The sequence below is a fragment of the Papaver somniferum genome, chromosome 9 (assembly GCF_003573695.1).
Source record: "Papaver somniferum cultivar HN1 chromosome 9, ASM357369v1, whole genome shotgun sequence".
Classification (NCBI taxonomy): Eukaryota; Viridiplantae; Streptophyta; class Magnoliopsida; order Ranunculales; family Papaveraceae; genus Papaver; species Papaver somniferum.
The window spans coordinates 33,844,537-33,988,715 of NC_039366.1; the positions used below are offsets into that span (position 1 = coordinate 33,844,537).

The 144,179-nt window shown below is 36.8% G+C and overlaps 3 protein-coding genes, 1 long non-coding RNA gene and 3 other non-coding genes across 7 annotated transcripts; 5 read left to right on the forward strand and 2 right to left on the reverse strand.

Moving 5' to 3' along the window:
* The first annotated feature begins 57,679 nt into the window (after positions 1-57,679).
* On the forward strand, positions 57,680-59,582 carry LOC113313517. The gene is made up of 2 exons (XR_003341920.1): positions 57,680-58,064; positions 58,891-59,582. It is a non-coding gene; the product is annotated as an uncharacterized LOC113313517 (long non-coding RNA).
* Positions 59,583-76,440: 16,858 nt separating this feature from the next.
* Positions 76,441-76,513, forward strand: TRNAK-CUU. Its single transcript has one exon. It is a non-coding gene; the product is annotated as a tRNA-Lys (tRNA).
* Positions 76,514-76,934: 421 nt separating this feature from the next.
* Positions 76,935-77,007, forward strand: TRNAT-CGU. The gene has a single exon. It is a non-coding gene; the product is annotated as a tRNA-Thr (tRNA).
* A 16,668-nt stretch (positions 77,008-93,675) lies between these two features.
* LOC113311744 lies at positions 93,676-94,662 on the forward strand. Its single transcript, XM_026560543.1, has one exon. It carries the CDS (start codon positions 93,676-93,678, stop codon positions 94,660-94,662), a length of 987 nt encoding a protein of 328 aa, XP_026416328.1.
* An 8,560-nt stretch (positions 94,663-103,222) lies between these two features.
* Positions 103,223-103,295, forward strand: TRNAE-CUC. The gene has a single exon. It is a non-coding gene; the product is annotated as a tRNA-Glu (tRNA).
* A 1,345-nt stretch (positions 103,296-104,640) lies between these two features.
* On the reverse strand, positions 104,641-106,180 carry LOC113308841. Its single transcript, XM_026557288.1, has 2 exons — positions 105,965-106,180; positions 104,641-105,871 (listed from the first exon to the last, which is right to left on the reverse strand). Exons 1-2 carry the CDS (start codon positions 106,164-106,166, stop codon positions 104,862-104,864), a joined length of 1,212 nt encoding a protein of 403 aa, XP_026413073.1. The 5' UTR covers positions 106,167-106,180; the 3' UTR covers positions 104,641-104,861.
* A 12,038-nt stretch (positions 106,181-118,218) lies between these two features.
* LOC113311745 lies at positions 118,219-119,229 on the reverse strand. The gene has a single exon (XM_026560544.1). It carries the CDS (start codon positions 119,227-119,229, stop codon positions 118,219-118,221), a length of 1,011 nt encoding a protein of 336 aa, XP_026416329.1.
* Between the last annotated feature and the right edge of the window lie 24,950 nt (positions 119,230-144,179).

Genomic DNA, 144,179 nt, shown 5'->3' on the forward strand with positions numbered 1-144,179 from the left:
TTCTCCATTTTCATCATTTGTAAACACCCTTTGAGCAATAATAATGATTTTTGAGCGTGTTTCCAACATGATGAGCGGATAATTCTCCCACAACCAAGGCAATGAGGAAGCTAGTTACGCATGAATAATTGGTAACTATTTTATTTTCTCTAATATTTAATTATAATTCACTCAATCACTGCTTTTGCAGAGTTTTAAATTATTTGTGTAATTTTCCTAATCAGTTGTGATTCAATTACATAAGTTATGCTTTGTTTAGATAATCTATGCTTAAGGGATACAATTGATGTTTGAGAATTTGCTTGATTATTAGTGAGTTAAGATATAAAGGACTTAAAAGATAATTAGAGTTTTGGATTATTTACCATCATTAATTCATGTGTAATAGTGGAATCACTGTCTTGGTTATTTTCTCATATTTTGAAGTCAATTTTGTAATAAGTTTTCTTTATTTTTAAGTTTTATAAGTCTAAAAATCCATTACTTTCACAAGCCTCAACGAACTTTTTTACTACAACTCAATTGAAAAACACATCAATTTTTTACTACAACGAACAATTTTTTTTTTGTATCTCAATCACCCTAGCAAAGGTAACAACTTGAATCGTGTGCCCCACCAAATCACTTAAAAAATAAAAACAGAAGGATTAGGATTCAACAAGATATGGCGAAACTACCATGTTTTTTTTTTTTTTTTTTTTAAATCTAACACCTGAGCTCTGTGCTTTTATGAATAGACTCTTTAGATGTTTCCATCTAATCAGATTGGTTCCTCAACTCCTACAACCAATATGTTCCCATCCACTTAGATTGGTTAGTGCCAACCTTAATAAGCATAAATTTCTAGGCTCTGGAGTTTATTTATTGCAACTAAAAGCTAAAAAGTTTCTTCCCCACCACCAAAATTAAATCTAACATTGTCCTCAATGTTTCTAATGAAAGAGCAATACCAAAAAGTAAAGTAACACGAGGAATCAGTAAAGAGAGAAGTCGGAAAGATAGTACCTGGCTGAAGAGAGAAATCAAAATCTAATATACAACATACAATCGCCTCGATGAATCAAGGGTAAACAGGGTCCTCCAGAGGGACCTCCTCAACATCACCTGTATGAAAGTCTCTAAAAAGGGTTTCAATCTCTGACCGTTAACCTTCGAAGAACTACTACCATCCGGTGTCTCAATTTCAACAGCTCCATGAGGAAAGACAACGCGAACAATAAAAGGACCCGTCCACCGAGAACGTAATTTCCCAGGGAAAAGATGCAAGCGGGTATTATACAAAAGAAATTTTTGACCTGGAGAAAATGACTTCCGTAAAATATTTCTATCATGCACAAGTTTCATTTTGTTCTTATACTCCTTCACACTATCGTAAGCATCTATACAAATCTCGTCCAACTCATTGAGCTGGAGTTTCCTATGGTCTCCTGCCTTGTCAAGTGAAAAGTTTAGCTGCTTAACATCCCAATAATCTCTATGTTCTAACTCAACAGGTAAATGACATGCCTTGCCATACACAAGCCGATAAGGCGACATTCCAAATGGGGGTCTTAAACGCAGTACGGTAAGACCATAAGGCATCAGTAAGCCTAGAGGACCAGTCTTTCCAATTAGGATTAATTGTTTTCTCTAATATACGTTTTATCTCCCTATTGGAAACCTCAACCTGACCACTAGTCTGAGGATTATATGGGGTAGCTACCTTATGTGTAATACCATATTTCTTCATCAGAAGTCTAAAAGGCCTACTACAAAAGTGCGACCCTCCATCACTAATTATAGCTCGCGGTGTACCAAAACATGTAAGTATATTATTTTTCAAGAACTCAATCACAACCATATGGTCATCGGTTTTACACGCAACCGCCTCAATCCACTTAGAGACATAGTCTACGGCGACAAGGATGTATAAGTTACCAAAAGAATTAGGAAACGGACCCATAAAGTCAATACCCTACACATCAAAGACCTCAACAACTAAAATAGGGTTCAAGGGCATCATGTTCCTACGGAAAATGGTTCCTAATTTCTGGCAACGCTCACAAGTAACACAGTAACTATGGGAGTCTTTAAACAACGAAGGCCAATAGAATCCATACTGCAATATCTTAGCAGCAGTCTTCTTAGCACTAAAGTGACCCCCACAAGCATGATCATGACAAAAGGAAATAATACTGGACTGGTCACTCTCAGGTATACATCTCCTAATAATCTGGTATGGACAATACTTAAACAAATAAGGATCATCCCAAGAGAAGTGCTTAACCTCGGCTAAAAACCTAGAACGATCTTGTTTACCCCAATGTTGGGGAATTCGACCAGTAACAAGATAGTTCACTATATTCGCATACCAAGGTAGTTGGGTAACAAAGAACAATTGTTCATCAGAAAGGATATCCCTTATAGGAAGGGAATCATCAGGGGAATCAACAACTAGCCTAGACAAGTGGTCTGCTACTACATTTTCGGCACCCTTTTTGTCTCTGATGTATGGAGAGAACTCTTGCAACAAAAGGATCCACCTAATCAATCTAGGTTTTGTATCCTTCTTAGACAAAAGATATTTCAAAGCAGCATGATCAGTATATATTACGATCTTAGAACCTAAGAGATAGGGTCTAAACTTGTCTAAGGCGAACACAATGGCTAACAGTTCCTTCTCGGTAGTGGTATAGTTCAACTGGGCGTCATTCAGAGTTTTGCTAGAATAGTAAATCACATGAAGTAATTTGTTTTCTCGCTGACCTAGCACAACACCAATAGCATAATCTGAAGCATCACACATGATCTCAAAGGGTAAGTTCCAGTTGGGTGCCTGGACTATGGGGGCGGTAGTGAGTAAAGTCTTAAGCTTCTCAAAAGCCTCTAAACAAGCATCATCAAAGACAAAATTAACATCTTTTGCAAGCAAATTGCAAAGAGGTCTAGAAATCAAGCTAAAATCCTTAATGAATCGACGATAAAAACCTGCATGCCCTAAGAATGACCTAATATCTCTTACGGTTTTTAGGACCGGTAAAGTTTTAATAAGGTCAACTTTGGCCCTATCTACCTCTATACCCTTCGAAGATACGATATGCCCTAGAACAATTTCTGAACGAACCATGAAGTGGCATTTCTCCCAATTAAGCACTAGATTCTTTTCCTTACACCTAGTCAACACTAATGACAAATGATGCAAGCACTCATCGAAAGACGAACCAAACACTGAAAAATCATCCATAAAGACCTCTAAAAACTTTTCTACCATATCGGAAAATATGTTCATCATGCAACGCTGAAAAGTCGCAGGGGCGTTACATAGCCCGAAAGGCATGCGTCTATACGCAAAGGTACCAAAGGGACAGGTAAAAGTAGTTTTTTCTTGGTCTTCTGGGGCAATAACGATCTGATTGTAGCCTGAGTATCCATCTAGAAAACAGTAATGACTATGTCCAGATAATCTCTCTAGAATTTGGTCGATAAAGGGAAGGGGAAAGTGGTCCTTCCTAGTGACCTTGTTCAATTTCCTATAGTCAATACAAACACGCCAACCCGTGGTCATTCGGGTCGGGATTAACTCATTGTTATCATTGTGGACTACCGTAATACCGGATTTCTTGGGAACAACCTGAACGGGGTTGACCCACTTACTGTCTGAAAGGGGGTAGATAATTCCTGCATCTAACAGCTTAAGAACCTCAGTTCGAACTACTTCTTTCATATTAGGGTTTAGTCTTCGTTGCATCTCCCTAGATGGTTTGGTATCTTCCTCTAAATAGATCTGATGCATACAAATAGTAGGACTTATACCCTTAATGTCATATATGGTCCACCCTAAAGCTTCCTTGTTGTTTTGAATGACGGTCACTAGCCTACTTTCCTGATCACTATCCAAGTCGGAAGCAACAATCACAGGTAAAGTTTCAGACGGGCCTAAAAACACATACTTCAGGGTATTTGGCAATGGTTTTAGGTCCAACTTAGGAGGCTCTTCTCACGAAGGAACTAGGGTAAACTTAGAAACTGGTAGTGGTTCCAACTTAGGTTTCCATCCGTTACTAGTGTCTAACAAAGGGGTTGAATCTAACAAAGCATTCACCTCATTAATCACGTTATCATCATCGAAATCAATCCCAAAGTGAGCTTGGCATTTCTCTAACGGATCTTCTAACAAAGTGTTTGGTAATGACTCCTCGACTAATGTTCCTATCATGTTTACATCTTCTATGCTCGAGTCATCTAGTTCAGAGGGTAGCTTACTAATATGAAAGACGTTCAGCTCAATAGTCATATTACCAAAAGACAAATTCATAATACCAGTTCGACAATTAATGATCGCATTGGATGTTGCTAAAAATGGGCGACCTAAATTCATTGGTATCTGGTTCTCTGGGTCAGGGACAGGTTGGGTATCTAGGATAACAAAATCCACTGGATAAATAAACTTGTCGACCTCAATAAGAACATCCTCGATCACACCACCAGGAATTTTAACGGACCTATCAGCTAACAGAAGTGTCATCTGGATCGGTTTCATATCACCAAGTCCTAGCTTAAGGTACACATGGTATGGAAGTAAATTCACACTGGCTCCTAAGTCAAGCAAAGCTTTCTCAACACGGTATTTACCTATTGTGCAAGAACTAGTAGGGGACCCTAGGTCTTTATACTTAGGAGTAGTGGTGTTCTGAATAATGGAACTCACGTGACTAGCTAGGAAGGTTTTCTTCTGTACACTAAGTTTTCGCTTTCGCGTACATAAATCCTTCAGAAACTTAGCATAAGCGGGACTCTTCTTAATCGCATCCAACAATGGTAGGTTGATAGTAACCTGCTTAAAAACCTCCAATATATCATTAAAGTTCGACTCGCTCTTAGTGGGAACTAGCAGCTGGGGAAACGGGGCTCTGGGAACAAAGTCGGGCTCAGCAGGACCCTCATTGGTCTCTTTAGAGACTCTATCAGTCTCCTCATTTTCTGGCTCAGAAGGGTGAACTACAGCATGATCACTTTCAGGCATGGTGACCTTATTGTCAACTTTCTTTCCACTCCTAAGGTTTGTAATAGAGTTCACATGATTGTACGATTTCTGTGCTTTAGGATTGGGTTGAGTTTGACTAGGAAACTTACATTTTTCCCTCAAAGATTCATTTATCTGACTAACCTGGTTTTTTAACTCATAAATAGCTTGGGAGTTAGCATAACCTATATTTTTACTTTATTCTATCCATTGAGCAACCATTAGGTTGATTTTATCAGTATTTTTAATAAACGAGGCTAGAGTGTCTTCCAAACTTGTGATATTTTTATCCGAGGGGTTCTGAAACTGGGGTTGACCTGAAGAGTTCTTAGTATAACCAAAACCCGAGGGAGGCTGGGAATTACTAGACTGACCTTGATTCTGGCCCTTATACCAAGAAAAATTAGGATGGTTTCTCCAACCAGGGTTGTAGGTTTCTGAGTATGGGTCAAACTTCTGACGGTTCTCAAACCTAGCGTTGTTATAGACAACATGGGCTTGTTCTTCACTAACATGACCTTCCCAAAACGAGTTATTGGGCTATACTCCACAACTAGAGACTTAAGCGGCTCTAATCCTATCATCAGGTTCAACAAGAGACCTATATTTAGGCTGATTCAATTCCAAAGCTTCTAACCTTCTAGACAAAGCAGCAAACTTAGCATCTGACTCGAAGCTTGTATCTACCACATTGGTGCTACTTTTATTGACCAAGAGTCCTTTAGGGGGTTCAACACAAGACTCCCACTGTTGGTATTTTTCAGCAATAGCTCATAAGAAGGTAAAAGCATCATCATCATTTTTACTGGTTAATTCACCAGCGCACATAGACTCGACCAATAGTCTAAACCATTATAAATAATCTCTACAAGTTTCATATTATCAAATCCATGGTGAGGACACTGGGATAGGAGATCATTGAATCTCTCTAAAAACCTATAAAGAGACTCTCTCTCTTGTTGGACACTAGCACTAATTTTCTGCCTAACAGCTGCAGTTTTATGCTTAGGGTAGAACTTCATATAGAAAGCAGCAACAAGTTCCTGCCATGTTTTCATCTCTTGGATTATCTAGCCAATTTTAATCGAAACAGACAATCATACCACGCCTGTTACGTCAAATCAAGACATCTTAATGAATCTCAGCCATTGAATCTCTCTATAACACCCCTAAATATCGATTTCAACATCTGACTGTGTCTGTCATATTTTCCCGCCAAAATTCATTTTCAAACGATGAAGATGGGTGCTAAAGACAAATTTGGGCTACACATAGCCATGGGTGCTGAGAATGAATTTGGGTTATACATAACCATGGTGCCCCTTATCCAAACTTGGAGTCCGCTTAACAAATGTCCTCTGGGGGCGTTCCGCGTGATTTTTCGAGCCGAATTTTCCAAAAATGATTATTTCCCAAAAATACCTACAAACACATAAAACACCATAATAAGTACGAAATCGAGTACTAACAAGACGACACATTGAGGACAAATTAGACACATAAATGCGTCTATCAAATACCCCTAAACTTATTATTTGCTAGTCCTCGAGCTAATAAAAATAAAACCGAGTTAATCTCGGGAGGGTTTACCAGAGGTGTACCCACAAAACCATTACTCCAGACCCTAACTATCTACGCAGAACCTTGGAAGGCACTAAAGAATCTCCTTGGTTGGCATACAATCACTGACTACAGGAGGAAGTACCCTGATGCGAAATTCCAATTGCTGTACACGAGTTTGCACTCAAGCATACTAAAATTCATATAAAGTGACAAAGCTCTACTCAGATAGTTTCTGGACATCATAACCGGAGTCAACCAATCACATGGAAAGATTAAGAAGATGGATAAAGAAAAAGATGGTTTAAAGTGAACGGTGCTTCCCATATCTGTCTGAAGGCCTCTGCCAAGATGAATCTATCCTAATGGATTGAGATACCGGTCTGACTAATATCAACACAACTGGCATATACAAGGGGACCAGTGGTCGATAAACCTAACTCTAGGTCAACACAACTGGCATATACAAGGGCACCTGTGGTCGACTTTATTGAATTTCTTCCGGTTGGTCTCATGGTTTGGTCTTGATTCTCTCTCTCTTTTTTTTTTTTTTTTTTTTTGAAAATTGTTCCCCGGCAGCGGCGCAAAAATTGATGTGTTTTTCAATTGAGTTGTAGTAAAAAAGTTCGTTGAGGCTTGTGAAAGCAATGGATTTTTAGACTTATAAACGTTAAAAATAAAGAAAACTTATTACAAAATTGACTTCAAAATATGAGAAAATAACCAAGACAGTGATTCCACTATTACACATGAATTAATGATGGTAAATAATCCAAAACTCTAATTATCTTTTAAGTCCTTTATATCTTAACTCACTAATAATCAAGCAAATTCTCAAACATCAATTCTAATAATCAAGCAAATTCTCAAACATCAATTGTATCCCTTAAGCATAGATTATCTAAACAAAGCATAACCTATCTAATTGAATCACAACTGATTAGGAAAATTACGCAAACAATTTAAAACTCTGCAAAAGCAGTGATTGAGTGAATTATAATTAAACATTAGAGAAAATAAAATAGTTACCAATTATTCATGCGTAAATAGTTTCCTCATTTCCTTGGTTGTGGGAGAATTATCCGCTCATCATGTTGGAAACACGCTCAAAAATCATTATTATTGATCAAAGGGTGTTTACAAATGATGAAAATGGAGAAATAATTCAAAACCAGGTTTGTAACAATTATATTTGTTACAAACCAAAAAAAAAAACGATACAGAGGATGTGACTGTTACTGTTGCTCTAAGACCCACGACTCTGTGTCACAAACGCTGTAGCAAATAAGTCTACCTCTGATGTACGACCCTCGGCTGTGAGTCGTTGTTACTGTTGGAAAACGACGGTCTTGAATGGTTCGTTCTTCGTGTTCTTCAATGCCAGCAGCAGGTCTCTCTGCAACTTTGTGTTTCGACTCTGTGGTGCTCTATTTCTCTCCCAAAACTCTCTATCCTTTCTCTGAGTCCCCAGAAACATATCTATACCCGCAGGAACTCCAAATCTCTCGAGTAATTGCAAAATATTTATGATTATTCTCCATGCAAGATACAGGATATTTTTTTCTTTTTTTTCACCTCTTCACGCGCCTTACAGCTGCACACTCTCCTTATTTATCTCTGACACGCTCCAAACTGTTGCTCGAGTCAACAAACATGCTCAGAAATCGTTCAGACTCATGCAATCCCGTGAGATAACTCTCCCATGCACGTACTGCACTGTTTCCATTTCTTGGATTATCTAGCCAATTTTAATCGAAACAGACAATCATATCACGCCTGTTACGTCAAATCAAGACATCTCAATGAATCTCAGCCATTGAATCTCTCTATAACACCCCTAAATATCGATTTCAACATCTGCCTGTGTCTGTCATATTTTCCAGCCAAAATTCATTTTCAAACGATGAAGATGGGTGCAAAAGACAAATTTGGGATACACATAGACATGGGTGCTGAGAATGAATTTGGGTTATACATAACCATGGTGCCCCTTATCCAAACTTGGAGGCCGCTTAACAAATGTCCTCCGGGGGCGCTCCGAGTGATTTTTCGAACCGAATTTTCCAAAAATGATTATTTCCGAGTGTCTGTATTATTTCTTTTCTGCATTATATTTGTTTTTAAAATTGAAATATCACAGGTTGTGCGTAGTTCAATCATAGTTGATAAATCCGACCTTGTTTGTTAGATAAAACTTGATTGACACTTCGACATTGGTCTTTGGTACCGTACAAGTTTTTCTCGTATCAATCAGTCTCATAGATTTCTATCCAGTTGATTTACTGATTGTATTGAGAAAGACATAAAGCTCTTTGAGATTGAGTCTCACTTTTAAGTTGGTGCTCTCGGAACTATATTGGAGTTTAGTCCATATTAGACCCCCGCTTTTTCATAAGGGACAGATTATTGGTGAAAATATTGATTCTACAACCATTGTAAAGACTTGTTGATTCAAATTGAAAACGTGGGGGGTAAAACAACCACACCCAAACTATTTCGTCGGCAATCTGTATGCACTAAATTCCAATATAATTCCGAGAGTATCAACTTAATGAAACTTAATCAAGAAAGATATGAAATAGCTTTATATCGTTCTTAACATAATCAGTAAATCAAACAGATAGAGTTTCGTGAACCTGATTGTTATGAGAATAACTCGGATGGTACCAAAGACCAATGTCCGAGTTTCAATCAAGTTTTATCCAATAAATAAGGTCTGATTTATCAACTGTGATTGAACAACGCACAACCTGTGATATTTCAATTATATAATGCGAAAAAAGATAGCACAAACACCATAAATTTTGTTAATGAGGAAACCGCAAACGCAGAAAAACCCAGGGACCTAGTCCAGACTTGAACACCATATTGTATTAAGCCGCTACAGACTCTATCCTACTAGAAGTTAACTGATGAGTGCCAAATATTGTATATATTTATCCCTTTTTGTTGGCATTTTAACTCATCTTTTATGAAGAGAAAAAAATATCTCGTTACACAAAATAATATACTATTGATACAGAGATATGATCATTTTCATTTATTTTTTTCTTTTGATTAAAGATCAATGTTATTTGCAAATGAGAGTTTATTGTTTCTTAAAAGAGAATGAATTAGGAGTGAACTCTCTCAAACTCCCCCGAACTCCCTCTAATAAACTCTCTCAAAATCCCTACACTCCCCCAAACTCCCTGAACTCAAAAACACCAAACTCTCTCAAACTCCCTACACTCTCTCAAACTCTCTGAGATTTAAAATACACTCAACTCCCCCGAAATCACTCGAGGACTAACCCCCTAGAATTCATTACATAGTACTAAGGATTTATATACAGAAAAAAGGGTGTCTGTCTATGGACAGCCGATCCTTATATTTGTCCATCCTCCGGGCTTGGATCGATTTTGTCTTTATGATCGATTCTGATCATATATGCTCTGGATGTTCCTTTTCTATCACGGGATGGCTTTGCTTTCCATCCATCCGTGAAGGAGATAATCATGAGACTCTTGACAATCAAATGGTGACAGAAAATGGAGTGGCGGGGGAGTGGGAGACGGAATATATGAACCTCTGTGTGGTGAGCAAGCCATTTCAAGTAATCGTTCACATTCTCACTTCAATGCTAGAATCACAAAAAATTGTAACAACACATTTATCTAAGCGGGGGAAGGGAGAGGATGTTACTCATTCCCTAAGCTACTAAGCCAGTATATACCTTATTGTGGTGAAGGATGGTAGAGTACTTAGTAGTGATCAATTTTGGGATTCTGATTTGCCGGTTTGGCTACACGATCTCATAAATGAGAAACTATGTATTTCAATTTAATTATCAGTAATGAAATTTTTCTTTCCTATTAAAAAAAATGGTTAAAATTGTTTATTATGGACATGTGATGAGTGCCAAATATTGTATATATTTATCCCTTTTTGTTGGCATTTTAACTCATCTTTTGTGCATTAATTCTACATTTTATCCCACATTCTGTATTTTCATTGTTTTCAAGAATAAATATTTTTATTAATTAATTTTGCATTTTTAGGTAGTAAATAAAGTTCGGATGAGTCGCGGAGCGAAAAGAGCAGAAAAGTAGTGAAAAGCCGGGAGAAATTACGCAAGGAAGCCGCGAAGAATGGTGCGCACAACCTCATTTTCTACACACAAAAGCGCCTCCGTTCTCAGCCATCAGATCATTTCTCAGAAGCATCCGACGGTCGCTCCTTCATAGAGCATCAAAATCTGAAGTCTCTGCCGAGCACCACAGCGCTGAAATTCCAAGCCTTCAGATTAGATGGTAGTTGAATCCAACGGTCGCTCCCTTGCTGTTCATCAACGTTTGATATCTCCGCCTTACACTACAACACCTAACCCCATCTAGAGCCGTTAACTTCGTTGTATCAAAAAATCTGACGGTCGCTACCAACCTCATCAGGAGGAACCATCCGATCCACCTACCAGCTTCGCATCCAGTGACTCAGCGTTGCAGAACATCAAACTCGATACGCCCGCCTAACACCCAAATACATAATACCCTTCTTCCCAAAACAGTCGACCTCTCCTCCCTCACTTCTCCACAGCAGAGAACCACCTCCTTCACCTGCCGCACCACCATCATCACCACCACTCCCTGACGCCACCAAACACCACCAACTCTCCACAACAACCACAACCCATCACTACTATCATCACCCCCCCTTTTTCTAGCCCCCTATTTGATTGATTTTTCTTCTCACCTTTCTCTGAAACCCTAGAAGAAAAATCAATCGATTAGGCGAGTCTAGAGTAGCAATTGGCGCGTGGGAATGGAGCAGGAGAGTCAGAGGAAGAATGGGTCGACGCATGGGGGAGAAATTGTGCCATAAAATTAGGTAATTTGAAAAACCTAATTTCACTGATTTTGGGGGAAAATTGGGTAGAACCCTAATTGTGTTGTGGACTATAAATAGGAACTATGGGTGTGTTGTAAAAGTATGTTTGGATTAGCCTACATCCAGGACTCTCATGTCCTGTTAACTGTTAATTTCTGTTAATTTTCAGTTTACAAGCTCAATTTCAGTTCACTTGTTATGCTTAATGTTTTTAGTTCAATTTGCTGCTTAGTTTCATGTTCATGTTTCAGTTTCATTTCATTTATGTTCCTGTTATGCTTATTTCATGTTATGTTTATGTTCAAAATTGTTTGTTAATGCACTGTTAATGCTTGATGTTCACTGTTAATTCTACTCACTGTTAAGTGTTCACTGTTATGCTCACTGCCATGTAATGTTTGTGTAATGTCATGTTTAATTCACCGTCATTTGAAGGAATGCTAGGCTAGGTATCTTAGAAGCTTTGTGCTGATTGTGTAATGGAAGAAATCAGTGCTTAAAGCAAGCTGATTTTCTTGCCATTCCCTGTGTATGCTTAGGTTGCACTTTGATTGAGCATTGGGAGAAACTAGTGCTCATAGCAAGCTAGTTTTCTTCCCATTCTATTTGTTTGCCTGTTTTCTGCCTAGCCTTGCTTCATTTCAGTTCCTTCACCACAACCCTGCCCTTGGCCTTAGGCCTTGGTTATCTTGTTTTGTTCTTTGCTTTTGCTGTTGCCCTGTTGTATCTTTCATTTTGTTTTCTGTTGCTCTTGTTCATCTTTGCTTGCACTGTTTTCTGTGGCTTAGGCCTTTGATGCTATTTGCTTTCCCCTGCTGTGTGCTCTCTTGTGCTGCTGTGCACTGCTTGTGTAGCTGCTGTTGCTTTTGCTCTGCAATTGCTGTTGCTGTTGCACTTGCCCTGCACTTCTTTCTCCTGCACTGCTTCTGCTGAGCAGCACTTGTGCTGCTGCTGCATTGCTACTTCTTTTCTTGTTCTGCTGCCTTCACTTGCTGTGCAGCCCTTGCTCCTGCTGCTGCTACTACCTGCTGTGTAGCTGCAGTACTGCTGCTACTGGTGCCTGCTGCTGAGTTGCCTCTGCCAAGGTTGCTGCCAAGGTTGCTGCCAAGGCTGCTGCTGCTGCCACTTCTTCTCCTGCCAAGCCAAGTCCAGTTCCTACAGCCAAGCTCAGATCCCATCCAACTGAGCCAAAGTCCAATTCAGTGAAGGCCAAAGGTCTAGTTCAATAGCTAAGCCCAATACATTTCATCCCAAAAGCCTCTGAAGCCCAGTTAAGGCCAAAGCCTAGTTCACTACCAAGCCCAAGTCACAAGTGAACCATTAAGCCCAATTCACTCAAAGGGTATTCAAAGCCCAACAACAATTTAGGAACCCAAATAGCTAGAAAACTCCAAAACACACCCGATCTCTGTGGATCGACCCGTACTTGCACATTTGCCACTTTCGACACCGTGCACTTGCGGTTATAATTTGTAGGACCTTTTAGAAGCCTACCAAGTTTTTGGCGCCGCTGCCGGGGATCGAACCCGGGTCACCCGCGTGACAGGCGGGAATACTTACCACTATACCCGCGTGACAGGCGGGAATACTTACCACTATACCACTATACTTACCACTTTCGGACTGGAATGTAGTTAAGCCTAACTAAGTGTCACACCGATTAAGGTACAGTCGCGTTCCTTACGCTTCTTGAATCTTACAAGACTCTGCGCACTTGATTCCCCTAGATGACGTCCTTTACAGCCTAGAAGTTGCTACGACCCAAAGTCGAAGACTTATAAACAAATCTGTCTCCCACATATTAGTCTATTCTATTTTTTGTTTCCGTCTTAAGATAAAGATCAAGGTGAACAAGAAACTCAACTAATAATCCAGTCTCATGTCTCCGAAAGAGAAACCTAAAAAATTAGTCACCTCACAATAGCCTAACTGATTAACGTAGAAGTTATTACGGAATCACAAGAGTCTGAGACGAAGAAACTGTTGTGATTACTTTTTATATCTTACTTATCGGAGATAAATCTCGAGAAAACCTTAGACAATATTAAACTGAATATGATAGAAAAAGTAACTACAGAGAAAATAGTTAGATCTGGCTTCACGAATCCCAAATGAAGTCTTCAAGTCGTTAACCTATAATGGTTTGGAAAAACCTAGGTTAATGGAGAATCGACTCTAGTTTGCAACTAGGACACATGGAAATGTCGGGATCAGGTTTCCCAAATGCTAGAGTTCTCCCTTATATAGTCTTTCAGATCAGGGTTGTTTATAATCAAAGCTAAGATAACTTAGTAACAAAGCAAATAATATTTGTCGTTAGATGAACTCCTTATTTAAGATTCAAGCTAAGTCTGCTTAGAAATTAAGCAATCAATCTCCATTGTTTGATGGTATTAGCTTGATACACACAAATGAAACATACATATATTTAGATATGGATGAACCGTACCCAAACATGTATACCTTGTTGACTCAATAATATTTAACCGAAGTTAGCCACATGAACACTTATAGTTTAGCCATATTCATCTAATACTTCTAGATCAAATATGATGATCAATCAATCATGATAGATAATCAAATGAATCTAAATGTGTTTCAAAAGAGTTGTTCAAATGTTCATCTTTTCACAGAAATATATATGAACCATTTGAAACAAAATCGGGTTTGTTCGTAATTCTACAAAGCACTTATACAAGAACCAATTCATGAATCATAATGCCACGCATTAAGAATCAGGGACTTAAGTTCTCAAACAAGCCTGAGTTCATGAGTATAGTGAATAGTTTGCATACAAAGTATGTTAACAAGTTTTCATATTTACTTAGAAACCTAGATATCTCTGGACATCTCAAGCGACTTTATGAGAGCATTTTAATTACTTGTACATACAAATTCAGAGAAATTTTAGGGAGTCTTTGTATTTTGTAAAGACAAAAATATGTAATCCCATATAAGATTCAGAACATCTACCGACTTTATAAATCATACAAAGAATTCTTCTCTTCAATATATAATAGTACCTTATGCGCGTTGAAATCTTTTTAATTTTACAATTTTTTTATGAAAAATGTAAGAAAGTTAAACATGGCTAGTAGAAATTATTAGTTTGTAACAATTTTCTGGGAGGTAGTTAAAAATAATTTGAATGACTTTCAAAGAGTTTCTAAATCTATTTTTCGTCAGTTGAGAGTTTGAGAGAATCTCATTGTTAGTGGATAGAAACTTTTTTCAAGTCTTTCCAATTCTCTAAAACTCCATGTTATTGGATTGAGAACTTTTAAGAGTCTCTCAAACACCCTTGTTATTATATTTACATTTCAAAGACATTGATTTTTTTGCTTTTGGAGACTTTGAATGACTTTTTTTTAAAGAAAATAAGCATGACAGAAACCTCTCAGGATAGGCAATATTTTGAGAGACTTGAAATTTAGGGTTAGGTAAACCTGTTTTTGGAATATATTTGTTTATGAGAATAAAACCAAATATGAGTGTACTTCGAGTTCTAGAATCACGGTGATAAAAGGTCATTTCCAATCTAAGGAACCTATAATATGTGGAACAATGGTCTAGCAATTAGACTCTTTATGTTTAGCCCTACTAGCAAAATGCTAAGTTAACCAAGTGCAAACTATAATATTACATTCACTATGGAGTATTCGTTGTCTTTTATTTGGAATATACCGCATGATTAGTATATAATACTTTGTCGTTGACATTGTCATGATCAAAAGAAGAAAATTTTGATATAAAAAAGTGAAGAAAGATAAAGGAAATGTTATTGGATGTACTTTTTCGTTGACATTGTCTTTGAGTAGAACCTTCTCGGTAAATTGATGTATCTAGATTCAAATTTTATTGGTCGTAAGACCTTCGACATTTAAATTTGAAACTCGTAAAGCAGCAACATCATCAAATAAGTAGCAGATCAAATATAAATAGCAAAAAGATATAAAAAGTTAAAGAATGTGTTAGTTATTTGGGCGGGCCATGTGGTGAAAAAGAAAACAACATATGCATAAAACAACGGTAAATATGAAACTTTCCTTGTAAATGAGGAGAAAAGTCTTATTTATATGTAGAATTGAAAGGAAGTCGGTTTAGGATAATAGACCTTTGTTAGCTAGTGTCACATTGGAAGATTATTAATACTTGTAATCAAATTATGATTGTAGCTTTTGGAGTTAACATCTCCTCTTTTCTCATTAGAAATATCTCAACTTTTCGCACTAGAGGAAAAAAAAGAAAAAAAAGATGAAAAACCAAGCGTAAAATTTTCATCGATTTTTTTAGTTCTTGGTTTGTACCTAGAGGAAAACATGATGATTTTATTAATACAAAAGTATGAGTGCAGCATATTCAAATACATCAAAGATGAGTTTAATGAAATGATATATATATTATTTCAAATATGAGACCAATATTAGAAAGTTAGTGCATTTGGAATATTTTGTCATTAGAAATTATCTTTTTTTACTAAGGTTAATTTTTCGAAAATGGATTTTTGTGTGCCATCCATCATAATCAAGATCTATTCTAGTAACCATTGATTTTCACATCCAATATAACGACATCGATGATGCATTTTAGAAGATTATAACAATCATGCGAAACACCTTTATGACTATGAGAAACATCTAATTGGCATACATAATCCATTATAGATGAAATCAACTAAAGATGAAATAATAAGCCATTTACAAACCTTAATATATATGATTTCTGAATGATTATAAGAAAACTAAACAAATGATTTTTGGAACAAATGAAATCAACTGAAGATGAAATAAATAAGCCATTTACAAACCTTAATATACTCTCTTCCATGATTTCTGAATGATTATAAGAAAACTATACAAAATGATTTCTAGAACATGTGCCTGTTTATATATATATATTGTATTTAACTTAGAAAATACTGAGCTAAATACTAATTAAAACGAGATAGAAAATCAAAATTATATAAGTATCCTAGTCTTGAAAAGCCGGACCAATGACTTTATGATTAATTGATATGGAGAACACGTCTAGATTTATTAACAACCAATATTCTTGGAAACATCATTTGTGTATGTTTGAACTTCATAATGTCTACCAACCGCTTGTAGAGTAAAACTAGATTGTCCCTAACATTAGTTTGGGGTCAACTTTACTATTTATAAACCCTTAAGGTGTACTCTCTTTTTTTCACAACTATAAAAGGGTTTTAAGTTTCGAAGTCGGATAATTTTTTTCTGAAGAAAACTTAAGATTTTTTCTGAACCAAATTTTAGGAGATGAAGAAGAAGAATTGAGGAAAAGATTCAAGGAAAAAAACATAAAATATCAAGAAGAATAAATGAAGACTAAAAGAGCTTGTTTACAAGCTTTTTATGAATTAATGGCTCCTATCGGCAGATCCTTCCTATACCACGAATGTCAATAAATTCTTTTTGCTTTAAGGGTATCCAAGGATTTATTGTTACCTAAAAATCTGAAGTATGACTCTGCATTTAATGGTGTTCACGTAAGCTCTGATTCAAAGAATGTTGTTACTCTTGTAATGACAGAATATGATTGGTCGCCTTTACTGGATAAACAAATAAATTTTTTGTTAGGGCTGGTGGAATCATATGTGGAGAGAAACTACGTTATGGGTATTGTATTAGACATTGTGAAAGAGTTAACGAGTCGGGGTTCTTCTGGGTATTCAAATAAGATTTCACACGAGTACCGTGAAGGTTTATCTCTAGTTGATTATTGCATGAGGCAATCCTCGTACAAAGATGGGTTATATTTAGTGGATTTTGATTCATATTTTCGGTATATTCATGGAAGAGATGTAAGCCAAATCGAGCCTTATACGAGGCTTCCAAAAAGATGCTATCTGATATCTTGCGTAAAGGAAATTTATGGGGACATAAAGGTATTTGAATGAGAAACTCTTTGGACGAAGCTGTAATCCCCATCTAACTAGGCTTTTCACTCTGTTGTGCTTCATGTCCTGTTAGATTAATGATAAATCCTTTTCACACTTCCTGGATAGATGATGATAACACGCTAATTTTGTGGATTCAATCCATAACATTTGATACATTAATATCATATGTGGTTGGTGTTGATTCCTCAAGAGAACTCTGGCAAAACATAGATTCTAGGTTTGCTTTGATTAGTGAAGTATCAAAGCTTAGACATGTTTTTTTTTCCTGAGGAGCTACTGGGTTTATATATATTTTTTTTTCATTTCTAATACGTAAGATGAATTCCCTGAGTAGGGATTAACGTTCTACATTGCAATTTTCGTAGTTCAAATGTTGTTTGTTGGATGATCTTATCCATGGCACTTGTTTTAGAAATGTAATTGGTGAAGCTATAAAAATTGATTATGTTGTTTTAGGTAATATTCTGCAAATTTCTGTAATGTTACAGAGTTTTATAAAGGAAAAGACCACCAATTTTCCATCTCTGTCTAGTGCTCGACTCATTCAAAAAACGCTCTCAAATCGGGAGACTAAATGAGTCAACTCAGTTTTAATTTTTTCTCCATGTTCCAATCTTTTCATCTGATTTCTCTAAAATTTGAAGTTCTAACAATCAAATCCTTAGCTTACATCTTTACCCTGCACGTGTCTCTTTAACTTTTTGTTTTATTTCATATTTTAATCTCATTTCAAAAAAAAAAATAGTTTATTTTAAGATTATGAGTTACTAACTTCGTTTTCTCCAATATGTGTATGTATCTTGAGTTATCTCTTATGGCTTCTGCCTTTTTGTTCGCTATGATCCAAGCGTTTGCAGAGTATGTCATAAAGAGTTTGCTACTGTTAGGTCACTGCTCGGTCGAACTCGCAAGTGTTGCTATCTCAAGCTTGTTTGTCAAGTTTAGTTGCCAAAACTATAAGTCTTGATTTCTAATCTACTTATAGCTAAGTCTCGGATTAGGATAAAAAGTGTAGTTGAGCATTAAATTTCACGGTGTTTATCGGTTGAAGACGAAGAACTACTAAGGGGAGCTTGTGGAACTTCATCAACAAAAGGTATGTGGAGACTTGAACTCATCTATCACTTAAAAGACTATCTAACCTATCTCCTATTTGAGACAAAAGTCGCATAGCTATATAGATTTCAATTATACACATTTGATATTTCGAGCTGAGTTTAACTCGCTTACATATTTCTCGAAATATGTATTGGTAAGATTTTGTTTTAACCAAGTTCATCTTATATTCTTGGCGAAAGTCAAAAGATGATCATGTGAAAATCACCTGGTAACATCTTACATGATTTGTGTGAGACAGTCATTTGATGTAGTCTTGGAATGTTTCGTATTGATAATTCGATCACTTGAAAATTTCTTTGAAGCTAATAGTTTGTGTGAGACAGCTATTGTCGTCTTCCGAGAATGTTTCAATGATTGAAATGGGAGTTTAGAACAAATAACCATGATTGGATATAACACAGTATGCGTACTTGTATGCTAACTGTTGCAAGTTATTCCAAGTACGGGAACCATGGTATGCATGTAGTTGCAGGAAATTCTACACTACACCCCTCATATGATTTCACTAACATTCAGCTCATTCTAGATTAACAATCTTAATTTTATTGATGAATCGTTGAACAATCTTACAAGAAAAGATAAAGGAATCAAGAATAACCCTTAATCTATATTTTCTCTCTCCTATTTACTTGTTTCTCACCCAGAAAAAGATCTCCCCCTTTCCTCACAGTTGAACGACTATTTATAAGGAAATACATAGTGGATGGATAATCTGTCCTTTATTTTCGGATATGGATTGCGACATTCTCGCAACCTTACAAATGTTAATCTCGCAGGATCATCACATCTTTCTCATGATTTTAGCTGACGTCGTTTATTATATCGTTTCTGAAATTGTTCTGCGACGCTGTTGTGTTGTGTTGTTGATAATTTCGCTGAAATATTATTGCTGCGAGATTCTGATCCTACATCTTTCCTCTTCTCATATCTTCTCTGCAAAGTAGAGAATGATGTGAGAAATGCCGCAGCTGTTCATTTCTTCATATTCTACATTTATCACACGTATTCTTTTTTCCATCTGTTTCTTGACACGTCTTTTGTAACCGTTGTTTTTTAACCGCTTATATCTTTCCGTATTAATCGTGTTTATCTTCTCGAGGAAAAATTCCCTCTATATATACTCTTTCTCACTCTCTTTTTATTTCTTTTTATTTTCTCTGCAACTTCATCGTTCTTCTGCAAATTCCGTTATTGCAACTTTTCTTCTTTCTTCTTCAATCTTTTTAAGTTCTTCTCCATCTTCATACTATTTCCTCTGCAGATCTTCATCATTCGTAATTTTCTTCGAAATAATCTTCCTGCTTGTGTTTTCCATGGATTCATCAAGGTTTGTTTTCTTTTTTCTTCTTTATGAGTTTTGCTGAAATTGATCTTGTTTACGGCCTTATTGGATGTTGTTTATGTGATTCCCATACTGTTGTTTTTTCAGCAAAAGCGCCTCCAACACTAAATTTACAGTTCAGAACCCTAATATTCCCAAACCGCAGCATAAGATTGTTGCGCATAAAAGAAAGTCTGCGAATCAAAAGGTAGTAAGAAACATTATTCTTTTCTAATAACAATATTGTTGCCTCTGTTTCTTATCTGGATTGTAATTCGCAGGGTGATAAGGATGTCAATAAACATCTCAAGAAATCTCTCCACCTTAAAACTGTTGAAACTTCTGTTCCATTCCATTTACTTATCTCTTCTAAGTCTCATGCGACATCTTTGCAAGATAAACCATCATCTCCAATTCGCGAAAAAGCTGCCTCAGACTTCATTTCTTCAGCTGACCTTTCAATGATTGAAACCCCCATTATTGATCCCTTGTAATGAAACTTCTTCTCTTCCTATTGATAATTTTCTCAACCTTCTATCATTGCCAGTTCTCTACCTGAGTCTCTTCCCTTTTCGAAAGAAACCGTGGAAGGAATAGATATTGCTTTCAAAGTTTTGTCTAAGTCCTGGATGATGGCAAGAAGTCTTCTTGATCCTGTCAATATAGTATTTGCGAAATTCTGAGTAGGTATTTGGTTCTGACAGAGCTGCTTCGCAAACATTTGGAAAAGAGAATGTATCTTCGTCTCGAAAATCAAAAGCTTCAGAATGTTTTGTTGGATCGTGACAACCTTCGCAAGAAGAATGATGAATTGAGAGGTATGATTTTCTTATCTGTGTTTCAATTTGCCTTTTTAATGGTTTTATCCTTCCCATATTTAATTATCCTTGAAATCCCTCTTTCGCATGTTAAGCCTTAAACCAGAAACGAATAATGGAGATATCAATTTGAATCTGTTTTGAAGAAGCCCGTGTTGATAAAGAAATTTTGATGGATCAATATAACCAATTAGATAACCTCTATTCATATTCCTTGATCATATAAATAATCTTACCAATGAAAATACCCAATTAGTTCAGGGCAAGATTTATTAAGTAATGAAGTATCTCGCCTTTCTTATTCTTTAACTAAAGCTAATTTAGGAAACTTTATCAGATGAGAATAAAACCTTATCTCAAGAGAAGCGAACTTGTTTAAACAAGATGGATATCTTCGCAACAACTTAGCATTCTTCAGAAAGTATGTGATGACCAAGAGCAATCTCTTCGCTCTTTGAGAAATGAACTTAAAGAAGTAACAGAATCATCTATCGCTGAAAGAGATACACTCATTCAAGGTAGAATAGCTTTAAGTGTAAAGGCGAATCAACTTAAAGAACAATATTCCAAATTAGAAGAATCTTATTCTTCTCTTGCGAAGAAAAATGCCTTTCTTATTTCTAAAGAGAAAAATCTTCAGTCTCGACTTAAAGGTTTAGTTGGAGATAAATTTGATGACGCAATGGACCGTTGGGAGAATAGTTGTCTGACCTTGATTCAACACCTTATTTCGCAAAAGGAAGGTAGTCATAATAGTTTGACTGCCTTAACTATCTTTTCTTTGTCATATCTTTTTGAGTTCTTCATCTTATTGAAATTTTGTATTCTACCTTTTGCAGAGTCTGAGAAGAATCTTCATTCATCCATTTCTGTTTTGGAGGCTAAATAGCCAAAATTCGCAAAGCGTTGCTCGTCTCTGCCCTTACTAGTTCTCGCGACCGAGCAAAAAGAAGACTTGTTTATCTTGCTTATTTTAAGGATATTAAGATAGGAATCATCAGAGAGCACTTCTTCGTCAAGTTCATCTCCGGGCTGAAGTCCTTGTAAATGATATTTTATTGTCTAAATCTCTTCCTCCTAAAATCGAACCTTTGGAAGTAGATGATGATGAAGTTCCTCGTCCTGCTGATAGTGATTATGATTATGAAAGTGGTGAAGAGGACAATCTCTTGGAAGATGAAGAAGAAATTCCTTCTAAGGAAGCATCTGCTGGTGTTAATCAAAATGAGAATGAAAAAGAAATTTCCTCTGAAGAAGTAATTGCTGGCGATAATCAAGGTGCTAATCAAGGCGAAGATCAGAATCAAAATGAAGGAGAGGCTTGCGATAATGAGAACATTGGCGAAGAACGTCTATTATCTCCTTCTACTGGAATTAATATTGAAGCATGAGCTTCTTATCTAGTTCTATCTTCTTGAATTGTCTTATCTTTATTACTTTTTGCGAATAATATTCTTCAACCAACTTTGGAATCAATTTTCCCTTTTAGTATTTTGCTGGTGAGAAAGATAATGCTTCTTGTTTATTGATTCCCATACTTGCCTCTCATTATCTTTCTTGCGAAAAATAATCTGTTATGAATACTTATAAATATTTTGTTTTGTCATGTGGTCTTATTTTTCCTTCCTAATTAAAGGTCTTATTATGCCACCTCTTGTCATTGCGACAAAATCGCAGGACGTCCTTGCACTTTCATGCAAAAACCCATTGATCTTGCCTTAACTTTTTCTTTTGTATTATGGCCTCTTCAGGAATGTTGCGACAATATGACAGGCCTAAATATTCTTGCGAAAATAAAGCCCCATGACATTGCCGTCTTGCGACGAAATCGCAGGACGTCTTCGCACTTTCATGCGAAAACCCATTGATCTCGTCTTATCTTTTTCTTTTGTATTATTGCCTCTTCAGGATTGTTGCACAAATATGACAAGCCTTAATACCTTGCGAATAAAAAGCCTCATGACATTTGCGTCTTAAGACACTTATCAGCTCCCTAATGGAGGGTGCCGCCCTGGTTCCCAAGGAGGCGTACTTCTACCATACAAGGTTAGCTCCTCCCATCCAGTCTTAACAACAACCAGTTGTTTTCGCAGCCTCTTATCCCTTTTACCTATAGGGCTTATGGTTACGAGACTGCACCCTAAGTGGGGTTTTCTTCAGGCCGAGTGCAGTATAAGCCAAGACTTGTCAAGAATGGCAAGGTACGCTTCAAACGCCCCTGGCACTCTTGACTCAACCGTGTACCTCGGCGCCTTGATCAGATCTGCACTCCTTGGGAGAGTCCTTATTACCTTAGTCGCCCAACCTAAGTCATATGCTTAAGCTGAGAATCCAAGGTGCCTCTCCCGGATGGGCTTTATTGACCCCAAATCTCCATGACTCAGGTTCCGGTGGCGGTGTAGCCTTTCCCTGAGCCATGCAACAGGTACCCCCTAATATGACGTACTTTAGGTCTTACATTTGCCTCTTGCGAAATTTTATTCGCGAACTAGGGTGTACGCCATAAAGGTTCGCCCCTTTCTTTTATGTCATTGTTCTGTGATTATCTCTGCGAAAATTTCGCACATCATGATCTTGTTTTGATATGAATAATCTTGCAATTATTCTTTCAGAATCCATAACTTCTCAAAGCTTCTTACGATAATATCTTTTTAAGTACAACCTGTTCCATGGTCTGTCAAGTCTATGACCAACATCTCTACCTTCTGGATCCATTAATCTATAAGCTCCTGTTCCAACTATCTCCTTAATGATGTAAGGTCCATCCCATTTTTTCGCTAATTTTCCACCATTTTCTCGCTGATATATTGGTGTCTCTCGCAGAACTAAATCTCCTGGTTGGAATTCGCGTACTTTGACACGTTTATTATATTCTCGGGCTAATCTTCGCTGATAATTCTCCATATGTTGTAAAGCTTTTTCTCTTCTTTCTTCTAATTCATCAAGTTTGTTTAAGATCAAACCCGCACTAAGATTTTTCTCCCAAGCTTCTCTTTTGTTGTCGGAATAACAACTTCTGTTGGTAACACCGCTTCAACTCCGTATGTTAAACAAAAAGGTGACATTCCAGTAGCTTCTCTTCTAGTTGTATTATAAGCCCATACTGCATTATGTACTTGTTCGCACCATGCTCTGTGATGTCCTTCCAATTTCTTCTTTAATATATCTGCGATTGTTTTGTTTGTTGCTTCTACCTGCCATTAGCTTGTGGATACAAAGGAGTAGACTTTCCACATTTTATCTTAAATGCATTAGTAACATTTCTATGTTCTGTCCTTCAAACTGTTTCCCATTATCAGATACCAACTGCGCAGGAATTCCGAATCTGCAATGATTTTTCGAATATGAATGTAAAGATATCTTTGTCGCGAATATGTTGTACTGCCTTCACTTCTGTCCATTTTGTGAAATAATCTGTTGCGACTATTAAGTATCTTCTTTGTCCAGAACCTGGTAAAAATGGCCCCACAATATCTAAACCCCATTCCCAAAAGCACACACTGGTTGAAGATGACAATGGTGCTCCAGGTGCATGTATTTTCCTTTCCATGTCGCTGACAATCTTCGCAACGTCTTGATATTTGTTTTGCATCTTCGTGCATGTATGGCCAGTAATAGCCTTGCATTTTTGCTCTATGTGCCAAAGATCTTCCCCCGCTATGATTGCCAGCATCCCCACTATGTAACATTTTTAGCACTTTTTCTCCTTCCTCTCGTGTCAAACATCTGAGTGATGGTCCATTAAAGGATTTTCGGTATAGCACCCATCTCTTAATTCATAATTCGTTGCCGGCTTTTTAACTTGTGTGTTTCCAATCTATTTCTTGGTGTTTCTCCTTTCGCCAAATATGCATGCATGAAGTTCTATTGTTCGTTTGTTCTTCTTCTTCATTGTCTATTATCACGTCCACTTCTTCTTCTTCTTTATTGATTGATGGTGACAGAAGTGTTTGTATTTTTATGCATCTCGCAGTTGGATCTGTCATCATGCTTGAGATGAAAGCAAAAGCGTCTGCGAGTCTGTTATCCTTCCTTGAAATGTGCCTCCATTTTATTTTTGGGATTTTCGCTGACAATTCTTCAACGAGCTTCTTGTATTTCTTCAAGGATGGTTCATTTGTAGTATACTCTCCCTTTATTTGGCGAATAACTAGCTGCGAATCACTAGTGATCCTGGCATTTTCTAGTTTCATTTCTATTGCGAATTTTAAGGCATGTATCACAGCTTCATATTCCGTTTCGTTATTAGTGGATGCGAATTCCAATCTGAATGAAAAAGCCATCTTTATTCCTTCTGGCGAAATTAAAACAATTCCAACTCCATTCCTTCTCCATTTGATGATCCATCTACCAATATCTCCCATCTATTTGGTTCTGTTAATAAATCTTTTGGATCTCCGTGTTCTTCTTCTATATCCATCATTTCTTCTACCGCTTCATCTTCTTCTAAAGGAAATTCTGCCAAGAAATCTGCAACAACTTGTGATTTTGGTGAAGACAAAATTTCATATTTAATATCAAAGTGGCCTACTTGTGCATTCCATCTCTCCACTCTTCCTGATCTTTTAGAATTCTTCATCACTGATTCAATTGGTACTTTTGTTAATACCTTTATCTTGTGCGCTTGAAAATATATGCGGAGCTTAAATGATGCATAAACTAATGCTAAGTAACTTCTCAATCTTTGAGTAATTCTTCTCGGCAGTATTAAAAGTTTTGCTAATGTAATAAATGGGTTTCTCCACTCCTGCGTCTACTCGCAATAACACACACTTAATGCATGCGACGTCGTCGCAAGATAGATCAATAATTCTTCTCCTGATTCTGCTTTTTGTAAAATAGTTGTATTCATAAGATGTTCTTTGATCCCTTGAAAAGCTTTTTCGCATTCATCAGTCCATTTGAATTTCGCACCCTTCTTGAGTATATCGAAAAAATATTTGCATTTGTCTGATGATCGCGAAATGAATCTCCCCAGCGAAGCTAGAAGCCCATTCAACTTTTGTACATCTTTTATTGTTGCTGGTGTTGGCATGTCACGAACTGCTTTCACTTTTTCTGGATCAAACTGTATTCCTTCCTTTGATACAATGTAGCCTAAATTTTTTCCTGATGCAACTCCAATAGTACACTTCTCAGGATTCAGTTTAATGTTATACTACCGCATTTGTTCAAAAATCTCCCTCAGGTCATGTACATGGTCTTTAGCTTCTTTACTCTTTACTAACATTTCATCCACGTATACTTCTAATGTTTGTATATCCATTTTGCGAACACCTTCTCTACCATTCTTTGGTATGTCGCTCCCGCATTTCGCAAACCAAATGGCATTTTCGTGTAATAATATAAACCTCTAGGGGCGAAGAAAGCAGTATGTTCTTGATCTTTTTCAGTTAGAGGGATTTCTTTATACCCTTTGTACCCATCTAAAGACGATACCCTATCATTTCCCGCTGCGGATTCCAACATTTGAGGAATATCTGGTAACGGAAAACTATCTTTGGGGCAAGCTTTGTTTAAATCAGTGAAATCTATGCAAATCCTGATTCCTTTGTTTTTCTTTGGGACAATGACCATATTCGCTATCCATTCTGGGTATTTAGCTTCTCTTATGATTCCCGCATCAAGCATTTTCTGTAGTTCTTCTTCTATTTGGGAATGGAAAGTTGTTGCAATTTTTCTTATTCTATGTTTAAATGGTCTCACATTTTTGTTAATCTCCAACTTGTGGCATGCAATTGATGGATCTATTCCCTGTATCTCATCCATGCTTCCTGCGAAAACATCTTTATATTCTCGCAAAAGGTTAACAGTTCTTTCTTCTTCTTCCACATCCATTTTGGTTCCAATTCTCAATATTAGAGGTTCCTCTATAGTCCCAATGTTTATTTCTTTTGTTGGTTCTGAGGCAGTGTAACTGGGCTTGGGTTCTCCCATTGGTGTTGGTTCTTTTATTGTTTTCACATGTCCTTCTCCTTCTTCCGAAATTTCGCTGGGTATTCCCTTGCCTTCTTTTGGCCTTATCATATATACTCTAAATTCTTCTTCTTTCTTTGCTTCCTTTGCCAATTTTCTGCGAAATTGTTTCCTTTTTGCTTGTCCTTCATAATGCTTTACTTCAATTTGATGACATAATTTCGCATTATCAACATCTCCTCCGACTTCTCCCATTCCATTTGGTGTGGGGAATTTAATACATTGATGCAACGTTGATACTACAGCTTTTATCGCATGTATCCATGGTATTCCTAGCAACATATTATATGGCGATTCCATATCCACCACGCATAGCGTTACATGTGTTTCGATCTCTCATAGTGGAATTCGTACCACTATTTCTCCTTTAGGTTTTGTTGTGGATTTTCCAAAGCCATGAACAAAATATGTAGAATTGGACATTTCTTCATCTTTAAATCCCATTCCCCTGAATGCATGATAGAATATTATATCCACTGAACTTCCTGTATCGATTAAAGTTCTGTTCAATATCCATTCTCCCGTGGATTTTGTTGTTGTCTCCTTCTCTTTTCGCGTAATAGGCACTATAATAACCAATGGAGATGTGTGGTTCAAATTTTCTTTTGGTATTTCTGCCGCCATGAATGTGATTTTTTGTTTTCCCAATCTTTCAAGGGTGATGTCTTTTCTACCGCCATAACCTTCCTTCCTTCAAAATTTCGTTTATGTATTCTTCCTTTGATGTTTTCATGGAATTCATTAATCATTGTTTTTGTTATCATATTACACTCCAATCTTTTTTTATCTTCATTGACTCTAATCATTTTTCTTTTAACTGGTCCACTGATTTATTTAATCACTTTCTTGATTTGAACAATCTCAACAACAATCTTTAACTTTCGATCTTCAGCCTGTCCTCTCCCTGTTTCTAGCGCCATTATATAGTTGCAGGAAATCCTACACTACACGCCTCATATGATTTCACTAACATTCAGCTCATTCTAGATTAACAATCTTAATTTTATTGATGAATCTTTGAACAATATTACAAGAAAAGATAAAGGAATCAAGAATAACCCTTGCTATAGATTTTCTCTTTCCTATTTACTTGTTTCTCACCCAGAAAAAGATCTCCCCCTTTCCTCACAGTTGAACGACTATTTATAAGGAAATACATAGTGGATGACAGCTAATCTGTCCTTTATTTTCGGATATGGCTTGCGATATTCTCGCAACCTTACAAATGTTAATCTCGCGGGATCATCACATCTTTCTCATGATTTTAGCTGATGTCGTTTATTATATCGTTTCTGAAATTGTTCTGCGACGCTGTTGTGTTGTGTTGTTGATAATTTCGCTGAAATATTATTGTTGCGAGATTCTGATCCTATAATGCATACCCGTATGCATACTGATTGGTTTAGTAAAGGTTCGGGAACTGGGTACGCATACCGGTACGCGTACTAGCGTGAGGTTCAAGTTCCGGGACTTTGTTGAGTTTGGTGGTATGCGTACCCGTTCGCGTACTGGCGAATACAAGCTTAGTCCGACCACTTAGGTATGCGTACCCGTTTACATACTTGAGTAGTTTATGTTCTAAAATCGGTTTGTTCATGAACTAATACATTTATATAATAAGGAATAATTAGTTTTAGTTCTAAAGTCGTCTATTTGAATCAATTAACTGATGAGTATCTAGTTAGAATTTTAAGTGATAAGGCACAATACTAAGTCAATAGGTCATTTTTTTTTTTAAAAACTTTACTCATTCGTCACAACCCATCTGAGCCTAAGTTTTTACATCTAAACTTGACTTAATGCATCTGACTCGAAATTATAAAATAATAACAGGATCCTGTGAAAGCGTAACGAGTTAGGTATAAAATTGTATATAACTCAAATAATTCAAAACGAGATATGTGAACTGAGTCAGACATCGAGTTAGAGTTAAAACTAAAAGGTAAACAAAAAAAAATCTAATACAATGACTCGGTCTGAATCAAATATCGATTCAGATTTAAACATCGGGTCACACCCAAACAAACAAGATGTAAATTTAAGAAACCCTAGAAATAATCAATTCTCAAACACCCACCTTGCTTGAATTAGCCTTTACGATATCAGGAGCAAAGTCCATGCACTAAATCCAGATCAAAATGAGGTGTTGATCTGGGATTTTGCTATCCTGGCCCATATATATATATATATATATATATATATATACATTTTTTTTTGAAGGAAATAGAAATCCTCATTCAAAGTGAGGTGTTGCATAATACCATTTGGTGGTTCATCATGAATCCACCATCTATATAGATTATTTGAAATTTCCCATTAAACTAGGTCACGTGTAATAAAATCGGCGTCTCTAGGTACAACCATGAAACTAATTTCGCTGAAGTATTTGACGCGATTTCAACTGTTGAACGGATACTCCAATGGTATCTCATTCGTGTTCCATACAATAGCTGTAGGAATATCTGTTGCATCTCCCTCCATAATGATTTCGGATACTTGCAGCCTGCTTGCCAAGAGTGTTGAAACAAATAGAACCACTTCCCAAGTGATTTCCATAAGAGTGTATAACTACAGATGCTGCTTTACCACTATTGAAAGTTGCATCCACTTTTATCTTGATGGTGAAATGAGGATGAAATTACCGGAACACTGAACTTTTTTGGTTGACAACGACATTGGAGCAGTAATTCAAGGCATTATGAAGATCAAATATTTTGAAGTCTTGAAGTGATTTCTGAACACATTATGAAACTCGCAACTGTGTATTGTTAAAAATAAAATAATTTCTTGACTTCCAAATATTCCACATTATGCATGAAACCAAATTCAATATTATACCATGATCTAGATAGGATAACCAATCTGAATAGTTTCCCTCGGCTGCATTCTGTTAGGAATTTCAATTAATATCGGACTTACCTGATACTCCGTTAGATTCTTATATAGCTGCATAACGTAAAAGTAGAATGACAAAATACCTTTGGCTAGTTGCTAAAATGACAATAAGACCTAACTTATGGAGATTCCAAAATAAAGCTTCATTTTTAAAATGTTATTCCTCGTAGGGTGCAATTTTAAACGTATACATATCATAGAGAAACTAACTTCTGGGCCGATACTTAGGCCAAAAGAGGCTCTCTTATTGAAGGTGTAATCTTATTTAGGTAGACCGGAATTCATTCATGATGTTGAATAGCCATATTTATTATTATCGCGCTAAATAGTTGAGCTTCAAATTAATCACAAAAAATCGAAAATTGGAGGGTTGGGAGAAAAATTGACATGTCGAAAGCTTTCGACATAGTCAGATGGAATTTTTTGATTAAGGCCATGGAGAATATGGGTTTTTGTAAATAGAGGTGTGCACTAATTGAACAATGCATATTAATTACTTCTATTGTTGTTTTATTAAATGGAACTGCGGAAAAACTTCTTAAACCTACAAGAGATCTAAGACAGGGGGACCCTCTATCCCCCTATCTATTCCTTCTTTGCATGGAAGTTTTTTCTAGATTCTTAATAGCTAAAGGAAAATCCAAAGAAATACAGGGAATCAAAATAAGTAGGAATAACTCTCCAATCTTTCATCCGTTTTCCGCAGATGATTGCCTTATTTTCACTACGACTAATTTGCAGAGTTGCAAAAACCTCTTAAATGCATTGCATGAATTTAGCTTGGTGTCAGGACAATTGGTAAACTTTGAAAAATTAGGCTTTTTTTTTTTGGTAAAAAAACACACCCAAAACGTAAAAGAATGATGTCAACATTGTTAAAAATAAAGAAAATTGATATCAAAGACTCTTATTTAGGTGATCCGCTTTTTATTGATAAACCAAAACTAAAAACTTTTGACTTCATTGTTAGTAAAATGAAAGAAAGGATTAAAAGATGGAAGAGTAAGATTCTCATCCAACCTAGCAAACTGATCCTAAACAAATCAATACTTTTTAGCTTACCTATTTATCAAATGGGATGTTTCAAACTCCCTAAAAAGATTACAGTTAAAATCAACTTTATCCAGAGGGAATTTTGGTGGGGAAAAAAAATTAACTATAAGGGAACATTACAATAAATATTAAAAAATCATACATAATATACCAGATTTTATATCTGCTAGTGTGTATACACGAATTCCTTAAAAGTAGTTGGAAAATATTAAGTTGTCGGGAAACTTGATAAAGTATGCATTTTCAGAATTCGATATAATAAGATGTCCCCATTTTTTTGCACTTTTCAAAAGTACCCCCGCGGTTAAATTTTCCATTTAAGTTAGTGACCACTAGTTTATTTGTTAAAATCTTACTTATTTACCCTTTATTTGTTGTCATGTTTACCTTCTATTTCATTTTTTAGGTTCGTCGAGCCCGTTTCACAATTTTCAGGTATGTTACATCATTTCCCAAAAAAAAGGTTCATCACCAAGTGTCTTGGGTTTTTCTGTTGGTGGAGAATCGACCTTCTACAACACTTTTTAGGTTCGTCGAGCCTGGTTCGGGATCGTTACACCCCTTTTAGGTTTTTCGAGCCTGGTTCAGGATCGTTAGATTGCTTTCAGAATCGTCGAATCATTTACCCTCCCAAACCAAGGTGACGTGGTTCATGGGTAAATATGACTTTTTAATAGGTGAGACAACTTCCACCTAGCGCTTAACTGGATGGAAACCATTATTTAAAGAAGAAAAAAACGGTCATAAAAGAGGCACTTTTGAAAAGTGCAAAAAAAAAAGAAACAAAACGGGAGCATTTTATTTTACTTTAATTCAAAAAAGGGGTACTTAATCAAAATTCTCTAAGTTGTTCTCATTTTGACACCGCAAAACGTCATATTTAAGTAAGAAAAAAGTTATTTACTGATTTTGCATGGTGTTAACAAAATAATACTACAACCTAATGCCTTCAAAGGTATTAAGGAAGAAGAAGTAGATGAGGTCGGAAGGACATGGAAGATGGAAACTTTGTTATGAAAATGTGTTTATGGCATGGGCCATATTTTCCGATCCATGCCTGTGTTTATTGGTACTTGATATGGATACAAAATCCTCAGTTTATATGTATATCCGGGTATTTGTTTTGTATCTGCCCGTATCAGCTGATACGTAAGTTAATTACCATGTAATATTAGAGTTGGGTCAGATATTTACACCAATATAAACAATATTTTCCACATATTCTTAATATCAGTTGAGACAATAAAATAAGCTCAATCCTATCTAACGTAATAATTTATTTGAATTGATTTTTTTTTTGATACGACTGTTCGTTCAGCATCATTTCACTAATTTATTGCAATATGGATGCGTTATAACACATTTAACATAGGCCCGGAGGACAAAAACACCTAAACTAAACATAAATAACTGATTTCGGCCAAATATCAATAGGTATAACTCAATTTTATTGTTACATGCATATTGTATATATGAGAGCCGATACCAATATCGAGAACAATGGTTGGTGGTGCTATGCTACCCCTGGAGTGAGTGGACATATCATATTATCATTCCATCAATCAACATGTTGTGCCCCTCTTTATCAACGTGTTCTAATCATAACAAGTTTTACATTGGCTTGACTTTGTTTTAACTCACAACGTGGCCCGAAGAAAGAAAATACAAAACATTGCACTTTCCTTTAGAATATTAGAACGTTCTGCTTCCTTGTGCCATTCTTGGCTTTCCTCCATGAGAGGAAAAAAGATGAAAAAGCAGAGAAGAAATGTTTCTTTCTTTATCTGCTCAAACCCTAAATGTCAAAACTCATCAACTCTTTAGCACGACTGAAACCCTATTTAGCTTCTCTAAAACCTTAACTCTTTTCTTTTCTCATTTTTCTTCTTACTTATCAACATGTTTGGGTACTTATTTAACCGAGTGAAACCTTTACGACTTATCAAGAATAAACCTCTTCCTGTTGTGGCTGCAGCGGGTATGTAATCTCAACTATTTTTTTCGAATCTTCTTGTGATCTTTTGGTTGGGTTATTAAGGGATGAAATTGTTATTATTCGTTTTTTGTTTTATTTTTGAGATTAAAATCACATCAATATTCACATGAAAGGGGTAAATGTTGCACAGTTAGTATACTATTAGTGTGATATAAAAACCTTTAAGCTCCATTTATATTTATTTCCAGACTTAAATTGCGAGAGGCTTAATTATTACTTCGATTTGTGTCTCATTACTACTAAACTTATTTTTGTCGAACTCCAAGACCATACAACTGAATCAGCATAATGTTTGTTAGCAAATACCAACAAGTCATCTTATACACATTTGTTACCTTTTTTCAGTAAATATAAACCTTGGTGACATTGAATGTCTTGATTCGTGCATTTGTCTGATCCATTTACGACCTGCTTTGCTGAAGTTGATTTCTTATTATCCCCTTATTTTTCTGATTTTTCTTACTTATAGCCTTCCCACCCTATGTAACTGAATTTGGTCATTTCATGTTTATTTTATTTGTTAGCGTCATAGTTGACTTCTATATCTATCCTGGAATATGCGCAACACTATTTTGCAAGTGAATAAAGTAAATTAGCCTTTTAATCTTCTTTGGACTGAATTTTTTAGCTCAACGAACTTCTTGTTGCGAGACTACAAGATAATCTCTTTGTTGATGAAGTTACAAGATAATCTTATGAAAGAGTTTTCATTATTTTTCTTTTAACCAACCAAAATTTTATTAATAGGAATTCAGAGATTTTGCTAGATGAAAATTTTTATTATCAAGATAATATCATTGTATACACTTCAGGCATTACTAGTGTTACCACATTGTTTGTTAAGCGGGTTAGGACCTTTTATGGTGACTGGGTATTCATATGGTGTGACAAGAATTAATATAAACTTTATGGTATACGATAATTTGTGGGAAATAAATGAGTGCTTGTTGGGTTGTTTGCTAATCATTATTGTAATGTATTATCAGTCCATAATCTATTGTGATAGCTCGTAATATATTCTAAATGGTGTTTGGTAATCATTATAAAGCTAGTTAATTTAAAAAGAATTGAAAATAATCATAAATATAAAAAATAGAAAAAAGTTCCTTTTTAAAATGATTATATTTTGTTAATCATAAATACAAAAAATAGAAAAAAGTTCCATATGATTATATTTTGTTTAACAAAATTAAATCCCGTTTTTTCTCTCTTATTTTCTCTAAACTACCGAGAAAAAGACAAAAAATAATGTCGTACTAAAGAAAAACCTTGGATCACAGTTTTTCCCCCCTCCTCTTAGAGCTCGTATTTTCAAGATAATCAATCATTTTCAAAAGTGTTTGTGAGAATTTATTATAAAAAATATTATATCAAAATCATTTATCAATTTATGATTATCCATGATCATAAGTACATAATCCCAATCTTTAACGAACAAAACCATCAAGAGATTTTCATAAAAATTCAATGTGTTTTCTATTTTGGTGTTTTACACTGGTAAATTAAACTCATCAAGTGAACCCTTATTAGGTTTTGTTAAATACAAAGTGAGGCTTATTAGAGACAGTTATAAAGATTATGGAATGCGACTAATATATATTTGCTTTTGTAGGGAAATAATAGAAGAGACAAAGAAGAAATGGAAACGGCATGACATCTCATTAGTTGATCAAACCTATTACATAATATAGTTGTCCTTTATATACACTCAAAGGTAAAACCCTAATTATCTTGTTGGGCCGCACACCTATGGGCCCTAGGCCCTACAACACTCCCCCTTGTGCGGTCCAATAGAACTTCATATGTAGTGCTTCACATTTAGTGCTTCAAATGTAGTTCTTCAAATGTCGTCCCCTCCTAGATGACTTGTGCGGAAATCAATTGCCGCATTAAAACCTTGACAAGGGAAAAACCCAGTGGGATAAAACATTGGTACAACTCTTCACACTTTACATGTAGTTCATCACATGAAATACGATCTTCAAAGATCGACGAGTCTAAGTTAATTGCCTCATTAAAACTTTGTCAAGGAAAAACCTAGTGGGACAAAACCTTAACTAAAGAAAAAGAGTACAACATTAAGTGAACTTAGAACATAGTTGGATGCGTATACGTTGCCTCATTAATTAAAACCTTGAAAAGGAAAACCCAGTGGGATAAAACCTTGACGAAGGGAAAAGAGTACAACGTGACAGATGCAAGTAAGGGTGACCCGTTGCAGATGATCACTTTGCTCCGTTGAAGTTTACTAGTCGCTTCACAACTCCTGAGGAAGAAAATCCTTGTAGGAAAGACAATAGTCTTAGACGGGGAATTACATTCTCGGTGTTTGTTGTTGTCTCATTAAAAAACCTTTCCATGTAACAAAACCCTGTGGGAAAAAGCAACCTCGGTGAAGGAAAATAGTTCAACACACCATTAGATGCTCCCCCTAATGTTAAACATTTTTCATTAGTCTAATACAGTCAAAAGGAGTTTATCACACTTTACTTTAGTGACGTGAATGTTTATATGACCTTGTTGTTGATTCTGGAAGTTACGTTGCTTAACATACTATCGTGTTTCATTTCTTTGATTTAGATATTTTCAGTAACATCAACGCGATATTTATGCCTTCAATGTTCAACATACTTGATGTTTTTAGTGTTGTCTCGCTAAAAACCTTGTCGAGTAACAAAACCCTTTGGGAAAAACTATTCTCGATCGAAGGGAAAAAGAGTACAACATATCTTCAATTTCAAAGTAAAATATGTCGACATCATATCCTTGGATCCTCCCCCTGATGTCGGCATCTCCCCCTGATTACTTTCAGAGTTGTTCCAGACTGTTCCTTTAGTCATGTACTTTTCGAAACTGAATATCGGTAATGACCTAGAAAATAGTGTACCGTATCTCCCCCTGATTACTTTCGTTAATCAACAACCTTTGGATTGCAGTTCCTTTAACATTCCTTTTATATCTTTGCAGGGATAAAAAAAACTCATGTCAATGGTTAATTTTAAGTACATGATTACGTTCACTGTACCTTTCCAATGACGTTGCATTGGCGCTGAGCTATATCTAGCTAACAAGTTCCCTGAGGATGTAAAATTCTATCGAGTACATTATTATACTAAGTACAACAATGCGTCTATTGTACTTAGATATGAGAATTTAATCTCCCAACACATCTTCGCCATATTCCTTTGGACGAAATGGTTACTTACTTACATTTGAACCTCGACTAATCGTGGGAGTGCTATCGGGATGCACGTCTTTGTTAAATTTCCTGACAACTTTAGACATATGCAAACTGGTGGAATAATATACCACAAGCTCAGTATTCGGTCGAGCTTTTCCCAGATTTTTCATCTCAAATTTGGATTTCAAATAGCTTCTAAGGTCTCTTATTACATCAAGAGTACCCATCATGTCTGTACCATCGATATAGATAGCTACAATTCCAAATCAGGAACTTTCTTGTGAATACGCAAGTAAAAATACCTAGCTTGTTTATCCCCTCCAAATCAAATAGTCACTTAGACGAGTATACCACATCCGCCTGATTTCTTCAATCTATAAGTGAGCGTTCTATCTAACTGTAAACGCACTATGTGGTTTAAAGTCACTTGATTTGGTCAACAAAAGGCTTATCACGTACTTTTGTAAATATCTGCTATCTCTTGATTCTTTCAGAGATTAGTAACAACCACATACATATGCTGCATTTCAAGTCCTTTTGAAATTACCAAGCTAACTAAGTAGTAGAACGCTATAACGTTCACTACAAGAGAACAATTCCAGGGCTTTGTGAGAAACCTCGCGCCACAAGGTTAGTTTTTATACTTTAAGACTCTTTTCTTCTCATTATGCTTTGTGACAAATTAATCATGTATGTCCAATTGGTTTTACACTTGGTTGGTTAGCACTACCATACCAACTACCTATATATTTTTCAAAGAACCAAGTTCTACCTGGATTGTATATGCCAAATATGCTCTTCATTGACATTAAGCAACAAGGAGCTTGGTTCGATCTGATCTTTCTATATTTCCTTAAGCAAGTATATATAAAATTAATCATCAATATGCTCGCATGATCTTTCCATTGACTCGTGCGCATTCTCATAATCCACTTGGGATGTCATTGTTATCTGGAATCATTAAACTTCGGAGCGTCCTCCAGTTTGATTCATGTACATATTCAGAGACAATATTATAAATGATTTCTGATGATATAAATAAGTTGTGCCTTACTCACCTACTTCCTTTCTAGGTGAGCATTGATCGAACCAAGTGGTCTCTCCAACTTCCTTTATGGAGCCACGGCCTCAACCACACTTCCAATAAGTGTAGTTGCAACACATAAGTCTATGGTGTATATCCCGTATTGAGGATTTGTAACTTTGCAGGTAGGTTTGCAGCTGGTATATGTGATCTCATCACTTTTGCAACATCAGTGTACATTCTGAAAATCGAATATTCTTTATCACTTCACATTTACATTTGTGGAGTACAAGAATCAATATGAGACACAGTGGGAACACACCACGACAATTCTTGTCATTCCTTTAGAAAATACTTTTTCTTATCTCCCCCTAAGGATGGTAAGACTGTCTCATTAAAGTGATAACCCGCAAATCTAGCGGTAAGAGATCTCCTGCCAAAGATTTTAAAATGCGGATAATTGTTGGAAATTCTTGTCCAACATAATCACTTAATCATTTTGGTGACCCATCATAGTACGATGTGGAGTCGTAAGGGCACATATATAGTGCAACCAAAAATGCGTAAGAACACAAAATGTCAGGCTTATATCCAGTTACCAACTGGTACGCAAAGAATGGTTGACCAATTGTGGGTCTAAAACGAATAAGTGAAGTTGCGTGTAATATTGCATATTCCCCATGCAGTTAAAGGTAGGTTTGTATGCATAATCATGCGTTAGGCACTATATGTAACCTTTGATGATAGCCTTTGCGAGACCATAGGGTATAGGATGCTCTACATTGATCCTATTGAACATGCAATAACCATCAAGTCCTTTTAATGTATATTATCTAGCATTTACAAGGGGTGGTGAGTCCTTACATGTATAATGTGTGCTAGTAGTTTTCCAAACGCAACATTACTTGGGAACTATAACTAGTCCAAAATGTCAAAAAAACCACGAGAGCCATAAGTCACTTTAATGGTCCGCATTTTGCATGGATATTTTTCTAAATATCACCTCGTTTTCTTTGTAATATGGATTGTTTACCATTTGCATCTTAGGATGGTCTCAATCCTGTTTTACTGAAGACTTTGTAAAAATGAGTGATTTTGTTTCTTACATAAAAACATAATGGAAAGGGGGTTGTGCATCTAGTACTTTAGTGAACACTTATTGAGAGATATATCTTCACTTCGCATTCTCTCAATATTTTTCCCATTGTCTCGTCCACTCAAAAACAATGATGTACGTATGATTCCTTTCAAAACGAAACATCATGTCACAACCAAAGTGTCGTTATGGATATGTCAAAGCCTATATGAGTCAATTCCCAAAATTTCATCATTGGAGTCAATATGGATTCAATAATCCAAATACTATAGCGATTTACATTTCACTAGATTGACTCATTAGTTTCTCTAAAATATATTTCCTTCCAAATATATTAGAGAGTATAAAAGATGCAATTACATCCTCACCACTGTGAGGTTTCACATGATATCCATTTACATGGGTTTCTTTGGAATTTAACAAGGTGATTAGCTCTCGGTACATATAGAGCTTTCGTGACTTTTAATCTTTGTTCCATCTTGGAAACAAAATTTTAGCACTGCTTCGCTCGATGATCCAATCATCGTAGTCACATTGTAAGGAACTAGTTGAACAACTAGTGTATATTCCTTAAATTAGTGGGATAAAGACCACTATCAGTTAGACATTTAGTCTTGAGAGATTTAATGAGTGATATGGCCTTATTACGTAACAAAAGTAGGATTCAACTCAAGTACTTTAGAGTGAATATATGTTACGTTTCAGGGGTGTGATATATTTTTCATCCAGACATGTCTCAAGTGCTTTAGAGAATTTATGTCTCGTGGGAATGATGTACTTTCCATTCCGTAAGCGCAGACATTGGATTTAGTCTAATCAATTGGCCGGGCAAAGTTCTTTTTTTCATTAAAGTTGATATCTAAAGTATGATATTCCTATCGAAATTGGTTGTTATTATGGTACCCGCATTACATTGCTTGTACCAATACCGGTAAGAGGATTCATTCCCAACTATTTGGTGAGAGCTAGAATTACATCTTAGCTTCATCCCATATTCAGTTGCTACCTGTACTTTGGTGTCATTACTACCGGAGGAAAAAAAAATTACATCTTAGTCTCATGATATATATGTCCCTTTTCACATGATTTTTATTATATGAGTCGATAGGTCTAACCCTCATTACTTCGGGGTTCTTTGCATTTTCAATTTTGCTACATTTAGCTTAATTTGAGAAATTTCTTTATCTCAACAAGCCAAGAAAATCTCACTATACATGTCAACCACTTACATTAGGTTGAATATATTACTAAAGAGCGTACATATCTTGTTTGCATACTTTAACATATACTAGTGCATTAGTATTACAGATGAAATAATAATAAAAAAAATAAAAAAAATCTGACTCATATCACTTTTTGTGAGTTCTTCCACAAAAATAGGGATGCATGTGTTTAGAAACACAAGGGAATATATAGTTCCACCTTTTAGACGGTGCATTGTCAAAATTGGTTTTATATAAGATACATTCATTTTTCACTCCAACTAAACAAAAACGACACAAGTACTTCTAAGCCAAAAACAAATAAAACAATCATATTCGAATAGAGTTGGTTCAACCAATTGGACGAAAGATATCATTTCCACTAGATCCAGTATCATACTAAAAGAGAAAAAAAAAAGATTTTAGCAACCAATTTTCTTTATCACTGATACTATTATGACTCATTATCATCTTACCAAAGTTATCAACATTTTATAAATAAATAATCCGGCATTGATCGGGCATTTTACGAACAACAATGTGGAAACATTCTCAACCGCACAAAGCATACATTGTACAGAAAAAAAACAAACAAATTCCATTAAAGAAAATGAAAAAAAAATAGAAAAGAAACAAAAAAGACCCTAAAAACAATCACTACGTTACAAACATAAACAGATTTATACGTTACGGACACAGTACTAGTAAATGTAAATAAAATTCTTACTACGTTACGAATTCCAAACATGAACTGACACCACTTCATCAATTTTTGCATGGTACTAAAGACAACTTAGTATTCTATTTTTATTTTTCAAAAAATCAGACAAAATAACCAGAGAAGTTATATATAAAAAGAAAAATAATATAATAATTTTCTTTCACACGGTGAATACAATCATGGTGCAGTATTTCTATGACACAATCAATCACGGATTAAAATATAATAATATATTTACAATCAAAGCATTTGATAGAAAGTTAGTTTTTAAATAGCTATGATGAAACCATAGTCAAACAGTGCTTACACGCATGAAATAGATGGCACCAAATGATAAAAATCAAAGCATGGCAGGTAGACACAGAAGCAATCAATCATACTGTATACATGAAGGCACCTTATACCTTTTTTTTTTGTTACAGACAAAAGAATGAATTAAAAAAATATATATGAAAGGCTTAGGTATACCTTGATCTTTGTGCGGGTGATCGATTAATGAACCAATAGAAATTGAGCTTCTTTATTTTAACGATTTGACAAGAACTGTAGCTTTTCCTTAACATGTGTCAATCAACAATAGATTTTTATATTCACATAATGTATCGATTCTCCAGATTCAAAAACAGAGTGAACAAATACGGAGATCCGCCGTTGTGATTGTTGATTTGGCGACAATGAACAGAACCAAGAATCAAAATTCAGAAGATCACCCTCGAGCTGATTGGCAAAAGGAAAATTTAGCAGGAAGAGCTCGTGCATGATAACGTTTTGTAGGGAAATAATAGAAGAGACAAAGAAGAAATGGAAACGGCATGACATCTCCTTAGTTGATCAAACCTATTACATAATAGAGTTGTCCTTTATATACAATCAAAGGTAAAACCTTAATTATCTTGTTGGACCGCACACCTATGGGCCGTAGGCCCTACAACATTTGCAATAATGTAGGAACCTGTCAAGGAGGAAGGTGTAATCACATCAACAAATTCGTAAGCGTAGAGATTTCAGAATGTTACCTTTGCACTATTTGAGGCGATTAGATGCGTGATCAACATCAACCATCTTTGGATTTGATTTTATTATTATCCTCAAGTGGTTGTTCATCGAGATAATACAATAGCTTAATGAAGGAGTTTGTTGATAATTATGGATATTAAACCCTCTCTTTCGTATTGTATTGTCGAGATTTTTATTTTAATTGTTAACTGGATCCATACCAAAGTTGTTAACACCCTGACCTTTCCAAGAGTGTTTAATATATGTTTGTTGGTAACCCCAGATTTCTTGAAAAACTATTCGGACTATGATAATACACATCTAACTGCTCTATATTCTATTAGTTTATTGAATATGAAAGTTTAGACATGATTCTTATTTTTTCTATGAGAGTATATATCATGGTTTTTGGATATTATTTTTTTCTAATACAAAAGATGAATTCACCGAGTAGAGATTAATGTTATACATCTACGGTGTCTTGTTGAAGGAATTAATCAACCCAATATGGAACTATGTCATTCTATTCCTCCATAGTAACTAGGTTTACTGCATGCTTGACTAACTTATGAGCCACATTATTAACATCTCTAATATCAAACGTACATATCCAAAAATTAAAACTACTGACAAGTCAAGAAATATCGTCTAATATTACATACCAATTTCGGAGAGAGAAAAGTCAAAGGTTATAGAGGCGATTTTCATGCGACGTTGACATTGGCCAAACTTCGTTTATTTATTTATTTATTTAGGAGATTATGGTGATTTCTTCATCGATGTTTACTTCTTCTGATTTGACCAAGTTAAATGATTAGTGTTCGTTAGTATTTGGTTGTCCTTTTCTCTGTTTCTTTTTGTGCTTTGAGCATGGTTTATTCGCTGTAATAGGGATTTATCTCTCAAATAGGTGTTGGAATACACCACCAACATTTTAGTTCGTGAACTTGTATGAATAATTCCCTTACAATCAATAAGTATAAGTTAACAAAAACGATCCTTGTATCTGATTGCCAAACAAGTTCAACCTAGTATCTGAAAGATATTATCCAAAAGCCTGGGATTTTGTATGCAAACCAAAATAACTAGGAGGTTTGGGATTCATGAACACAGAAGCAGGTGGAGAATAACCCAATACGGAGAGTCCCTTTTGTCTCTATGCCCTCCAAATACATAAGAAATAAGAATATTCTCAATATGGATACCAAAGCTCATACTAGGGACTTCTGGATTTGGAAAGGTATGAGACTGAAAACATTTAGAAGTACTATTTTTGGCATGTTGGAGATGGGTATAAAATTATCATATGATAGGACATGTGGATTGGTGATCCTAATATCCAACTCACCCGACCAATCAACTGTCCGGAAATATATTTAAGAAACATCTCATCACTAACAATGGAAGTTAAGACGATATTAAACTACATGCATACTTCAACCAGAGGGAAATCCAAGCTAGTAAAGAAACTAAGATTAACTCTAGAAAGAGGGATCATATTAACAGGGAGTTGACTGAGAACGTAAATTTCGTGTTCAAATATCTCTACACTGCTAAGATGGGGGGAAATACAATCATGATGCAGTCTTGATGACTGGATCAAGACTTGGAATATGAACACATCACCATCTATAAAACTCTTTCTTAGGAAATGTGCTCATAGGATCTTCCATGCTAACGCTTGCCATAATTTATATTACCTTGACCCATCTGTAAATCTTGTAAAAGTAGGTAGGAGAGTATGTTGCATCTTTTCCTCCAATGATCCTTTGATGTTCAAGTATGGTGGAGACTGTTGGATTATAATCTTGATACTGGAAGATATCATGTTCCTTTCATTGATTAGTTGAATTCCTCGATAAAAGAAAACAAATATCAAATTGCTAACTACATTATTACTTTTTGGTTGATTTAAAAAGCTAGATGTGCTTTCACATTTGAATTAATTACTCTGAATGATAAGCAAACAAGCATCACCAGTCATCTGAGTGATTACAACAAATTAAATAATCACCTTAATCACATTTTAAATAATCATTATTCCATGAGATCTGACACTATTCAACCAACTAGCTGTACCTTAGCTAGCGTGGAACAACATACGGTCAACATAGAGATATGTAACTTTTACCTCAATGACACTCAAACCCTAGTTAACAATTCGGGATTCGGAAAACGTACGGAACGGTAAACGTACGTGTATTATACGGTTTTGTAAAATCCAGATTCGGTCCAAAATTCGGTCAACGGGACGTGATTCGTCAGTAATTCGGAACGGCATACGTACGTGTATAATTCGATTTATAAGTGTGAGTTCGGATCTGAAAATTCGGTATCTATATATAACAAATAATTTTTATTTATAAGGTCATAGACCAATTTTTATGCATATGTGTGAGTTATTTAAAGAAAAAATAAACTTAATATGATGATATTAATAATATATACAACATTAGTTATCCAAGAGGACGTCGTATGGTGGTTTAGATGCTTGGTTAGTGAGTTTGAGATCTCTCTCACCTTCACCTTCAAATCTCTTCAGTCGTTTTTGTTTCATAAAAATTACAACACGTCTAATATTCGGTCGTGTATGCTCGGGAGGCAGTAAAGCCCAAAAAATGGAGTCTTTGAAAAGTAAACGCTAAAGAATTTATGGCGAATTAAGCGGACGTATCATTCGGGATACGTAAAATTCGTGAACGATTCGCGAATAATCTGGGAATGCCACATAATACGCGACTTGGGTTCTGAGTTGCAAACGTATGCGAATAAAACAGTAAAATTCGTGATACGGAAAAATTCACGCGAATCATTCGCGAACTTACTAACTAGGACTCAAACTAAGTACGTTTCTCTCACTTTGCAGGAAAACTCATTGAGCCTAGAGGATAACGAGCACACCACGGAACAGACGAATCAACCATAAGAGCTCAATTAGGTTTTTATTGGGCCAGGGTAATGCAGCGAATAAATGTGATCATAGAAGTTGAAAAAGAGGTCATTTTGGAAAATTTCAATCACCTATAACATGGTGCAAGCCAAATACGTAATTCAGTTTGTTACTACACGAGTTACCAGGGAGACAAAGGTGACAGAGTGTAAGATACATCTTTTGTTCTTACAAAATTTCCGCTTATGCATAAAACTGAAAATGGGGGCGCACTGCATTTATCTTTATTTTGCAAAAGTTCTAACTCTGGGGAAATTATTACTTGTGCGAATAAGATAAACCCTTTTCTTTCGGATGTTACTCACAAACCTAGCAATGGCAGGGATTGTATACCTGACCAAAACTTAGTGGTGGGGGTGGGGGTAGGGGGAAAGATCTAGAAACAGGGACATGATGTAGTTTCGGCTTTGTTGCTTTTTCCTATATAAGAAAAGATCTAGAAACAGGGACATGTTCAATTACTTTTAAAGCTATTGGCATATTTTTTATGTTCGTTGTTTCACGACTTTAATAGAAAAAAAGTGTTCAGTTAGTCGACCTTGCTATTTACTAATGGCCAATTTGCCGGGTGCTCATGAGAAAATCTTAAATGTAATAATTAAGAGGCAGTTTGTTAGGCTGACTCTTATTGCCTATGTTGTAAAAGGCCCACTAAGTGGAGGACCAACGCCTAGGGAAAAAAAGCCCCCAGGCGCCAAATTATGCTTACATTTGTCGTTCTCTAAATCTTGGGCGCTCGCCTAAGGCGCCAAAGGCGCTGGGCTTGGCGCCTCGTCTCGCCTAGCGCCTATTACAACATAGCTTATGGCAAAGGAAAGTAGGATGGTTTGGACAGAAAACCGTGGTTAAAGGTTTCGTTCTCTTTTTCTCTGCTCGAAAGCAGGGAACGCTGAGGAAATTTTGACACGGGCGAGGATTTCATCCTCACTGGAAAAAGTAAGAAAGCCAAGATTCAATCCTCGTTATTTAACTTTTTACGAAAAAGAATCTAACATAATATATGATTAGCCGATTTTGGACACACATTTAAATAAAATATATCTTTAGAAAAACTCCTAAAATAGAGGATTACATCCTCGCCCAAGTTTTCTTTTCCTCCCACCACCGCACTCAAGACCTTTCTCCTGCCCGATGTGCGGACATCATTGAACTCGCCACTTTCCTCCGTCATAAGAGTGAGCCTTTTGGTAAATGTCATAATCCAAGGTGAGTAGGATCTCATGTTTACTTGTCAATTAGAGTTGCTAGTTGGCACCTCTGCATTTGTAAACCGTATCAACTATCTTTTTTTTTTGAAGGAAGAAAGAGGTAACCTTCTTAAATTTCATTAATATAATAGATTTGCATACATCAGATTCAAGTACATCAACAATGAAATTCATGAGAAAATACAAATATTTTGTATCATAAGAACAATAGTTGACTCATAATACATCTTAAGCATCAAAAACTTGAATTTCGAAGATGTTACTGATAGTATTCGAAGAATGGCTTGTGAATTGAAATTCTGCCATTTTGATTTGGGTTCTCCATTGAGATTGAAATGTCCCGAGAGGGAGTAATATGCGCAAATCGTCTTTATCACGATCATTTCCAATAGCCACTGATATTCAACGGATCACAAAACCACATCATGTTGGAGTAGATCGCCCTTGATGATATATTTAATGCGATTATCTCAATCGATGCCATTAAGGCTATAAGAACCATCTTTGAAAGTGTACCTTGAATAATTTGGTTACCATGAATAAGCTATTGAATCTTCCAAATATTCACAGACTTCTCATAGAACACAAAAAAACTCAAATAAAACACTAAAGATGTGATTTTATTCAAACAAAATACTAGATTTATATACAATAACTAAGTTTCTGCCCGGATCTTAAGATATAATTAAGATCCAGGCAGTAAATAGAGAAACTCTGTTGAAAATCAAGTAATCTAGATTTGGAAGGAAAAAATTAAGGAGAAGAAAGAAAAAACCGTCTGTGGCTTTAACCGTATCAACTACCAAGAACGGATGATACAAATTTTATACTGAAAAACATTTAATTTGAAACCAACTGGCGGTTGAAAAGAAAAGCAAGTACACCCTCTCAAACAAACAGTAATGACCATAGGCTAATATCACGATGCAATATATTTGTGCGTTGCATCGATTCTTTTGATGCAAATATGTACATGGTAGCATAATCCATAGATTGTGTCAAAAAAAAAGAAAAATCTTGCACAAACAATGCAGTACAAAAAAAAAAGATAAAATGTGGCAGACCAAAACCTGCTAACAACAACCCAAGTAGGAGTTCTTGGGCCTTGGATATGTGTTTGTAGGGTAGAATAGATGGAGACTTGTGGTTGTGGTCTTTGTATATCTAACCTTCTTTGTTCTTCCTTGGGAGACTTTGGTGTTTGTTTCACCACTATACAGGACAGTACTATATTATTGGGTTTCCCTCTTAGACCGGTTTCTATGGGCGTGGCAAATCTAATGATTTACCAGTTTTGCACCCATCCACTATGGAGTTGGCAAACAAGTAAACTGGACTGGCTAAGTGGCAAATTTGTCACTTAGCCACTCGACCGCTCGGTCTAAAAAAACCCAGTAGGTTTAGTTTCCATCGCCAACGGTCTAGACTCGACCGCTCGTATCATCTCATCTAACAGTCATCATTTCATCATCGTATAAATACAATATCAAATTTCATTTCAACTCACACCATTTCTTCAATCTCCATTCTTTCACTCCACAAATCCAATATGTCAGCTTGAGTTCGAGCTCGCAAATTTAACATATCTGAAGATGAATCCTTTTGCAGGCATTATGTTTTTGTTATGCAAGATATGGTCAATGATGGAAAACATCAACATCAAGAGATTGTATGGAGTCGCATATTTCAGAGATTTCAAGAAGAAACATTGAACCTCAATAATCGAAATGCAAATGGATTGTGTCATCGCTTCGGAATAATCAACAAGGATGTGAAGTTGTTTGTTGCTGCACTTACTGAAGGCTATTGAAACCGACAAAATGGCCAAAACGCATTTGATGTGGAGCAAATGTGTCGGCTCGAATGGCGCAACAGAGTGGGAAAAGAATTTCAATTTGATGGTTGTTATCTTATCTTGAGGGTGTTTCCCAAATATGATCAGTTTAGATTAGCTGCCCAAATATGATGCATCTTTCATTTGTATGATGCATCTATCATTTGTATCAAATTTTAATTTTAAGATATTATTAATATAAAAGTAGTGGATCTTTCATTAAAAGTTTAGAATTTTAATTTACATTAGTGCCTCTATCATTCATCTAGATATTGACATAACTTACAATAAATACTTTAAAAATAAAAATTTGGGACGATGTTCTTCATCTTGTTTATCTTCTTCATTTCACCAAACTTCCAATCAATGCGCTCATAAACGGAGTTTTCTTTGTTTATCTTCTTCTTTGCCTTCAAATTTTCCTTCCCTTAAACTTTTCTTTGTCTTTTCTTAGTTGGAGGTTTGATTTGGTTAATATCCGAAACTTGTAGACTTCTTTGGTTTTTACCTATTTTTTTTATAACCTTCACGTATCATATTAAAGGCGGCTTCAAACACCACTCTAGAAAAATCAAGTTGGGTAGCCAAGTCAAGTTGAGATTCAAACTTTGCCATTTTGAAAGATAAGATAGATAAATATATAAATTTTTTGTGTAAAAAATTTGGTGTCATTTTTGTGTGATTTTTTTTGCCACTTTTATAACGGTGGAGAAAGAATCGTTGGAGGTTTGAAATCAACCTAGCGGTGTAGTCTCGATTGCTAGAGGTGTAGACTTGATCGCTAGCGGTGTAGTCTCAACCGTTCGGTGGAGACTCGATCGCTAATCTTTTCTACCATAGTAGCGCGGCCAGTTTGCCAAGCCAGCTGACATGGCAAATGGGTGGGTTAGCCACCCCCATAGGAACCAGCCTTAGTATGTCCATATTTCGAAAGAATGAACAAGAATTAAGTCCACTAATTAATATAAGTTGGTGATGTTGATAACTCCTCATTAGTTGATTTTTCAACTGCATTACTCAATTAGAAATTGTGTTTTAAAACAATTTTTATAACAGCAAGTTTCATGGTGTTCTAAAAACGGAACAGGTCTTATGGCTCCATCGAGCCTTCGAAATACTTCGTATCAAAAGGGGGTTTTACCTTAGTGTGTTCCCCCTTTGATCTTTAATATTTTATGTTGAAGTCTTTGGAACAAGATTCTTTGGAACCATAAAACTTAGACCTTGTTTGGTTGGAGCTCGATCGGTCTGAATCAGATGTTAAATCATTCAGTTTTTATTCTTACAGAGATTGATGTGCTTCTTAATTATGCATTTGTATGAACCAAAAACCACACTGATTTGAGATTTCCTGCATGGTAATGTGCAACTATATATGAGCTTCAACGTGTAAATTTTAATGAAAATGTCATGAAGAAGTCATTCCAGTCGTCTCTTGATTTATGTATAAAATCTAACAATCGTGTTTTGTTTAATTGATTGATTGATATACAATTCTTTTAATATGTTATATACATATGGATTTTAACTACTTGCTACCTATAGAAACAAATGAGGCGTTGGAGGAAACTATATATTTATATGCACAAGCACAAATACAAAGAAGGGCGGATTAAAAGTGATGAACACAGTGGTCATAGAATTATTAGCCTAGAATCTAGATTGTGATGCAACACTTGTATTAACCCCTTTTTTTTTGTTATACTTTGATTTGTATTTATAGGGATAAACTAAATTAGGACGAACCCTCCCATCAGTTCGAGTAGATAGATAATAGATTATACAAGTTTTTCAAAATGATCCAGATATCATGTTATATTAAAAGAAAAAAAATTATGACCTTACTAATGGATAATTTTTGAGTCACATATCCAGATTGAGTTAGAAAAGGCAAACATTTTAGCGATTTGATGGTTATGTACTCCTACAAGTTTCTAAAAATTGCAAATAGTCGGACGAATATATCAATATATGAATTGATCAAAAACATCGAAAATTATTTACAAAATGAAATCACTATTATTTATTTTATTTTTATTTTTTTGATTGGTTGAAATCACTCTTATTTCGGAAAATGGGTCATTTGTCCAAATATTTTTAAAACATAGTTCAAATGGACGAGTAAAAATTATTATGGGTGAAATGGACACCAAAAAAATAGCAATGATGAAACTGGATTCATCCAGACTTAAACTTTAAAAAATAGCAAGGATGAAACTGGATGCATCCTGATGTAAATTAAAAATAAGAAAAAATATTTGAAAACACAAAATTGGTTAAAAAGACCAAAATCAACAATTCCTGGGTGAAATGGACAGTTAGATTTTGATACTGTTTAAATGGTCAAAAATGTAAAAATAGGCAGGATGTAACCAGTTTCATCGTGCCTATTTTCAAATATTTTTTCTTATTTTTAATTTAAACAGGATGTGTCCAGTTTCATCCTTACTATTCTTTTTTGGCCATTTCACCCAAACTATTTTTTACCCGTCCATTTGAACCGTGCTTTAAAAATATTTGGACAAATGACCCATTTTCCGATTTGAAAATTGGTAGGATGAAACTGTTTACATCCTGGCTATTTTTACATTTTTGTCCATTTAAACAGTATCTAAATCTAAATGTCCTTTTCACTCAGGAATTGTTGATTTTGGTCTTTTTAACCAATTTTGTGCTCTTATTTTGAATGATATTTGTGTCTTTCTGCCATTTAAAGAAATGCCCATATTTTTCCTTCCTTCTTTGTGGATGAGGAAAATTCATAGTACAAGTCATACTTACAAAATGGAAAAATTAATTTTGTACACATTCAATTCACTATTGAGTGCACCCATAAAGATTAGGACAATAAGAAAAAAGAGATGTAAACATCAATTATCATATTTCTTTCAAAACAAAAAAACAGAGACACTTGATAAGGCTCATTGGATGCACCCCAATCCAGATCGAGATTTGGCATCATCGCACGTAGATAAGCTCCACAGAGTTGGCAAGATTTGGTTACAACTCATTTCGCACCTCTAATTATTACAAGATCACATTAAAAATCCACAACGAGTATATACAGTCTGAAATCAGAAGAACAAATCTGTATTTTCCGATATGATGTCGCATGTATCATAGATTCCAAGCATATACGACGATTACGCTTTTTTGTCGATTACTTAAACTAATATGAACTCATTAACTTAATTGATATTTAATTAAAATTGATTAATGAAAGGAGGAGTGTTTCAAGAAACACTTTATGGAGTTGTTGTTATGCACACACCATATAACGACATGAGACATTATAGAAAAATGCAAAAACGAAACTGCTAGGAATTGTGTTGTGGTACTTAATGGGAGAGAATCAGTATTCTTGGAAATAAGGATACTAGAAATCATCTTTATATGCTCATCAAATCCCAAAATCCTTGTATAATTTTTTTAATTGAAACCAAACACCAAAAAAAAAGAATGCAATATCATATAGCTAGATATAAATTTCCTAATGTCTGTTTCCTAAACCATATAGGTTTGTCAGGTGGCCTTTGTTTTTTTATTGAAAGATAAGATTGATCTACAAGTTGTTGATATGCAAATGAATATGATAAACTGCAGTGTCAAACTAGATAGTCAAAATGGCAGTTCTTTGCTCACTTGCATTTATGGTGCTCTAAATAATACTGATAAAGATGCTCAATGGAATCATATTAACAATCTAAGAAACACTTACAGGAACCCGTAGATAGTCATAGGAGACCTTAATTTTATCTTAGATAAGAATGAAAAAGAAGGTGGTAACACTCCCAGTCAGAATGATTTAGATCAAAACAACAATCTTCTAAACTCTAATGGCTTATCTAGCATGTCCTTTATAGGAAACCCTTATACCTGGACAAATAGGAGGAATGGTAGTGAACTTATTTCAGAAAGACTAGATAGAGTTATTTCTTCTTTTGATTGGAATGCCATTTATACTAATGCTGCTCTCTATCACTTGACTGTCATTGGCAGTGATCATTGTCCTATCATGTTATTAACTAGCAAAATAGGAAGTAACACTAAAAAAACCGTTTAGAGTGAACAAAGCTTGGTTTAGAGACTCTACTTGTTCTGATCTTATTAAGTCTGAATGGAAAAGTCACACGCATAGCTCTGCTGCTTACCAATTCAGTCATTGTCTGAAAAATACCAAAGTTGGCCTGAGACACTGGAATTATCACCATTTTGGGAATATCCAAACTCAGATCATTAATATTGAGACCCAGTTATCTGATATTACTTCTAGGGGTATCAATCATAATCCCAATAGGGTAGAAGAATTAACTAGAGAGCTAAAACATTGGTATGACATTGAAGAGGACTTCTGGAAACAAAGAGGTAAGGATGATGCTTTACTAGGGGATGATAGGAAGACTGCTTACTTCCACCAAAAGTCCAACTATAGAAGACAAAGAACTCAGATAGATTCTTTGCAATCTAATCTTGGAATCTGGCTAGAGGACAAGAAAGACAATGAAAATGAACTTCTTAGACATTTTAGCAACATGAGTATAACTTCTAATCCACCTACATCTGTTGATTATCTCAATATTATGCATGCTAAAATTGATGATTCTGATAATGCTATGTTGATTGCAATTCCTACTGTTGTTGAAGTTAAACAAATTGTCTTTGACATGAAACCTTGGACTACCCCAGGGCCTGATGGATTCCCACCTGGTTTCTATCAGTTAATGTAGGAAACTGTTGGTAATGACGTAATAAAAATGGTTCAGGCTTTCTTCCATTCTCATCATCTTTTTAAGCAATTAAACCATAACTTTACTACTCTAATACCTAAACATAATTGTCCTAAGCATGCTGTGGATTTCATACCAATAGGCCTTTGTAATGTGTCTTATAAAATCATCTCTAAGCTTATTTCTTCTAGACTTAAAGGTGTTCTTCATAAAATCATATCTCCTGCTCAAACTGCTTTCTTAGCTGGTAGATCTATACATGATAATACAATAATTTCTCATGAACTAATCCATTCCATGAAGAAAACTAAGGCAAAAGATGGTTGTGCTGCTATTAAATTGGACATGTCAAAGGTTTTTGACAGAGTTGAGTGGTGTTTTCTCATTGATAATCTTAAGAAACTAGGTTTCTCAAATGAATGGTGTACAATGATAGAGCAATGCATTACTACTGTCACTTGATAAGCACGAAAGTGCGACACATTTTCACCCATAAATACATTAGCTGGGACTCATTTTATCACTAATAAACTTGTTTTAAGTCTTTTCAAAGAAATAAGCTCTTTTGGAAAAATAGATCGAAAAAAGTGTTAAAAGCAGCCAGAGAAACTGATAAAGGCACCCATCATTTCAGATACGGTCACCCAACTTGTTAAAGACACCCAACAAATGAACAAATGGATAGAGGAACCCTCTTCTTCTTCATTTGAAACAGATTCACATAATTTATGGGAGATCTCAAAGATTTAAGGCAAAGATATCTTGTTGCCTATTATACAAGAAGTTTTCATATCTTAAAGTTAAAAGAGATAATATATTGATGAGTTTGTTTTTATTGAAAAGGAGAAAGAAAATCTGTGATTTTCTTTATAAATAAAAATAATAATAATATCCCCATGATTTTATTCTAGCAAATAGAGGAAGATGTGTGATAATGGAGAAAGAAATTATTCCTGAGATATCTTTCATCAAAGAGAAGATCTGGTGGAGTTATGGAAGAATATTTTGAAAAGATGTTTGAGTAATGGGTTGTTGTGTATAAATAGGGTGCTAATAGGACCAAACAAGAGAAAAAGAGGGGGGAGTTTTGGTAGAGCAAAATTGTTGCATTTAATTTTTCTTCATTTTCACCATTGTAAACACCATTTGAGCTATTAATTATATTTTTTGAGTGTGTTTTCATCATGAGAAGCTAAACCCCAACATTGGGTTGACGGAGGAAGCCGAACTTCGCACATGGGTGAATTTGTATTATTTTCTGTATGACTTTTGCACTTATTTTAAATTGATTTATGATTCGAATTAATTTTAGTTATCATTTTATTAGATGGGTCATGCTTGCTTAGATGTTTGATGTCCCATGCTTACGATTTATAGCTAATATTTTGAGGATCTACTTGGCAAAACAAGAGTCGATTTTTATTAATTTATTAAACTTTAATTATTGAGAATAAATAAATTGAACCATGTGTTATGAATTCGGTGGAATCCTAGTCCCAATGAATCTCTCTTTTATTTATTATTTTATTTAAACCTTTAAATTTAGTCTTCACAAGTCTTAGAGTTTGAATCCTTATTACAACAACAACAATCAAAAAAATTATCATTTTGGCGCCGCTGCCGAGGAGCGGTTGTGGAATATTGTAATTAGTATTTTTGATTTTGTAAATAGTTAGGTGTTTATTTATATTTTTTTTGTACAATATTTTTTATTTTTTAGGATTTCTTTTTCCTTTTGACTTGTTTTGTGCTTCAAAATTTTATTTCAGGAGCCTTTTTGAGAATGATGAGTGCTTTGCGCGAGACGTCGTCTATGACGCTTGGGGAATACATGTACGGGTCACGGTATAAGGAAGTTCTTGCTTATAATCGTCTCAGGTATGGAACTTGGAATCCACATAATTTTTCTATGGGTGATTATTCAGATGAGTATCAATCCCAATACCATCAGGGTGAAAATGAACTTGACACTAGAAGTGATTTTAGGAATTATGATATCGATATAATATCTGAATCTATTGTATCTTACCCTACTCATGATCATTTAACTGATTATTTTTCTATTCAAAAGGACGAGAGTTGTGTTAGAGACGCCATTTATTCAGATAATGATGATTTAGAAGAACATATTTATACAGAAGATACTATTGTTGAGTCTAACGACTTTAAGACAGTAGACGTTCATCATGAGATACCTTCTAGTCATTCGACTAGTGAGATTCTAGTTGCAGATAATGATGAGTCGATTCATGATGTTGTTGTCCCGTTGAGATCCTCTTTCGCTGATCCATCTTGTGATTTTATGAATGCAGATGTGAATGTTGAACATATTAACATTGGTCAGATAACTTGTACCGATGATTTTGAGCCTTTATCTGTTTGTTTAGCACACTTTGCTGATTCGTATGACCCGATGCTTATTGATATTGTCAATGCATTGCGACTTCCAATAGTTAATCAAGGTAACTCACCAACGGAAGTTATTTCCGCGGACTTAGAACCAGACTTAAGAGTTACTGATGAATCACTAGATGCATGTTTAAACCATTGTGCCGAGTTGGATGATTTTATGCCTTTTTACGCTGTCAATGCATTGATTCCTATGATTTCTAGGGAAGATAATGTGTCGACCGAACGTATTTCAGCTGATTTAGAACCTGATTTAGAGTGTGCTTTTCGAATAGAAACTAATATGGATTCTATGTCGTTTGTCCACGTGAGTGATTTACTTATCTCGACTAAAGATTGTTTTCTATTAGGAATGGACTTACACATATTTTTGGAGATTTATAGTGTTTGCAGGTTCATATTCGTAGCTGAACTGATTTGTTGGATTGATCCCCAACTTTTCAGAATTTATATATATGCTTTGCTGCTTACTTTGGTGCAACCTCTCCTTGTTTGAGGTTCTTTATGTGCACAAACATGGATACAAAGATTATGCTTTATGGGAGTTAACCCATGCGATCTCGCTTCATGGGAGTCAACCCATAATAAGATATGTTTTCTTTCCTCTATCTTTTATTTGTTTGCTTGAATTTCCCATCTTAATTTCTACGTTGGATGACTCAATTACATTGAGGACAATGTAATGTTTAAGTGTGGGGGAGTGGCACTTTCGTTAAGTATTTTCAAAATTAAAAAAAAAATGATGACCAGTTGCGTAGCGGGTCTAAGAAAAAAAAGAAAAAAAAATGATGACCAGCTGTGTAGCGGGTCTTAAAAAAAATTATCATTATGATTTTTAGGATTATGACCAGCTATGTAGCGGGTCTTTTGTAGGGTACTTTCTATGACCGGCTGTGTAGCGGGTCTTGTGTTTGGTATTTCAAATTTTCATTTTATGACCAGCTGTGTAGCGGGTCAATTCTTTGTTTTGCTCGAGGACTAGCAAAATATAAGTGTCGGGTGTTGATAAGCACGTAAGTACTACATTTTGCACCCATATTTATATTAGCTAGGACTCCATATCTTGACTAACAACACTATTTTAGTGTTTTGGTTGAAAGTACTCGCAAACCCGATCGCCATTACAATTTATGGCTGAAGAGAAGCAAAATGGCAATTATGCCGTTGCCGCATATATCTGCACCAAAGTCAGAGTTCAGCTGATGGGCTTGTGGGCTGTCTAGTTATAATGTTGCCGCACAACTCAACCATTTTACTGACAGAGATACATGTTGGCTGAGACGATATGGTGTTCGAGTGATGATAGCAACAGATGTAGTTCAAGCTATTTCTCGAAGTCAGAAGCATCAGGTGCAAAGAGGAAGAAGCCGAGAAGATGGATTTCATCTGCTGTTACCAAAAGAAGAGCTAGGTGGTCTCGAGTTGGGGGTTTCGGCTTCGATTGAGATTGGCTTTAATGGGAGTTCTAGAGAGGGTGAATGCATGGCCAGCAGATCAACCAACTTGGGTATGCAACGAGGTTCAAGAATATTCATCAAAGATGAGATTCGTGTTAGTTGGCTGAACTGTTTGCAATCGGTTGGAGAAGGATTATAGAAGTTCAGGTGATTGAAAGTTAGTGTTGTAGCCGGTAAAGGGAAGTTGGTGTTGTTCACGAAAGATTAAGGCAATGACGTTGGATGAGAAGAAGTTTCGGTGCTGGTTCAAAGACATCTGAGAACCTCGCACTGAGTTTTGTGTTGTGAAGTTGGTGGTTGATCAGATCAACAATGAGACAGAAGCTACAAAGTCTGGAATAAGCTGAAGTAAGACTGACAGAAGATAGCATGAGAAATATGTGGCTGTTGATGTTACTCGGAGAAGATATGGAGGAGCTGAGTTGTGGGTAATGGAGTTGTTCGCAGAGGAGATGAAATTATCGACTGCCGATCGCTGTTGTATCTCGGTCATTTAAAGGAAAATGTTGGTGGCTGCTGGTGATGATCGTGGTGGTTGTATGAAGATATGCAGACGTGACTGAGATAGTTAGAACGGGGGTGTTGTTCGAGTGGCAACGAGACAAGGAGCTGTCCGTTGACAGGGTTGATCGGTTGCAGCCAATGAGTATGAAGTATGTTGGCTGGATAATCGTGAATGATGGAAAGATGTCATCTGCTGGTGGTTCACGAGTTTTGGAAGAAGCTGACAATTAGCAGTGGCGAAGTTGTAGCCCAACTGGATTCCGGTGAATAAAGTGAAGGTCCACTGGGAAGTTGTGTTGTCAAGGAACGGGAGACATGAACGAAGACGAGTTGGAGCTGTTTGTCCGGTGTAGGATGGACAGTTTGGCAGTGGTCGGACTTTGGAAAGAAGTGTTGTTGTTGGATTTGGGTAAAAGATGGAGTTAGAAGTTGGGCTTCTGGGCAGTTCTTTCTTTGGATCCAGTTGAGCTTTTCGCAAGACCTATATAGAACTGAACATAGACAGAGAGAAGGGGAGGCCGGTTTGGGAGGCGACGGACGCCGTTACAGAGAGCCGAAGAACAGAATCTTAAGGAGAAAGGAGGAGGCCGACGGCAACAGAGCTAGCGGGGTTTGAAGTTTTATTCCTCCCATTTTCGTTTGTGATTAGCGAGTTTTCTTTTGATTTAGTTATGGCTTTTGAGAAAGCCATGTCTTGCTAGTTTTATCGTAACTAGGGCTTATTGGATAAAACCATTTTGGATATTAGGCCATTTTTGATTGATTGGATTATATAGCAATAGACCATTTTGATTTTAATAAATAATTCCATAATTTTATATATTGATTTAATGACAATGAGTTGTTGCTTCACCAATTTCGTATAACCTTTGTGCATAATTGTTAGGATCGAAAATATATTTGTCTACTTATTTGATATTTCATGCTTGGGTTAAATTCTTTGATGAGGTATGCTTAGAATAGCCAGGTATTATTTGAGAACCTGTATTTAGTTTCGTATAAATTCCTCGCTAATGCAATTTGATGGTGCATGCTTTGGTTTAGTCTTTTGATGTGCCATGCTTAGGGCGTCCCAGTGATATTTGCGACTCTAATATATATAATAGGTGATGTCAATAGAAGGAACAATAAATAATTCATGAATTATGTTTCATTTCAGTATTTGAATAGAATAGTGGTGGATACATTAAACCCTGGTTACCGGCTCTCTCACTGCGTTCATTTTATTAATTTAATTTTATTATTTCGTTTTCAATTATAAATATCCAAAAATATCATTGCTGGTTAATTTATTAGAGATATTGATTACGGTATTTCCACCGCTCCTCGTGGGAACGACCCGTACTTGTCTCTGTCTACATTGTAGACACCGTGCGATTGCGGTTATTACATACATGGTTCTTCCTGAATCCCATCATCACTAGATCTATCTTGCTCAATGGAGCTTCAGGTGAGGTCTATGTGCCCCAAAGGGGATTAAGACAGGGTGATCCTTTATCACCCTATCTGTTTATTTTGTGCATGGAGTGTTTTTATAGAAGTTTAATCATTGCTTAAAGGAACAATCTTATCTATGGTTACAAAGCTAATAAGAATTGCCTTCTATCTCTCATTTATTCTTTGCTGATAATTACCTTATTCTCATAAAATCTAGGAACAAGGATGCTAGAAATTTATCCTCTTTAATTGACCAATTTAACAAGTTCTTAGGTCAAGGCAGTAAATTTTGATAAATCAGCATTAGCTTTTAGCAGCAAAGTCCCTAGCTCAGTTACGAATGACATTGCTAATATCTCCCCCCTTTAATGGCAGCAAGCCAAATCAAAAAACGCTAACCAAATCTGTGGTGTATGCACGTTTTTTTTGTTGGTGAACGTATTTTTTGTTACTCCCGTACTTTTGACCCGCGTCGTTGGGTTGTTTCCTTCTCCGTCTAAAGCAGCAGCATCGAATTGTCCTCCATTGTTTTTCTTCCTCTCTTCTCTTCTCAGTTACGCATAACCAAATTCTCTCATTACTGAAATCTAAATCTAAAGACTACAATCCAACGAAAAAAACAGAAGCAAGCAGTGAATTGAAATGGAGAGGTGAGGAATTGCGAACCCTAAATCCCCAATTTTTACTTACCAAGACAATATGAACATTCAAAATTAATAAACTGAAGTAAAACATGATGATGATGCTTCACTCTCAAACTTTCTTGCTTCTCTTATGAATTACGCCCCTACTGTAAGTGTAATCCTTTCTTTTGGTGTTATGTAATTTCTCCTCTCTTCGTAATATCTTGCACTGTCGATTCTTATATTTTTAACAAAGGGTTTTATTTCCTTCGATTTTATATTTTGATGTATATAAGGAATTACAATTACAAGCTGAATTGGAACTAAATTGGTGTCGCAAATATCAAATTTTTGTTTTCTAATGTTGGATGCATAGATTATGCCATGGGACTGTTCGACGAAATGTCGTTTATATTTCTTAATCAAGAACATATAGTGAAAATGCACGAGTTGAATCATCTTGAAACAAGTTTAAAATTTTTTGTCTGAAAATACTTACCTTCATTGTGTTTAAATTCTAAACAGAACAGGCCAAAGAAGCATAGAGAAAGCAAGTTAAAAACAAAGAATTACAATTTAGTGTGTAGATTATGTTCTTTTTGATATGTATCAATGATTTTAAGTCAGTCTTCCAAGTCAGTTACTGAATTTAGGTGATTTCTAAATTTGGGTTTACCTGTCTTCATTCTTTTATAGTTGATCTGTAGATCTTGAGGAATGGGTTTGATCTTAGATTGATTTCTGGCTAGGCTTTTGGTCATTTCTAACAAATCTAAGATGGAACGGATCATCTTTACCCACTTCCTTTATCGCGAATGTGTTCATCTCTTGAAAGACATAAACCCCAGCTTATGTAAATATGTGATCCCTAAATTAGCTGTGTTGCTGCATAACATTTTGAAAAAAAAACAAATAATCTGAAAATATATCTCAATTGGTTTGAAATTAGATTTTTTATGTGAGAAGCCTCTAAGCTTATGAATTTTTGGTTGTAGATTGCAGGGACGCATAGTACTGGGTATTTAGTCATTTGGTTTTTGTTGTTGCCGTCGGAGATTCTAAGGTTGCATTATTTTTAATATACATGAATCTTTTGGCGTTGATGAGTCCCCACATGGAGCTGAAAGAGCAGTAATTGAACTTGCAAGTGTGGTTGATGGTCCAGTAGAAGGTGTAGGCGCTCCAGCCACATGGGGATGGTGGGCTGCAACTAGCATTGGTGACAACTCCTTTTGGGATAACTATGCTGGTAAATAGAGTGTGCACGTACTTACGTGGCTTGAAGAAATATAGAGATGCAAAGAGGAGTCCAGAATTTATGATAGGTGGAAGTTGCAAAGATAAATTTGAATTTGTGTGGGATTAATGAGCAAGTGAATCAAGAGTAGGGTTCTGCAGCTTTTACTTGGACAACAACTTCAACAAAATGAAGGGACTGTTTGTAAACGGTGAATAGAGCCAGGAAGATTTGAGTTCTCAATGCAAGGGACTATTAGGCTTAGATGCTAAACCTGCAAAGAATAGGTCTGTAAGAAATAGGTTGTGCACATGGTGTGGGGTGTTCAGGTTAGTGGATGTAGAAAACACAACTCATTCAACCAGTAGTTATGACCGTGCTTTATCTTACTGTTTTATTTCACTGTACGACAATAACACATTTTGTTTCAGCGAATCATGATTTTCCAACATGGAAAATGCATATATGTATAGTATTGTAGGCCGACGTGCAACACAGGTGCACTCTACTTGATTAAAAGAATTTTTATGAATGAGAAATACTTAGGAGTTCCTTTGCTCCTATAGAAAAGGAAATATGACTATTTTGTGCATCTAAAAGAGAGTTTTAGAGGTAGACTTGATAATTGACAAACTATATTTTTAACTGCTCCAGGTAAGACTGTCATGAACCAAGCTGTATTAGGTAGCCTTGCTAGCCATCATATGGCTGTCTTCCCAATGCCCAAAGAGCTTACTGACCAAATGGATAATATTCAAATGAAATTTTGGTGGGATAAGAAGGAGAATGAAAAGGGTTTCTTCCCAAAAGCTTGGAATGATATTGCTTTTCCCAAAGAGCTGGGAGGCCTCAACATTAGAAAAACTGATTTGCTAAACATATTTTACTTGCTAAACTTGCTTGGAGGATGATTAATATACTGAGGAACCTTGGACTGTTATCTTAAGATAAAAATATTTTTCTGGTGTTAACCCTTTGACTGATAGTGTTTGTAAGCAGGCCAGCTGGATTTGGCAAGCCATAAGTACAAGTTTGAATTTCATTAAAAGACATTATGTCTGGGAAATTGGTGATGGTACTTCTGTGAATATTTGGAAGGACACTTGGATTCCAAATATGCACAAACCATCAAATAATCACTATTTTTCCTCTAGTATGACCAATGTTAGTCAGCTCATTGATCATGATAACAAAACTTGGAAAATAGACCATTTAAATGCCTTGTTTGATGAAAATACTATTATTGAGATTACTAATATCAGAATCCCTCTTGCAGGTAGTGGCAAGCTAAGATGGGAGCCTTCTAGTAATGGAACTTTCACCATTAAGACTGCCTACAACGCCCTATTGAATGAACAACTAGTTTCTAAACCTACCGGGAATAACATAGTTATTTCTTGGAAATCCTTCTGGAAACACAAACTTCCCCCTAGAGTTCAACACTTCATGTGGAAGTTTCTACATAACTGTATATCCACTAAATCTAGGCTAGCTAGGTTTACAAGACATCATGATAACTCATGTAGTCTCTGCAATACTAGTGCTGAATCACCTCAACACTTATTCTTTGACTGCCATGTAGTTAAACCGGTTCGGAATGCAATTAATCCTAGATTAGAAACTATTCTTCAGAATCAGGATTTACACCAATGGGTGTGCAGTTTCTTTCTTAGTGTGAACATTGCTATGCAAAAGACTTTAAGATGTACGAAGAAGTTAGTTTTATTATCTGGCTCATCTGGAAAGCTAGATGTGGGAAAGTTTTTGACAATAAGGCTTTCAACAGTACTCAGGTCTCTAACAATATTCTCTTGCAGATGAGTGATTGGAATAGGATAAGAGTACTACATCCAAATAGTTTGACAACAAACAATATGATTAGCAAAATTTGGAAGCCTCCAGTAAATGATGTTTACAAAATAAATTTTGATGCTTCCCATTTAAATAAAAATGTTTTATCAGGTTGGGGTCTAATTTGTAGAAATTTTGCAGGTATCAACAATGGATTGCGAGGAGGTGCATCTCTAGCAATCGATTCGGAGCAGGCTGAAGCTAAGTCGTTACTAGAAGCAGTTGTATGGGAACAAAAAAAGGGATGGAAAAGGATTCACCTAGAAGGTGATTGCTTAAACGTGATATTGGTTGTCAATGGGAAGACAACAAAAATAAAATGGACAACTCAAAACATAGTCCATGATACTCTCAACATTTTAAATTCTTTTGAATTCTGGGTTTGCGCTTATGCTCATAGAGATGCCAATCACTTGGCAAACTCTATTGCAAAGTTTATGAGAACTCATTTACTTTGCTTTGATTGGTTTAATAGTGCGCCTGACTAGACTAAGTTTCTAATCCAGCAGGACAAGAACAATTTGTCAGTTTAAAAGTTTATATCTAGTAAAACTTCCTTTCCTATTAAAAAAAAAAAAGATTTGTATCATGCTAGGAATTATGTGCTTCTATTTTTATATTACAGGTGCTCATTTTATAAGCATCTAAGTATTCCTTTCATGTATGTTTTTTTTAGAACATGGGCATCCAACTCAAAATAAATTGTCAATGAGTGGAGCGGTCCTTCCATATTATATTTTAAGTTAATTATGCAGATTATAGCGATGTGGGACTATTTGTCATTTCACACGCCCCCTCGCGTGTAAGGCCAGCCATTGGCCTCACACGTGGACCTACGTACGAGTTACCAGTCCATCGGTAACAGGTGTACACAGGTGAGTGACTAAATCAGGGGGTAACACCTCGGCCAGTATCGACACTGACCTACACCCCGGGTGTACAAGTGACAAAATCGGTTAAACACTTCGGCCAGTAACTCGGCCTACACCCGGCGTACGCAGGCCTGAGTCTGGGGCTTAGCTCCGATACCATGTTAGAACATGGGCATCCAACTCAAAACCAATTAGAAATAAGTGGAGCGGCCCTTCCATATTATATTTTAAGTTAATTAAGAAGATTATAGCGATGTGGGACTATTTATCCTTTCACAAATTTACATAGTCTGGACTCTGGACGTTGTCGTTCTCAAGTTAGGTGTAAATTCGTTGCATCTTAAAATTCTAATTGGGAGTAAGAGTTATCAGGCTTCACGGGGGCACTGGAACACTGGGGCGGAGCCAGAAATCTTGCAATGTGGAGGCCAAAATCTTCAAAATGAAAAGTTACGTATAAATAAACTGCAGAGCTTAATTTTCAAAAATTAAAATTTTACTTGGGAGCAAGAGTTATAAAAACCATCTATGTTTTCTCAAGATGGATTTGTCAATTCCTTGAGGCTCTCATCCACTCATACCACATTCATTACAAAGGAACGATTTTTTGGGGACCAGCCTTTTTTTTGGGGGGGGGGGTGGCATTGTTTTATAAGGCCATCTACCCTACAATGATAAGGGATGTCCTAACCCTAATCCTGCGTAGGGAGTTTACTAATTTGTCCTTAACCTAATTAACATTAACCCTAACCCTAAATCGAGAAACCTAATCTAAAAGAAAAAAAAAAGATCGACCAAAAACTATTTTATCCTCTTCTTCATTTCAAACTCGTCTTCTTCGATTCATCGTGGATTCATAAAATTTTCATCGTCGATTAATATATCAAGTATATAATGGTTCGTCGAAAGCAAACCAAAAGACTCCCAGGAACAGGTCCACCCTTAGGACATCTATCTAATCAAGTAAATGAAATTGAGGAAGAACTTGAAACGGAAGGTGAACAATTGATACGGCGTAACAGTCTCAAGAATAACCCTGAGTCTTCCATGGGACCAATCCACAGGTATTTCCCGACAAACCCATTACTTTTAATTTGATTTTCATAGGTTCAATTGAACATAAATCATCAAAATAGGGTTCATGTGGAAGTTACAGCGCTGAGTTCGGTTAGAACGCTTTTTTTTTGCCCTATTTTTTTAACCGAACTCCTTGATATGAAGAACACGAAGAACAATTTGGTTCTATAGGATTTAAAACTAGGTTACCGAAGAGTTCGGTTGTTTCGCAAAAAATGTTGAAACCGCCATGTAACCGAACTCTACCCTTATTACCAAATATTTTTTTCCCCATGTAACCGAATTGTTATATTTTCCCAGTATGTTGAGTACCCATATAACCGAACTTCTTTTACTATGTTCGGTTGTTTCGCATAAATTTGAAAAACTTGAATGTAACCGAACTCTACCCTTAATACAAAAAAAACCCCCCAAATTTTCCATGTAACCGAACTTTACTACTTTTCCCACTATGTTGAGTTCTCTTATAACCGAACTTCTTTTACTATGTTTGGTTGTTTCGCATAAATTTGAAAAACTGGAATGTAACCGAACTCTACCCTTAATACACAAAAAAACCCTAACTTTTCCATGTAACCGAACTTTACTACTTTTCCCACTATGTTGAGTTCTCTTATAACCGAACTTCTTTTACTATGTTCGGTTGTTTGGCATAAATTTGAAAAACTGGAATGTAACCGAACTCTACCCTTAATACAAAAAAAAAACCAAATTTTCCATGTAACCGAACTTTACTACTTTTCCCACTATGTTGAGTTCTCTTATAACCGAACTCTGCCCAATATGTTCGGTGTGTTCGCAAAAAACCTTAACAAACCGAACTCTTTCCTAATTACACATATATGTGGAGTTCGGTATGTCCGCAAAAACACTGGACAAACCGAACTCTACCCTGGAATACAATTTTTTTTTTTATAGTTGGCCTATTCTTCGTGAATTTTTCCTACTAACCAAACCTTACGCTGAGCCAATTGAACACTCTTTAAGTCAATCATTTATCGGTTAAGCTAATATCTTTTGTTTTCTTGATTAGTCGGAAAGGAAAAAAATCAAACCAACCTTCACTGGAAGATCTGAGAACTCCCACGCCTAGATGAAAAGTACACCTTGGTGTCAATAAGCGTGGAACCAAAAACGCTAAGTATGGAGATGGTTCATTACCGGGTGTTGTCATCCAAGATGATGTCAATAGAGATAATGTTGACAATGTAATCAATCAAGTTAATTAAGATATTGTGGAAGAGATGGGCAATCAAGAAAATAATCAAGGTGGAGGAGAGGAACCAACTGAAAAAGAAGGATGAAATGAGGATGACAATGATGACGGTGAAAAAGATAGGGAAGCTAGAGATAAGGATGGAGATAATGATGAATCAGAGGAAGACTTGGATGAAGACGAAGAAGAAGACGAAGAGGAAGAGGAACAAGTAGAAATAGTGAGAATAATCCTAGAAAGACGCCTAAAAAGCCTTGTGCTAGATATGCATACATTACGGATGACAATTTGTGTTTGCCGCCAAAGAATCCAACTTATGGTATTCCAAGAGATGGATGGGAGGTATTAATGGGCTACAAAAACTCATGGGATGCCAAGATATTTGCGATAAAGGTATGGTTCAATCTTAACCATCAAGATTTCTCAGTCATTTTATTATATTTTGACATATATTGTTCTTTTCTATATATATATATTAGTAAATAAGATATGATGTTGTTTTTGTAGGATCATAATAATGTTGTTCGTGTTTTGAAACGTCAAAAGAACAAGATATGGAGTATAGACAATGAGGGTGATGAGGTCCGATTGGCGGCATTTGATTACGCGCTATGGAACGGGATACAACATGCGCACAAAAAATTTGATGCTGTCACTGTTATTGCATTTGCCGAGACGGCTTATCCAGAGACGGATACCTTTCATCTACCTTTTGGTGAGATGGAAATAACTCCGGATGATTGTTTTAGAATCACATCCCTACCAATTACGGGAACAAGTGTTCGAGATGGCTATGATCCCTCGATGAGTTATGAACTTCTTGAAAAGCTAGTCGAAAAGTGTCTAGGATGGAGCGATAAAAAGGCACACTGTGAGTTTAGACGAGCTAACAAAGAGCCTAAGGAAGGTGATGAGTATAATGAGTTTGAGGAAGACCGCACGTACAAGAAGAAGTTGAAAAAGATCAATCTCAAAACCTTGTTTGATGAGTTTTCAGGGACGAAAGATTTGGTTGCTCAAGGAAAGTTAGTAATGAAAAAGGAGAAGATTAAGCACCATGTGACTGCTTATTTGTTATATCAACTAGGAACCATTTTCTTCCCGGACAGTTCAGGTCATGTAGTAAATGCTCATTACCTCCAGCTATTGGACCCCCTGAATGAGGTGAACAACTACTGTTGGGGCGTTGCGGTTCTTTCATTCGTTCAAGCGGAACTCAGAAAAGCTTCGAGGCTCAAGAGTCTATATTTTGGAGGCTTATACACCCTTGTTCAGGTACCCCATTAAATTATTGTTTGTGTGTTTCAATATATAAGTGAATGAATGTGTATTGGTACTAATCATATTGCGAATGTATTATTTGTTGCTTCTTCTCATAGGTTTGGGTGTACGACCACTTCCCTAAACTGAAATTGTCTCATGCTCACACTCCTTGGCCTTATGGGAAACCTACAACAAGTAAATATGAATTTTTGAACTCACAGGAAAAGGGTAAGGAGAAAAAGGTGTTGGAGTTGAGGGAGACATTGAACAGTGGAAGATGTGGTTTTCCATCCTTACACCATTGCATCAGATGAAGATGGGGAGGATGTTGAGATTATTGATGTCTTACATGTTGCGACTTATAATGGACCGTTGTTTCATCCTGGAGGTTGTACAATGTATAATCCTCGAAGAGTATTGAGACAACTTTCTTGTGTCCAAAGTGTCCCACAAGTGGAAGACTTCAACTTCAAGGTGAAGAAGTAGGGAACTAAGAACACCGAGAAGAATTTCTTCCCCAAATACGATCCTGCTCCATCAGTGGACTACTGGAGGAACTTTGGGAATTATCTTGTTCCAGTCGAAGAGTTACAAGATTTGTTTGATGAGCCAAATGCCGCTGACGAGGGATATATGGAATGGTATGAACATTTTTCTCATCCTCGTGTAATAAACAGTTTCCAACAAGCCCGTGCTGATACAGGAAAAGAGAAAGCAATGGAGAAGGAGGCTCAGAAACTTATGAAGCATACCCTTATGTGTGATGATGAGGCCTTGGGCTTGTGGAATTCGGCGGTAAGATATTTACTCTTATTTTTGTTTTTCAAAATGTTATAAAGTATGGAAAAATAATAGTTAATTATGTTTTTGATTGACAAAGGGTGAAGGCAAGTGCTAAATTGTTGAAGAAAATGATGGAAAAAATCCGGAGTGGAGAGCCGATGGACACTCGACAACAAACAGACCTCTACAACCAATGGATTAATGTTTTTAATCCCAACCTTGTCGATACAAGCCAGGTTGATCCAATCCAGACCATGCCGTTCAAGAGGAGTCACCGACAAGGGGAAGGTTCAAGTCGGATGGTTGAACAACAAAGCAGTGAAGATGACACTCCTAGTGACGATGGACGACCTCAAGCTCCTAAACGCAAGAATAAAAAAGTTTCTCGTAGTGGTCGTGGAAAATGAGTGATTACAACAATTAGTACTTTGGTTTCTTATGTTTGGAAGACTTTTTTGTTGCGGATTTGGTAGTTTGTTTCCTTATGTTTGGAAGAATTTTGTTTTGCGGATTTGGTAGTTTGTTTTCTTATGTTTGTTTCCAACATTTAGTAATGTGGATTAGTAAATGAATTTCATAATTTGGTTTTTAATTTGTGTTTTCAGGGATTAGTTCGGCTATTTGACTATTTGACTCATATGTGTTTCATTAAATTCAAAATTTTAAGAAATAATTTGGTAGTTCGGTTAGTAGACTAAATATTGTAAACAACCGCACCTGATGGTCCACAAGTTTGGTTTGTTCGCAGATTTTGCAATATAACCAAACTCTGCAACAACAAAATTTCAAAAGATACAGTGGAATGTTCGGTTACCTGCAAAATAATACCAGGTAACCGAACTGTGGAGCTCAAAAACCAGTGAAATTTTTTCTAAGTTCGGTTACCTGCCATTTTATACCAGGTAACCGAATAATACATTGTAACTTTTGATTTTTTTTTTGGCTGAGTTCGGTTACCTTGATTTGACAGAACCAACCGAACTTGAGGACAACCAAGTTCGGTTATATGTATAAAGTTCTGTGGAAACCGAACCCCGGTGTTCGGTTTTGTTGATGCATTTCTTATGAAACTGAACTATGTATTTTGAAATTTGAATGACACAAATTTCAAAATAACGACTATTTTTATAGTCGTTATACACGTCAGTAGTATAAATATGTGTCTCATAGTTAACAATTGTCTCAAAATATTCTAGAAATGGAAGCTACTACTCCTAAATTTATTGTAGATGAAGATCTTTCTCTTTGCAGAAACTACATACTATACTATCCAAAGAGGGGTGAAGAACGAAGAATGGATGGGATTATGAGTCAAAGTTATTGGGGGGAAATTCATGAGAAATTCTGCTTCGACACAACAAACCCTCATAACCGTGATCATATAGCTTTGTTCAATCGATTTCCAAAGATTAAAGATAGAGTTGTGAAATTTATGGCTTTATTTCATATTGTAAGGAGGTATCGACTTAGGGGTGAAACATACGAGGAAATCGTTTTAACATCAAAAAATGAATGGTGACGATGGAAAAGAAAGGATTTCAAATATGAATATCACTTCCACATCCTTAAAAACTTTTTAATAACGCGTTTTGGATATTAAGTGTTATGTTCGGTTATGTAATTTTATTTCGGCATTTCCTTGTGGTGGGCCCGGAGAAGCGTATAAAATTGAGCGTAATAAAAACGCGGGCCTACAGTAATACCGCAAGTGCACGGTTGTCAGATGTAGCTCGTGCAAGTACGGGTCGATCCACAGAGATTGGGAGTGTTTGGAGTTCTCTAGCTATTTTGGGCTCTAATTTGTTGTTGGTTAACTATGAAGCCTTTTGGGCTTTGGGCTTAGGGTACCTTTGGATTATAGGCTTGTTTGATAATGAAGTGAACTGAGCTTGGGCTCAGTTGGTCTTGAAGTGCACTAGGCTTGGCCCTTGAAGTGCACTGGGCTTTTAATTGAGTTTGGGTTTTGACCTTATTCCCTAAGAATGAACTGGGCTTTGAGTACCCTTGACAGAGAACTAGGCCTTTGGTGGACTGAACTTGAGTTTTGATTTAGCTAGGCCTTTGGGCTTAGCTGTGAACTGAACTGGGCTTGTGCTGTGTTTGGAGCAGTAGCAGCAAACAAGGCTGGGCCTGGCAGAAGAAGCAGCAGCAGCAGTGGTGCAGGGCAGTGGCCAAGGCAGCTGAGTAGCAAGGCAAGGAGAAAAGAAGAGAAGAAAGAGCAAATAGTGGCAGTGAAACTGAGAAAAAGTGACAGTGCAATGAAACTAAACAAGAACAATGGAAGTAAACCAAGGCCTAAGCCAAGGGCAGGGGTGTGAAGAAGACAGTGAAGTAAAAAAAAAGGAAGGAAAAAAAAAAAGCAAAGCCAAGGCAATGGCTTTAGGCATTCATCTAAAGTGGGAAGAGAACCAGCTTGCTCACAGTCACTAGTGAGCACTAGTTTCTCCCCACTGCTCAATCAACTCAATGCTCCAAAGGCTTTAGCCTAACATTCACACAAAACAGTAAACTAATCCTAACATTTGAGAAGCTAACAGTTGACAAAACAAGAGATCCTAGGCATACAACTAGAGTGGGAAGAGAACCAGTTTGCTCACAGTCACTAGTGAGCACTAGTTTCTCCCCACTGCTCAATCAATCCAATGCCTCAAAGCTAAACTTCTACCACTAACAGTGAACAAAACATGAATTTAAACACAATAACATAACATGGGAAGCACATAACAATGGATAAACTTAGAACAATTGAGGAACTAAACATTAACATCACATAGTATTAAACATAAAACATCACAGTGAACATAAATGGAATAGCACAAAAAAATTGGAGAGACTGGCTAATCCAGCTCTCCCAAAATCAGACCAAATGACACTGGTTATTCCAGCATAACTTCACATCACACCCACAGTCCCCTTTTTATAGTTACAATCAATTCCCCCAAAACAGGACCAAAACAGTCCCCATTAGGGTTTGGTGAAAATCAAAATTAAATCACAATAATCCTACCTAATGTTGATAACAACCCTAATAGACTAACCCATACCTCAATTTAACATTCAATTGATTTCCCCCAAAAAATTCCCAAATCAGAAAAATTAGGGTTTTAGAAATTAAAATTAGAAATTTACCTAATCTCTGATTCCAATCAAACTTCAACCCATGCTTAGAATTACTCTTCTCTTGCTTCCCATACCTCCAATTGCTCTCCTAACTCACCTAATTTACCAATTTTTCACACGTTAGGGTTTTGAGAAAAACGTGTATAAAAATGGGAAATTAGGTGGCTAGATAGGTTGTAATGATGGTAGTGGAGATGGGTTATGGTGTTTGGTTGATTTGAGAGGAGATGGTGGTGGTTGAGATGGTGGTGGTTGAGGTGGTGGTTGAGCGGGGCAGGGTAAGGTGGCGGACATGGCAGGAGCATAGCTCGACTGCTCGAAGGAGGAAGATGAGAATTTGGGTAAGGTGCGTTTGGCTGAAGGGTATAGGTGTTCGATACTTGGGTGTTAGGCGGGATATCAAAGTTCGATGTTGGCGAATCTGAGTCACTGGATGCGAAGCTGGTAGGTGAATCGGATGGCTACCCCTGAAGAGTCTGGTAGCGACCGTCGGATGTCTTGATACAACGAAGTTAACGGCGAAGATCGAGGTTAGGTGCTGTAGTGTTTAGCGGAAGTATCTAATTTTGATGCACATGCATAGGAGCGACCGTTGGATTCAAATACAATCTAATCTGAAGGCTTGGAATTTAAGCGCTGTGGTGTTTGGCAGAGACTTCAGATTTTGATGCTCTATGAATGAGCGACCGTAGGATGATGAGTTGGATCCAATCTAACGGTTGAGAATGGAGGCGGGTATGGATATAGAAAATGGGTTTGGGTAAGGGTTTTGGGCCTTGGGTATGCCAATCCCATATCTTCTTTAAGAACAATTCTTCCTTCTTGAGCTCATTCCTAGCTTTTTGGACGTGCGCTCCATTCTTTGCGGCTTCCTTGCGTAATTTCTTCCGGCTTTTCACTACTCTTCAGCTCTTTTCTGCTCCGCAAGTCATCCATACTTTATTTATTACCTAAAAATGCAAAAGTAATCAAGAAAAATATTTATTCTTGAAAACAATGAAAATACAGAATATGGGATAAAATGTAGAATTGATGCACAAAAGATGAGTTAAATGCCAACAAAAAGGGATAAATATATACAATATTTGGCACTCATCACCTTGTAATTTTAATTTCCTAACCGAACATCTGTCATGTAATAGTTCGCTATTGTATTGCAATTTCATTTCTTAACCGAATTTCTATAAAATGCATTGCAAAAACAACAAAATATGAGCAAATAACACAAAAACAAGACCAAATACCAAAAAACACAATCTTTCATTCTTATGTTGATGTTCAAAGTATACATAAGACCAAATACAAAAAAACACAATCATTAATTCTTATGATGATGTTCAAAGCATACATATTCTAGCTAAGGGTACATTTAATCATCCCCAAGGGAAATTGAACCTTCGTGTATAATTTTGTTCGATTCCTCCAAATCTTTCCACATCTCCATGTTATGTTCATACATAATGCACCAACCCAACATTGTGTCGGGTTTAAATCCATCCCAATAAGAGCATCCGCATATCGAAGGCAATGAACAATTGTCTTCTAACCAGAGGCCTATAAAATGATTGTTGTTAACGAGCGCAATCACCACTTTCCTACTTCTAAGTTGCTCGACACATATGGTTTTTTTGGGAGTGTATGTGAAACTAGCACCTTTTAAGAAATAGTGAACCACGCAATTGAATGCGTCGGCGATGAAGTGCCCACATATCGGCATGGCCATACAATGATCTCTTGTGATTGGATTGGCCCCGTGGAGACGGATTTGATACCTAACAAATTGCATATTGAGACTAGTCGCCATCGGACAACATTGTCTTGTAAAATTCCGTTTTCTCCTTTAGCTTCATCAACAACCTTTGATGGACATAAGTGATTTGATTATCATCTTATAGCTTGGCACCTTGAGTGAAAGGCCCTAGTTGTTGTACGACTACATGGAAACCACAATTACCATCCGGAGGGACGTCATGGGTGGATATGACATAATCTCTAATGTAAGGAGGTATCTCTTCCAAGTACCTTTTATCATCAAGAGGTGGTGTATCAATTGGAGCCTTTAGCTTCACGTCTCGTTGACTTGGTTGGCTCGGTTCCGACGGAGTAGGTTGAGAGTGTAACATTGGTATTTTTTTCTTCATATCTCGTTCACTTTACTCGGCCTTTTCAATAATATTCTTTCCCCTTTCTTAGAATCTTCTTGGTACTTCGCCGCGGTATACTCATGCCCCGAAGGATCTCTAGTAAAAGGGGTAATTTCACTTTTCCTTTTAGCTAACACCTTTGCATATTCTCTAACTTGTTTTTTTGTTTCTTTGGTTCTTGGCCTACCTTTGCCCTTGCCTTTATTCGGTTCTTGCACATTCTCCAAAGTGTGCGGAAAACGATTGACCGCATGTCATCCCAAAAGATTTTCCTTTCGAGTTTGTTCATGTTCCGGTATATTTCGATAACGATCCTTCCCATTTCATTGTCATCAAACTCTTCTCCGACATCGCCCTTTGGAGTAGGGACAAAACTTAATTTTTGCCAATGTGGATCAATATCGCTTAAAGGGATTATGCCATATTCATACTTAGCTATCATGTGGCGAAAAGGGTGTCCCATAGACTTCATCATGTTGCAAACACACACCTCATCCGTCTTGGTTCCCCATATGTCGATCAAATTCACCCCAACTATTAACCTCTTGATGCAAGCATGTGAAACATTATAGTGGAGTCCCTTGAATAACCGAAGGTCCGCCATTTTCTTGATGTTACCACGTTTTTCTACAATCTTTTTGTACTTCATGATGCGGCTTTTTTGGAACTTCTCTTTAGTTCTCTCAATATCGCGGTTGAAGTAACTCTCCATTGTGTTAAACACAACCACAAAATTATAGACACATCCAAAGAGATTTTTCTTCAACCGGTGGTGAGACGATTCTATCAAACTTGTCGCTTGATTCTCAAAGTGTTTATAGTTGTTGGTAAAAGCATAAACGAAGCGCTCTTTGTGCGGTTCCAACCATTGCTCCACCACGTACGTTATTATATCCTCCGGATATTCGGGGCTAGACCAATGTTCTCTAAATTCGGCAAGATTTAGATAATACTCTTCTTCGGTGAGAGACCAAGTCAATGCCTCCCATTCCCCGGAGAAGGCAACCCATTTAGCGTGATTTATGGTGTATTGTTTATCGAATGCCTCTTTTCCATCCGCCTGTTCATCTTCCGGTAGCTTATTAATCTCTTCCAATCCTTTCCTCTTAGGTGGACAAAGTTGAGTCTTGCACCTATTCATCACATTACACCATATATGAAATGTACAAAGCATATTATGTGCCAATGGGAAGGCATTCTCTATTGTGTTCATCAATGCTACTTCATTGTCCGTCACGATAACCCCAGGGATATCATCATCTCGGTAGATCACCTTCACTTGTTGTAGCGCCCAAGTGTAACTTGGTTCTTGCTCTTCCTTTAGAAAATAAAAAGCAACGATAAACGGTGACTTCGTCGACGTACGACCAACAATATTCAACAATGGCATCTCGTATTTGTTTGTCTTTTAAGTGCAATCCATTATAAGGACTTCATGGAATGATTGAAACAATTGAAACTCGTCGGATGAGCAATGAAGAGATGAGTAATTTCTTCTTCCGGACCTACCTTCTTTTGAACCGCGTAGCCTTTCTCTTGAGCCAAAAAAAAACAATTGTTGCATTACTTGTCTATCCTTCCATTCATTCCTTTTAATTGTCTCAATTGCATTGCAAATGGTGGACAAAGATGATACATTATCCGGGTTATCTTCCTTTAATAAGCGAAGCATAACAGTAGGTGGAATACTCATTTTCCTATACTTAGCAATTTTTTTCATTTCTTGAGGAGTGAGCCTTGCGGCCATTACATGTCCTTCAAGATCTTTCGGGCGAGGGTGGTTATGACAACCTACCACCTTATCCATAGCTAGAAACCATTTCTTCGTTAATTTGCTCTTGCTAAATACTAACTTGAACGGGAATTTAATTTTCTTTGAGCATGTTGTGTTCTTCCTCTTCGTCTTTCCTTTATACTCATAACCCTTCCTCTTGTGACTAACATCGGGATCTCCACTTCTCTCACAAACCATTTCAAAACGAGTTTGGCTTTCTTTTCCATTCAAAACTAAGACGCACTTGACTCTCTTAGCATGTTCTCTAGCCCAATTCTTCGCATCAATAGGTAAGTCAAATACCAACTCATTAGCATAGTGATGAGATGTATCTTCGAACAACATACCAACCGGAGAAGGTTGATCAGGCATTGGTATAGGTTGGCATTCTATCTACAAGAAATGTAACAACACAATTGGAATTACATTGGAGTTCGGTTACTTATAAATTTTATCGCGAAAACCGAACTCCGTGTTCGGTTCCTAAAGAAAATTTGAGATGTAACCGAACAAATAAAAAATAAAACGTTCAGTTACTTCCTATTTTATCTAGGTAACCGAATAGAACACTGTAACTTTTGATTTTTATTTTTTGCTTAGTTCGGTTGTTTATGTTGTTGTTTCGAGCTTGCGAAACAACCGAACTTAATACATTTAGTGTACTCTTATATTATGTCAAGTTCGGTTAGCTAGTTCGTAAACATGAAGTTTGCGAAACAAACGAACTTCGTACACTAATTTAACTCTTATTTCTACGTAAGTTCGGTTAGTTATTGGTTAATTGGTTGCGAACCAACCGAGCTTTGTACACTAAGTTAGATCTAATTTTTACGTAAAGTTCGGTTTGTTAATTTGTTACGAACCAACCGAACATAACGCTAGAAATCCCAGAAACTTCCATTAACGGTGATTTCGGTAACCTGCGTGTTTGGACCAAGTAACCGAACTGCACTTTCAGCCGAATTCGGTTACCTGTTCTTCACACGATGGAACCGAACTACACATTAAGGAGAGTTCGGTTACATGTTCTTCACAGAAGGTAACCGAACCGTCCCAAATCCAGTTGAAAATTTAGATTTTTAGGAAAGTTTTGACAAATTCAACATACATTATCCAAGTTTGGATCATACCTGGACACCCAAATACTCTTCCTCCGGTTGTGGTTGATAAAATCCATCATATTCATCTTGAGATTGAGTTTGGGGAAGAATAGAATCACCATCTAAGAAATAACTCATATCCGGATCATTGTGAAGATTAACAAATACTCTAGGAGAGGATGGAGATGAAGAATCAGATGAGTTTTCATCACTTGAATACCCAAAGTTAGTGAATTTGATTTTTTTTCCATGTTTTTATCCTTCATCTTCTCTAACTTTACTCTCTCAATAATTCTACTCATCTCATCTAATAAAAAACCCATCTTTTAATTTAATCTCACTAATTAATTTTAACTAAATCATTTCACTAATCAGAACCTAAAATTAATTATGAGGGTAATTTAGATATTAATATAAATATCTAGATATGGGGTGACCAAATTTACTTCTAATGTCTTTATCCAAAATAAAACCATGGTCCCCCAAAGAAACCATCGTGCCCAAAAAATCGTTCTTACAAAGAGTTTAAAATTGGCCCATAAAAAGGAAACGTTGGCCCATAAAAGCCAAGAGAAAGTCCAAAAGTGTCCCTAGTTTGTTCCAAAAGAACCTTTGCTAGAGTGGTAGTGGGGGCACACATGTGGATCCTAGTTAGCAATTCGTAGTTCGGCATATGTACGGAACGACAAACGTACGTGTATTATTCGGATTCATAAAGATCATGTTCGGTCAAAAATCCGGTCAACGGTTCGTGAGTCGGTAGTAAATCGTAACGGCATACGTATGTGTATAATTCGTTTTACACAATATTCGGCTTGATGCGAACATTAATATTAGGAAATTATGGTGGGGAATGTGATTTGTGTGTTAATTGTAAGTATATATATCAAGTATATGTAACTTTAGGCAATCAAATAATCGTTGGCTCAGTGGAGTGGACCATAAGTTAAGGATTTATACGTCTATGGGTTGACTCTCCCTGTGAACATATTTTTGCAAAACACGGAAGAAGAGAAGTATGAGCATTTGGGCTTTAAAACTTGACCGGAAAATAAGCCCAGAGAGTTGTTGCTCAGAGTTAATGGGCCGAATCCATATGGCCGATTCCAGTTCGATTCGTTAAAGCCGCATATAGTTTGGAAAGCTCAAAAAGTTCACGTACTTAGGTCGGTATTTCAATTATACGGTCGTTTGATTCGGTGACGACCGATTCGTAAAAATTCGTGAATCATTCGCGAATGATTCGGCTGCTAACTAGGATGTGGAGTCGAATTTTCATTAGTAGTACTAAATTACTATTTATATCCTAAACTTCCACTCACTTGTGGACTTGCCCATGTGAAGCAGCGGTTCAAAATGGTTATTTAGTTTACCTGTACCAGATCATAGACAGAAGGGTTAGAGCAGTTCCTATGGAATGAATTGCTCCCACTATGAATGAATAAACATGAAAAATGAATGTTCAAATCAACAAATGTGTTGCTTTGAATATTGGGTCGGAACATCCAGCGCGCGTTTGTGATAGGGACACGGGAACCTAAGTAATTCGCGCGAGCCAAGAAAAAATGCGGGCGTTCCTACCACGAACGCGGGCGTTCCTATCACAAACTCTGGCGTTTCTACCACGAACGTCCACTGCAAATTTTGTTATTTTATTAATATTTATCTCACTTTATCCTATTTTATCTCACTTTTATCCTATTTTATCCCACTTCATCCTAATTTATCTCACCAAAATATTATATTTTAACTTTATCCTACAAAGCATTTTATATTAAAAAAAAATACTATTGGGCCCTAGAAAACCAAATCTGTTCATTTTGCCCTACTTTACCATAGTGGAGAAACCCGTTCGACCATCACATGGCTCAACAAAATTTTGAATTTGAACATTACCATAGGAACTGCTCATACACTTCTAACTATTGTACACGCGGCGGAGCACTCCGGTTATACTAGGGTTCACAGAGTCGTAATGGTGTCACGTTTCAGCTTTAGGTACACTGGTCAGTGGTTACTACTCACTAGTGTGCATCCCCGATATTTATGCCCTTGTTAGGTTCCCAGTATTTAAGATATTAAAAAAATTACTGTGGTTTCCAGCATATGCCCGTCTAGCTCAGTTGGTAGAGCGCAAGGCTCTTAACCTTGTGGTCGTGGGTTCGAGCCCCACGGTGGGCGTTGTTTTTTTAGCTCAACTTTGTTTCTTATGAAAATGAATCTAACTGCAAGAGTTCAATCACTCTTCTTAACAAGTACCCTCCCTACACAAACCAGTTGCCTCTGACCCATATTAATTCTCTTCATTTCAGTAATCACAAGTCAGATGTAGATTATGTAATTTTCTATAAATTTCTCATTTGTCACTCAATGTTGAAGCTTTGTTTTAAGGGATTTTCCTTTTCTATTGCTTGTTGGATAACTTTTTTTTTTATTGAATGAGGTATTCAACTCCAAGGATAAATCCAAAAAGAAATCTTTATTGGTTCTACCCAACAGGTTATTGAGATGAGTTGAAAGTAATTAAATGCTTAAATATTTCTAAATCAGTTTGATACCAGAAAATTAACTTGTTTGAATTTCAAATGTGACAAGTTAAAATACCCGTTTAGCTCGGTGGGTAGAGCGCAAGGCTCGTACCCTTGTGGTCGTGGGTTGGAGCCCCACGGTGGGCGTATTTTTAAATTAATTTCAGCGCACTGATACTTGTGCTTGTTGTTTCATCTTTTAGAACTTCTTTCCTATCAATTTTTTCTCTTTTAAGCATTTCCTGCTGAGACTAGTGAAATTCGATAGACTGCTTAAAACTACTGGTACAAGAACGCATAAGAAATCAACAACAGAGGAAATTGTGGGATTCAGGCAGTGGCATTTATGCAGGAAACGTGGAAAAGCTTACTTTGCCTAGTGTAATTGACAAAAAAAAAAAAAGGTCAAAATTTTGGTTATCCCATTATTTGAAACACTCATATAACATAACTTAACCGCGTGCCACTTTTTATTCTCTCCCTATGCAGAAAAGAAAACAAGTTATTATCTTTCGCCTTCTCCCTAGTTTCTAGGTCAGAATTGTGGGATCAAATACCAAAGCTCCGTTGTCGTACAAACAATTGAAGCTTCTCTGGCAACCATAAGCCAATACTAGTCAGAAGTCAACTGTGTAGAAATCTTACTTTCATTAATATTTGGTACATACGTGGAAACTGAACGAATGTAAGAATAATAATCAACCGAAGAAGAAGCCTAAGAATGTGTTCTTTTAGTCCTCAAATAATACATGTATTTGTTTTTGTTTTAGAACCTTCTTTCTAGTATTGCACGTATTTGGCATGAAATTATTTTCTTCTTCTTCATTGTCCCTTTTCCATTATATGTATCAAACTTCACTGTGGCCTGGTTGATATCTTTATAGATATATTAAGAAGGATAATTACCAGGTTTTTTGATTTCATAATCCTTAGAGGGCATTGACGTGACTTTATCATTGAGGACATCTAAGAACCACATCCCATAGAGCCTTCACTCTGTAAATAATCATTGCAATTGCATATAACCATAACTTTCTTTTTAAATCTTTTTTAAAGCAAGAGGATGTCGCACAATAAACATATAGGATGATTTTTAGGAGGAAACAACGACTTTATTTTATGGTCCAATGAATCGCTAAAATCCAAAAATAAATAAAAATTAGACCATCTTTGGAAAATATAGAATGCAGCTTCTCTTTGCCATCTTTGGCTTCCCTTTATTAACAAAAAAAAAAAAAAAGAAGAAAAGACGGAGAAAAAACTTTATTCAATATATTTCATATCCCTAATTTCTAAAAAAATTTATTCAAATGCTTGCTAGTCTCTAAGACCTCCAACTCTTTTCTTTCCTCTTTTTCTTTCTAATTAATCAACATGTTTATTATTCAACCGAATCAAACGGTGGTTGCAAGTATGTACTTCCACTATTTTTTTTCTTTCCGAATCTTCAAATGCTCGTGATATTTTGGTTGGTTTATAAATTGTTGTGAAGAGAGGGGATGAAACTATGATTATTTTATTTTATTTTTGAGATACGAAGTCATACAAACATTATAATGAAGATGTTGCACAATTAGTATACAATTGTTGTTTCCATTGCCTCCAACCATCGAGGCCATGTATTTTATTTGGTAGACCTTTCGCAGAAAACATATTAGATTTTCCCTTATTTTGTTAACTGACACAGATTTAATAATCTATAACAACTAGTAGTCTCCAATTCCAAGAATTTAAAATATTCATTTTCTGTAACTGATACAAATATTTGTTTAATGTATATGGGGAAAATACAAGTTCTTTTAAACCATTGTGCGGACGACATATCTGATTTTCGTTGTATAACAACTAGTAGTCTCTAATTCCAAAAATTAAAACATCCATTCTTTGTATATTGACCCAAATACCTGCTTAATGTATATGAGGTAAATGCAAGTTCTTGTAAGCAATTAACTATTAATTACGTGAAATACCTTCACACAATTTATCTCCATATGTGATATTCAGAAGGACAATTACCACATCTTTTGATTTCAAAATCTTTAAGGGCATCGATATGACTTCATTGTTGAGAACATCTAAGAAAAACAACCCATATAGCCTTAACTCTATAAATAAATGTTATAATTGAGTGTGACCATTATTTTTTTTTTGAAACATGCACGTTATTGAATAAAGGGGATGTCATAATAATGAACATATTGGACAATGTGTAGGATGAGTAGACAGTTTCATCAATGGATCTTTAAATTTTAAATATAAAAGCAAAACTTTAGATTGTTCTGCTTCTCTTTGACATTTTTGGCTTCGCTCAATGAGGAAAAAAGATAAAAAGCAGAGAAAGTGTACTATATTTTAGATTTGTTTTATAAGGTAAACAATTTGATGATTGTTAAGGTTAGAGTTTTCTACGGATATGATCATTTGGAAAAAAAATTTGTATGTCAACCACCAAAGAGGAGATTGATCGGTTTGGTTTAGCGGTTGACGAACTTGAATTCTATGAAATGGTGATGAAGCCAGACGAAACTCCTGAAGAAGTTATTGGTTTTAATAAAGTTTCACGGGAGATAGGGTACATTCTAGTCTAATTATGGTGGAGGAGATATCCAAAGTCAATGAATATACACATCCACAATCACTTTATAGTAAGTTATGAAAGTTTGGGACCCACAATCCTTGTGATATTATTATTAAGAATACAAATTACAGTATTATTAGTTAATTATAGTTTTAATTAAGCAATTGTGTCTTGTTTTTTTTTTTGGTTGTCTAAAAGTGATAGTCATTAAGTTATTGGTTCTCATTTACCATATATTAGACTCAACCCAGAAGTGTTCACTTAAGAATATTACATTGAGAGATGCCATGTGTTAAGTTTTTTAATTGAATCTGGTCATTTCTTGTTATAATTTTTTATTTAAAGACATTATAAGTATGTAGTAGAGAATTATCATCGGATGGATGATCCCTCCTGAAAATCAGTTGAAGCAATATTGTTCATGCCATAAAAAAGAAGCTCATTAAAAGGGTTAATTCATCTTTTGGCCTTAATCACAAAGAAGACTGAAGTTGAAATGATGAGAAAGTCTAGTGGAAATGGTTTAGATGGTATTTTGACTAGCAATGTCGCAATTATATAGTGTGCACCATCTCCTTGTGGTGCAAGTATGTATGGTTTAGATGGTCTTTTGGCTATCAATTGCAATTCAGTTATTGTCCTTAATCGTTGTCTCGAGCTTACGTGTTGTACACCAGTATATATGGGTAAAGTCGGAGGCTGGAATAGTCATAAGCTTAGCACAGCTTGTGCGGGCGTTCCATTGTATGGACACAGAATCATGAAGGATGATTTCTATCTACTCTTTCCAGTCATCTCGGAATTTTGGATTCATTTTATATGGTAAACAACTTTGCAACTGTTAATGTTAGGTTTTGTTGTGGATCTGATCATTTGGCAAAACATTTTAGCATGTCAACCACCGAAGAGGAGATTAACCGTTTTGGTTTGCTAGTTGATGAATTCGAATTATATGAAATGGTGATGAAGCCAAATGAAATTCCCGAAGAAGTTGTTGATACTGTTTATAATGAAGTCTTCACGGGACATAAGATACATCCCAGTATGATTATGGTGTAAAAGATGTCCAAAGTCAATGAGTATACACATTAACGGTCACTTTATGGTAAGTTAAGGAAGTTTGGGACCCAAGAGATCTTGACTAAATTGTTGTTTCTCATTTACCATGTATTAGACTCAACCCAGAAGTATTCTCTTAGGAAGATTGTCATTCAGAGATGCCATATGTTATGTTGTGACACGATATTCAAAATATTTCAATCTCTAATTTCTAGAACTCTTTATTCAAACCCATGCTAGTCTCTAAAACCTCCAAAAACAAATTTTCATCTTTTTCTTTTTAACTAATCAACATGTTTATAACCTTATTCAACATAATCGATGAAAGATAGATTTCTTCAAGTGGTGACTGCAATTATGTAATTCCACTATTATTTTTAATATTCAAATGCTCGTGATTTTTTGGTTGGTTTGTTCAATGGTATGAAGAGAAGAGATGAAACTATGATTATTATTTTATTTTATTTTTGAGATATAAAATCATACAAACAATATAACGAGGATGTTGCACAATTAGTATATAATTGTTGTTTTCATCACCTCTAACCGTCGAAACCATGTACTTTATTTGGTAGATCTTTCGTAGAAAACATATTGGATTTTCTCTCATTTTATTAACTGACACATATTTACTCATCTACAACAACTAGTAGTCTCCAATTTCAAAAAATTTAAACATCCATTTTCTTTTCTGTAACTGACACAAATTTTTGTTTAATGTATATGGGAAAAATAAAAGTTCATGTAAACAATTATGCATAAAGCACATTTGATTTTCCTTGATTTTATCAACTGACACAGATTTAAAACATATATAAGGACTAGTAGTCTCCAATTCCAAAAAACTAAAACATTTATTTTCTAGAACTAACATAGATTTATGCTTTATATATATGGAGAAAATACAAATTCATGTACACAATTATCTATTAATTATGCGGAAGATCTTCACATGATTTATCGCCACTAGTGATATTAGGAACGTCAACTACCGTGTCTTTTGATTTCAGACCTTTAGATGTGCTTCGTTATTGAGCACATGTAAGAACAACAAGCCATAAAGCTTTAACTTAGTATACAAACATTTCAAGTACGTCAAAGCATAACTTTTCAAAATACTTTTTGAAGCAAGGAGATGTCACACAACAACAAATACATGGGGATATTTGTAGAGGAGAAGACAATTTCATCTACAATCTCATGGATAGTTAAAATCAAAAATAAAACAAAGATGTAAACCGCTTTGCTTCTCTTTGACATTTTTGGGCTTCCCTCTATGAGGTAAAAAAGAAGAAAAAGAAGAGAAGAAACCTAACTTGCTCTTATCTTCCCAAACGATATTCAAAATATTTCAAATCCCTAATTTCTAAAACTTTTCAACTCTTTACCTTTGTTTAAACCCTTGCTAGTTTATAAAACCTCAAACTCTTTTTTTTTGGGAAAATGGGTCATTTGTCCAAATATTTTTAAATCACGGTTCAAATGGACGGGTAAAAAATAGTTTGGGTGAAATGGCCAAAAAAAAAATAGTAAGAATGAAACTGGTTTCATCCTAGCTTAAATTTAAAAAATAGCAAGGATAAAAATGGATACATCCTGTTTAAATTAAAAATAAGAAAAAATATTTGAAAATAGGTACGATGAAATTGGTTACATCCTGCCTATTTTTATATTTTTGGCCATTTAAACAGTATCAAAATCTAACTGTCCATTTCACCCAGAAATTGTTGATTTTGGTCTTTTTAACCAATTTTTTGTCTCATTTTCTTTCTAACTAATCAACATGTTTGGGTCCTTGTTGAACAAAGTCAATCCTTTATAACTGATGAAGGATGGATTTATTCCCACAATAGCTGTAGGTAATCCCAATTCTTTTTTGAATCTTCAAATGCTCGTGACTCGTTGGTTGGTTTATTCAATGTTATGAAGAGAAAGGATTCAATTATGGTTATTGTTATATTTTATTTTTTGGAGATATGGAGTCACATAAACAACAGAATGGTGATGTTACACAATTAGCATAAAATTGTTGCTTCTCATTGGTGCCTCTAACTATCGAAACCGTATATTTTGTTTAGTAAACCTTTCGTGGAAAACAAATCGAATTTTTTCTAATTTTATCAACTGGCATAGATTAAAATCATATGTAACAACTAGTAGTCTCCAATCTCAAAATTTTAAAACATCTGTTTTATGTAACTGATACAGATTTTTGGTAAATGTATGTGAGGGAAAATATACAAATTCTTATAAATAATTAGCTATTGATTGTGCGGTGTCGGATTTTCCCTGATTTTATCAACTGGCACAGATTTAAAACATCTATAAAAACTAGTAGTCTCTAATTCTAATTATTAAAACATCGATTTTCTGTAATTGAAACAATATAAACTTAATGTATATGAGGCAAATGCAAGTTCTTGTTAACAACTAAATATTAATTACGTGAAAGACCTTCACAAAATTTATCTCCAATTGTGATATTAGACAGTCCGTGTCAATTACCACGTCTTTTGGTTTCAGAACCATTAAGGGCATTGATATGACTTCATTTGAGGACATCCAGGAAAACAAACCATATAATCGTAACTCTATAAATAACCGTTGCATTTACGTGTAACCACCACTTTTTTCAGAGCAGGTTTTTGAAGAAAGGAAATGTCACACAACAAACATATGGGAAAATATGTAGGACGTTCACACAGATTCATTTCCAATCCATTGGATCTTTAAATTTCAAAAATAAAACAAAAGCTTATATTGTTTTGCTTCTCTTTGCCATTTTCGCCTTCACTCCGTGAGGAAAAAAGAAATAAAAGAGAACAAGCAGAGAACAATGTTTACTATCTTTTATCTGCCCAAACTTTATTCAGAATTCAAATCCATGATTTCTAAAACTCTTCAACTCTTTACCCCTGCTCTTTCACTTCTTCATATGCCAGCTTCTTTGGAGAAAAACTGAACACCCTTATGTGGAAATTCTTATGGGGTCACTGACAATGAGAATAAGATGAGCTGGGTATCTTGGAAAAAGGTACGAAAACTAAAAGAATATGGTGATTTTGGGGTGATAAATTTGAAGTTGGTAAACAAATCCTTAATGGATAAATGGTTATGGAGATATTCAAATGAAAAACAAGCTTTGTGGAGAAAGATTGTATCTGAGAAGACCAACACAAAATCAAAAAATTTGGTTCCAGATGAGACTAAGTGTACCATTGGAAGAAGTATGGGGCAGATGATATTATGAAAACTAGAGTTGATAGTCAAGAGCGTGTGAAGATTAAAGTTATGGGTGGCAATGAGACTCGTTTATGGTATGACTGGTGGTTTCAAAAATCTACCATAATGAGCAAATAACCGAGATTATATAAGATCAGTCTTCAAAAACATTGTACGATGGCTGAGGTTATGGGTGATGCTTGGACCTTATCGTTTAGCATAGTTTTAGACCCTGCAGATAGAATTAATTTTTTGGAGTTCAGAGATGATCTGAGTATGGTAGTTTTACAAGAAGGAGAATATTTTCTAGAAGGGGACTTATTGAGACCCATGAATATGGTCTGGGATAATGTGGGTCTTTAGATTAAGTCCAATAATGTAGGTTTAAACTATATTAGGGTTTTGGGGTCTTGTATAAATATTCAATGTGAATGAATGAGAAAGGCATAACTTAATATTCATAAAATCTAACATGGCATCAAGAGCCAAAGTTGATTAACAAGAACCCGAGAACCCTAATCCAGTAAACATGGCGGATGATACAGAATCATCAAAAAGAGGAAAAGTTGTAGAGAACAACATAGGAGGTAGAGGACATGGCAATGTACGTGCGCATAATTTGAACATCTCAGCAGCAACGACAACTCATTCTGGCGCTGGTTCTTCAGTAGATGTATCAGGATTGACGGGCGTGACTGCAAGTCAGGTCCAGCAGGTGCTTGAATATTTAAATTCAAGAAAATTCAGTTCCCAGCTACAAGGTAAGACAAATCAAACATCCTGGATTATAGATACAGGAGCTACAAATCATGTCACGTGTAAAAGAGATGATATGATAAATGTGAAAGATATTAGAGCATGCTCTGTGGGACTGCCAGACGGAAAACATGCCCAGTCTGAGAAAATAGGATTGTTGTTCTTCCTGGTGGTTTGAGATTGGACAATGTGCTTTATGTGCCACAGATAACTTGTAACTTAATTTCAGTTACACAGCTCATTGATGAGGTAGTATGCAATGTCCAATGTACTAACAGTTTATGTCTTATACAGGACCGGTTGACGAGGAAGGTGATCGGAGTGGGTGAGCGACGAGGTGGAATATATATTTTCTGTGGTGTGCCTCCAGTTAAAGTGCTTGCAGTTAGTAATGATACGTATGAGCTGTGGCATCGACGATTGGGACATCCATCAGAGAAAGTGTTACAACAGTTACCATGTGTGGGTAGATTATTGAAGAAGAATAATGATGCGTGTGATATTTGTCCGCGTGCAAAACATCGTAGAAGTAGGTTTGCTAGTAGTTTGAGTAAATCCAGTTGTAGTTTTAATTTGGTTCATATAGATTTATGGGGCCCTTATAAGACGCATTCATTTTCTGGAGCTTAATATTTTCTGACAATAGTAGATGATTTTTCAAGAGGTGTGTGGATTTATTTAATTCAAAGCAAAACTGAGGTTGAAACAATATTTCTTAACTTTATTGCTCTTGTGAAACGTCAATTTGGTAAAGAAATCAAAATTGTTAGAAGTGATAATGGAATTGAATTTCATGCGTTGCGTGGATATTTTAAGACTAATGGGATAGTTTTTGAGACGTCATGTGTAGGAACACCTTAACAGAATGGAAGAGTTGAGAGAAAACATCAACACATAATGAATGTGGCAAGAGCTTTAAGATTTCAAGCAAATTTACCGATCCGTTTTTGGGGAGAATGTGCATTAACGGCTGCATATTTGATTAATCGTACGCCTACACCTATTCTAAACAACAAAACTCCATATGAAGTTTTATTTGGGAAACCGGCCCCATACAATCAGTTGAGAGTGTTTGGTTGCTTGTGTTATGTGCATGATCAAAGTAGTAAAGGGGATAAGTTCGCAAGTCGAGGTAGGAGATGTGTGTTTCTTGGTTATCCTTTTGGGAAAAAGGCGTGGAAAGTATATGATTTAGATAAAAGACAATTTATGGTTTCAAGAGATGTAGAGTTTTATGAACATCAGTTTCCTTACATATCCAGGGTACCTGATAAGCCAACTGAGATAGTTCGGGCTAAGAATGATGTGTGTTGGAGTGATGATGAAGAAAGAGGAGTAGAAGAAATGGTGCAGAGAGAGGCTGAAATAGTTACTCAGAACCCGGAAGACATTACTGAGAACCCAGAATACATTATTGAGAACCCAGAAGACATTACTGAGAACCCAGAATACATTACTGAGAACCCAGAATATATTACTGAGAACCAATGAGACATTACTGAGAACCCAGAATATATTACTGAGAACCCAGAAGACATTACTGAGAACCCTGAAGATATTACTGAGAACCGTGTGGTCTCAAATGAAGAGGTGCAGGAAGCTAATTTGGGTGAGATGGGTAAAGGAAAGCGACATAAGATTCCGTCTAGCTCAAAGGTTTTGTGACGCACACCGTACGAGAAAATAGTCCATCCTGTACTCACTCTCCACAATCATCATCCTCAGGTACGCCGTATCCTTTGACATATTATGTTAGTTGTGATAGATTTTCCGCAGTTCATAGAAAATTTCTTGCAGCAATTACTGCTGGGTCTGCACTTGCAAGCTTCAAAGAAGCTATGAAGCATCCAGGATGGCGCAAAGCAATGGCAGAAGAAATACAAGCCTTGGAAGAACAAGGAACATGGGAATTAGAAGAATTACCGCCGGGAAAGAAGGCACCCGGCAGTAAATGGATTTATACAGAAAAGTATGATGAGAATGGACAGTTGGTGCGACTCAAAGCTAGACTGGTTATTTTTGGGAATCATAAAGTTGAAGGGTTGGATTACAATGAGACATTTGCACCAAGGGCGAAAATGACGACAGTGCGGACTTTTCTAGCTGTTGCAGCGATTAAGAACTGGGAAGTGCATCAGATGGATGTGCATAATGCATTTCTTCATGGAGATTTGGAGGAAGAAGTGTATATGAAGATACCACCCGGATTTTCTAAAGATAAGTCTAATATGGTGTGTAGGATGAAGAAATCTTTATATGGTTTAAAACAGGCTCCTCGGTGTTGGTTAGCAAAATTGTCTGCGGCTTTGAAGAGTTATAGTTTTCGATAGTTGTATTCGGATTATTCTCTTTTTACTATGAACAAGGGAAAGATGCAGCTTAATATTTTGGTCTATGTTGATGATTTGATTGTTGCGGGCAATGATTTGGTTGCGCTTCATCAGTTCAAAATATACTTGGGACAATGTTTCAAGATGAAAGATTTGGGAAAACTGAAGTATTTTCTGGGTTTGGAGGTGGCTCGGAGTAAACAAGGTTTTTATATATGTCAGAGAAAATATGCATTAGATATCATCATGGAAACAGGTTTATTAGGTGCAAAACCTGCAGAATTTCCAATGGAAACAAATCATCGTCTTTCTTTGGACAAAGGAGATTGGTTTACAAATGTGGAGAAGTATAGAAGACTAGTTGGTCGTTTGATTTACTTGTCCGTGACTAGACCGGACCTGGCATATTCCGTGCATATTTTGTCTCAATTTATGCAACGGCCAAGACTAGCACATTGGGAAGCAGCTCTTCGTGTGGTTCGATATTTGAAGAAGAATCCTGGACAGGGAATTCTGTTGCGCTCTGATAGTGGTCTTAATTTAAAAGGATGGTGTGACTCAGATTGGGCGAGTTGTCCCTTAACTAGACGCTCATTGACTGGATGGTTTGTTATTCTTGGAGATTCAACGGTGTCATGGAAAACTAAAAAGCAACATATTGTTTCTCGTTCATCGGCTGAAGCGGAATATCGTTCTATGGCGGCAGCTACGTGTGAATTAAAATGGTTGAAACAATTACTGCGTGATTTGGGAGTTCATCATACACATGGAATACGCCTTCTATGTGATAGTCAATCGGCTTTATATATTGCTCAGAATCCAGTTTTTCATGAGCGAACGAAGCATATTGAAGTTGACTGTCATCTGGTTAGAGATGCTATAATACAGAAGATTATCACGCCTTCGTATACTCCTATAATAGTGCAATTGGCGGATAGTTTTACTAAATCTTTAGGGAAAGCTCAATTTCAGTTTCTTATGTCCAAGATGGGCATGTGTGACCTCCATGCTCCGTCTTGAGGGAGGGTATTAAGACCCATGAATATGGTGTGGGATAATGTGGGTCTTTAGATTAAGTCCAATAATGTGGGTCTTAAGATTAAGTCCAACAATGTAGGTTTAAACTCTATTAGGGTTTTGGGGTCTTGTATAAATATTCAACGTGAATGAATGAGAAAGGCAGAACTTAATATTCATAAAATCTAACAGGACTTCTTTTCTAAGAAGCTTTATAAGCTCCTATGCAGAGAAGAAGTTAACTGGGAATTTGCAGGTTTTTGGAAGTGAAGCATATCCCGCCAAAGGTGATTTTTCTGTGTTGGGTTGGTTTACACGATTCAATACCTATCAGAATGATGCTTGAACATAGAGGGGTGCAGGTACACAGTACTCCTTGTGTCTTCTACAACAGCGATATGAAATCACAACATCATCTGTTTATTCACTGTCCATGGATAGCAAATATTTGGAGTTACTTCATTAACTCCTGCAAAATAAGTTGGGTGATGCCTGGTTCATTTCATGGACTCTTACAGACTTGCAATTGCTGCAGGTTTTATGATATTAGAAAAGACTTATGGAAACTAATTCTTTTTGTTGTCATTTAGGAGATTTAGATAGAGAGAAATGCTAGAATTCATGAGAGAAGAGCAAAATCCATGGATTAAATCAAGTCAGTTTGGCTGCAAGTATGTAATCCCAATTTATTTTTGAAAATGTAGCTAGATTCCTGATCCAAAGGCTCTTGAACAAGAGAATCATAAGCAGACTTGACTGAGAATAATCCTTTCTTACCAATGATCCATTTTATTCATCAGCTGCATCACTGTTGACTGAAACTTGAGTGAGATCTCTCTGCAAATCAGCAAGCTCATTTGTAACGATAATATTCATTCTTCTTTGGGGTAATAAATTCCATCTCCTCTCATCCTCCATGAAAATTGCAGCCACGGTTTTGTTTTTAGCTCTAGAAACTGCATACACATTAGGATACTTTAAGTTTAAAGGAACCAAAGAGCCATTTATCCATCCAAAAACATAAACTACTACCAGATTTAACTTTGAATAAATATTGAAGAAGAATTATTATCAGATGGATGATCTCTCCTGAAAACTAGTTGAAGCAATATTGTTCATGCCATAAAACACAAGTTCATTGAAGGAGTTCGTTTAATTTTAGCCTTAATCACAAAGAAGACTGAAGTTGAAATGATAACTAAAAAAAAAAAAAAAAAGTCTAGTTAAGATGGTTTAGATAGTCTGGTAATGTCGCAATTATGGGGTGCGCATCATCTCCTAGTGGTGCGTGCATGTAGGCTTACAAAAATTTCGCCAACTTGCAATTTGGTTATCTCGCTTGCCCTGGCCATGCAATTTGCTAATTTTATGCATGCTATATATCTGCTAATACCTGCCTTTGTTTTTTCAAGGTTGGAACTTGCTCAACTCTGTTTCGTGAGGAATTCTTAATTGCTGCTTTTTTGAAGAGATGTCATCAAAGCTTCAAGTTAATGTGGTTGTTATTTGGTGAGACTAGTGAAATTTGATAGATAAAACGATTGGGACGAGTGGAGAAAAAATCAGCCAAAACAAACGGTTTCAGGGAGTCGCATCTATTCTGCGCTACACGTCGTTGATGCTGGTCCATTTGCTAGGAAGATTGTCTTGTCAAAGAACTTCTTAATGGAGAGAGAGTGGTAGTTGTTCGTTGAGAAAAAAGAATCTTCATTTGATACGGATAATGAAAAGTTGGAAAGGAAACAGCAATCCGTTGTAGTCTAGGTGGTCAGGATACTCGGCTCGGGTTCAAGTCCCGGCAACGGAATTTTTTATTTTTTATTTTCAATGCAGCTATTTTAGATTATCCCAATCGTGGGAAGAGCCTTGCAGACTAGAATTTGACTGACAAGGATAATAGGCAAAACTAAAAAAATGAAAGACCCAGACTGAGAATACATAAGAACGATTTTTTGGGACCATGGTTTTTTGGGATCATGATTTTATTTTGGGTAAAGACATTAGAAGTAAATCTAGGTCATCCCTTATCTAGATATTTATATTAATACCTAAATTACCCTCCTGATTAATTTTGGGTGATGATTAGTTAGTGTTAATAATAGTTAGTGTAATGATTAGTGAGATGATTAAGTTAAAGATAATTAGTGAGATTAAAAAATCAGATGGTTTTTTTTTTAAAGAAGTAGAATTATTGAGAGAGTAAAGTTAGAGAAGATGAAGAAGGAAAACATGAAAAACGATGGATTTTACCAACCAAAATCAGATGGCTTCAAACTTAGATAATGTTGGTTGAATTGCTCCAAACTTTCAAAAAAAATGAAATTTTTTATGTAGATTTGGGCCAGTTCGGTTACCATATGTCAAGAACATGTAACCGAACACACCTGAAAGTGTAGTTCGGTTACGTTTTCCAAACACGCAGGTTACCGAACTCGCTCGTTAATGGAAGTTTTGGTCGTACAGTGTAATGTTCGGTTACCTAGGATAAAATGGTAGGTAACCGAACTTTGAATTTAACAATTTATTTGGGTACATCTTGTGTGTTCGGTTAGTTCGCAAACTTCAACGCAACCAAGTTCCCAACCGAACTGCAGGTTAAAAGTAACCTAGTGTTAGAAGTTCGGTTGGTTCACAAACTTCAACATATTTTGCGAATCAACCAAACTGGGCTTATATATGCATATATGCAATTAGGCAAATGTTCGGTTACTACGAAATTTATTTCTTGGCGAATTAGGTAGAGTTCGGTTACGAAGTATCAAAGGTAGAGTTCGGTTAGAAAGAAAACTTAATATTTTTGCGAACGAACCGAACTTGTGGGCTTCTCATTATTTTCGTAAACTAAAGTTCGGTGATATCCTTATTTTGCGAAGGAACCGAACTTATGGACTTGTGTTGTTCTAATACAAGGAGTTCGGTTAAAAGTATTTTTTTGCGAATCAACCGAACTCTGAGTTCGGTTAAGAAAAAATTAATTCTTGATAATCGAACTTTTCTCTGAAAAAAAACCCTCCATTAAACCTCTATCCAACTTCCATTTTCAACTATTTTAATGATTACTTCTCATTTATTCAACCAAAAACGAATGACAAGTAATAGGTTTGTGAAAATATCTTTGTTAATGTTTTAAATTAAGCTATATATATATATATATATATATATATATATATAGCTTAATATATATATATATAATTCATATATATATAGCTTAATATATATATAGCTTAATATAATTCCTTCCAAGCTTAATATATATATAGCTTAATATATATATATATATATATATATATATATATAGCTTAATATATATATATATATATATATATTAAGCTAAATTAATTCTCGCAAAATATGTTGAATTAATTTATATATATAATTCAACATATATATATATATATATTTTGGTGGTGGTTGGTGGTGATTGTAATCGGAGGTGGTGGTGGTAATCGGTGGTGGTGATAATTGGAGGTGGTGGTGGTGGTGGTAATCGGCGGTGGTGGGCAGTGGTGGTGGTGGTAATCGGTGGTTGTTGGTGGTGGTGGTAATCGACGATGGTGGGAGGAGGTGGTGGTTATATATATATAGGTGGTTATTGGGTTGGTTTTAAATTAAATTAGGTTAAAGGTAGGTTAGTCATTTCAATGCTTTCGGACACCCCTAATAACTATAGGGTAGGTGGCCTAATAGGACCATGGTCCCCAAAAAAAACCATGGTCCCAAAAAAAACGTTCATACATAAACGAAATGTCACCGAGTTATCCAGGTATTAATTACATGAACGCAAAAATTCAATATTCACTCTATTTCCACTTAACCTTATTGGCGGCCAGAAGGCCCAGATCCTATACAATCCCAACTGCTACTCCATAAACAATACAAAGGGGGGTGAAGACTATGTTTCCAGAACCCATAATGGTGTGAAACTGTGAAGTGATAGCAATAAGTATGAATCCGTGGACATTTAGCAATAAGTGATTGATCAAAACCCATTTCATTCACAAGGTAATCCATTGTGGATACTGTTTTCTTCTCTGATCGGATCATACACTGAGCATGCTTCTCGAATGCACTTTGAATTTCATCTTCTGACCAACCCTATTTCTTGTAAACATTCACGTTTGTTTCCCAGGTGGCTTTGCTCGTGGATGTCAATCCCTCCAGATAACTAAGAAACATAGGTTTTGAAGGATGCAAACCCATGCTCTTAATCTCTTGTACAACCTCCTTAAATTTACTGCTACTGCTACTGATTGTAAGTGCACTTGGTTGTTCTGTGAGATAGGCTATTCCTAGTGACAAATACATAAGCTCGATTCATCTACTAGTGTCATTCAATACATATGATTACTTAACAAAATTCCATCATCAATAACCACATATTAATTTGCAACTTAAACGATTCAAGAATAATTCATAAGCACTTTTGGCACGGTAGAGTATGAGCAATAACGAATAAATTCTAAGACAGCAAAGCAGTTTAAATATCAATTGGAGTTCATGTTTCAGACATCAAAATCGTCCCTAAACAAGATGCTTAGCTACTGGAGTTCATAGTAAAGAAACAAAAGACAAGAGCAACTTTTAAACAAGCAAACCAATACAGCAACCCAGGCAGCAGCAGGTGGAATGGTGAACGTGATGGCTGTGGACTGCAGCTTCAAAGTGTGTGAACCGGTGATATGGATGATGGCGCTGCGGGCTAGATGGAAGAGTGGTGCTGTTGCGGCACAGATAGAGGCTGATTGACTGGCCTGTTTCTTGTTGTCTTGGTGGATGCGCACAGATAACTCCTCGAACTGGTGGTGATATGGATTGTGAAGATGGCAGTAGTGCTGGTAGCGAGGTGACTGATGATGTAGCTCGAGTATGCTGATGTTGTGGCCTGGACAGTGGTGGTAATGTATGCAGTGAGTTGGGATAGATGCAGGTGATGGCTATGCAAACTGATGGAGATGCAGGTATGTATGAAGATGGAGATGGATGCGGGTGGTAATGGGTTGGAGAGGAGCAAAGCTCCTCTCTGTTGGTGATGAAACAGTTCTGAGCGGCGGGTATGAGATGGGTTTGCATCCTTAAAAAAAATTCTAGCTCTTGGCGGCCTAATTGACACATTCATTGCTCACCTGGATAAAGAACAAACCTCAGATTCCTCTAGTTCAACTCCAACATATCCCCCTGGATATGAGCCAATTGCTACAGATACCGCAGATGATGCTTGCTCTATCATCAGTACGGAGGAGCAAAGTGTAATACCTAAAAGAATGGAAATAGAATGCAGAAGACTTGATATATCCCCATTGGCACTTGGGCAATCATATGTCAAGACAAGACGTGCCATCAAAAAACGGGCAATTCCTTTTAATAAATGAATTTACAAATCCTTTCATGGAATGTTAGAGGTTTATGCTCAGCCAATAGAAGAACTATTGTGAAGAAGATGATTCAGCTCATTAATGCTCCTATTATTATCTTACAAGAAACCAAGATGATGCATTGCTCAGCTTTTGACATTACTCAGATTTGTGGAAAGCCTAATTTTGGTTGGACTTACCAGCAGTCTAGGGGCAGTTCTGGGGGTATGATAATTCTTTGGAATAAGGATTTTGTCGAAGTCAGTGACTCTTTGGTGGGAGAATATACGCTGTCAGTTCAATGCATTAATAAATATGATGGTTTTAAGTGGGTTCTCACAAACGTTTATGGGCCAAATAATCCTCAAGAAAGAGCTGATTTTTGGGTTGAAATGGGAGCTTCCATGGTGCTTGGGAGGTGATTTTAATGTAATCACCAAATGTAATCACCAAATGGTGCTTGGGAGGTGAGAAAAAGGGATGCCGTAAAATCACCAGGAGCATGGAAAACTTCGGTGACTTCATCTCTCAACATGATCTTATTGATCTTCCCCTAAAAGGAGCTAGATATATCTGGTCAAATGGTCAATCTAATCATGTTATGTGTAGACTTGATCGATTCCTTATCTCTCCAGCATTTGAGTCTCATTTTCCCTTTGTCTCTCAACTAGCCAAATCTAGACCTACCTCTGATCACATCCCAATTCTCTTAGACATTTCAGACCCTTCTTGGGGACCTAGTCCATTTAGGTTTGAGATCATGTGGTTTTTGGAGAATGGCTTCATTGAATTATTAGAAAATTGGTGGACTTCTTTTTGTTTTACAGGTACCTCAAGTACAATCCTTTGGTGCAAACTTAAAGCACTGAAGGAAAAACTTAAGGAATGGAACAAGCTCACTTTTGGCAATACAAATATAAAGTTGAATCTGTTGTTGTCAGAAATCCAAGATCTTGATAGTTTGGCTGAAGATACTTTGTTATCTGATTCACAGATGCAAGAGTTGGTGGGCTGGAAAAAGGACTTTGAAAGGGTAACAAGAATGAAGGAGGTCTCCTGGAGGATTAAATCCAATACTAGGTGGTTGCAAGAAGGAGACAAGAATACTGCTTTTTTTATCAGGAAGACAAGTGCAAAAAGAAGGTACGATAGAATCAAGAAATTGTACATTGATGGGGCCTTGGTTGACGACAGACAAAAGCTGCAAGAACATATTGTAAGTTTTTATGAGAATCTTTTTAGGGAAGAGGAGATTATCAAACCTGTTTTGGAAGGTATTAATTTTGATAACATCAATTCTATTGAATCGGGTATTCTGGATGCTGACTTCTCTGAAGCTGAAATTTTACAGGCAATTCAAGATCTAGACCATGATAAGGCACCAGGCCCAGGCGGCTTCCCCATTATGTTCTTTCATAAATGCTGGAGTTTCATTAAAACTGACATTATGGGAACAATGAAGGAATTCTGTGATACAAAGATCATATAGAAACTATTAAAGATTGCAAGCCAATATGTCTTCTTACTAGTGTTTATAAGATCTTATCCAAAGTACTCGCTTCTAGGATGAAATTAGTAATGCCAAAACTTATTTCTCCTGTACAATGTGCTTATATTGAGGGAAGACAAATCATTGATGGAACTCTGATTGCTAATGAGTTGGTAGACTCAAGATTAAAAGCTGAGAAGCCAAGGGTAATATGTAAAATAGATCTTGAGAAGGCTTTTGATAGAATCATATGGAGTTATTTGGAGTTCATGTTGAGAAAAATGGGTTTTAGTAGGAAATGGATCAATTGGACCAGGTTTTGTTGTTCTACTGCCACATTCTCTGTGCTCATTAATGGGCCTCCTTTTGGTTTTTTCAGCAGTTCAAGAGGTGTTAGACAAGGATGTCCCATGTCTCCACTGTTATTCATCATTGCATTGGAAGGTTTCTCTAGATATATTGATAGAGCTGCTAACTCTGGTTTATTCAATGGTTTATTCAATGGTTTTTCTATGGTGGAGAATGGTTCTGTGGTTAATCATTTGCACTATGCAGATGATACTATCTTCTTTGTTGACAACAAAAAAAGAGGAACTTACCAACTTATTCTCAATTCTACATTTTTTTGAGTATATTGCAGGTTTGAAGGTCAATAAATCTAAAACACGACTGATTGCAATTGGAGATGTCCCTCTAATTAATGTGTGGGCTACAGAGTTGGGGTGTGCAATTGATACATTGCCTTTCATGTACTTAGGTATGCCTCTGGGAGCAAATCCTAACTCTAAGGAAATTTGGGTACCTATTATAGAGAAGTTTGATACAAGACTATCTATATGGAATCAGATTTCTCTTACCAAAGGAGGCAAGTTAGCTCTCTTGCAATGCATTTTAACTTCCCTTCCTATGTACTACTTTTCCCTTTTCAAGGCATCAATTTCAGTGATCAAGATTTTGGAAAAGAAAATGAGAACTTTTCTGTGGGGAAATAGCAGTTATTCTCATTTGATAAAATGGGAAGTGGTATATGCGGATAAAGAAAGAGGAGGATTAGGAGTGCTCAATTTGAGATTCATGAACTTGGCTCTTCTAGCAAAGTGGAGTTGGAGATTTGGGATAGAGAAAACTAGCTTATGGTATAAGCTCATAGTTGAGAAATATGGATGCAACTTCTCTCAATGGGTTCCAGGTCCGGTTTATTTCCCACACGGAGTATCCTGCTGGAAAACTATTTCGGAAACTAGTGATCTGATTAATAATAACTCCTCTATGTGCGTCCATTCTGGTGCTAGGATTTCATTCTGGTATGATAAGTGGGTGGGTACTTCATCTCTGGCAAATAATTTTAATCTTCTTTGCAAGCTAGATAGGCTTCAGTTTGGCACTCTAGCTGATCACATTACATCTGACGGCGCCTGGAGATTCGATTTCAAGAGGGTTTTAAATAACTTAGAAGTGGTTCAGTTAGCAGGGTTACTCAACATTATTGGCAGCAATCCCCCTGCAACAGATACCCTACATGATACTAGGCGTTGGAAACATCACAGCTCATGGTGTTTTTCAGTTAAAACCTTATACCATACTTTCATATCTGTCGATGGTGTTGACAACTTCCCACATCAGTTTATTTGGAAGGCTGGATTTCCACCAAAAGTCTCCTTCTTATTATGGTGTGTTGTTCATGGTAAGTTAAACTCTTTAGACATGTTACATCGCAAAGGGATGGACGTTTACACCTCTTACATTCTATGTGGTGATAGCAATGAGTCGCAGGACCATCTTTTGCTGCAGTGTAAAGTTGCTTACAACACTTGGATGGTTGTTACTCCTAATAAGCATTGGGCTTGGGTGTTTCCGGAGACTATGTTTTCTCTGGCTCATACATGGTCTCGTAATTCTCTTTCAAACAACGGAAAAATGGTCTGGGATCTTATCCCGTCTGCAATCATATGGATTCTGTAGCGAGAACGAAACTGTCGCATCTTTGAGGACAATTATAGCTTCAAGACGGATTCAGAAATTGCAGTAGATGTCAAGTCTCTTGTGCTGTCCTGGGCAAGTGCTTCTGGCAATAGGGTACATTTGAATTTTACAAATTCTGTAAACAATTGGGAGACCGTGTTCTACTGAGTCTCTCTTTTTTGTTTCCTGCTTTGCTGTGTCTACCTTTGGTAGACCTTTGTAAATTATCCTCTTTTTAATATATCATTCTCTTCTCATCAAAAAAAGAAAAAAAAAAGAGAAAATCAAAAACAGTGTTTTTGCTAACAAAAATTAGTAATTGGTCTTGCACCTTTGTTAAAATGGAAGCAAAGCTAATGATATATCTGCCGACACTTTTAGATTTAGAGGCAAAACACATCTTATAGTCTCCCTGATAATAAAATGGATGGACTTATATAGTAACAAACTGGCAGGTGACCTGAGTTCTGCAGCTCAGAACAATTTCAGTCAGCCAGTCCCAACCTTCAAGTTGTTAGGGCGTTTCCCTCAAACCTAATTAAACAAACCGCCAGGTTTTGACGACAACTTATAAACCCAAAATGCTATAATAGTTATATCTGAAAGAGTCACAACAAAGCATCTTTCACTAGAGAGACAGTCTGAAATGATTAAAAACATCAAGTTCTACATAATACCCAAACTTGAATCCATGGATCAAGGGTTATCTGAAAAGTTATACTTGTCCACTCTGACAAACACAAACCATAACATAGTCTCAGGCTCTAAGTTTCTGTAACACTTGGTTTCTGCAACTACCCTGCTTTGTTATTGGTGCGTCTGTAAAAACAGAAATGTATTAATCATCGAAAATAGATAACGGCAGTAATTTATGACAGTGTAACAAATACAAGTAATCTTCAAATGGCGATTTTTTTTTGCCTCCTCAAAAAAGCTTATAGGTATCCAATACCGAACTCCTTCTCAAGCTTTTGCATCCTACGCATTATATAAAAGAAGATTCTTAACACCATGAACAAAACATTCCAGGTCTGTAAATACAAGCTATTTTATTTAGTTTTCAATTTGATGCTTACTATTGAGACAGTGGTGAAACAAAATCAAAGGACAATCATCATTACCACAGTCAGGTGTACTGAAATTCTTGGAATTTTCTAAATTATTTTCTATTTAGTTTCCGGTGCTCTCATGTAACCTAAAAAGCAATCTTAATCGTAATCAGTATTCAATAAAATCCTGATCCAGTGTGCTCTCATGTAACCAGTACCTATTCTCTTTCAAGGGTCTCGGATTTAAATATATAAGTAATCCATTAAGGTAGCCTATAAAGCATATGCATAAATCTGGAGGTTGTGAACTGGGCATTTAGGCCTTAAATCAAAGGACAATCATCATTACCACAGTCAGGTGTACTGAACTCCTTGGAATTTTCTAATATTATTTTCTATTTAGTTTCCAGTGCTCTCATGTAACCTAAAAAGCAATCTTCATCGTAATCAGTATTCAATAAAATCCTGGTCCAGTGTGCTATTATGTAACCAATACCTATACTCTTTCAAGGATCTCGGGATTTAAATATATAAGTAATCCATTAAGGTAGCCTATAAAGCATATGCATAACTCTGGAGGTTGTGAACTGGGCATTTAGGCCTTAATTACTCCGACCAAATTCAAAGTAAAAATATTCAACAAATTCTTAGCAGTCCTCAACAGTTCCAATCAACTTAACAAACTCTTAGAAATTCTATTTCTATTTCATCTATTCTGGCTTAACTCAAACAAATACATCAAAAAAGTTAGCGCATCAAATATGTAAAAGTGGGAACTTTTTACTGAATGCAAAAATTCAACTATGATGCATAGTTATAAATATTATAACTAACATCCAAAACAACAACATAACAGTAAATGCATTCCAACTAATATACACACCATAAATCACTTAGCTTGAATTGCAACAATGAAATACGCCAACTTAAAAAATTAGGAAGAAAGTCAAAGATTACCATTGTTGCAATCTCCATTGCACCCTTAAAACTTCAAATTTTTTCTAAGCACACTAAGGCGATTATGAAGAACCCTGGAACCTAACCTGCAAAGTCAAAAAAAAAAGAAAAGAAAAATGATCAGAAAATTAAGAAACAGGCGCCACTGATCCAAGAAAGTATTCTCTGTACAAAATCAAAAATAGGTAGAGTTTAATACAAATATGAAACCATACAAATATGAAACCAAAGTAATACAACAAACAACATAAAAGACCATAATTGTATATCATGTCAAAAATCAAATAAACCCATGTTTAATGAACCAAGAACTACTACACTACAACAAATTGATTACTCAAATCCACCTCAATTACCTTCACTCCCGAGTCCTAACTAATAAAAAGAAAAGAACACGCCCACCAATTTACACAATATCAAGAAAGAAACATCACCAGTACAAGTTGGCTGCAATCCGACCAAGCTATGCAAGGTTATAAATTGGCTGCATTGATTGGTTACCTGAAACCAACATAAATATGGTTTATCACAGTTGATTTGGGTTATTGATACATTGAACAAAATAAACAATCATCAAAATATCCATTATTAACCTCCATTATTAAGGTTCACACCTGCATGATAAACCTCGAGTGCAATAGTTTCGAGAGAGACGAGCATCAACCGAAAAATTAAGAATACAAAGCAATCAACGCAAAATCATGAAGAAAATTTTCTAGGGGTTAAATTCTCAGAGAACCAATAGCAGAAGAAAGAAACCGAAATATATTTATAAACGAAAAACCCACATAATTAATATTTTCTCTGCCTAAACCTAGGACGTCTCTTTGATCAGGAAAGGAGAGAAAGAAGTTTTGGTGCCGCAACAGTTCATTAAACTCAAATAAACCCTAACCAAACACAGTAAACCCTTGATTCCTTCAAATCCAAACTTGAATTTTGTAAAAACTGTACCTGAAAAAATAAACCCCTAACCAAACCCGTATGATCATAAATCAAGAGATTAGAGTTTCAAAAATCAAAACAAAGCAGTGAAACCCTAACCTATGTTTTGTTCGGCTTAATTCCTTCATACCCTAACTTCCATTTCAGTTACTCTTCTCGTTCCGGGAAAAATCGGGAGGAGAATAAAGAGAGCGCATTTTCTATATCATCGTTAATGATGATTTTTTTTTCGTAGGGAAAAAACCTAAGTTTGTTCCTAGGGTTTCTTCTAAGAATTCTTTTTTTGTTTTCGTTTTTCTTTTTTGTGTGTGATAAATATAAAAATTTCTTTATTTTGTAAAGAAAAAGCCTTGTTTTTCTCTCCTTTGAGGAAAAATGAAACCGAACAATTCTGTGAGAGGGTGACGGTCACCGTTCAACGTGGAGCCTAAGGAGCTTAGGATTTTAAAAGAGTTAGATGACCCAGTTTTGCCACTAAGGCATTAACTTGGTCCGACGCAATCTTGACAGCACCACGAGCACGTTTCAGCCGCTTCCTCCGGGTACGGCCATAACAAAAAACAGTTTTTATCTTCGTTTCCTACTGCTATCCAGTCCCGAGCTTCGTCTATTTTGTTATCAATTTCAGCAATTTATTTTAGCAGATCATCATCAAAGTTGCATTCTGCTGTTGCTTCTCCACTATCTTTCGGGAGGAGGAGGAAATGGTATCCAGGGGTTGGAAGGATTTGATTAGGAGGAGGAGGATTAATAAAGGCTGTGTGATGAAATTTTGAGCATAGTGTTATTAGCAGGTTTGAAGATCTTGGATTATTCGAGATTAATGAAGAAGACATGGGTTTTGATGAAGATTTTGTAAAGGGGTTTTTCGTAAGAGTGATTTGACAAGTGACATATTATCTTACCGGTTTTGATGAGTTCAATTCCGCATTAAATAAGCAGAGAGTGTTGTAAGAATTCTTCTCAGCTATCAGGTGCAGGGAGAAGCAAAACAACGTTTTACCACCGGTTCCTGAGACGGATGATCAGAGGCCACAACGCGTGAGTACTTTTATTACATTAATTTTATGAATTGTTGTTAATTGAAAAAAATCCATAAATGGGGTTCCTTTGTGAAAACTGAAAATGAAAAAACAAATAAAACCCTAAATCACAATTTTTGAGGTTGCAGCTAGCCTTACATTATATATATTTTTTTATTTTTTTTTCATGTAAATACTGCATCAATTTTGCAGGCTTAGTCATCCAGCCTTTGACTTGAGTGCTGAGTTTACTCATCCAGACAAGGCGATCATGGATGTATTAAGGTACCTTTTCTTTTGGTGTTCATTCCTGCTTCCTTAGAGTTAGCTTAGCTTTCCAACAGATTTAAGGACATTTGTGGTTTATTCTGAAATAAAAGGCATGAGCTGTTTTAGGCTGTTAACTTTTAAAATCTGTATAGTGCAATGGTGCAAGAAGCCGAAATGATTAGGTGCCATCTTGTATCATAATAGTGCTACCACCAAAGTTATATTTGAACGAACCATATCTATGACGACTATCTTCTCTATTTCTGATTTGCTATGCCGTTAGATTACTCTTGACCCCTGCCCTCTCATAATCATTTCTAACTAATGGATCAGAAAGTTACCAGCAGCTGCTTTAATAATAGAATAGTCAATATTTGCATCTCTTGTCTCTGATTAATGTGACGTAATCCTAGAAAGCTTCAAATATCATGGTAATTATAAGTTCAACTTGCATCAAGAATGGTTCGAGAGTGTTTGATATGTCTTGCTATCTTTTACTAGCTAGTAGTTTGTTTAGAACATTCTGCATGTTCAGTCTGAATTGTAACTTCCACAACCCGAGGAATACGGAGTCTGTATGATAGTGCTATGTTATGTAACTTATATTTAGCTGATAAAACCAGTTGAACTAATATGGTAGTAATTGGTTTGATATAATGGTTGTAATTGTCTTCACTTATCACTATCTGCATCTTCTTGGCAGTGATTTCGTTGAAAAAAATAGGGGCTCACCACATTACTGTTATCTTTTAAGCAACCTATTGGCATCTGCTAGGCTGAGGGAGCTTGGTGTCGGTTTCAATGTAATACGTATACCAGATAAGCAGGAGTGGAAAGCTTCTTGGCATGAAGAGGGAAAACCAAACTGGCTGGGAACAATTATCACTGAAGCTGATGGTATGCCTAGATTGTCTTACACGGCAAGTGTTACTGGCTATATGGAAAAGGATGGAGGAAAAGGGGGATATGGACTTGTCCTTTTCGACCATTTCGGTAGGCCAAAGGTTGCATCTGTTGGTGTTTCTCTAAAAGGCAAGGTTCCACTTACTTATTATGAGTTTCTAGGTGTGAGAAGTGCTTTACAACTTGCTTTTGACCTTGGTTCTGGTGGCGAAATCAAACTGTATTGCAATTCAATTGCTGTTCGCAATATACTTAACCGTTGTCTTGAGTTTACGTGTTGTAAACCAGCATGTACGGGTAAAATCGGCCGCTCGACTAGTCATAAACTTTGCACATCTTGTGCATGCATTTTATTATATGGAGATAGAGTGATGGAGGACTTTGATCTACTTTTTCCGCTAATCTCGGACATTCTGGATTTATTTTATAAGTTAAACAAATTTACAAGTGTTAATGTTCGGGTTTGCTGTGGATCTGATCATTTGGCAGAATACTTTGTTATGTCAACTACCAAGGAGTATGAAATGGTGATGAAGCCAAACGAAATTCCTGAAGAAGTGGTTGATAGTATTTATGATGAAGTGTTCATGAGAGACAAGGTACATTCTCGTCTAGTTATGGTGGAGGAGAGGTCCAAAGCCAATGAGTATACACATCCACATGCACTCTATACCAAGTTAAGGAAGTTTGGGACCCATGAGTTCTTGGCGAAGAATTTGCAAGAAGTCGCACGCATTAGCAGTTTGAGGAAGCCTCTCACCTTGCAGTTAAGAAACGCTAATTTTGGAATTATTAGTTAATTGTAGTTTTAATTATGCAGTTGTCTCTTGTTTTTCTTATATTGTCTAAAAGTGATAGTCATGGAATTGTTGTTTCTCATTTCCCATGTATTAGACTCAACCCGAAAATATTCGGTTAGGAAGATTATCATTGAAGGATGCCATGTGTTGAGTTTTTTATCCGAATCCGGTCGTTTTTAGTTATAATTTTTCATTTGAACACATTGTAAGTATGTTGGAGAAGAATTATTATTGGATGGATGTTGAAGCAATATTGTCCATGCCATAAAAAAACAAGTTCGGCAAAGGAGTTCGTTTAATTTTACCCTTGATCACATAGAAGACTGAAGTTGAAATGATAGGAAAGTCTAGTCGTCTCCTTGTGGTGCAAGCAGGCTTACAAAAGTTCCGCCGACTTGCAACTTGGTTACCACGCTTGTCAGTTTGCTAGTTTTTCGCGTGATGATCTGCTAATACTTGAGCTTGTTTTTTTTCAAGCTTAGAACTTGCCCAACTCTGTTTCCCAACAAAATCTTAATTGCTGCTTCTTTGAAGCCATGTCAAAGCTTCAAACTGATGTGATTGGTATCTAGGAAGACCCATTATGGCTAAAGAATTTCAGTCAAACGATTACGTATCTTCAGCCAATGTGATGAGCAACTGAACAAACCAATCCGTTGTAGTCTAGGTGGTCAGGATACTCGGCTCTCACCCGAGAGACCCGGGTTCAAGTCCCGGCAACGGAACTTTTTGACAATTTTTTCAATAACATTTTTGCACTTTAACTTACTACCATCGGACCTTATATAAATCAAGGCAACTTTTTAGATTCTTTTTTTTTTTAGAGAAAATCATTCCCTCTACTTTGAATAGTACTCTCGAATTATGCTGTTCACAATGATGGTTTAAAAATTTTAATTCGGAGAGAACAAAACAACACAGAGCTAAATGTAAAGTAGAACATATCCTTTCAAATAATGTATGGTTTCTACCAGAACTTCAAATGTGCTAACAGATAGCTCTATATTGTCATACTTTATCACAGAATTCATCAACAACTTCATTGTTGAAAGGGAATTTATAGGACATTAGTAGACCCTTGCAGACTAGAATTTGACTGACAAAGTACCCATTTCATTCACAAGGATATTCATGGTGTCCATTATCTTATTCCACAAACTATCATAAACTGATGACTTTTCCTAAATCCTGCTTGAATTTCAGACCAACCACATCTCTTGTAAAACAACTATACTACATAAACGCAATTTCATGAACACAAAGTCACACAGTTATCCAAGTCAACTTGGTTGATTAAGGAAGAAGCTAAGCCGGTAAATGAGGAAGTCCATCACCAGCCAGCTGAGTTTTCAGAGTACGAAGAGGAAACAGAACAAAAAGAACAACGAAAAGTTGCATAACGAAATATTAACCACCTAACAATATTGTACAACTTTCAAAACATTTCTCCAAAACATAGTAAAGGATTCAAGATTATGCACAAGAATGCCATAATGAAAGAACAAAAAAACACAAGAAAATCCAGATACAGTGCACCTAATGAAGAAACAACACTATGGCGTGCACTGAATAAAGATCCTATGTCTAAATTTCATACATAATCCTCAACGATGACGCTATTTTATAAAATTTTCTTAATCATGTCTTTGTGGTCTCTCTGTTTGCTGATTAAAAAACTTTCAACTTGTATCTATAAATTTTTTATGCTATAATTGGCACATAGTGTCCAGATTAGAATCCATCTCAAAAGAAGCTCTTCTATTTTGTGTCAGGTTATGTGGTTGCTAACAATTGACAGCTCCATCTATATTTGCCGGTGACACTTAACTTATTTTAAGAAATAACAAAATGTCCCCCATGAATAAATCAAGTTAATAACTGATACTGGACTGAAGTATAAGTTCACATTGGTCAGATCCAGGAAGTTTGAAACACTCTTCTTCATAGCCTGAAACTTGTCTAATTTATTACCATATCATGTATGATCCTCATGTAAAGTATTTAAACAAAGCTGTGACCATAGAGCTTCAAATTATCAGGATAGTCGTGATCACATGAAAAGAAAAAAAGTACGGGTTAAACCGAAGAATTTGAATTACCAATCATATTAAGTACGATAAGAGACACAAAATTCAATATGCAAATAATCTAGGCATGAATTCACTCTTTTTCCACTTTGCCTTAATGGCGACCAGATCCTACATTCCCAACTGCTACTCCATAAACAATACAAAAGAGGAGAAACACTATGTAAACTGCAATTTCTGAATTCAAATAAACTCATTTAATGTTTAAGAAGTACTATCTAGTGAAGTACGGTATACCTTCAATAGTTCTGGAACTTTCGCCTCATACTTGTTCACATACTTCTTCAAGAAAGCATTCTCACAGATTGTTAATATTGCACTTAAGGCAGGTTTCTTAATCTGTCCCTGGGAGACAAGAAGCTGAATAACATCGCATCTAGGCATAATCCTCTTCTCCAAGCTATAAGTAAGAATCCTTGGACATTTGGCAATAAGTGATTGATCATAGCCCATTTCATTCACAAGATAATCCATTGTGGACATTGTCTTCTTCTCAGATTGGATCATACACTGAGGATGCTTCTCAAATGCACTTTGAATTTCGTTTTCCGACCAACCCCATTTCTTGTAAACGTTCACTTTTGCTTCCCAGGTGGCTTTGCTCATGGATGTCAATCCCTCGAGACAAGTAAGAAACATAGGTTTTGAAGGATGAAAACCCATACTGTTAATCTCTTGTACAATCTCCTTAAATTTACTGGTGCTAATCGTAAGTGCACTTGGTTGCTTGATAAGCAACTTAATAACATCGGGTTGAGGGACACCTTCATCTCTCAAAATCCCAATATTCACCATCATATCTTTTATACCAAAATTTCCAGTGAGAAGCCAAGAATGGCGTTTGATAATGTCAACTACATTCTGGTCATCCTCAAAAATGTTCTTAAGGGTATCACAGCAAGGTACTATTCTGTCTTGTAAGCTACTTTCAAGGATAGTTGGGTTACTGGAGAAGAACTTGGCAAGTTCAATTCCAGAAAAAAACCCTTCAGATTTGAAAAAATCGAATTTTGGTTCAAGGGTTTTCTGAGGATTGCATATAAGTATTGAGGGAAACTTAGAAATTGTTCTGGAAATGTGAGGTTTAGTAAATCCGTTGATTTCAAGTAGAGCGAGAACTGAATCTGGGTTTGTTGAAGTACTGAAATTGACAGTTTTGGAAGCAGCAGTAGCTTCAACCTCAGATAATCCACATGAATTGATTAAGTAATTCACTACAAACGAAGAAGAAGGTGAAGAATGGATGTTGTGAATAAAAATAGATCTCCTTAACCTAATAAGAGAAACAGTTATTGAATTACTATTACCTCTATTGAAGCTTGTTGACACTGAACGGCGAAGAGAAGATAACATTGTCGAAGAAAAGCAGAAGAAAGAGGTTGCAGATTGGGGTTTCATAAATAGTACTGTCTGCGCCGGCAGGGGTGAGCATGGTCCGGGTTGGACCGGTTTTAGCCTACCGGCATCCACTCTCCAACACTGGACAGATTTCAAGTTTAGCATTCTCATACCATCCAGCCGTAAACTTTGACCTTCCTAGCAGTAAACGCGCAATTAGGGATAGAATAACTAACTGGGGATATAAATAAATTACTTCCGAAAGGATGGTGCGTGCTGAGACGTGATTTTTGGGTATGGAAATACTAGAATATGTTTGGTTAATTAAAAAGTTTTATGAAAAGACCATAATATCCCTTTTACTAAAACAATAAAATTAAAAACCAAATTCATATATCCCCATTTCTCTTTCTGTTCCGGCACACCCTAGGGTTAGGTTTTTGAATTTTTTTTTCTTCATCGTTCTTCGTCGATTCAAAAATTTCTTCGTCGATTAACCTACCCAAATCATAACAATGCCTCCACGAAAGAAACCAAATGCCCAATCGAACTCAAAATCAATCGGTGAAGAGAAATTAAAAGCAAGACTTGCTAATATTGCTCAAGAGCAAGAAGAAGAAGAAGCAGCGAATTCAGACAATCAAACCTCTCGCAAGCATGGCTTCTGTGAGAACGTAAGTGATTTTAAACTACTTTATGAGTGTTTAAATCAATTTATAGCAATGGGTTTAAGTTAGAATCGCGAACCCTAACTCAAACAGTTGAGTTTCAGTGAGTACCAGCACTGAAATATGTATGAATACAGTGCCGGTAATAGGTTACGGCATTCAATTTAGGATGAATACAGTGCTGGGATCTAGTTACGGCTTGGATTTTGAATACAATGTCGTTTTCAAACCCATATTCACCAGAAACTGAATGTTCTGTACCGGCATAGAAATTGGGTCGAATACTATGCCGGTTTTAGGTTACAGCAATTTTTCATAATAATTCGTGTATGCCGGTAGTGGACTTAAAACATACAAGAACACCTATGAGTTTGTCACCAGTACCGACATAGGTTTTAGGTTGCATTGAATGTCGGTACTAAGTCATGGCATGGAATTGATTTATTTTGAGAGTGCGATAGTGATCTTTTGATATCCAGGAGAATTACATATGACTACCAGCATTGTCGATAGTTAATGTTCACTGCCGGAACTTTGTAACGGCAATTGTTATTTGCTAAGTTTCTATGCCGGGAGCTATGTACCGGCGTGGTTTGTTTAAGTGAGTCTATGCCGGTACTGAAACTGAAAATGATTTGTCTTATATTCATTTCGTGAGTCTTTTGATATAGGGGTAAAGCCAAGGAAAACTAAAGTTGATGTCACTAAGAGAACAAGGAAGGACGGTCTTGATACTCCTCAGTCTCTACCTCCCCGAGGGAAAGATGAAGGTCGCAACAAGCGTTTGGGGGCTGATACAAGAGGTATAATTTGGGAGATTGGTGGTGACCGTAGTCGAATTGTAATCCGTGACCCTGCTGGCACATTTGAGCACGATGAGCAAGATGAAGAGGAAAGTGAGGAGGAAGATAATGAGGTTCGTCCAAGTCAATTATCAAGCCAAAGCGAAGTTGGTGGGCCAAGTCAATAACCGACACAAGGCAAAGGCAACGGCAAAGTAAAAGTTAAAGGTTCCCACCTTCCTCATGTTGATGACATGATACCTGACCTTGAACGTGGTAGAATTTGGGGTGAAGCTTCGGAACCGAAAATACTATTTGGATACAAGCACTCGTGGGCTCGTACTATCTATCAAACCTATGTAAGCATTTTTTATCTTGTGCATATGTATTGTTGTGTATTTATGTAAAATCTCTTAATTGTATTGTCTCCTAATTGTAGGATCATAAGAAGGTTGGGTGTGTTTGCCGAAACCAAGCCGTGGATTGTTGGAATTTGTCTGAGGAATGTGAAGAGGTCCAAATAATAGTAAATGATTCTGGTCTATATGCTTTGGTTGAAAATTATGTGAAGCCTGATTTTGTGACTGTCAATTGCTTCGTCGAAAGGTATCATGGTGAAACTGATACCATGCACTTCCCTTTTAGGGAGACGACCTTCATCCCTGAATATGCTCAGAACATTCTAGGCTTGAATGTTATCGGCAAATCAATTGCAGCAGAAGGAATTGAGTGTCTGGACCTAGAATGGTCGAAGTTGCACGCTCTGACTAACAAGCTGTTTGGTTGGGAGTACAAAACTTCTGTGTAGAGCTTTTATGTATCCAACACTAGTAGGACAAAGACATTCAAGATGACGCTGCTTAAGAAGAAGTTTGAAAAAACAAAAGAACGAAGTTTGGAGGATGGATGAGACCCTAAACAAATTCGTTATACAGCCGTTGCATACCTGTTATACATCTTGGGCACTAAGGTATTCCATGACACTAATGGCAACATGGTTAGTGAAAACTACCTTCAGTACTTGGATCCATTGGAAGATGTCTATAAGTATTCTTGGGACACCGCGGTAATGGCACATTTGATGACGGAGATGAGAAGGCCTCTAAGGCTAAAACAAACCAATTTTTCGGGAATTTCACTCTACTACAGGTAATTGTTTTTTAAAACTTATCTCAAATACATATTGTTCACATGTACCCTTATCGTGAACTTAGAAACAAAACTTATTGATTCTTATATGTATCATTCGACATTGGTATAAGCATGGACTTATGAACACTTCCCAACAGTGTTCAAGGACTGTCCCTTCTTGAAGATCACACACACTGTCGACCCCGAGGAGCCTAGAGCATAGATATACGAGTTCAACAATAATCCCAAGCCCTCTAACAAAAATCGACTGATCGATATGAGATTGGCTCTGGACGCGATGAGTACCAAAGATGTTGTGTTCGACCCTTATAAGGAGGCTAGAGGAAACCGTCAACTTTTAAGGTTTGGTAACGTTGCATTTTACAATGGGCCGTTGTTCCACATAAAAGGATACGTTATGGCTAATCCTACAGGTGTGATGCGCCAACTTGGAAATAAGCAATTATCACGTTTTGAGACGGCCTATTTTCAAAAGACTTGTGGGGCGAAAGGAAGAAGAGGGTACACAAAAAGCCAAGGACCGAGTGATCGTTTGTTTCTTCTATAATATTAGTTTGGTTTGAACAATATAGTATTGGTTTATGTTTGTTTGTGTGTCTTGAACAATATGTTTGTTTGTGTGTCTTTCTAAACTCTTTGGTTGACTTGGTTTATGTTTGATTTGTTTTCGGTTTGAAACCACATAACTTTCGAGTTTGTTTTTTTATACAATCTAGTATTGTTATTTGATTTATTATGTTGATAAACCATTGTCAAATTATCTCTTTTACAGAGTTTGAATTATCTATGACTTAACAAATTTCTATGTTTTTCTTGAGTTTATAAGGCTACAAATAGTACCGGCATAATAAGAACAAGTCAAATCTATGCCGGCACTCTGAATTTTCCAAAAACACACAGATCATTAGAATTTTGGCATTGAAGGGTTTTTGAATACCATGTCGGTACTCTTTAATTTCCAGGTGCAAAAGCTTTTTGTTAGAATACCGGCACTGTTTTTAGTTTATTTTCAATACTGGCACATTTAATGATTTCTCTGGATGTTTTTTCTGAACTACCGACAACGTTTCAAAAATAAGTTCTACGCCGGCATAAAAGTTCCGGCGTCGTAATTATGAAACACAACTATACCAGCATGGGCATCAAAATATGATTTAATGTTTAAAATTCACATTTCCAAAAAAAACAAAACGGTAGTGAACCACATACATCCAGATTACTCTTCGTCACTTCCACACGTATGAAGTTGCATCCTCTCCTCTTGGAGAGGTTTTTTTGATAAGGCCAACGCATCCCAAAATTTGTGATTCTCCTCATACAATGCCATTCATCCCTTCCAAATATTGGGTTCTAGACCCTTGTTTTTAATCATCCCACAGACATGTGGCAATGGACAATTTTCTTTGAGTTTTAGAATAACGAAATGATTACCGTTCACGAACGCCAAAACAACTCTTATCTTCTTAAGGGATCCTTCGCATTTTTGCCACTTTGGTGTAAATGCTACTTCAACGGTGGGGGTAAAATAATGAACAACACATCTAAATGTATCCTCCACTAGATGCCCACAAAGCGGCATTCTCATCCAATATTGAGAAGGAAGAAACTTCATCTCTTGCTCGGGCTCTAATACTTGAGCATGCATATTATCAAACCCCTCTCCTACACTGTAGCGCCTCCAAAGCTAGCAGCTGACTAATTCAAGAAATTAACTAAATAAAGAGGCACTAAGAAACCAAATCATACACTTAAGCATTTAATTAAGAAATCTGTTACAAAACTTAATCCAAAACTAGCCCCGCTCAGAATTATATAAATACAACAACTTATCTCGAATGGTACATATATACAATAGTCATTTAGTTAACAAATATAATATGCAATATATTAAACATAGCCGAATTTAACCAACTAATGAAATCAACCCCTCGAAGCTTTTGTTGCGCAACTCTGATCTGTCTCTGAAACTGAAAGTCGGAATGGGTGAGCACATCATCCCTAAAAGGGGTACCCCGTAGGAATAACATTTTAACTTTCATGCAATCATTGGAAATGGTTTGAAAACAATTCTTGTTTTCCCTAAACACTAAACACAACCAATTCACTTAGGTAAACAATCATGTATATGGAACCAACTCCTTCCAAACAATATATAATATGGTGACTCATTCAGGCGTTCCGCACCTAGATAGCTATGTGGTGACTAAATCCGCACCTAGTTATTGCAGGAAATAGGTATAAATGAAGGAGCAGTATCATATATACCACAGACGGAAAATATCATTCTCTAAGAAATCAATAGAAATTCTTATTTCCCAAACAATTCATAAAGACGAACAAAGCATTATGATTCCTTTCCAAACAATGGAAAGATTAAAAGAAATACCAGAATTTCACAATTCAAAGTTAAACAATGCATGAAAAGCACAATCAGACAATGCATGAATTTGTTAAGCACAAACTTTTGTAAAGAAAACAACAATAATCACAAAAGATCCAAATATAAATTCCCACATTTTTGATGACAAGCCACGCCTACCTCGAGATCCACGATCCACTGGTTCATCCTTTGAATCGATCGTTGTTAATAGACTAACTGTTAATCACACAAGAGGTCTAAGAATCTAGCCAAAATGGCTCACACAAGAATCATACAAGTCTATATAATGATTCTAAGCCCATTTATGAAATTACACCCTTTTCATTCTCTACTTTAACTCATCTAAGGTTTACTAATCCAACTAAGTTGGTTCTATAATCCACTGAATATGTCTTAAGAATATCTACAACTTTGTAGAAGAGGTCAAAGTCTAATTCAGACCATAAGGGCCTAATATCAACACTAAGATAACTAGTCTTAAGCCCAAGGTCTCTAAACCAGCCCATTAATCTAAGTTCAGTCCATCTGAGTCAACTAACAGTCTGTAACGGTCAAACTGACAGTCAAAGAGTCAAGCTAACAGCCAACGTCAAGCCAAGGTCAAGTCCAGATAAAGGTCAAAGTCAACGGTCTACTGGATTAACTAAGTATTAATTTATTAAAATTAATTAATTCTCTAAACTATTATGGTAATCGGTGTAAGTCTTATACATTTACTTCGTAAAATATATAAATAGTTTACATCGTTTTAAATAATTTAGTCATCTGAATTCATTTATTTATTTCTTTTATATATGTAATGCCAATCCGATTTTACATCATTTTAAACAATTTAGTCATCCGATTTTACGTCAGTTCGTAATATTTGATAATTTTAACTTTACTGTAATATCTTTATATAAATTTTCCAAACATGATCTACTATAAATTTCCTACTAGCCAAATATTCGAATACTATAATCAACTGTATTATTACCATCATTATTCTTAAGTTCATAGTCTGGTTAATACATTAAGCCTTAATCTTTTAAATATAATTCTACATTCACATAAAGATTGATATAATAGATTTTATTTATTCAGATTGAATCTGTATAATATATCCTGGAACATTGGCGTTGGTAATTTAATGTGGTTTATCTTTTGAGTCTGCATAAAATCTTAACACGTCTTAATAATTTTAAATTTTTCTATTAATGTAAAGTATTCTATTAATATACGAATGTGTTTTCTTTTAATTCTAATATTACACTAAGCATCCGAACATTTTTTTATTACTATTTCATATATATTTCTTTCATCTTAGAGATCCACTAGATCATTTCTCAGATTAAAGATAATTTCGGTGCAAGATTACTAACAAGTTGAGTCTTTTTATTTATGCATTATATCCTTATCTTCTTACGTCTAACGCCTATAAGCATTATATTAACTATCTAATTTAAACGCAAAGCATATATTCTAATTTGTCATTAGTTTATTTTACAAAATTTAACCGTAGATGAAAGTTATTACTTTTCCATATCTATTTAATCATAATTATTATTTTTATCGTTCCATATCCTTATTGAAATTTAGTTAAATTAAGTTTAATATAATACTAATTGATGCTAACATTCCTTTATTAAAAATTATTATTATTATTATTTTCATTTCCAGTCCCAACAATATTATTAACATTTATTTGATTATAAATTGTTGACCCTACGTATAAGTCAAGATACACAATAAATTTCTATGTTACTTTTAAGGTTCATCAATAATACTAATCTCAGTATTTTTAGTATTGAATTGTCTACATGTTCACACCTTTTAGTTTAATTATTCTCAAATCCTTATTAGCTAAAGTTACTGGTGTACCCTACAATTTTTACTTCCTTACAAATACAAACAATCAAACAAACAAATCAATCAATCAAATAAATTTTTTAATTATTGATAGCTTTTAGTGATTAAGATTTATCTCACAGCCCAACCCAGTTCTAAACTATTCTATTTCACTAACTAGCACTGGCTATTTCTATTTTTTTCCCATATAAGATCTAATAGTGAGCTACGATACCAACACTGTAGCGCCCCCAAAGCTAGCATCTGACTAATCCAAGAAATTAACTAAATAAAGAGGCACTAAGAAACCAAATCATACACTTAAGCATTTAATTAAGAAATCTGTTACAAAACTTAATCCAAAACTGGCCCCGCTCAGAGTTATGTAAATACAAGAACTTCTCTCGAATGATACATATATACGATAGTCATTTAGTTAAAAAATATAATATGCAACATATTAAACATAGACGAAGTTAACCAACTAATGAAATCAACTCCTCGAAGCTTTCATTGCGCAACTCTGATCTGTCTCTGAAACTGAAAGTGGAATGGGTGAGCACAGCATCCCTAAAAGGGGTGCCCCGTAGGAATAACATTTAACTTTCATGCAATAATTGGAAATGGTTTGAAAACAATTCTTGTTTTCCCTAAACACTAAACACAACCAATTCACATAGGTAAACAATCATGTATATGTAACTAACTCCTTCCAAACAATATATAATATGGTGACTCGTTCAGTCGTTCCGCACCTAGATAGATATATGGTGACTCAATCCGCACCTAGTTATTGCAGGAAATATGTATAAATGAAGGAGCAATATCCTATATACCAAAGATGGAAAATATCATTCTCCAAGCAATCAATGGAAATTCTTATTTCCCAAACAATTCAGACGAACAAAGCATTACGATTCTTTTCCAAAAAATAGAAAAATTAAAAGAAATACCATAACTTTCACAATTCAAAGTTAAACAATGCATGGAAAGCACAATCAGACAATGCATGAATTTGTTAAGCATAAACTTTTGTAAAGAAAACAACAATAATCACAAAAGAGATAAATATAAATTCCCACCTCTTTTGATGACAAGCCACGCCTACCTCGAGATCCACTGGTTCATCCTTTCCATCGATCGTTGTTAATAGACTTACTGTTAATCACACAAGAAGTCTAACAATCTAGCCAAAATGGCTCACACAAGAATCATACAAGTCTATATAATGATTCTAAGCCCATTTATGAAATTACACCTTTTCATTCTCTACTTTAACTCACCTAAGGTTTACTAATCCAACTAAGTTGGTTCTATAATCCACTGGATATGTCTTAAGAATATCTACAACTTTGTAGATAAGTCAAAGTCTAATTCAGACCATAAGGGTCCAATATCAACACAAGATAACTAGTCCTAATCCCAAGGTCTCTAAACCAGCCCATTAATCTAAGTTCAATCCATCTGAGTCAACTAACAGTCAGTAACGGTCAAACTGACAGTCAAAGGGTCAAGCTAACAGCCAACGTCAATCCAAGGTCAAGTCCAGATAAAGGTCAAAGTCAATGGTCTACTGGTCTGGTCACTGAGTCATACCGATTCAACTCAGGTTAACAAGGTCAGCTAGACTCAGTCAGACTGACTGAATCAGACTAAGAGTTAAGTCAGCCAAACTGATTGGGATGACTAATAGGCCTAAGTCTCAAGAACAGAAGTTCATAAAATCACTATACATTTCATTCTTTGAAATAGAATTCAACAATTCAATTACAAACAAAACTGTAGCCTACCTGCAGTTCAGCAGTTCCAAGCTTTCACAGCAATCACTATTTACAACTTTACAATCACCATTCTCAGCATTACAATGCCACTTACTTCAACTGCAATATCAACTACTAATTGCAAGGCCACAACTACGGTCAAACTTCAATACATCTACAACTCCATTCTCTATTCAATTTCCACGTTATTCTCAGCCATACCCATTTCAGTTAGCTACCAATGTAGATCAACACCATTAGTTATACTTGCACTTCATTCACAGATCTTTAGCATCATTACAGAACCACTACTAACCACAACATTCTCAACAACTTCCACAACAGTAGTAATACCACCAGACTCCATTTTTGTGTCACATCTAAACTTCAGTTACTGTGGAGGACCAGAAAATTTTCGCTTCCCACGAACCGGGTTTCGGCCCGCTTGACAAGCTCCGACTTCCCGATACGCCATTAAAGAAACCAAATTTCCGAAGGGTCATTTAAACCGACAATTGATCTCCATCGTCTTTACTGTGTAGACACAATGTCTCTTTCCAGAGTAGTCCGATACCAACCACCGTTATCAAACAAACGGTCTTCCGGGTTGCCACCCGTAGGTGGGGTGCCAATTAAGGCCTGACAGAAGGCGCCATTATAAAACAAGCGGTAATCCAATGCCAGGGTAGTCCGATACCAGCCACCGTTATCAAACGGTCTTCCGGGTTGCCACCCGTAGGTGTGGTGCCATTTCTGGCATGGAAATTCACAATACTCTTTCAATCTCAACCGACTATCTTTCTCAGATGATATGAACTGCTCAAAGAGCTAGCAATCATCTCAAGGTCAATGGTATGAACTGTCATCATATGCAGCAACCATCCCTCTCATATCATGTAAGTTACCTCTCATGATAATAACCATTGTTAACTCACAAACCCAGACAAATGATATGAATTACCTCGAACAGTAATAATCATCTCTTGTCTTACAAGTTGTATAATTATCAAAGAGTATGAACTATCTCAGAGAGACAACTATCATCTCTTTACTAGGTAGTATGAACAGCCAGTGCTGCAACTACCTCTACCAACGAAATATATGTTTCCAAGGTTGCAATCATCTCCGAGTGGATGGTATGAACTGCCAAGCAGCAACCAATCCTTCCCAGACGATATGAACAACCTTGTAGAGTTATGCTGAACCGCATAACGGCTGCCTACGTACGCTCTCCGTTGCTCATAGGGATCAAATACGACCGTAGTTCGTCTTTTCTATTTAGATAATATGAACTACCCTCGAGTAGTAATTATCTCTTATGAGAGCTAGTATGAACTGCATCGCAGCAACTATCTCTAACAGCAGTCAGTATTGTGCAACAATAAATATCCCTTGGTAAGATGATACAAGCACTCTGCCATGGCAACTTGCATAGATCTACTACTGGTGTACCTACCCTTGAACATTTCATTTTTAAGAATATTACATATTAAACGTACGGATGCAAGGATTATTCAGACAAACTCAAGTCCAACGAAGTGATAGGCTTTGTGTTTTACAGGACAAGTCAGCAACAACAAAAAAGTGATAATGGATATACATCACAATTTCACAATAATATTATTCATGCCGAGTCCCTAGGAACTTTCTTCTAGTTTTTCTAATATTTACCTTGAGACAACCTCTAATTCATTACATCACCAGTAGCATTAAAATTACCGTTTCCGGGGACTGCCATGTCAACAGATCAGTATCCAACCTACTAGTCGATGACATAAGCAAGTACAAAACTTGTAACCATCATGGCCTGGATCAGTTCAAAACACTTTTCCCAAAATGATTATGAGCACGACTAAATTTAATTTAGGGGAGAAAATAATCACTACAAAATGAACACAACCATGTACATGGCAGGGGAAAATGGATGGAATGTGCAGAGACTCTTCTAGATGCTAGTACGAATCCATAAGTGAGAATACACTTAAAATTATATACATCAATTTCACTAATACTCCAAGTGAAAATCATGTAGTTTTGACCACTTACATTTCACTAGCTTAAAGCATCTATACTTTGAAGTACAGCCATCCGCCATCTAAGTCAGGGTGACAATATCACGAGGGATACAAAATCTAACTATGTCGGAACTAATAGTTTATTTAAGGTATCAACCTAGGACCCCCCGTAAATGTGTAACCACACACTAAACCACCCAATATCATTTATCTACAGTCATTAGATTTCAAGAGGCATGTACCATGAGTACAATGCCATTTATAGAATCTGGTTGATGCCCATATAATGCTATTAAACTAAAATGTAGCCACGAAGACAGAATAGCTTGAAGGTATCAAGAAAACAAAGTACATAAATTGAAAGGATCAAAATCTGAGATAGCCAAATCAACCGTAAAACTATCATCCACCATTTCAAGAGTTCATCCATGACGAAGACAAAATTTCTTTTATACTAAAGCACTATCGGATATCACCAAACGAAATCACACACAACACAATCTCTAAAAAAGACTTCCAGTATTCTTAGTACTAGGACACACATTTACCGAAATACTTCTCTTTAGTTTCTCAAGTACTCGTCCATTAACTTTCACTACAGAGAATTAACCATATTTCACAGGATCAACAAACAAACCTTTAATTATCAACGTAGGTATATATATATATATGTATAAAAAAAATAAACAAGATGCCCACCACAGATACAAGAGCACAACATTGGTATCGTTCAAATCCACCTATTTAAAATTCTAATGTTAGCAACATTTCATAAATTCAACACATCTTTGCTCATAAATCATGTATGGGAAGTAATAAGAACCTTAGCCATTTTTCTCTTCTTTCGAGCATTTCATCGGTCAGGTTGTGGGTACTTCGACGCTTCCCATAAACTATCGACAACGGCTCACAACTTGGTTGCTTTCTTGCTGATTGAGAGTTCAAGACCCTTAAAAAATCTGTATCCAGACATACCCAATATTTCTGATCCGTTGAGCTCTAAAACCTCTCTGAATTTCACTGGTGCGTCATCATTATAGACATGAACAACATCAGAAGTTGACTGATTTTATTTATTTTATTTATTTTTACAGCCAAGAACTCACGGCAAAATCTAGCCTCTGGTCCAAAGCCTTTAACAAAAAAAATAAATCCGCTTTGCTTAAAACAATTATTCAACAAGAACAACCAATATTCCTCATTATATCAGGTCTCTTGACAACTCTTGCATCTAACCCACTCATAACCTATTTGAATGGCAACAAAATCTTCCCAACTAATTCAATCTCCATAAATTTCTTACCATCTGTTCCTTCTCTCAAGTTTAAGTCACAACCGTTTTCTCAAATCTTTTATTTTGATTGAGAAAGAAGGAAACTGTTAAGAAGAGAAGATGAAGGGAGAAGAAGGAAAAACCAGCTCCCATTTTCTTTCTTTTGCCCTTTTTTTATCACTAATGAGTCTAATTCAGATGCGTGGTAAGCATGCTAGTATTATTTGTTTATAAAGTACCTACTGACTGCGTATCAATTTTACTAAGGGATAACCTGGGTGTTAACATACATAGAATTTTAGGCAAATCTTAAGTGCCGAATTTGTTTTTTTTTTTGTTGAAAATTACTTATATTGAAAGAAAAAATTACATAGGGGTATCCAAAATGTTGGTTTTCCTTATCTCATCCAAATGATTTGAGATATTGGTGTCTACCAACATAATGTTAACTCCATTTTGTAAGCTAGAAATATTAGCTGAATTAGAAAAACAAACATCAGATAGTAAAGCAGAATTTAAAAAATGTGGCATCAACACCCATTTTTGTTTATGAATTCCTTGTTTACGCGCTTCTTTTTCCAAAATGTCTGCCACTTCGTTGCCATTCCTGTTCTTAAACATAAAACCCAAAAAGTTTCCACATGTCTTCAAAATCTTCACAGCTTCAGATACTATGGCTTTGTTTCTCCAAAAGATGTTGCTCTGCTTGTCCTGAGCATAAAGGATGAGCCTCTGACAATCACCTTCCACTGAGAAGTTCTTTAGGTCCATTCTTTTTGCCCAGTTTGTTGTTTCCAGCATACTCAGAGCCTCTGCTTCTTCTGCTGTGGAGGCCCTGAAAGTCCCAGCTGTGGCTTGGATTGCACCACCTGTATCATCTCTCAGAATTATACCATATCCAGCAGGAGTAGAAGAATCAAACCAAGAAGCATCAAAGTTTATTTTGAGTTGGTTTACTTGGGGTTTTGACCATCTACTAGCATTTATATCAATATGACTATGTAACACAGAAGTGGTATTATTTATAACTCCCTGTTTTAATTGTCTCAGAGGAGACCAAAATGTCAAGTGCCTCTGAACAGCAAGAGATAGTTGAATGTTTGTTGTTGATTTGGATTGAAAGATTCGTAGACATCTTTCTTTCCAAATCAACCAACATTTAGTTGCCATGATTTCTATCTCAGAGTTTTCATATATACCTGCTATCCAGTTAGAATTCATTTGTGCAAAAGAGTAATCTAAATTACTACTATGATTTATACCCACAACAGGAGGCACCAAAGCCACAGATTTAGCATAAGGGCATTCAAAAAACAAGTGCTTTAAAGATTCACATTCATGATCACAGAAAATGCATTTTATATCTATATCATCCATATGTTTTCAGTTTTTTCCTAACAGGCAAGGAATTATGAATACACTTCCATAAGAAAATTTTTATTCTTTGCGATACATTCAACTTCCAAAAAGATTTCCAAAAAACAGTTATATCAGTATTAATGGAATCCAAAGAAGGATTTTTCAGTTTTTTGTACATTGATTTAACCGTAAAATTTCCATCATTTGTAAGCAGCCAACGTAATCTGTCTTGTTTCAACGTACCATTCATATTTGTGAAAATTCTAATTACTAGAATCTTATCAACAATTTCCGAAGTAAAGTTACTTTTAACTTTCGTTACATTCCACTTTTTGGTATTTGAGTCTAACAACTCAGATACAAGTGTTAAGAGATTGTGTTTATTACCACAGTAAGATATTAGGTTTTGTTCCATACCTGGTATCCAAATGTCAGTCCAAATGTTGATAGACTTACCGTCGCCTACATCCCAGCAACTGAATTTGTGGATTAGAGAAACCCCCTGCATAATGCATCCCCAATTCCAGGAAGCATTGCAATGTTTTTTGGCATAGAAAATAGTTGAGTTTTTAAAATATTTGTTCTTAAGAACAGTGCCTTACAGAGTATTCTGCTGTGTTGCTATCCTCCAAGCTAGTTTAGCGATCATTGCCTTATTCATTTTATTTGCTTCCTTAAAGCCTAGACCACCTACTTCGACTGGTTCACACATAAAGTCCCAACTGATAGGATAGTAACCCTAAGAGTTTTTTTGTTTTCCCCACCAAAAGTCCCTTTGGACAACATTTATTTTTTCAGTGATTTTTATAGGAAAAGAAAAGCAGCCCATTTGGTATATGGGCAGGCTAGATAAAGCAGATTTAATAAGGATTTTTTTACTTGCTTGAACCAAAGTTGTGCCATTCCAACTTTGAGCTCTGTTTTCCATATTGGTGACAATCTTATCAAAAGTCTTGATTTTTGATCTATCAATAAATAAATGAGCTCCTAAGTAGGAATCTGTAATGCTAATTTTCTTAATCTTCATAAGTCTAATCATAATCCTTTGAAATTTTGAGTGAATTCTTTTGCTAAAGAAAATGCATGACTTAGAAAAATTTATGAGCTGACCAGATGCATTACTAAATTTATTTATGATATTAAGAGATTTTTACAACTAACTAGACTAGCTTTAGAGAACACTAGACAGTCATCTGCAAAGAGAAGATGAGAGATTGGGATATTATGCCTAGATATTTTTATGCCAATTATATGCTTGGTTTTTTCTTTTGATGAAAGAAGCCTAGAGAAAACATCCATACATATTAGAAAAAGGTAAGGAGATAGTGGATCTCCTTGCCTTAATCCTCTTGTAGGGGTGAAAAACTCACCTGGTGAGCCATTTAGAAGCACTGCAATTGATGCAGTAGACACACACTGATGGATTAAACCACACCACTCCTTACTGAATCCAAAAGCAGATAGGGTTTGAAGTAAAAAGTTCCAATTGACCCTGTCAAAGGCCTTGGACATGTCAATCTTAATGCCTAAACCTCCATGTTTCATTTTCATTTTCTTTATTGAGTGAACCACTTCATGGGCCACTACAATGTTATCTGCAATTTGCCTAGAAGACAAGAAGGCCGACTGGAAATGGGAAATCATCTTTTCTAAGTGAAGTTTCAACCTATTAGCTATTAGTTTAGAAAGATTCTATATGGGGTATTACTCAGTCCTATTGGTCTGAAGTCACTAGGGGATTTAGGTTGTTTGATTTTAGGAATTAAAAAGAGAAAAGTTTCGTTTAACTTTGGGTCAATTATTTTTGAAACAAAACATTTTGGATTAAAGCAACAATTTGGTTCCCGACTAAATCCCAGTTATGATTGAAGAAACTCACTGGGAAACCGTCTGGTCCTGGAGATTTATTAGATTTCATGGATTTTACTACCATCCAAACTTCATCTGAAGTTGGGATTCTTAATAAATCCGCATTATCCTGGTAAGAAATGACTTTAGGAATGAGATTCATTAATTCTTGGTCGGGCACTGTAGGGGAGACAGTAAAAAGGTTTTCAAAATGCATTTTCAATTCCTCGGCAATTTGAGGTTTTTGTTTCAAAATTTCCTCGTTTTGATTTAAAAGACAATCTATCTGATTCCGTTTTCTTCTTTTTAAATTTTTCAAATGAAAATACTTTGTATTTCTTTCTCCAAGATTAACAAAGTTTTCTCTTGACAATTGTTTGGCGATTTCCTCTTGAGTATCATATAGATTTTCTAGCTCTAAGAGTTTCTGTTTATTATGAACTCTACTAGATGACTGAATTGAATCAATGCTTTGTAGGAGTTTTTTAATCTTCTTTTCAGGGACTCCGAAAACATTCTTCCGCCAAGACGTAAGGTTTTCACCTAAGATTTTTAGGTTATTAAGCACTACGTCAGTCACATTCATTAAAGAAGGATTCCAAGTTTGTGATATTAACTGCATACAAGATTTTTCTTTAAGACGAGTATCAAAGAATTTAAAAGGGTAGCTTTGGTTGAGAGCCGAGAAAGGGAAGATGTCTAACCTAATTGGTCTATGACCAGACCCGAAAGACGGGAGATGAGTTAAAGAAGAGTCAGGAAAATGCGAGATCCATTCATCATTTGTATAAGCTTTGTCTAGCCTTTCCTGAATGTTTTTATCGGCCTCTCTATGATTATCCCATGTGTAAAGTTCCCTTGAAAGCCTATGTCTGAGAGTCCGGCCCTTTGAAGAAGCCTTTTGAAAGGCTCCGCTTCCATATTATTGAAAGGTAAGCCCCCCAATTTTTCGGAAGGACTCAGCACTTGGTTGTAATCACCTATTACAACCCATGACATACCAGAGTGAGCTATTCTATAAAAGCCTTTTGAAAGGCTCCGTTTCCATAAAACCGTCGACCCATGCCAAAGCAAGACCGCCTGCTTTACCAATAGGGTCAACAAAGTAACTATTAGGGAAATCAGACAACATTTTTTTTAGATAGTGTCTCTGAGACTTAGTCTCAGACAAAAACAAAATTTCAGGTTTTTCAGTTTTTATTATATGATCTAAATGTTGCCTAGTTTTTTTTGAACCACACCCTTGTGTATTCCAAGCTACAATTTTCATTGTTCTAATTATAGAGATCTAAAGCAGGAAGAGACAGTGACACTAATTGAGATCTAAAGTAAAACTAGAAACCAACAATCCAGAACTAATATTAATCTACACACATTCAGTTTTCACAGAAAAATGCAAATTTGAATAGCAAGGGATGAAAGGGAAAAGACATGGATAAAGATATATTTGTGTGCAGCAATTTATTTAGATAAGTCTACAGCAAGATCAATTATAGCAACAAGCAAAACACGTTATCAAAATAAGATACAAGGCACTGAGATTGCGAAAGATTGATTTAAGAAAAGTACCTGAGCCCCCTGATTTCCTTCATCAACAGCCTTCATTATGGATACAATTTGCTCTTCAATAGGGAAAGATACTGGTATCGAAATGCAGATTCTTCTAAGAAAGATCCATACTGATTAAACTCGTTTTGACTCGAATTAACTTCTAAATTTAAAACAGGAGGAGGAGGAGGATGAGGAGGAGAAGGATTGAACTGGTCAGAGGAATGACCATCCGAAGCTAACAAATTATCAGACTCATAAGAAACATTAGAAGAAGAAAATTCACTTGAAGAAGACGAGAAAGTGATTATGAATGCAGGTTTCACAGGAAGTTCTAACAAATTATCAGACTCAGAAGAATCATTTGAATAAGAAAATTCACTTGAAGAAGACGAGAACGTGATTAAGAATGCAGGTTTCACAGGAAGATCGTTTTCCGAAGTGAAGAATTGATTATCAGAGAGATGCGGTGATGTCAGATCTATAATCGCCGAAGCAGCAGCTGAGGATTCACCCAGACAGAAATTTGTGTTCTTCACTAAGTCCCCTAAAAGTCCATCTGACCTAGTTTTGAAATCCCAATCTGAAATGTCATTGTAGTCGGGTAAGGGAGAAAAACTAGGGGTTATGGGTGAAAGGTCTGAATAAGGTCTTTTACCCAGATTTGATGGATATTCATCCAAAACCGAATCCGACCCACTTAAAGGCAAAAGCAGACCGTCTGACTCACCTTCCTCTTCTCCCATTGCAGATGAGTCAGAGTCAGGTCCATATAATTGATCGAGAAAATCATCAGCATCTATGAAATCAAAATCAATAATATCTTCTAGAACAGAAGACGGAGAAATAAAAGCTGGAGAGCTCATAGTTTCGTCAGAAAAAACTGCCAAATCAATTTCCTCATCTAAAAGCACCTTAAACTCATCTTCCCAGCTTTGAGATTCATCATCTATATCTATGTAGGGAGAACTGTCATAGATCCCTTCTAACATACGATTCTCTAGTATAGCGCAGTTTGATTGCACATGACCCAATCTGTTACAAGTTAGGAAGATACGATGGGGAAGATTCATATAGACAAAGTGAATCACAGATTCCATATTTGACCCAACTTTGGCTCTAACGGAGCTAAGAAGTTGTCTCTCAATGTTAAGTTCTACCTTCACAAAAACAGGGTCTCCAGGTTCAGGGATAGCATTTGGGGGATAGATTTCAGAAACCCTTCCAATCTTTTTACAAATCCTAGCTATAATGCAGTCATGGTAATGAAAGTTCTGGAGATTTAGGAGTTGGACCCAAACTGAGATGTATTTTAATGCGTCTCTTTCTATTAGACCATCAGAGAATATGGGACACATAGGAAAAGCATCCCCATATACCTGTCAAGGTCTGTAAGCTAGTAGTAAAGCAACATGTTCCCTTTGGTGAAAATCAACTAGGAACAAGTTTTCAGAAATAAAAGAGATTTTGAATTTAATCCTAGGACCCCATCTGTATTTTAAGGCGTACTTGATGTAGTCCTTATCGAAAATAGACGTTGAGAAAACTCTACCCACTGGTGAAGTTTCACTATTAACATCTTCTATGATCAAAGGGAAAAGAGGTTGAGGTGGTGAATCTCTAGTTGAAGCGCGTCTTAGGATTGGTTGAGCATTTAAGGGTTGTAAACCCACAGGCAGTAAAATTGGTTGATTCATTAAAAGCACAACCGGAGATCGAAAGAAAGCTAAAAGAAGCGGTGCAAAGGAAAATAACAAAACTCTTATGGAGAAGAGTAAAAAAAGAAAGGATAGAAAGTTCCACTGCAGAGAAAATTTGCAAGTGAAACTGGGATAGCGACAATAAAGTTCAGCAGAAGCATTAAATAGAAGCTGGTAAAAAAACAAAGATAAGGAATGAGAGGGACACGTAACGGAGAGAGACAAGACCTAAGAATTAGAGGTAAGGCTTCCTACAGCATTAGGTGATGGTTTGCCTAAAGAGGTATGGGTATGTGAAGTACAATTTTAGCTGTCAAAGAATAAGACAAGAAACCACCTTTTTGAAATTTAAGATATTTCTTAAAAACAGACTGTTGCAACCGGTCCTTATGAAAAAAGTTGAAAAGAAAACCAATTCTACATTGTATTATAACTAGTAATGCCTAACCAAGTGACAGACCAGTGTCTAAATCATTTGTGGTGAAAAACAAAACGCCCAATCAATAGGCAAACTCATACAGTAGATTACCAGTTAGCTTAGGCAAACTCATTGTTTGTTTTAACAAGCTGTCCAAGTGAAAAATTTTGTTAAAAAAAACAGGATTCCAAAGAGTGCAGGTTAAGAGTAATGACCAGTGTCATGAAACTTAAAAACTACACCCTGAGATTTGTGATCCTGAAAGCCTTAGTGAACTTAATAAATGAGAATTTAAAAACATAGCTCTGGAAAACGAGAGGGCCATGGAACGGAAGTGAAAACATGACCAGTGTCATAATCTCACTAAAGCCAAGAACCAAAGCAAACCAAAACAAGTACCAAAAGTAGCAGTTGTGGTATTTAAGATGAGAACAAAAGAAACTTTTTTGGAAAAAACTTGACCAGTACCCAAAACTGGTTTGAAATGAAAAATCTCTTTACTAGAAGACCAAATACAATTAAGGAAACAAACTTGGAAGCTGACCAGTGTCAGTTTTCCTCTCTCAAAACAAGACGACTAAATTTCAAATTCAAAATTTATTAAATAACATTTTTAAAAAGTTACCGTTTGGAGAGAGAGAGAGATAGAAAAAAAAAAAAAAAAAACTAATCGGAGGCGAAAATCTTTAGCCGGAAAATTAACATTTGAAAGATGAGGGAATTTGCAAAGACATTCAGTAGTGAATTTGAGCATCCCTCCAATTGGACGATTCCTGTATCAATCGAAAAAAAGAATAGCACTTAAAGAACAAAGAAAAAACCAACAGTCTAGAATTCAGATGTATTATCAACTAGATTCAAGGAAAAGCCAAATGCATTTAACCAAAACAAGTATAAGAAAACCTCTCTAACAGTCTCAAGTCTATGAGAAAAACCTAGAGGTTTCATACTCAGGGAAGAAGAGTAAGATGGCTACAGTTCTACTTTATGTGATTATATATGAGTGTCGAGATCATCATAGGCAACAATTATTAACTTATCAAAACACCGGAACAGAAGAAGAGTTCAACAGATGTAAACATGGAGGCTCACAGTACTGGAGAGCAAGGTTTTACAATTTTCGTTGAGCATCAGTCATGTAACGGCGATCTCAATTGGAAAGAAATATGTGCAGGCATCCATTTCTAGTTAAGTCTTAAGTCTGTCTATTTCAAAAATTTAGTTTATGCATTTTCAGGCAAATAGAAAAACAATTTTAGTTTAAGTAAACCAAATGTACTGAAAACAGATCGATGGAAATTTTTATTTTAAAGTTCATGCTTAAAAATGTGACTCAAAAAACAATCAAAAAATTAACAGTAAAAGAAATGAAAAACATCCTAAAGTTTCTATGTATTTCTTACAAACCCTAACTCGGTGATTCTTCATCAAAACAGCTTCAGAACTTCAATTACACAACAACCCCTTCATTGTTTCACTATTAAGAACTCAATTTCATCCTCTATATCTCATAAATCTTCAATCGATTCCATCTCTCAGGAACCCTAACTTCAATTCTCTTCAATTCGTCATTTCTTCTTCATCCAACGATAAACCAACCTTAAAACCATCACCACTAATCAACCCCCAATGTATCCCCTGAGTTTCTCTTCAATATCACGGCCTCAGAAAACTCGCAGAATCGCCAGAGGCGAAGAACAGAAGAAGAGGGAAGAAAGAAGAAGAATGAAGAGAAATAGAAGAGAAACGAGAGTTCATCTTCTCGAAATGGTGCAGATGATGACCAAATCACTGAGGCACCCACACCATGGATAAGGGCTGCCAAGTCGGTTTGTCTATAAAATGACTAATCTTCCCTTCATATTCATCCGGTGATATCTTCTTCGCCCAGTGTTCGAATGACACGTTCGAGTAGTCCATTTCAAATAAATTTACGAGACCTATTCGATGATACTAGTTTCGTATCTAAATCGTTGTTAGATTAGATTCTATTAATTAACGTTCGTGTTAAACTAATCGAGTTGTTATCGGCTAAAACGTCTCTTGACTAGTCTATTAGCGTTGACGAGCTTGAGGGTCCTTACATACACCAACCAATTGCTCATAAAAGCTCCTCTTTTTCTCAAGTTGTTCGGCTATCCTCATTCTAGCATATCAGCATGGTGTCATCCCTCTACTAACCGCCGTCTCAAAGATTCCTAATTGTTCGGTCACGACATGATAACCACAATTTCCATCTCCATCGACATCATCCGTATATACAATATACTCGCGAATAACCTCAGGAAGTTCGTCTATGTAAGACTGTATCTTGGTATGATAACTTCTAATTGTCCTACATGTTTTGAGATCCTTATACATCTTCATATTACCCTTTTCTAACTTGATTATATCCAAACCATCCTATGTGATGTATACACTTGAAATGTCTTAGGTATGTGATGGGAGTCCGTACTTCCTTGGCCTACCCCTTCGCCTTGGAGCTAAAATTACATCAACTTTGGTCGTGCCTACGGAGTTGTCACCATCGTGTTGTTGTTGTTGACTAGATATGGTTCGCTTACATTTGCTATCACTTTGGTTTTTCACCACCTCCTCATCACCTTGTCGTTCTTTGTCACTTGACGTTGATACCTTTAGCGGCCTACTCCTTTTACTTGGAACCTCCGCTAGATCTATTATGGGTATGCCTTCGGAATGCTCACCTTGTTGCTCTTTGTCACTTGATGATGATACCTTTGGAGGCATACCCCTTTTACTTGGAACATCCGCTAGATCGACTATGGGTATGGCTTCGGAATGCTCACCTTGTTGTTCTTTGTCACTTGATGATGATACCTTTGGCGGCCTACCCCTTTTCCTTGGAACCTCTGCTAGATCGACTATGGGTATGGATTCCGAATGCTCACCTTGTTGTTCTTTGACACTTGATGTTGATACCTTTGGCGGCCTACCCCTCTTCTTTGGAACCTCTGATCCGTTCTCTTTTGGTGTGGATACGAAATCTGTCGTTTGTTGTTGACTTGATAGCGGTTCTTCCTCGGCCTACCTCTTTTGTTTGGAATCGGCGCTTCTGCGAACCTTTCTTCCGAAATCTCACATGCGGTTAGATCTCGTTTCTTACTTGCCGCAAGTTCTTCTTCACGTTGAGTCATTTCTTTCAATTCTTTCCTTTGTTTTCTCCTTGCCGTTTTAGTTTGTGGTCTACCGGTAGGATCTCCCTTTCTTGGCTCTTCACTTTGTGCGATCCATGGGCGAGTAATTAGCCTTAGTTGGCTCAACAAGACTTGTCGGCTTACCGAGGTTCCACGTGAGTAAGCTTGGAAGAATTCCTTTGCTTCCTTCGTATCCCATGGTGATTGTCCGGGATCTTCCGTGGGGGGGGGGGGGGGGGGGGGGGGGGGGGGGGGGGGATAGTTTCCTCCAAAACGGATCAATAACCTCAATAGGTATCACTTCTTCATACTTCACAAGAATATGACGACATGGAAGCCCCAATGAAGACATGTCGGGACAAATACACACATCACCCGGTTTTCCGTAGTTTTTCTCATATGCCATTTCTCTCATCAAATGTTTTATTGCCCAATGAGAGACGTTGAATTCTATTCCTTGGAGCAACTTACCATATCGAAGAAATTGAGTCAATCTTTCCATTGAGCTTTTCTCAAAAGCCTGCTTGATCCTATCTATATCACTCTTAAAGTATTGCTCCATTGCCTCGGTGACCGTAACCACGTTTCCTTGGCCGGACCGGTTGAGATTTTTAAGTCTACCATGAGCGGACTCCGCTACACTAGTTGCTTCAGTTTTGAAGTGTCTATACCAGTTTGTCCATGCACGCACAAATTTTTCCTTGAACTTACCCAACCATTGAGTCCGACAATACTAGACAGTAGTCGGATAAACTTCGTTCCAATCGACAATAAACTTGGCCAATATCTTTTCGTACATATCCTTGGTAAGAGACCAATAAAATTTCTCCCAATCTCTTAGAAATTCCAACCACTTTTATTTTCCGCATGTTCTTTGTCCACTCGCTCCTTTATCTTGCCTCTCTCATGTTCTTCTTCTTCGAGGGATAGTTTGTTCTTTCGGACATCTTCCTCTAGTTGAATAATCATTCTCTTCTTAATATCCGCCTTAGTGGGTTCAAACAAGGCATGGCAATTTTTTATCACATTATTACGTATATGATATCTACGTAGGAACTTTTGTGCATCCGGGAAGACGTCGGATATTGCATTCATTAATGCGTCATCTTGATCGGTTACGATGACCTTCAGAAGTTGATTTTCCCGGAAGAATAATTTCAATTGTCGTAATGCCCAATGATAAATATAGTCCCTCTCATTTTCCATTAAACACCAAGCCAATGTGAATGTTACCTTGTGTAATGTTTTCCCCACAATGTTGAACAACGACATATTGTATTTGTTTGTCTTGTAGGTGCAATCCATCAAAAGAACAACACAACATGTATTTGCCAATTGTGAAAGCAAAGGATGCGAAATGAATATTTGAAGGGGCTTCTCGTCCGGCCCTGTTTTAATGATATGCGTGTAGTTGTGATCCCAAAGTATCTTCTCAAATTCTTGCATAACGCTCCTCCCTTCCCATTCCACCCTTCTAATAGTTGCTTGTGTGCTATAAATTGTATGTAGAGAAGACACGTTAGTCTCATCCTTTTCCTTGAAGCCTCTGAGAATTTGTCTTGTTTTGATAAGTGCTTTGATGAATCTCTTTACATCCTCCAATTCATGAGGTTTTAGCTTCGCAACTAGGGCGTGACCATCAAAATCTTTCGGATCCCGGTGGTTATGACGGTCGAACAAAACCTCACAATCCCATACATTGTTCTTGTCATTTAGACGGAAAACAAGCTTAAAGGGGCACTTATCCTTCCTCGTACCAGTCTTGTATACCCTATTAGTCTTCTTGGGATATACATAAACCTTTCTGTTGTGGCTATTCTTCTCCTTGTATTGCCCACTTCTTTCGCAAACCATCTCAAAACACCTCTTTGAACCTTGGGTATTCCTCACCAACACACACATGTTCTTAAGAACCGTCTCTTTATCCCAAGCGATTGCTACATTTGTATCTTTTATTCCCTACATAAGGAGAACAATGGGAGATTAGAAGGTTCATTACAAGAAATCCATTAGTAAAGTTCAAGATACCAGGTGAAAAGTATTCTTTGTTAATATACCGGAGGCATTTTATAGTATTCCGACGAATACGACCAAACGACTTTACGTTTTTTGGATCAATATATGTCACCACCTAAAGATCGAATGAAAATTAGTTCCAAAAGAAATTAAAACACTATGCCAGAAACCAGTACCGGCATGCTCGGCCAATGTTCCGGCATGGTCGAACTTAACCAAAACTGAAGACCAAATTTGAAACCTATTCCGGCATACAAGTTTCATTAGAAAGCAACGCCGGAAATACAGATGTCGGCATTCTCGTAATCTATGGTTCCAAGACGGTACATATTTCCGGCATAGCAAATATTAATATATAATGCCGGTATTTAGTTTTAGAAAACATTTATTCCTGTATGTTTTTTGGTAGGTACCGGCATTGTAATTTTGTAACTGAACAACGCCGATTTAGGTGCCGACATGCTCGATATTGATGGTTCTACGCCGGTCTACAGTTCCGGCGTCGGTGTTTATTAATTTCCCATGTCGGTATTTGGTTTTGGATGGAACTGCTTCCTATGTGTTTTTCATGCAGTTCCGTCATGGTAACCTATCAATGAAACAATACCGGTAGAATATTCCATTATATATTCCTTGGTAGGTAAAAAGTAACTTTCATACCGGCATAGTTTTTTGGTTGAATACTATGCCGGATCAATATTCAAAATGGGGGACATCGGTCTGCTGACATGGTCGTAGTATGAATATCATGCATGTACGTGGACTACCGGCATGGTATTCATACCACTACCATGCCGACACCGAGCTATTTCAGCTGAAAAAATGGTGGGTTTAAAGAAAAAATCGAATTTTTAACCTCCTAGCAGCTTTACCTGTGTATTGGGGATGCTTGTATGTTGTGCAAGTTTACTTTGTTATGTAGCTTCTTCAAAAAACTCTTCATGCTCGTCAAAATCATCATTCAAGGGTGTTGGATCAACAAAGAGTTTCTTGTGAGTTGTTGTCATTAGCTGAAGATTCAATATATGCTCCTTGTTGTAGTTGAGCTAAAGATTCAGCAACAACAATTCTCTTTTCACAATCATCCTCCATTTTCCCCTAAAAAAATTCCCTCTCAAATACTTTTTCCCTCCTTCTATTCTCACTTCACTCACCCAAAATCAAATAAAAAACACACACTAATCATTTATCAAAAATCTTATGATTTTACTAATTATTATTAATCACTAATCCTGATTAGCGAGGGGTAGATTAGGTATTAAGTAAAATACTTAGATAAGGGGTGACCGTGAATTGATGTCTGGATCCCATTTTTGTCATTTTCCTCTATCCCCCAATTAGTTTTTCTATCCTCCAATTACGCATTCTAACTATACACCCGACCCTGGGGCTAGGACATTCCATGTTTTTTCTTATATCAGTGTTGTGAAAACCTAGTCGTATAAACAATCTCATAAGATTTCATAAAACAGAAACTGCACGCAGCTAGGAGTATCCTAACCATAAAAGAAATCTGAAAAAGTTTCAAAAAGCAGATCTAGTCGTAGGAAAATAATTACGACTGAGAGTTTTTAATTTCCCAGCCGTAAGTGTTGTTTATGGCTAGGATGATTACAGTTTACCAACAACAATCTGCATGTTACGGATGGAAAAATAAGAACTCTCATCCCTAAACGATTTCATAAACTATTTTTTGAAACCTAACTTTTCGTTTATCTAAAAAAAAAAACTAAATTTTTCGTGTTGAAACTTTTAACCAAAATATAGCCGAAATAAATGGTGGGTTTATCGATTCATACCTTGTAGAAGTCATATTTTCGTTTTGAACTTCTCGAGTCACCAATTCTTTATTTTCAAGTTCATCATCTTCATTTTAAGATGATAAAATTGAATTTGCTGGTTCACTTGCGTGTTTTGGATTTGCTTTGTTGCTTTTATCCTTTTTCTCTGTCCTCACCATTTTTTTATGAAAAGTTTAACTGACGAATAAATTTTTTGAGAATTGACGATTGGTCGTCGTCGAAACAAGTTGGAGAAAAAGAATATGGAAAGAAAAAAGAAAAGAAAAGATGAAAAATGAATAAGTTTAGGTTTTCTTATTATATTTTAGATTAGGCAGGGGAAGGGTGATAAGTCTAAATTCATTAAGGCATTTTTGAACTATTACATAGACTAGGTCCCCAAAATCCATATTTTTGAAATTTGGTCCAATGCAACGCCCGATGCATTTTGCTTGCAGCCCCAATAACATGATTCATGTTTAATACAAAGTCGGCGTTGTAATTTCAGAGTTAAGTGTAAAGCTATTGTGAGACTCCGTGCTTTCGTATCGTGATTCTCGACATAAAACCAGTAAAACCCAACCCGTGTAGTGTTGGGTGCGTATTTCTGAATTTCGGTGTCCATAACTAAATTCTAAGTTAATAGATAGAAAGGTTAGCTCTTATCTCTGTGATGGCTGGGAATAAGGATTCTTTTTTTAGATCTCCCCTTTATCAAAACTCGAGTGGCTAATAAGATTGACCTAAGTGTTTATTTACAAAACCATGTAAAAGAAAGGAAACTAAGAAAAGAAAAAGCAGTTGTCACTCTCAGTCTTCCAAAGTTTCTTCTTCATCGTCTAGCTGTTGATGGTGGATTTTAGTTCAGGGCTAAAAATATAAAACCAGATTTAGTGTGCCGACATCCTGCAAAAGGTAAGGCCATTTGACAAACGATGAGCGCAAAAATCCTCTCGTTTTATTTATTTGAAGCAATTCAATAGATATACAAAATTCACTCAGAATAGTGCATGTAGTAACAATCCCAAATATTTTGTGTATTTATAGCATTATTAATTAATGCATGAGTTGCCTTGTATTTCATGTGTTGTTCTCAGCAGGACTCTCATTATTGGTGCGGCATGACGACTGAGTGTTTACTCTCAGCAGAGTAACACGAATCTCCAAGTGTCAATAGTGAGGTATGCACGAAATACCCGCAGGCCATACATTCTCTAACTAAAGAGAACCCTGTGTCGGTGCGATTATATTAGACCGATCGAGCATGTTTAATTCCCTAAGGGAAATCTGGACTGTCCATGTCAGTCTCAGAAACGATCACGGCCACGCAAGTTGGCCGCATAATTTAACTAGCCTAAACGAACCCTAACAGGAGCAGGCAATCACCATGATGTTCACCGGCGGGCCCTCCTATGCGCTAGCCGGTCGAACACCACGTTGTACCCCCTAACGTCTGTCAAACGCCAGCCCCAAAGAGGGATGGCTGCGTTGCTTTAGGGAAGGCTCAAACGAGCAAGACCGCTCATAGCAGTCTTAAAATCATCATGACCGTCCAACTTCACCAGCCTGGTTGGACGGATTAGATCATCCCACAATTGATTAGTGAAGCGCTAATGCACACATTAGCAGGCCCACTCCTCACCCACCTGATCGGTTTTCTCACGACCTAGCCCTAGAGTAATGAACGCTTGCTCGAAGTGTGGCTGACGTGATGCTTAAAGGGTCGCGGAAATCCTACTAGCGTCTTAAAATGATCACAACCATCCAACTTCACCAGCATGTTTGGATGGCTTGGATCACGCCTAGGACCATTGGGCAGGAACACATAAGTTCACCGTCGGCCCAACATGGGCCCCACACGGTCGGTCTCCCCAAATAAGGAGCATAGCCTACAAAACCGTTTGGCCAAAGTTGCGCACGCGTGACTGCTATAGACTAAGGAGGTCCAGAGAGCATCAACATGATTATCGTGGGCCTACCTGTGCGTGTGACCGGCCGGCCAAGGTTGACCATGGCCAGGCGCCTCGAAACGCGCGCCCAAAGGTGGCATGCCGCGACCCCTTAAAATCCTTTGCGGCAAAGGATTTCTGTCGCAAATTGATCACAGCCACTCATCTTTGCCGGTGAAATTGAGTGGCCTAGATCGCACCTCCGTGGGCAAAGTGGTATGGACATGTACACCGGCAGGCCGTCTACACGCATGCCCGGTCGGTCCCACCAAAAATGGTGTCCATGCTTGAATTCGGGTCAAGCAAAAGAGTGATGCTTGCGCACCTCTTAAAGACCCTAAAGTTCCATCGACGGTCGCAAATAAGCGTCATGAACCATCTTGTTCGTCTAACTTTGATAGCTTGGTTGGACAGCCTAGGTTAAAAGCTAGACGACCGATGAAGCATCCCGATGATCACCGTACGCCACTCTTCCACGGGGAGTAATCGACCAAAGCATGGCTCGCCCATGCAGCCTCCAAACGATCACTCGAAGATGGTTGGACGTGGTGTTATTTTAAGACGCTTGATCCGTGACTTATTCGGTCAAGCTTTAAAACATTGATGCTTCATACATGTTGATTGTTTGTGATGCATAACATGCATCAAACATACATGATATTGCATGAATACCAATTTTTAAGTAACTTAGCATTGTATGCTATTTCCTGCAGTGGGTCCCACGATCCACTCATTCGAGACATCAAGCATGTCACAAACTGGGGGATACTTACTGGGGTATTGGTATGGTGGTTTATAGCGTGCAAAACGCCATTACAAGAACGTGTCAGGAGGCATGGACGGTTAGCGGTGATGGAAGAAATGGGCAAATACGTGATCGTGTAACAATCACCACTTCTACACGACCCCACTACTCCATCACTCCACTTCCTACGAGATGAGGGTTGCGCTCAATGACTTGTATAAATAGGTCCTTCAACTATTTTCCAAACACCACGAATACACAGAAAAACACAGAGAAACCAAGTGTTGTATTCAGTATTCATAAACACCCGGAACTGATAGCTTACATTGTACAAGCCAGTTCAATCTTCTGATACAAGTCATATTAGCCAACACCTTCACAATCTCAACACCTTCTTCGCTTCCCTCCTTAAGATCAACCCCATCTCCTTCACTTTGTGACCGAAGCAAGTCTGGAATGGCCATTTCTTGGTTTAGGCCAGAATTGTATAGATTGATCTCTCGAATCAGAAAGTACTCTTGTGCAGTGCATTTGTTTAGGGTTTAGATTCGTTTCTCATCCACACACACCCAAATTTACCAAAACTAGCAGAAACAATTTTCACCCATAAACAATTGGCGACCACAGTGGGAGATTAATCTCTCGGTTGTGAAGTCAATTTATTCAATACCCAATCTCATTTGGATGTTTTTCAAAATGGTTGCTCTTAGGACTGCCCCAACAACTTCAGATACCGGTCGAAGTTCCTCTAATGAAGATGCCACTTTTCCCAACGGTATATCTGGTGGTGTAACCAGAAGAATCCCAACATTGATCGAGTTAGCACGAGTGCAGGAGATTCACACGAAGAACTTGGACCTGATCAAAGAAACAACAAATGGCATACTCGATCTCCTCATCAGGATGACATCAGATATGAGTGGTTCTCCTGTCATAGAGATTTTTACACTGGGGACTGATCCTCGCAACGATCCTCCTCAAGTGAATAGTTTCACTATGAACCAGAGGTCGGTGGTACAGGAAGCAGCTTCTCTAATGGAATGTTTATACGAACTTTTACACCTCTCGAAGAATCAGCGGGCGGAGACGTTTGTTGTCTGTGAATAATGTCACATTTACATAAGAAGACATGATGGTGTAAGAAGGTCACAACCGGACCCTACACGTTACTGCACGCATCTAGGATTCATATTTCAAAAGAGAACTCATCGACACGGGAGCATCTTTGAATGTGATTACTCTCAAGCACTCATGACGTCCAAGGTTCTCCCAAGAAATATCGTGTGACAGCCTACCACGATGACATACTTTGAAGGAAACCAAACCAACACGTACGGGTATGTCAATATGAATTTATCTGTAGGGCCCGTCCAATCAAAAGTGAAATTCGAAGTCATGGAAAAATAACCGGACTACCATATGATACTGGGGAGACCATGGCTTCATGACAATAGGATCGTCCCCTCGACGTATCACCAATGCCTGAAGACTATGCTGAATAAAGAATTCCTTCGTATTCCTGCATCATTGTCTCCTTACGCACCAATATGTGGAGCGGAATTGTTTGAACCAGGAGAAGCTCTGCGGGAAGAATCAGACAAAGTTCATTGCACTCCACTCCCCACGTGGGCGTCAATCCAGGAAGAGTACCGAATTGCATCATGAAGGCTAAGTCCCACGATGCATCTTTGCTGACAAGACGTACCAATTCTTCTTCATCATATGAAGCCACGACCCACGCTCACACTAAGAGGGAGCGAACTTTTATGGGGATCCGTGATCAGAAAGGGAAAACCGTGTACCTGTTAGCAATTAGCAGGGGAGACTGTTACCCAGTCTCTCCGCCTAACAGAATGCTACAACAACGACGAGCCACAAGAAGAAGTGCTAGATGCTCCACGAAAACTGCAATATGGCACCAACTTCACAACTGATGAGATCGAAATCGTTAACATTGGGAATGAGGAATCTCCTAGGCCTATCTCCATCAGCTCAACCTTGTGAAGCACTAAGCTCGTGGAACTTCTCAAAGAGTACCAGGACATATTCGCTTGGACGTATGAAGAAATGCCCGGCTTAGATGAAAAATTGGTCACTCATTATCTACATGTCATACCTGGATCCAAGCCGGTTAAACAGTCTCTGAGGCAGTTCGGACACGAGGTAGAAGAGCAAATCGAGACTGAGATTCAGAAGTTGCTAGCTGATGGATTCATCAAACCCATTCATCATCCAACCTGGTTGGAAAATGTGGTTCCGGTAAAAAATAAAAATGGACAGATCAGGTGCTGCGTGGATTTCAGGGACTTGAACAGATGTTGCCCCAAAGATGATTTTCCTCTACCTAATATCGACATGTTATTGGATGCCACCAGCGGACACGGCGTGTTCTCCTTCATGGATGGATATAGCGGCTACAATCAGATAAGGATGTATGAGCATGACGCGAGTAAGACAGCTTTTCGAACTCCTCTCAGAAATTTTTATTATACTGTAATACCATTTGGTTAATGTCGGTGCAACGTATCAACGCGCTATGATGACAATCTTCCACGACATGATGCATAAGCAAGTTGAAGACTACGTGGATGATACAATAGTCAAATCAAAAGCTCGGGCGACCCACACAGGAGTCTTACGACAAGTGTTAGAAAGGTGATTGCTGAGGGATTCAAAGTGGACCCATCCAAGACCAAGTTATCCTCATGATGCTGCCTCCGCGAACTGTGAAGGAACTCCAAAGCTTCATGGGCAAGGTGAACTACAGTTTATACCTGGTTTAGCCCAGCTTGTTGCTTCATTCACCCCCTTGCTGAAGAAAGGAGCAAGTTTCGTCTGGACCGCACTACAACGGGAAGCGTTTCGGAATATTCAATGAATATTGTCATCTCCAAATCATGATAAAGGGTTCGCATATTATGTCATCCCGGACGAGAGAGATCCCGGGACATCTTCAGATCTACTGGAGCCTACACCTCAAGGGATCAGCCTCATGAAGATAGCGATGTACGCAACATCAACGAGAGACGCTTTCAGAATTTCTTCTCCCGTAGAAGAAGTAGTTGCGTTACCAAAGGAGATTGCACCTGGGACTTAAGAGGTACATACATATTCTCCATGTCAAGAGCTTCATCATATTTGCAGAACCTATTAGTTAAGTCACTCGCATGAAAGAACTTCCCCACTCCTCAAAGACACGATCCAAAGATGATAATGGCAAAGGAGTGCGACTGGGGACTGCCTAGCACTGCTCATCTCAAAGATGGTGAATTTAGAGAGATGCAAGAACGCTGTCATTATGATTCCAAGATGTCTAAAGACGAGGATATAATCAAGAGAGAAGACGTATTGTCAAAGACCAGTGATATTGTTGGACGTCCATGAAACGCAACGCAAACATAAAGACGGCCTCATGAACCCAGCATGAAAACATATATCAAGTAGAAGACTCAGTGATACGCATGGGTAGGGGACTGTCTCCCTCTTTTTCATTCTATGAGGCAACATCAAGGAAGTTATCGGTTCCATCATTAGCTTCTCCCTCTAATAAACGAGACAAGCTCTACCACTATATGAATACTGCCAAGTTTGTGCCCGTAGCTATCAAGCCTCTCCCTGCCAGTCTCTTCTGAGCACATCTGCTGCTAAGAACCGTTGTTCGTATGTTGATACCAGTGCATGAGCTTCACCATAGCAATAACCACTACGGACAGAGTCAAGGACTTCTTCAACACAAGAGATATGGTCAATCAAGGAGCACGTAATTCTCAAGGGAAAATTAAACTGAAGAAGAAGACGCTTCAACGCTCTCTCCAGAAGAAGCTCCAGAAGAAGCCGCTTCAACACTCTTTCCAGAAGCCGCTTCGACGTTCGTTTCAGAATATACTTCGACGCTCTCTCCAGAAGAAGAAGCCGCTTCACCGTTCTTTCCAGAAGCCGCTTCGATGTTCGCTTCAGAAGATACTTCGACGCTCTCTCTAGAAGAAGAAGCCGCTTCGACACTCTCTCCAGAAGAAGAAGCCGATTCAACGCTCTCTCCAGAAGCCGCTTCGACGTTCGCTTCAGAAGATGCTTCAATGTTATCTCCAGAAGAAGAAGTCGCTTCGACGTTCGCTTTAGAAGATGCTTTAACGCTCTCTCCGGGACCCGCATCGACGTTCTCTCCAGAAGCTGCTTCAACGCTCTTAGAAGCTGCCTCGACGTTCGTTTCAGAAGCCACTTTAACAGGAAGCTACATCAACGTTCTCTTTGGGAGCTACTTCAACATTTTTTTCCAGATATTGCTTCAGAATCCTTTTGAGGATATTACTCATGATAGGGCTCTTCCTCATCAGAGTCGGGGATTACGACATCGTCATGAATAGTCTGAGAATCAAACCAACCATATGCCTAATCTACCTGGGGCCAACCAACATCATGCTTGGGGAACGCTCACCTGGACGCCTCTTGAACGTGACATGCTCCAAGGACAGGACGACCCATCTCTCCTTGTAACATCTAACTTTGTCTCATAAGTTTCATTTTTATTTGTCACCATCTAATGCCTACCCCGCAATAGTGCAACTATTGCGTGCTAGGCAGGGGACTTAATGTTGATGGTGGAATTTAGTTCAGGGCTAAAATTGTAAATCCGGATTTAGTATGCCAACATCCTGCAAAGGGTAAGGCCATTTGAAAAACGATGAGCGCAGAAGTCCTCTCGTTTTATATATTTGAAGCAATTCAATAGATATACAAAATTCACTCAGAATAGTGCATGTAGAAACAATCCCAAATATTCTGTGTATTTATAGCATTATTAATTAATGCATGAGTTGCCTTGTATTTCCTGTGCTGTTCTCAGCAGGACTCTCATTATTGGTGCGACATGACGACTGAGTGTTTAGTCTCAGCAGAGTAACACGAATCTCCAAGTGTCAATAGTGAGGTATGCACTAAATACCCGCAGGCCATACCATTCTCTAACCAAACAGAACCCTGTGTCGGTGCGCTTATATTAGCCCGATCGAGCATGTTTAATTCCCTAAGGGAAATCTGGACTGTCCATATCAGTCTCAGAAACGATCACGGCCACGCAAGTTGGCCGCATAATTTAACTAGCCTAAACGAACCCTAACAGGAGCAGGCAATCACCGTGATGTTCACCGGCGGGCCCGCCTATGCCCTAGCCGGTCGAACACCACGTTATACCCCTGACGCCTGTCAAACGGCGGCCCCAAAGAGGGATGGCCGCGTCGCTTTGGGGAAGGCTCAAACGAGCAAGACCGCTCAAAGCAGTCTTAAAATCATCATGACCGTCCAACTTCACCATCCTGGTTGGACGGATTAGATCATCCCACAATTGATTAGTGAAGCGCTAATGCACACATTAACGAGCCCACTCCTCACCCACCTGATCGGTTTTCTCACGACCTATCCCTAGAGCAATGAACGCTTGCTCGAAGTGTGGCTGACGTGATGCTTAAAGGGTCGCGGAAATCCTACTAGCGTCTTAAAATGATCACAACCATCCAACTTCTCCAGCATGTTTGGATGGCTTGGATCACGCCTAGGACCATTGTGCAGGAACACATAAGTTCACCGTCGGCCCAACATGGGATCCACACGGTCGGTCTCCCCAAAGGAGGAGCAAGCCTACCAAACCGTTTGGCCAAAGTTGCGCACGTGTGACTGATATAGACTAAGGAGGTCCATAGAGGATCAACATGATTACCGTGGGCCCACCTGTGCGTGTGACCGGCCGCCCAAGGTTGACCATGGCCAGACGCCTCGAAACGTGCGCCCAAAGGTGGAATGCCGCGGCCCTTTAAAATCCTTTGTGGCAACGGATTTCTTTCGCAAATTGATCACAACCACTCATCTTTGCCGGTCAAATTGAGTGGCCTAGATCGCACCTCCGTGGGACAAAGTGGTATGGACATGTACATCGGCAGGCCGTCTACACGCATGCCCGGTCGGTCCCACCAAAAATGGTGTCCATGCTTGAATTCGGTCAACCAAAAGAGTGATGCTTGCGCACTTCTTAAAAACCCTAAAGTTCCATCGACGGTCGCAAATAAGCGTCATGAACTATCTCGTCCGTCCAACTTTGCTAGCTTGGTCGAAAAGCCTAGGTTAAAAGCTAGACGACCAATGAAGTATCCCGATGATCACCGTCCGCCACTCTTCCACAGGGAGTAATCGACCAAATCATGGCTCGCCCATGCAGCCTCCAAACAATCACTCGAAGATGGTTGGACGTGATGCTATTTTAAGACGCTTGATCCGCGACTTACTCGGTCAAGCTTTAAAACATCGATGCTTCATACATGTTGATTGTTTGCGATGCATAACATGCATCAAACATACACGATATTGCATGGATATCAATTCTTTAAGTAACTTAGCATCGTATGTTATTTCCTACATTGGGTTCCACGATACACTCATTCGAGACATCAAGCATGTCACAAACTGGGGGATACTTATTGGGGTATTGGTCTGGCGGTTTACAGCGTGCAGTGTGCAACGCGACATTACAAGAACGTGTCATGAGGCATGGACGGTTAGAGGTGATGGAAGAAATAGGCAAAGACGTGATCGTGTAACAATCACCACTTCTACACGACCCCATTACTCCATCACTCCACTTCCTACGAGATGAGGGTTGCGCTCAATGACTTGTATAAATAGGTCCTTCACCTATTTTCCAAACAACACGAATACACAGAAAAACACAGAGAAACCAAGTGTTGTATTCAGTATTCAGAAACACCCAGAACTGATAGCTTCATTGTACAAGCCAGTTCAATCTTCTGATACAAGTCATATCATCCAACACCTTCACAATCTCAACACCTTCTTCGCTTCCCTCCCTAAGATCAACCCCATCTCCTTCACTTTGTGACCGAAGCAAGTCTGGAACGGCCATTTCTTGGTTTAGGACAGAATTGTATAGATTGATCTCTCGAATCATAAAGTACTCTCGTGCAGTGCATTTGTTTAGGGTTTAGATTCGCTTTTCATCCACACTCACCCAAATTTACCAAAACTAGCAGAAACAGTTTTCACCCATAAACACTAGCATAAACCTAAAATCTTTACGTACCCATATTTTCACCTCTTTTCCCTTTCTCTTTGATTCTACTTTTTCTTTTACCAAGACAACAAATTGAATTAAGCACAAGTTATTAAACCTCTAACCATAGTCGGGCCTAAGAGTGTGCAGGAGATGCGACCGCATAGGGCCCAACTCTGGCCAGGGCCTTTTATTTCAAAATCAAATGCCTTACCTCCCCTCATAAGTTGATAAAAATGTTCCATCCCAATAATATATTAGGTCTATTTCAGTTTTATTTAAGACCAATAACCAAGCCCCATATCACTCACTCTCTCACACTTTCCTCTTCTAAAACAGACGGACAATCACCTTCTCCCTCTTTCCCCTTTTCATCTTAACTAGTCAATTATTTCTCATCTAAAATGAAAAGGCGAGGGTACCCAAATATACCTTAATATAAAACTTTTCCTACCTATAAGTCCTTTTTCCGAAAGTGATTGTCTATGGACTGAGTCAAAAGAATGCAACTAATAGGTTCACACTTCGTGTGATCGTCTATGTATACGAGATCGAGACAATACAACAACGAAGTATGTTTACTTGATAAAAAGGTTCGTACTTAACCAAACTCAATAGGATTGCTTATCAAGTAAATAGGAATTAATGTTTGTGTAGTTTACTTTAATTATAATAAAACAATTATAATGCGAAAATATAAAGTAAATGACACAACAAGATTTTGTTAACGATGAAACCGCAAAATGCAGAAAAACCCCGGGACCTTTTCCAGAATTGAATACTCTCAGGATTAAGCCGCTACACAAAATTAAATCAACTTCGTATAGTTGAGACCAAGCAACTAAACCTATAGTTCACCTAGTTCCGTCCGTATTCCCACGCCTCCATCTTATGAATAAGTCACGTGCTTGGAACAATTCCTTTGGTTCATCTTCCAAACAGTAAAGGAACAACAAATCTGTTTGGTATCAACTCTCTTCAACCAAGTGACATGAGTTAGACAGAGGTTCTTCTATTTATCTCAAATAAACTCCTTCGCCAGGTTCTTAGATCTATCTTATGTTTAACTACTGAAATAATTATTAATATTCAATACTTTTAATCACAAAAAATTATATTAATGTCGATCTACACAACTAATCAATCCCATCTACCACAAGGATAAACCGATTATAGTTGGATCCTCTTATACCGAAACAAGTATTGTGCACACCAAAGATTATGAACCCCAAATCAGAAATCTTCAATATCTTCTTTGCCTTCAAATCTTCTTAGATCTTCAATAAACACCTGCTCACAACAACTTGAATCTCTTGTGATCAATCACACACAGAACCGAGTCTGTTAACAATGGATTATCACAACATCGTCTTTAGTACTAACAACAGTCTAAAGATCCTTGTCGAAACTTCGATCTAGTTTGAGTGAATCTTATATCAGAAGAGAAGATTCTCAAGCATAAACAAACTAGGTGCAAAAAAAGAAGCACCAACAAATCAACTGATACTTAGCATCATCAAAAATCACATATTTTTTTTTGAAGAAGAAAACCCTAAAGAAAAGAGGGAAAAAATTGAGAGGAGGAGGAGGAAAGAAAAAGAAAAAGAGAAACTATTGATTTTATAGTCCACCATGTCTACTAACACGTATATATAATGTGATAGAGCCGAGAAAAATCAAATCAAAATGAATAAAAAGAAAAATTAAAGAGATCAGTCGATCATGCATGCAAACCCTAAAGAAAAAAACAACAAAACGAATCGCTTATCCTGACGAAACAATCGTGGTAATGGATTCTTAAGAGCTTCGCAGACATCTTTGGGTCTGCCTTCACCACACGATAAATGATATTCTTCACCAAAGTTTCCGCACCGGGACATGTTTTGCCGTAGAAATTCAACTCCAATACTGATGAACAAGTAGTATTGCTCATGATTACCACAACTTTTAATGTTAAAGAAAGAAAAAGAAAGCTAATGGATTTCATGGCCATTGAAGAAGAACAAGGATGCATGGGGACAGAGTCGTCTTATAGACCAGGCCATCTAGGCTATTGCCTAGAGTCTCACATTGTTTGGGCCCAATATTTTAGTTTTTCTTTTGCTTGATTTCTTTTTATTTACTATTTTTTTGTCTTTTTGATGCATTAGATGTTGTTTGTACTGTAAGCACCGTATACTTCCAATTCCATCTAGCTATCTATTTTTTGCACACTTTTATGTAAGAACATTAGAATTTAATGTATAAGTAATTTTATTTAAACAAATTTAGGTGTCTTCTTTCCTGGTAAATTCATATGAAATTTGATGAATATCAATATTTCCACTAGAAAAAGTTCAAATTTTGATACAATCCCTCTTCTTTATTTTGAAGCATATTATATAGATTTAAACTAAAAAGAGATTACGAGTGGGTATGTTACAACCCATTGAGTCATAGTTACATATAATCTTAAAAAACAGGACCTATGTATTCCCAAAAAATTATTTTCAAAAGATCTTTGTTGACTTATGTATGTCGCCTGATTTCCTAGTGCATCAGCCGTCTGGTTGGCCTCTCTATGAATATTATGGTCTGCATGATAATAAGGGATTGTAGCAGGCCTCCAATTTTATTGATCATATTTCGCAAGTACGATGGTGTCTCGACCTGAATATGGGGTGAAATGAATGAGTTTCTGTGAGTTAGACTCCAAGCAAAAAAAAATAATCATTGTTTGTTTGTTGTTGTTCTGACTACCATAAGTATGAC

Bases quoted from the DNA above. Each gene is read 5' to 3' on its own strand.
- LOC113311745 (XM_026560544.1), bottom strand. From the start codon at position 119,229: ATGGATGATATAGATATAAAATGCATTTTCTGTGATCATGAATGTGAA.
- LOC113311744 (XM_026560543.1), top strand. From the start codon at position 93,676: ATGGAAAACTTCGGTGACTTCATCTCTCAACATGATCTTATTGATCTT.
- LOC113308841 (XM_026557288.1), bottom strand. From the start codon at position 106,166: ATGAGAATGCTAAACTTGAAATCTGTCCAGTGTTGGAGAGTGGATGCC. The intron at 105,872-105,964 runs GTAATAGTAATT...CTTCGTTTGTAG, and splicing joins GTCAACAAGCTTCAATAGAG to TGAATTACTTAATCAATTCA.